This window comes from Amblyomma mixtum, chromosome 3, assembly GCF_055824585.1.
Source record: "Amblyomma mixtum isolate Tamu chromosome 3, ASM5582458v1, whole genome shotgun sequence".
Classification (NCBI taxonomy): Eukaryota; Metazoa; Arthropoda; class Arachnida; order Ixodida; family Ixodidae; genus Amblyomma; species Amblyomma mixtum.
The window spans coordinates 14,529,209-14,673,387 of NC_143014.1; the positions used below are offsets into that span (position 1 = coordinate 14,529,209).

Here is a 144,179-nt window from a genome sequence, read left to right on the forward strand (position 1 = left end):
CCGAATTGCTAATGGGCAGGAAACTTTCAACTGTGTTAGAGCGTCTGCATCCTGACCTGCAGTCCAGAGTGCAGCAGAAACAAGAGCAGGTGATGCAGCGCCGTAGCCAGGCAGTGCGACTGTTTGATGTGGGGGATCGAGTGTTTGTGCGCAACTATCTCTATGGGCCCAAGTGGTTGCCGGGCATTGTGGATGCTGTCACAGGACCAGTGTCGTACTTGGTCGTCACCAAGGACGGTCGTCGATGGAGACGTCATGTTGACCAACTCAGAAGTCGTTCTGCCAGCTACGCATTGGACAGTTTCGCTTCTGGGATGTGTGAAGAGGAGGAACCGCTGGTTGCTTCCCCGGCAGGGTGTTCCGGGCTTGGCATTCCTTCAAGCCTAGAGGACCCTGGAAGACGGGACCAAGGAGAAAGACTGGAGGAGGCTGCAGCGCCCAGTACCGAATCTGCTTCCTGTGGTGAGGACCGTGAAGCGAGTGCTTCCCTTCAAGTCCAGCGACCACAGCGCCAACGCAGCCGCCCTGCGTATCTGAAGGACTTCGTGACGTAAGGGGGAGGAGTGTTATAGCGGGACAATCTTTAGGGCCAAGCAACCCTGAGCTACCATGTGTCACGTGTTGGCGGCTTCCCCGCCAGTCTGTACCCTGCTACCAGCAATAAAGGACGTAACAACAGACCTGGCCTAGTTAACTGAACAGCCCTTGTACTTACCACCTGCACTGTGGTAGCTTGGTGAAACCCAAGTGTGGTACTCCACTGGGACATCGCGTACTAGCCATTAGCACTGGGCACACACACAGAACATAGCCACTGAGAAGACTGGAAGCAATTCTGATGGGCTGGTTGCTAGCAGCTCTTCTGATCGCAATTCTTTCAAGAAGTGACTTACATTCACCAAACACTCAATAATTTCTTCCATGTTACCCATTCCCAGGACACACTCACTGCCAAGACTGCACTGCGGTGGGTCCCTCAACAACACACACTGCTAGTGACCTAGGGCCACTTGACCTATAGGATTAAGTGGTCCTAGGGCATCCAGTGGAAATAAAATGTATCCATTAATCCATTCAAAATGTATATGGTGAAACGCTAACAAATATACAGGCACAAAATTTTAACTGGGACAACGATTTTAGAATTTGCTCAACAATTTGCCCCACGAAGACAAGCTACTATTGACTCAAGTAAGGCGGACTTCACTCGGTTGTAAACTCGCCATTTAAGTTTACAGCTCGACGTTTACACATCCCCCCCCCCCCCCCCCCCCCCCTTTTCGAAGCCCAGCCATGCACAATCGCGCCACTACATACAGCACTACTGACTGGAGCCAATAAGGGAACCAATAAAAAAAAGAACATGCAGATAAGAGTTGGGCACGACTGGGTGAAATAAAACTACAGCCTGGACACAGACGGGCAGACTCTGCTGGCACTTACTGCTCGAAAGCATTTTGTCCCGTCAGATGCTGATTAATACTACAAATGTAGCTTTGTGCCACTTCACACCAAGAACCGAGTGGCAGAGATATATCACTGCTGCATGCAACTATCCCCTTCAGACGCGTTATCCAGTGGCAGAAAAAAAAATTAGCTTTGTCAAGAGCATGCTAAGAATTCACCTTGTCTGATGATTGGTTTAGGGTTTATGGGGGTTTAACGTCTCAAAGCGACTAAGGCTATGAGGGACACCGTAGTAAAAGGCTCCAGAACTTTCGACCACTTGGGGTTCAACGTGCATCGACATCTCACAGTACATGGGCCTCTAGAATTTCACCTCCACCAAAATTCAACTGCCACGGCTGGGGTGAAACCCGTGTCTTTCGGGTCAGCAGCAAAGTGCCATAACCACTGAGCCACGGCGGCAGCAGGTCTGATTGATTATGCAATTCCTGCTAGGTCCCCACAGCCATGTTACAACTCAATAGTCACCATCATACACTTCCTCTCTTATGTAAACAAATCTGCATATTTTAAGCATTTTAAAGTATTCATGCTTTCAAACTGAGCAAATGAAACCACATGCTCACTGCAGCCTTAGCAGAGCTACCATAAAACATTTTTTGAATGCTAGGCTTTCTGGGGTCTCGGCCCATTGTATTACGTTCACATTAGAGGCCCATGCATATGGGGAATCTGACAGTGTTCAGGTTGCGTACAGAAACCAAGGGGCTATACCAATTCGCCCTACTCCAGTTTTCCAAAAAGCAATTGACCGTAAATTTTTGTACCTGTGGCAGTCCACACTGCTGGAGCACATGTTCCGCAGCATAGTCAACTGCAGTGGACAAGTTCAACCACAGTGGCTGAACAGCAGCACTGATCAGTTGCAAACATTTTATTGTCATCCATCATGATCTAGTTATGCTATATCCATGAGGCCAAGCACTCCCGCAGCAGAATAAATACCGGGTCACTGACCCACCCCTCAAAAGTGAGAGACCGGTAGCCGGCAAAGTCCTCCAGCAGGAGGGGGGACCAGCAGCAGTAAAACAAAAGCAGCATCTCCTCTCCCCCAGTCTCAGTGTGGCGGCTCCTTCAGTTTGTTCCGCTCGTCCAGCACACGCACTACTTTTCGGCGTGACGGTGATAGCCGGCCCCCTTCCCCCCGCGACAGGCCCCGGTCGGGCTGGCTGCGCTCTATTGGGGGCTTCTCCCCCAGGGCATGAGGCAGTGTGGTGACCACCACGGCGGGTGCGCCCTTGGGCCAGGGGGCCCCCCCGCCAGCGGGCGGCCAGTGCAGGCGCTCTGCCAGGGTCGTCAGCAGCAGCTCTTGGGCAAACAGGCTCCGGTCGGTGCGCTCCAGCTCAAGGGCCTGCTGCTCAGACTCGACGAGGCTAGGCTCCACACACCTGCAGCAACAGGAGGAGGCCTGCAATCACACTCAAGTGCAAGCTGGTCGATGGTCCACACAGACATGCCATGGCCGCTCCATGGAAGTGCACCGTTTTCAGGATTTCAGAGCCCAGTTACACAATATCTGACAACAGGTTTAAATCACTAGGTTTAAGATGGATGCCGCATGTCAGCATTCCCGCGTGTGCTCGATAGAGATGCATACTGCGTTCACACTGGAAAGGTCATGCCACCGCAGTTCACTTCATATGGCCGCTCCAATATGTGCGTCACTGTGTGTGAAACGTCCAAAGCTGTTTAGCAGCTACGCTATACTATATCACACACAGTTCAGTAGCTTAAAATGATCTCTGCCAAGGATTTAGGGGCATCACTGTCGACTATGACTACCAAGTGAACAGAAAGCCTCTTGCTGCACACTCAGACCTTCGTAGTTCTAATGAGGATGCTCTTGCATTAGGGAAGTCCCTCCACCTTCTGATTGGACAAAATACTTCAACAGTGTAGTTTGGCATGGCAGCTTCAAAATGTCTCTCGATTTAACCTGCTTGCAACCTGTTTTTAAAGAATGCACCCATTGAGAATACGTTCACTATATGCCGTGTTCCTGAAGCATTTGATGAGTTTTGCCTCCTACTTTGGCTATTTTCGATAACTGCATAAGGTCCTGAATTTCTTTGCCTTCGTAGCCTTGAGGGCGCTCTTCATTTCATCATGCTCGGTTTGCAGTCTTTGCAGCGCATTTCCCTGACAAGCAACTCTCACTGCTCAGTTTTGCCTCGTCAACCAACACACTATTTTCACTAATAAGGGAGTAATTACTCATTCGCATCCACCCGAGCGCAGCCATACGGCTACAAAGGAAAGCTATGCAGCTTTCTCAGAAACTTCGTAGTTAAAGAAAAATTCGTCCTGGTCCGGGGTTCGAACCCGGGACCACCGCTTCACCAGAGCAGTCGCTCTACCAACTGAGCTAACTGGGATGGCAAGCTTATGGTAGGGCGAGAGCAAATTGATCAATAACTCGAAGTGGGAACAGTGTTGGTCAAATGTTTAGGGGAATCCCCCAAGGAGGAGCAGATTTGTAATAAGGGAGTAATTACTCATTCGCATCCACCCGAGCGCAGCCCGGTTAGCTCAATTGGTAGAGCGACTGCTCTGGTGAAGCGGTGTTCCCGGGTTTGAACCCCGGACCACGACGAATTTTTCAACTACGAAGTTTCTGAGAAAGCTGTATAGCTTTCCTTTGTAGCCGTTTGGGTGCGCTCGGGTGGACGTCAATGAGTAATTACTCCCTTATTACAAATCTACTCCACCTTGGGGGATTCCCCTAACCATTTTCACTCCTTTCTACACATTTAGACCCTATGCACTCCTAGATTTGGCGGGCGGCAGGAGGAGGCTCCTGTGTGGCAATGCTGCTCAAAACTGAGGGCTGCTGCACAAAGAGAAGTGAGGAGAGGCCCCCTTCTCTAATAGGTCTTGCTCATGCGGTCGCAACATGAGCCATGCAAATAAGGTGTACACTTCAAGGGCAAGTCGTTGATTGCATCCGCTTAGCCCAGCTCAGCTATCACAGCGCAATCTGGCAGACCTCCGTGAATGTGCTGCAAGGCTGAATTTGTTGAGAGCCTGCCTACCAGAAGTTCAATATGACTTATGGTTTATTGGGCTTTAACGTCCCAAAGCGACTCAGGCTATGAGAGACGCCGTAGTGAAGGGCTCCAGAAATTTCGACCACCTGGGGTTCTTCAACGTGCCCCGACGTCGCACAGAACACGGGCCTCTAGAATTTCTCCCCCAAAGAATGTTCAACTGCCGTGGCCAAGATCGAACCCGCGTAATCCGGGTCAGTAGCCGAGCACCATAACCACTGAGCCACGGCGGCGGGCTGAGTCTGACTTATGTGCAGAGCCTGGGGAGGGCGGACACACGAGATTTTAAAGCTGGAATGGTGTATGCAGCCTAAAAGTAGTCATTAAAATTCCAAAATTGAGTCAAGATGCTCTCTAGCAACCTCACTGCAAACCCTTTGCTTATAGCCTTGCCACATGGGCACTGCTACGGCCTTAAACAATCAAGACCTTCTGTTGAAAAGCGCACAGTGCACGTCTACATGGCAGAAGTGTCGTGCCTTCGCTGCAAATGTCTTCGGAGGCGAACGCAGCCGCCTGAGAACTTTGAAGCCCAATGGAGCAGCCTTCAAGAAGCTGTGATGGCATAGCCATCCAGGAAAGAAAGTTAAAAGAACGAAGAGGAAATCAAATCAGCTAAAGAACTTCGAAAATGTCTTAGAAATAAAAAAAACAAAGTATGCCTGAATGTAGTTTTTGAACCTGTATTTATACAGTTAACTTTTTCGCTACTGTGGAAAAATGAACGATTTGGAGTGTACTGAAAGAAAAAATTTTTTTCACAAGTAACAAATGCAGCGCATATTGCAATGAACGAAATTGTAGCTTATTAGTTACACTTCTGAATGAAACAAACAGCACAACCGTGTGTGCAGAAGTACATGAACATTTATTTACGAAATATGCCAAAAACACGAAAAAAGTATACCGGAAAATAAAATTACCAGCTGATCTAAGCCAGAACTTGATTGGCGGAAAACTGGAACATACAAAGTGTTGCACATGTTTATAGCTGTCATTCTTCCCAGTTTCAGCTATGAGGAAAACTTATTGCACTTTCCATGGCCGGTCAAGTCAGGGGCCATGACTGTGGTGCCACTGTGAAAAGCAAACAGGTGAAGATGTGAAGCAGAGGTAGACTGACAGGTGCTTCACATAACATTTGATTTTTGTTCCTGTTTTGTTCTCTGATAGCCGAGCTTGCAGTTCCTTCTTTTTTTCCTTTTTTTTGGCTGGTGACGAATGGATTCTATGGGAGGATTGGGGGCATGGACTTCTGTTACCTCATCATACCCGAAGGTTTGTTGAACGAGCTGCTCCCTGAAAGCCAGCTTATCAAATTTGGCATTTTAGACAAGCTCTAGAATATCAGGATGGAAGAAGTTTTATTGATGTGGTTCAAAAGCCAGGACACTTTCCAAGCCTTGCCAATAGATGCTGCCGCCACTGAATCCCTCGGGTTCGCTATGTGCAAGAACAAAACAATCAAAGCAAAAAACCAATTTCGCGAAATGATTTTTGATGGCAGAAGGACAGAATAGATTATTCCTGTATTTCAATAGAGATATAGTTGCGGTAGGTCAACAATCCCAATGAACTTCAGCATCTCCAAGGGATTCACCTCTTCCCATGAGCCGTCAAGCAGAGCGTATGTTTGCCTGTCGAAAATCTTCATCCATGCATTCTTATTAGTGTCTTCTGACACAGTCATCACTTCTGCTGTGAAAAACAAAATGAAAAAAAAAAAAAAGTTGAGAGGTCGAGCGAATCTCCGAGCGGCACTCCGCAGCGATGCGCCGATATGGACACCTGGCTGTTGTCTTGGTTGAAATTAAACGCGACGCGACCTTGAGCATTTGGCAATCTGTTTCGCCATATGTTGTGAAGACCCTGAAGCAGAAAAATAAACCACTGTCATCAACAACAAACCGCCTGCACTACAGAAAACGGAGTGAACGAAAACAGAACTTATATGCAAGTACATGCTGACGTTCCAGGGCCCTGTGACGAAGTCACGCTGTCGAAACTGAGATCAGACGTTTTTGCATCGTTGCCTGACTCATAACCGCTGCTTTCATCGCAACAAAACAAAACCAAAACTGGCCGAAGTGCTTGGTGTCGGCTTTTGCGTTCGAGGAACGCGCGGTGATGCAGATGCCATTTTCTCCGGCTGACGCTGCTGCGGCCGTTCAAAGTTTTATTTTTCACGGCGCCCCCTCACGTCGAAACACTGAAACCAAGACTGCAATCAAAAGAGCAGTTGTGCTCACAAACTAGATGGCACAGCACATCCACAAAGCTCCAGATTGCTCAATTTCAACCGAACATGGGTGGTCAATGGCCTATGGGATGTTAGTTAGTTTATGGGGTTTTATGGCGCATAAGCAACTGTGGCTATCATGCGCCAAACACAAGGTTAGATTGTGTTATGTTAAGTGTATAGAGGTTATATTATATTAGATTTAAAACATTGGCTTTCTTTAGAAACTTACAAACAAGTGAAAACTCGACAAGTGTTTGCTCGCCTAAAAGCAATGCAGGATGAAATGGAATGTGTTCATTGTAAAATACCGTAAAAATTTTTTTTTCTAAGTTCTTCGAGATGCGAACAAGAAATTAATATGTGATTTACTGTGAGCTCCTCACCACAGATTTCACACACAGGTTTGTCTTTTTTTGTTAATAAGAAGTTATGGGTGATGTGTGTGTGACCTATGGGTAAACGACATAAAATTACTTCGATAAAACGCTCTTTATGACAGCATGATTTCCATTCTTTTAAAATGGGCTTTATGGTATGCAGCTTGTTGTCTCCTTCATTTTCCCAAGAAGCTTGCCATTTGGCTCTTAGTTTGCTATGTACTAACTTCATGTAATCCCTAGGAGGCAAATTCACATGTTTTATTTCCATGGTTCTGGTTTGTGCAGCACACATGTCGGCTCTCTCATTGTCCCTAATGCCAATGTGACTGGGAACCCAGCAGAATTTTATAACATGTTTTTGTGGTGTGACCTTTACTATATTGTGTATGATGCTTCCAATCAGTGGCTCAGTGGCATTTTTGGAGTTCAATGCTGTAAGGACGCTCAGTGAATCTGTATACATGATGCTGTTTTGATGTTTTCATTTGTTATTTTCTGTACCGCAACACAAATGGCATAACACTCAGCGGTGAAAACTGTAGCACATGAGGGCAGTCGTACTGCATTTTTATTTTTTCTTTGTATTACTGCGCTTCCTACATGAGCATGAGTTTTTGACCCATCAGTATAAAATGCAGTATAATTTCTGTATTTTTCTTGTAGTGCTAGATATTCTTGTATTATATGGTCATGTGGTGTACAGGTTTTCTTGAGGCGTGTTAGTGTGACGCCACACACTGTGGGGAGAGTGTACCACGGTGGTAGCGCTTCGTGTCTTGGGGCAATGCTTTTAATTTCATTTAGTATGTTTAGAGCTTGGCATTTTTCTTCGAAACGCAAGAGCAACGGCTTAATCGCGTGAGGCTTGTTGTTGAAGAGTATTCGAGATGGGCATTTCGTGACAATTGGGTAACAAGGATGTTTGGGCTGAGAAAGGATTTTGAGGATGTATGTACAAGTTAGTGCAGTTCTTCGATCTTCTAATGAAGGTTCATTAGTTTCCACATACAGACTTGCTATTGGGGAAGTTCCGTAAGCATTGGAAGACAACCTTAAACCAAGATTGTGGACAGGATCCAGTCGTTTTATGTAGGATGGTCTTGCTGAGCCATATACTATGGACCCATAGTCTAACTTAGAGCGAACCAGAGAACGATATATATGTAATAGGCATGCCCTATCAGACCCCCAGTGTTTTCTTGACAGTAGTTTCAGCACATTGAGGGCCTGGGAAGCTTTTTTCTTTAAGCTGTTTATATTGTCACGGCTTGACGTACAGGCCGGCGGCGAGAACGGGTGAAGACAGGGAGCACAGAAAAACAGGGAGGTCCACCAGCAGCAACGTCGTCGTCGGCGCGCGGCAAAACACACCTCGTCTTTATCTTCCACTCGCGACAATATGTGGCAAGAAAGTGAGCTTTTTATCGAAAGTTACCCCTAGAAATGTATGCTCTTGTTTGACATGTAGTGGGGTTTGGTTTAGATATAGTGTGGGGTCAGCCTGTAGGCCTCGTCTCAGAGAACAGAACCGTTACTGTTTTCTGAGGAGAAAATCTAAATCCGTTTTTATCTGCCCAGGTAGCCAGTTTATTTATTGTTATTTGTATCTGTCGCTCACAAGTAGGTATGCTGGAAGACGTGCATGCTATTTGGAGGTCATCTACGTAAACTGAGTACATTATGGATTTTGGGATTATTTTTCCTATGGAGTTCATTTTGATGACAAATAAGGTCGTGCTGAGGATGCACCCCTGGGGTACGCCAGTTTCTTGAATGGAAGTGTTGGAGAAGGTTGCGCCTAGGCGGACTCTGAACGTGCAGTTGGTTAGGAAGTTGCTCAAACAGCTCAGCATCCTGCCGCGGATACCTAGGCCCGCTAGGTCACGGAGGATACCGAACCTCCACGTGGTATCGTAAGCCTTCTCCAGGTCGAAGAAGACCCCGATACAGTGTTGGTTGTGGATGAGCGCTTCCCGGACTGTGTTCTCAAAGCGAACAAGGTGATCGGTTGTGGAACATGTCTTTTTAAACCCGCATTGGTGTATATCTAAAAGTTGCCGGGACTGAAGTATGAAGGTTAATCTGATGTTTAGAATGCTTTCGAATGATTTTGCTATACAGCTAGTGAGTGCTATTGGCCTCTAACTGGTGGGACTAGTCGGTGGTTTGCCAGGTTTTAGGAAGGGTACTATAATTGCTTCTTTCCATGCTTGGGGGATTTCTCCACTCATTCATATTTTATTGAAAAATTTTAGGAGAGCCTCTATGGCATTCTAAGAGAGGTGGGCAAGCATGGCATAATGTATATTGTCTGGGCCTGGTGCTGTCTTTTTACCAGATGTTAGTACTGTGTTTAGTTCTTGCATTGTAATAAGCTGATTGTAGTCTTCATGTATGCATGTTCCAAAGGGAAGTTTTTGTTTTTCTACTATTGTTTTGTGCTTTTGTAATGTGTGTGTGTAGTTGGATGAGCTTGAAACTGTGGAAAAATGCTCACCCAATATGTTGGCCTGCTCTTCTAATGTTGTTTGAGTACCGGGTGTTATTAGAGTTGGAAATGTGAAAGGAGTAAAATTTCCTGTGAATTTCCGCACCTGCTCCCACATTTTTTTTGATGTGATCTGGCTGTTTATTGATGAAACATAATTCTGCCATGATGCTTTTTCGGCATTTCGACGTACACACCGAGCCCTAGCTCTTGCTTTTTTACTCTTGCTTTTTTAAAGTTAATAAGGTTTTCCTGCGTAGGGTATCTGCGAAATGTACCCCAAGCTTTGTTTTGAGGTTTTTTTGCCTCTTTGCAATCTTGAGTACACCACACTTTGTTTCTGTCGTACTATTCCTGAAGATTGAGGTATAGCTAAGTGTGCGGCAGCGAGAATACAAGTTGTGAACTTTTCATTTATTTCATTGGCATTAAGATTCTCTAAAACAAATTTTTCTAAAGTGGCTTGTGTTCTAAAAAGTTGCCTATGGGATGGTAGCAGAAGAGTTAAGCCTCGATGTAACAAAGTCTATAAAATCCACTCAGACATTCTTGTCAGAGTTTTGTAGTAAAATACAGCAGGATTTTGATGACATGAATCTCATGGTATGGCGAAAAAATTTATAACATCGAAAATTTTTTGTCATCCGGAACGAACAAAATTGGTATGCAGAAGCATAGGAAATGCATTCACGCAGCCAAAGCACACTACTCACAGTGCATAAATTTCGTGTCAAGAGCGATGTCGGGGCAGCGTGCTCACTGCATGCAGGCAGTGGTTATTGCTTGAAAGTGTGGTCCCAGCTTGTGCATTCGTATCATCAGTAGTTGCATGGGACAGTGTTCAGAACATCCGACATCCCACACAACGAACTTTGTCTGGAGAATTTTATGAATTCGTGTCCATCGTGTTCGCATTACAGAGATTCTACTGTATAGGAGCCCCGTTACGTGTATGTCTGTATGCTAACGAGACAGAAGAGGTGGAGTTTTCTGGTGCCAGCAAGAGAGAGAGGACATGGGGACAGAAGGTTGCCTGCTGTGTAGTGAAGCGCTTGCAGGATCAAGACAGCGCAGTTATCGCGCACCGAGCCTCTATGAATGTGAAAGCATTTCTTGTCTCATGAGTGGCGTGTACGAGACCTGTCAGCAGAGCGTGACTGCATGAGAATGACATTCGAAAAATGAAATACGGCGGCACTGCGGTTTGAACCCACGCCCTCTGTGTGCCAGGCGGGCATGCAACGCATATGCCATGAAGGGTCATTGGTGTTAGAAGGGCACGAAGTGAATGCATTGCAGTGTGTACGACAGGAAAGTGCGTTGGGGATGTGTACTGATGTTTGACAACGATGATTTGCACAAACAAAAGTTGCTGACATCATCCAACGGTCACGTGACGAGTGCAACAGGACAACGATGACTTGCAAAAAAAATGTTGCTGACGTTCAAACATTTCTCCAACGCAGCAGACTGCAGTGCACTCCAATTTTTCTGAAGAGATTATATTTGTGTGGATCATGCAAACACGCGGCGATATTTGTTAACAGCCATTTCTGAGCACACACGACTAATGGAAGAGCAAGGAGTTTTGAGCCTGAATGTCCCTGTAATGGCAGTCCTTATTATGGCACGAGTGTACGGCAATTATAGGAGGAACGGGGGGAAGGGGGGATATAATGTTAATGACCCATGCCTTCGTTGAGACTGGAAACATGCATTCAACACGGGCGGACGGTAAGCACTGAACAGAATTGAACAAAATGGCTATCATAGTGGCTTTCCATTCATTTCCATCCACTGCTAATGAACAGAAAGTGCAAGGCTCCAAGAAAATGAGGGCAACTCATATTGTTCCTGCTTTTTACCTGTATACACTAATACAAATATTCATATCTAAAGTAGCAATAAAATTTATGACCACAAAAACACTCCAAATGAGAGCAGCATTAGCAGTGCGACAGTGAGAATGTTTCCAGCTTACTTGAGGTGCTCAACTAAAACAGTTGAACCTCTAGTATTGCTACTCATATGTTGTGCAAGTCTCCAACGTCAATGTCATTAATTTTAAATTTTCTCCAAAGCACACCGTCCGCTGCTCCGCATTTATCTAGCATGACAAACACCCACGCTGCGGCCCTGCAGGTGCTCCACCGGCCTGAGCGGTGGTCCATTTGCTTCGCTGGCGGATAGTACTACTGTGCCCAAACAAGTACAGGTTTTTCTGTAAGGAATCAAGGCTTTCAAATAACAATGACACATTGAAACCTGACAGTCTAATACTGTCACATGGACATTTCGAAGGCTCTTGAACCGATAGCCTATGGACCTTTTCACAAATTCTGAAGCGCCACCAAGCGGCCGCGCAAAGCACTCTGGGAAAACAGAGCGCCGCGCTCGCATCTTTTTGTCCGTCTCTTCGACTGCGCCTGATCACCAGAAAGCCTTTCTCTGCCATCTCGTCGCCATTGCTGTTTCTTATACCTGTGCTACACGGGAACGTTCGAATGACATTTGAGTAGAATTACATTCGAGAATTGGAATGACATTCGGACTCGATGGACGCGCACGGTGCTACACGACACTTTCCAAACCCATTCGAAAGCCTCAGCTCGTTTTCAGTGTACAACGACGACGACGGTCACACTACTCGGACAACAACACTATATATATCACGCTCAACAGCAGCATGCGATTATAGTGAAATATCTAGTTTACTATGATATGATTGCAGTGGGGCAAGTTTTTCAGGCCAACGACACTGACGAATCCGATCGGTGGACAGTCAGCCTTGTCGGCGGCTGAGTGAAAGCACAGTGATGAGGCGGCGATGTGAATATGTTCGCGCTTCTAAATGAGCTAAACGAACGGCTATATTTCATATGTGCACACCTGAACACTCCACAGCGATAAGCGCTTGCCAAATTAATTTCCGTCGACGACGACTCCCTTCCCTTCCGCGACGACTAGGCCTAGCGAGTCCGCAGAGTTGGATCTGTGATTGTGGCGGTTGTGAAGAGCGAATCACAAGCTTTAGTGAATGAAAATGGTCACTGAGTGTAGTTTTGGCAACAGTGACCTGAAATCAACTATTGCTTACATCGCAGGGCACGCATATGATGAACGGGAACCACCGGTGTGACCCAAACTGCCGAGCCGTGCTTTACGGCCAGCAGCAGTCGTCGCCGTCGCTAGCTTGTGGATAACAAGTTAGGCCGTTTCAGTTAAAGCGAACGGTCGCCAAACATACTTCTGGATAAAGTAGTTTAAAAAAAAAGTAATGGTCACGTCGGAGGAAACGGGGACAAGAAGCAAGAAGCGCCGGTCCTGCGCTATGTCAACAGCCCGCTGTCAAGTGTTTCTCAGGCGTGCGATCGCATCATCGCTTCCCACACATTATCACACTGTGTAAACAAGCACGGCTACAGCCGGTAAAGAAGAAAACAGGTTGTTTAATAGAACTAAAGTGCTGGCTGCGTTTTGTCATGAAAACGAGCACTAGCTGTTCGTATGCAGTGATGTAAACAACAGTATGAGTGCAGTCATCCTCATTGGCGCATTCATTCCCAGGGAAATTTCATGCTGACGCGGTTAATGTTCATTGGTGTAATATCTTCAAGCACTCCCTTAGAAAGAACACGAGCTATTTGCTAAACATGACACGGTTGACACAGTAAGCATGACACAGTTGGATGTTGCGTTCCGCGGCCATGGATCACCAGCCGAGTACCAGTAGACGCAAAGACCGGCGTTCGCCCAATACATGTATACGCAGAGCCCTCGCCGCTCATGTGGCCATGGTGGTGGTGAAAAACTTTATTCATAAAAGCCTAAAAAAAAAAAAAAATTATGCAGCAGCATTGCGGGCGGCCTTCAGGCTGCCGGTTGTGGCGTCTTGGCTGTACCTAGTCGCGACGTCCTCTGCCCCGGTCACCAGCCGAAGTTGGAGATTCGCATGTGCCCATCGCTCCGCGTCCCGCTGCTGCCCAGCTGCCCGAAATGGGTGTGCCCTTTTCATTTTGGGGCGTGTTATAGCTTCCAGGTGTGTTTTTCTTTGCTGCTGCTGTTGACAAGTCATCAGACAGCTTGGACTTGGACTGATCGTTCGGGCTCGTGTTGTTTCAACTTTAGCAGCAACTGCATATGCGTGCAACGTCGCTGCCATTTATTCGGAATGCAATAGTAGGCCTTTCCGACGCGAATAAGCGTCCATGCAAGGGGAGGGCGAAGTTGTTTCGCCGCCAACACTTCAGCCACCGCTTGGGCGTGTGGTGTGATGTTGCATAAGATCGCGCTCATATGGATGTTATGTACGATGAAAGGGGAAAGTTGGGCAAGCATTAGCAGCAGACAACCGTCTTATCTCGAAGCGATAGTCTTACCCGTAACCACAGCAGGCGTCCGTTCTGCATACACTCGGTGTGGAAAGATTGTGGGGAGACGATCCATGTATCCCTTGCGCCCGCTAGTGTCGAAATGCGTACCACATATTTTGTGGTGTTTCGAAGGCTTCCACAGGGTAAATCGCACTTGCGAACCTTGCCGATTTATCCTGCGCACCCATTCTAGCTTCGGCTTCTTGTCCTTGGGGATTACGTGGTATGAAATGTTGATGTCCTTTCTCGTGTTGTTACTACAGCGGGCACGCAGCACGTTTGACCGCCACCGCGATTCTCCTTTGCAGACATGTCGAATGTCTAAAAAAGTCCCCACAGAATTGCAGAAAGACTAACAGATAACCACCGCAGCAGTACGCTGCAACATTTTGCTAAGAGGCAACCAACAATGCGCACGAGAAGACGCACAATGCCTGAACACAGCGGCACAACACAGCAACATGCTTGACAGCAGCCGACATGGGAGGCGATCGCTCCTTTCTCCCATCATACTTTGCGCGGATCCGCTAGGGGATGGCACGGCGCTGCAATTTGTGGAAAGGTCTATTGCCTCAAAGGCCATTGAACGCTGCTACACGGGCGGTTTCAACGGCCATTGAGTCAATGGAGCAGCGCGGAACTCTACCCAGATTTCGAGGGCCTTCGAGCATTGCCCGCGGTTGCTAGCATTGCTTCGAGAAGCGCCGACACGCACTTTCCTGCATGATGCGTTCATAGTACAAAAGCAAGAACAAACATTAGTCTCCTAAACTTTAACGCAAGCAGTAAAATATTAGTCTGTACAATAATTTAAGAATTGTATCAAACTGCTTTAAAGTGCATTAATTTTATACTCTCCATCGCAGAACAGGGAAATACCAGCGGTATCACTGTTGGCAGAAAATTACAAAACTGCAACAGCAAATCATACAAAAGGCAGTGCCTTTTGAGACAACGCCAACGCAACTGGCCTTTAAAGATGCACTAAAGAGGAATCTGAATTCGGCTTTTTACTGCAGGGACTCTATCTACACGTTCCGAGCATCCTTAGAAACTTTGAATTATTGTCCTGTGCGGCCAATTTGCATAATTTAAATCAGATTAAATGTCCCAGCTCCCGCCTTTTTTTTGAACTCGCCACAGACAGTAGGAGGAGTCAACTAACGAGTGGAGTGCAGTCGCATGGCGGCTTTGCTTTCACTTTTATTTTGTTGTTTAGGCTTCCGATAATAAATAGATCCAGTCAGAGGCTACATAGCCGCAAATTAGGCGGACGGAAATAAAAATACATGTGGACTCTTCGCTTTCGCCGCGTATCACTCCACCGATGGCAGAGCAGCAAGGCGCCATGGGACTGGCTGAAGGGTTGGTTGACTTCTACCGTTGGTGAGTTAAAAAAAAGGCGGTAGCCCGGACGTTTAATCTGATATAAATTACGAAAATCGGCCGCACAGGACGATGATTCGAAGTTTCCAAGAATGCTCGGAACGTGCAGGTCGAGTTTCCACGGTAAAGAGACTAGTTCAAATAACTTTTTAGTGCACCTTTAATATTAACTAAAAACCTCCTATGACTAAAAACAAGTGCATTTCATCATTTAGTTTAGATTTATAACAACATTTTTGTTACCTATATATGCTTGTCATTTCTTGTTAACCGCTTGACTATGCCTGTTCTGCTAAGACCATACATGGTCTGCACTATTTGAAATAAATAAATGGATATTCGCAAAATTGAAAGTAGCGATTTTAGCGCCACACAAGCTTGGCGTAAGACACGAGAACCATTTCAATGGCCATTGGGATTTGCCATGTAGCAGCGACAACTCTTCCGAGTTAAAGGGGCCCAGAAACACAATCTTTTTTTTTTTTTTATTTATTAATACTGCAATCCCAGGAAGGGATTTTCGCAGGGTGAGCATACAGAATATCTTAGTTAACTGTTTTGCCTGTTGATTGCATACAGTGAGTTATAATGGTGCTATTAGCGTCGGTAATACCGCGCACATTCCGTTTTTTAATATTTTAATGTCCTCCCAAAAACAACTTCATGGCTCTGATGGTGTCGCCACACAGTGGTGGGTTTTTAGCAGTGGTTATGACATCACCTGGCGCGAGCTTGATGACTGGACAAACAGTAAATATACTGCAAATTGTGTGAATAAATAGAGACACAATTTGTCACCTGTCTGCGTTTTATATTAGATCAACAAAAACAATTTGTTTGCTTTAGATAAAAGCCCTGCAAAGCAAGTAAAATAAAAATACACCACCAGGGGCGCTCTGGCATGGAAACAACGCTGCCAGTCTCACAGAGAGCAGGCTACCATGGAGTACAAACTTCCGCGACGTGCTCTGGCTGGCTGTTTTGATTGGTTGCGCCAGGTGCCGTCATTGGGAGAGCGAAATAGGAGTGGGAAGCCCCGCCAAAATCGAGTTGAGGGCAGCGTTTTGTTTGCTTGTATTTTGAAATTTCTTCACTGAATAACTCCCGTTCCTGTGCATCGATTCCTGTAATTCTTTTTAAGTCAGCATCTGTGTGACATAAAGAACCCACCTGAAGTATAGCCGGTATTCCCCCAGGCAGTGTTTCGCAGCCCCTTTAAACAGCGATTGACTTCTCGACTTGATGGCCACTGACAATGGCCGCGTGACAGGAGTAAAATGCACGAAAAGCATAGCATACTGTTATGTGGTGGCCAGCCAAAGAATGGGATGCGATGAACGATGGCAAAGAGATGACTTAATGGCCACCGGTCTAGTGTGAGCAGTTTGTCCCGTGCCACTTCCAGCTTAGTCCTCTGTGCGACACTAACCAGTGCCACAATGTGATCGTCCCCATCGTGGACAGAGACGCGCGAAATGTTGGTGAGAAGTTGTGAAGTGTTGTCCGCCGCAATGAAAGAGACGAGCGAATTCCTAGGCCCTTGGACGCCATGGGATACTGTAAGCAGCGCCTCGAGTCGGTGGGGTTGGCAGGTCTGGCCATTGCGCCAGTTCATCGTGTCGGGTGGTCGGGGCAGGGGAGCAACAAGGTCAGTTCGAGTCTGGCAGGCTGGGGCACTGCCAGGCGGCCCGGACTAAGAACGCACAGCCGACAACCATCGCTGACGCAGGGCATCGAAGCTCCAGGACCAGGATGCCGACGAAACCTCACACGTCCACGAAATGTTATGTGGCAGCCAGCTGAAGAATGGGACACGACGAACAATGGCAAAGCGATGATTTAATGGCTGTCAGTTTAGTGCGAGCGCTCTCTCCCGTGCCACTGGTTGTCCTGGCCATCGTGCTTCGGTGGCCCCCGATAGTGTCACGAAGACGACGAAGCTGGCAGTGGCACGGGACAAAGCACTCACGCTATGCCGGCGGCCATTAGACCATCTCTTTGCCATCATTCTTTGGCTAGCCGCCATGTAACAATATTAATTACTGGTAAATATACTGTTCATGCAGACAAAAACATCAAAATAGAATGCAAGCAACTTTTGAAGCCCACCTGGAGAGCAGGAAGTGGGCGGCTGGGGCCTCCGTGCTGGGGGCGGGCGTGGTGGCTGCCTGAGGGCAGTGCAGGGTGGCGGCGGCTGGGCTGGCCAGGTGTGCCTGGCGGCGGGGCAGGCGCTCCAGCTGCTGGCGCGCTGCCTGTGCCTGCTGCCGCTCCAGCTGGAGCTGCATCTGCAGCTGCTGGATCTGCGACGTTGTGCTGGGTGCTGCCAGGGTAGCCGTGCGCCGAACACCCGATGACAACTGCGACAGCAGCTCTGCACGCAAGGAGTTCCCCTTGCTGCCTCCTCGTGCTTCCAGGCCTCACCACATTTATTTCTGCACACTCTTGTCCAGGGCTGCACAACTGTGCACTTCCCTGACCATGCCTCCAGGCAGCAACAATATTTGGCACCAGTTATGAATGACATCCATGCCCTACCTTTCATTTAATGGGACACTGAGGATTGCTCTCACTAAAAATTGAGTCTAATGCCAACTTTTATTTGTCCTCAGTATCCCATTAAGCTGGTGTACAATCAAACCAGTCTTGCTTCTCAGTCTACCCTTTACTCACCAGCGATAGGGTCCATTGAGTCTCGGTTGCTAGGAGACAGTGCTGAGAGGCCTCCCGTGGAAGAGAACTGCATCTGCGAGCGTCGAGCTCGAGCACTGCTCATGCCCCGGCCAGCTGGGTGAGGAATCCTCCGCACATGCCGTGATCCAGAGGGCTCATCCTGCACGATCAAATTGACACAAAAGGCTGCACCGGACTGTTTTGGATTGAGAGCGACTCACTATTTGGCTCCAGAACAACACTTGGCCGTACAACATCTCCAGAATCCATTTCAAGGTACTACTCAACGCGCAGCGACACGCACCTAATCCATGCCGTAATGCCCCTAAAATGCGTGTGGAAAAAAAAAAACGGTTTTGACAGCAAATGCAGCTAATGCATTTATTACGCGACCACATCCATTGTACGAGATCTCAGGAGTACAAGAAAACGCGTGCAGGCGCAGATTTTGAAACTGCGAAAGACCGAAACTGGCAGATTTTTGGAAAACAAAGGTTGTTCATGAACTATCCAGTCCAATCTGCCAATAGTCTGGCCAAATTTTACGAAGACGCTTCCGCTTCAATGAAATTTTTCACAGGTCCCGTGAATTTCGTTGAAGCGGGATTCGACTGTAAAACGTTCCTGGTGTCTAGAGGTCTTCCATTCACCCAGGACAGGCTTTACGAAGTATAGCTTGTTGTTCAATTCGTTACCCCAAGTTGTCTGCCATTTAGCCTTCAAATTACAGTGTATTAATTTCATGCAGTCTCTATAGGGCACGCAGACTTTCTTGATTGCATGAATGAGAGCTTGTGCAGTGCAGAAATGCTCTTTCATTTCCATCCATTTTAACATGGACGGGAACCCAGCAAAATTTTATGACATGCACCTGTGTCGAGATTTTTTCTATGTTGTTGTGTATTATGCTTCCTAATAAGGGTTCCATTGCATTTCTGGAATGTAGTGCTGTGAACAGACTAAGTGAATCGGCATAGATTATGCAGTTTTCAATACTATCATTCATTATTCTGTATACAGCCACAGAGACAGCATAACATTTGGCAAAAAAAATTTATGCACAGTTTGGAAGTTTCCTTGTATTACCGCGCTTCCAACATTCTGCTGTTTTTGAACAGTCAGTGTGAAATTCTGTGTAGTTCACATATTTTTCTTGTAGTGCCAGGTATTCCTGTATTATGCGTTCATGTGGTGTTTGTTTTTATAGGAAGTATGTCAATATGTTAGTTAGTTAGTTTATTGGGGTTTAACGTCCCAAAGCGACTCAAGCTATGAGAGATGCCGTAGTGGAGGGCTCCGGAAATTTCGACCACCTGGGGTTCTTTAACGTGCACTGACATGGCACAGTACACGGGCCTCTAGAATTTCTCCCCCAAAGAAATTCCAGCCGCCGCGGCCGGGATCGAACCCGCGTCTTTTGGGTCAGCAGCCGAGCACCTTAACCACTGAGCCACCGTGGCGGCTATGTCAATATGAAGTCACATACACTAGGAAGGCTGTACCATGGCGGTAGAAGGACATGCCTTGAGGCGAGATCAGGAAGGGTATCCAGCATTTCTAAGTTTTGGCAACTATCCTCGAAGTGGAGAAGCAGAGGTCGTATTGATTGTGGTTTATTGTAGAACACTGCTCAGGAGGTGCACTTTGTAACTAGTAGGTAGCATAGGTGCTTCAGTGCAGACCGTATTTTTAAGACATGAGCATGTAAGCATGGTTCTCATGTCTCCAAGGTAAGGTTCATTTTTTTCCACACAGATTATTTATGGGGCATGTTCTGTATGCACCAGTTGAGAGACACAAACCTATGTTTTGTACAGGATCCAATAGTTTAAGGTAGGAGATTTTGCAGACCCATACACAACGCATCCATAGTCTAAGGTAGACCGTACTACAGACCGGCAGACCTGTAAAAGACATGTTTTATGATCCCCAGTGCCTTCGTAACAGCACTTTGAGTATATTTAGGGACTGGCAAGCTTTCATTCTGAGGGTGTTTATCGGTGGCAGGAATGCGAGCTTTTTGTCAAATGTTACCGTAGTTACTCGAATCTAGGCAGACCCCTGAAATTCAGAAGGGCAGAAATTAATAAAAAAAAAAGTTTACTAGAATGTAAGCCGAACGAAAAAAGGCATTGACTGAGACTAGAGCATGCATACGCTCATCGTAGCACGTCCAATGCTCACTAATTGTAGTCTTCAGCAACACTGCCATCCTCTTTGTCGCTGGCTTCTTCCCACGGTGCGTTGTTCCTGCTTCTGTTCAGCGCGTTCGAGATGCCGCACTTTAGGAAGGACCCCATAATCAGTTCGGCCGGAATTTCGTCCCATGCCACAGCAACCCAGTTCGCCACTTGGCTGAGCGAAGCATGCTTCATGTGCCCGGTCTGTGTGAGCTGGTGGTCTTGCTCAGTCAGCCAGTCGTTGTAGTGCTTACGCAGCCTATCCTTAAACGGCTTGTTGATAGCAATGTCGAGTGGTTGCAGCTGGCTCGCCATACCTCCGGGTATTACCGCAATGTCCGTACCGCCTTCTGAAAGCACTGACTTCCCAGCATCTGTCAAGCAGCCGCGGTAGGAGCCAAGAACCAGGAGTGACTCCTTGAACAACACGGCCCTGGCATGGCATTGCCAAACGGTCTTCACCCAATCTCCGACAATGTAACCACTCATCCATCCATTCTCATTTTTAGGGAAAACCTCTCCAGCTGGAAGAGTCTTCTGTTTAGAAATGATGTTGGGCGGCACTTTTTGCCAATTGGAAGTGCAACATATTACAGTAACACGTTTCTTCTTGTACCCAGCAGTTTTTACTTTCACCTGTTTTGCGCCCTATTCACTGACTGTGTACGCCACAGGCATGTCAAAATACACCGGGGTATGATCGGCGATACCGATTTGGCCTAGTCTGTACTCCTTCTCCAGCCACTTCTTGATAACTAAGCGCTCGAATGCAACCAGCTTCACCTCTAAGTCAGGAGGCAAATTTTAGCACACGGAAGTCTGCCCTTCGCAGGCTGAACCCGAAACACTTCACAAAACAAGTGACCCAGCCCCTGCTGGCCTTAAATTGGGACCGTGTGATGCCTCTAACGTTTGCGATCTCCCTCGCCTTTGCCTGTACCATCTCCGTCATCACGGGCACTGCACATTCCCTTTGCTTCCTAAGGAAGTCGGCGACGTCCTTCTCCACCTCGTGGTGTCGCCCGCTCTTGAGTCCAGTGAAGGCCATTCGCTTTGCAGCACAGTTGAAAAGCTTTATCCGCTGCTTCCGCCACCGGTGCACGTTCTTCTCGTCCACGCCAAAGCTGCACTGGGCTTGTAGGTTTGAAGTTCTCTCAGCCTCCAAAACTACCTTCGGCTTAAAAGGCATCGCTTGGTGCACAACACGGGCGCTTCTCGAGGTCACGCAGTGACAACACAAGCAAGCACGGGGCGACGAGACCGTTCGAACAAGCAAAATCAGAGTTTTTAAATGATGATAGGCTAAAAGATATGCATGCAATTTGAAGGTCATCGACATATATGGAATACATAATGGACTGTGGAATTATTTTGGCTATTGAATTCATTTTTACTTACAACAAAGAGTGTTGTGCTTAAAATACACGCCTGAGGTACTCCAGTTTCTTAAATGTAGTTCCTTCAGAGGGTTGAGCCTAGGCGTACATAAAAAGAACGGTTGGACAGGAAATCATTTAAACAATTTAACATCCTGCCATACAGACCAAGCTCTGCTAGGTCGCAAAGAATGCCAAACTTCCAGGTTGTGTCGTATGCCTTCTCCACCTCGGAAAAAAAAAAAAAAAAATCAGCAAGGCAGTGTAGTGTACAAAAGCTCCTCTGACAGTACCCTCAAGGCGAACTAGATGATCAGTTGCCGAGTACGCTTTTTTAAAGCAACACTGATGGATGCCAAGAACTTTGCAGGATTCAAGGATAAAAGTTAATCATATTCAGGACGCTTTCAAAACATCTGACAAGGCAGCTGGTAAGAGTTACTGGCCTGTAACTATACTGGGAATATTGGCTATATATATATATATATTGGCTATTATATATATATATATATATTGGCTGGGAATATTGGAATATTGCTGGACAGGAAATCTACTACAGTGTGCATTAATGTCCGCTACTACCAGATATATAGTTCTGGTAACTGATTAAAAAGTGCTCCTAGATCATGAGGTGTTACAGTGAGGTGAGGCTGAAGATATATTGAGCATATTATGATTGTTTTTAAATGAAGAACGGTGACTGCAACTGCTTGATATTTCGTTTTGAGCTTGATTTTGCGGGTTGCAACACAGATCTGAGCTACAATAGCAACGCCTCCCAGTGCTGCCAACCCTAGAGATTTTTCCCTAGATCTAGGAAATTTGGATGTCATTCAAAGGAAAAGGGATTTTTTGTATACTCTAAGGAAATTTCATTTGCTCGGAGAGGTCTATTTTTTCTCTTAAATTGGGAAGACAGTACAAGCTTTTTGTTGTTTTTGCTCTACAACTGACGGATGCCCGCACAACACCGCCGCGCTCGAGTAAAGCTTGTCTAACATGCAAGTGAAAATGCTTTGTTGCTGCGACGCGAGAGCTGTTTAGAGCCATCGCGGCGGCTCCAGCAGACAGAGCGGCGATGTTCCAACAAGTTACAAATTTTTCGCCGCGCTGCGCTGCTGAATTTTGCAGTCGCTTGCATGCATGTGCACCATCCTTTGCGAGGACATAGTCGGACGTGTACGGTCCCTGACGTGGCCAGTGGCACCCGCTGCTGTGATCTGGTGCGCCACTGCCTTCCCTCAACACGCGCTCCCCTTCCTGACGCTGTATTTGGAGCTCGTTGCACGACGTGAAATTCTTATTTAGTAAGCATGTCTGCATTTTTATTTTGATAACTAGGAAAGAACAAGGGCGCCATTTTTTTTTTATAAAAGAGTGCCGTGTTGGAAATCTTAGCTAGTCTACCTAGGGGAACAATTTCCAGTTCAACCGCTGTGGTGGCCCAGTGGTTATGGCGCTCGGCTGCTGACCCAAAAGACACGAGTTCGATCCCGGCCTCGGAGGTCGAATTTCGGTGCAGGCAAAATTCCAGAGGCCCTACTGTGCGATGTGAGTGCTCGTTTAAGAACCCCAGGTGGTCGAAATTTCCGGAGCCCTTCACTACGGCGTCCCTCATAGCCTCATAGACGTTAGACCCTCCGAAATCATAAACCATAATTCCCAGTTCCACCACGACGAACAAAGTGAGTTGAGGTCACATGAGGCATACAGAAGCTGTAACAATGACTGCTTCATTATTTTAATTGACTCAAAACTGTTACGTCAGCCACCCTCTAGAGCAGTCGCAGCAAATGAACAAGCAGCTTTTATATCGCAGTTTCCGTACACTCCTCAGCGACCTCCAGGCATTCTGTACATGGTATCCTTCGGCTGAAGTATAAACCGACACAACATGAGGGAAAAAAATTCAGTTAATTCCACATACCGATACATGTTTACTAATATCTTGCGTGCAGTGAAAAAAAAAACCACATACACAATATAGAGCGTTTATTTTGCAATTTCCAAAGAGCACTACGGTTTATCTTGTAGCTTCGTTTAGAAGTTCTTCATTTCAAATTTACAGCTGATTTGCTTACTAACGTCTGGTAATAGGGTAGCAACATGATAAAACTTGCTACTATTTTTTGTATCTAGGGAATTTTCGTTTGCAAATTGGGGGAGAAGCCGCTCTGCAGGTTGGCAGCACTGACGCCTCCAGAGAGCCAACTCGCCTGCTCATGGTCATGGCAAGAGACTATACTCTTTAAAAATTACGTAAAGGTCCCAAGTTGGTCTCCTGTAGACACAGTGCTACAGGAGACAGAATTTAAGAGGTCTGTTGCATTGCTATATTTCTTTAGAATTCCATGGCAGTTCCAGTGGATAAGGAGCACCATGTTAACTTTGGGGGATGTATTCAGAACCTTGGGTCACTACTTGTTGAGGGCCCATTACTGGAGTTTTTTCTCGATCTAGAGAGCTCTGCCGCCTGCATGGCGGAGATGAGCTCTAATTAGTGCCCACTGCCTCTGTGCAGGCACTGAAGCTCCGTGGAGCACCCGTGGGCAGAGCCGTTGCGGTTTTCTCCCAAAGGGGTGAAGGCTTGGTGGCCGGGGGCCACTTTTGGGGGGTGGCATAGCAGCTTCTGCTGCATCTGCCAGAAGCACAGTTGGCCCCCTCCTCAGCCTCACAGTATGTGAGCTGGGCAGGTGCCGGAGACCGGTGTGGTGCACCGGGCCCACGCACCACATTGGCGACGTATGTATGGGCTGTGAAAGAGAATGTGCCCCCGAGTCACTGTGCAACACCTTCTTGCCTCTTTAAATGGCATATTCTCTTTGGTCTTTATGGTAATTGTTTCATTTTGTTTCTTCCAGGCAATACATGACTTTGATTAAGCAGCACGGTCACCTTCGCAGTCTGCGCAGCATGGCATGGCATCGCACTTGTTGAATTGATGACCATTTGCGGCACATTTGGCACAAGTACCGCGACTGTGGCAGCTTTGAGAGCCGTGGCCAAATTTTTGGCATTTGAAACAGCGCCGAAGGTTAGATACATATGGACAGACAGATTTTTACGTAGTCTGCCTCGAATGACTCGGGCAGGGTGCAGGAGGTGAAGGTAAGGACCGGGTTTTTTGTCGGAATTTCTATGTTTTCTTCGTGGATTTTAATTCTATGCATATTTGTCACATTCTGATCAGACAGTCTTTCAAGCATTTCTTCCTCTGTTACCTCTTTTGCTATCGCGTCATAGGCCATCGTTTGCACATGAACGATTCAAATCACCCGCGGAGAAAAAGCTCATTTCGGACGTGCTGTGCCATTTAGTTTGTGTGCTCGACAACTGCTCTTCCGATTTCAGTTTTTGTTTTGGTGTTTCAACATGAGGGGGCGCCGTGAAAAATAGAAATTTGAACGGCCGCAGCAGCGTCAGCCAGAAAAAATGGTGTCTGCATCGCCGCGCGCTCCTCGAAAGTGAAAGCTGACACCGAGCACGTCGGATTTCAGTTTTGACAGCGAGCCTTCCCCTCAGGGGCCTGGAACGTCAGCGCATACTTGCATGTAAGTTCTGTTTTCGTTTGCTCCGAGTTTTCTGCGGTGCATGCGGTTCGTAATTGATGACAGTGGTTTATTTTTGTGCTTCAGGGTCTTCACAATGTATGGTGAAGACAGACTGCCAAATGCTCAAGGCCGCGTCGCGTTTTTCAACCAAGACGATAGCCAGGTGTCCATATTGGCGCAATGTTGCGGAGCAGCGCTCGAAGATTCACTAGACCTCTCGACTTTTTTTTTGATGCCCTTCACGGTGGAATTAATGAAGACCAAATGCGAAAACACTAATAAGTTTGCATGGATGAAGATCTTGGACAGGAAAACATATGCTTGGTGTGACGGCTTATGGAAAGAGGTGAATCCCTTGGAGATGCCGAAGTTTATTGGAATTGTTGACCTGCCCCAACGATATCTCTGGATGTAGAGGAATAATCTATTCCGGCCTTCTGCCATCAAAAATCACTTCCCGAAATTGGTTTTTTGCTTTGTTTTGCACATAGCGGACCCGGGGGATTCAGTGGCGGCAGCATTTATTGGCAAGGCTTGGAAAGTGTCCTGGCTTTTGAACCACATCAATAAAACTTCTTCCATCCTGATATTCTAGAGCTTGTCTAAAATGCCAAATTTGATCAGCTGGCTTTCAGGGAGCAGCTCATTCAACAAACCTTTGGGTATGATGAGGTAAAAGAAGTCCAAGCCCCCAATCCTCCCATAGAATCCATTCGTCACCAGCCGAAAAAAAAAGGAAAAAAGAAACTGCAAGCTCGGCTATCAGAGAACAAAACCGGAACAAAAATCAAACGTTATGTGAAGCACCTGTAGTCTACCTCTGCTTCACATCTTCACCTGTTTGCTTTTCACAGTGGCACCTCAGTCATGACCCCTGACTTGACCAGTCATGGAAAGTGCAATAATTTTTCCTCATAGCTGAAACTGGGAAGAATGAGCTATAAACATGTGCAACACTTTGTATGCTCCAGTTTTCCTCCAATTAAGTTCTGGCTTAGTGCAGCCAATAATTTGTTTTTCCTCTATACTATTTTCGTGTTTTAGGCATATTTCACAAGCAAAGGTTCATGTGCTTTTGCACACATAACTCTGATGTTTGTTTCATTCAGAAGTGTAACTAATAAGCTAAAATTTCATGCATAGCAATATGCGCTTCATTTGCTACTTCTTGTGAAAAAAATTTCTTTTAAGTACACTCCAAATTGTCCATTTTTCCGCGGTAGCGAAAGAGTTAAGTGCAAAAAGTCACTGTCCGAGACGACACCGTGTACAGTGTTCAAAGATCTGTGTGCTGCCATGAAGACAAGGATATCACCGAAGGTTTCAATGTTTTAAGCTTTTATATCTGAGTTACATCAAGTAGTTCGAGCAAGAGGTCACAACAAGCTAATGTTGTTGTTTTGTGCTTAGGACCCAAGGAATCTGCTAGAACTTTTGAGACTAGATTTAGGTTTTCAGGTTTATTGGGGTTTAACGTCCCAAAGCAACTCAGGCTATGAGGGACGCCGTAGTGAAGGGCTCTGGAAATTTCGACCACCTGGGGTTCCTTAACGTGCACTGACGTCACACAGTACACGGGCCTCTAGAATTTCGCCTCCATCGAAATTCGACCACTGCGGCCGGGATCGAACCCGTGCCTTTCGGGTCAGCAGCCGAGCGCCGTAACCACTGAACCACCGCAGCGGGGCCTTTTGAGCTGGCTTTTCTTATTGTTCACCATGAGCGATATGTACTTTGGGCAGGTTGGTTTCTTTTAAAAAACTGAGATGTCTTATCGGTCCGCCCTCGTTTCAGAGGGCAATCCTTTGAAAGCAAAAAATGTGTTTCGTGGCCATGGTGCCAACCATGCACCACGAAACCCAACAAGGGGACAGGATGAATTTCCCCCGGTTGGGTTAGGCCACAGGTGCTGTCTGCAGGAAGCTGGGGCCAAAGTAGTGCCTCGGTGCCTCCACCGAGGGGCCTTAACTCTCTCGCTACCGCGGGAAAATGAACGATTTGGAGTGTACAAGTAACAAATGAAGCGCATATTGCTATGCATGAAACTTAAGGTTATTAGTTACACTTCTGAATGAAACAAACATCACAGTTGTGTGTGCAAAAGCACATGAACCTTTGCTTGGGAAATATGCCAAAAACATGAAAATAGTATAGAGGAAAAACAAAAATTACCGGCTGCACTAAACCAGAACTTAATTGGAGGAAAATTGGAGCATACAAACTGTTGCACATGTTTACAGCTGTCATTCTTCCCAGTTTCAGACGAAAAATTATTGACTTTTCTATAGCCGGTCAAGTCAGGGGCCATGACTGTGGTGCCACTGTGGAAAGCAATCAGGTGAAGATGTTTGGTTTGGTTTATGGGGTTTAACGTCCCAAAGTGACTAAGGCTATGAGAGACGCCGTAGTGGAGGGCTCCGGAAATTTCGATCACCTGGGGTTCTTTAACGCGCACTGACATCGCACAGTACACGGGCCTCTAGAATTTCTCCTCCAAAGAAATTCCACCGCCACGGCCGGGTTCGAACCCGCGTCTTTCGGGTCAGCAGCCGAGCACCATAACCACTGAGCCACCGCGGTGGCAGGTGATGTGAAGCAGAGGTAGACTTGACAGGTGCTTCACATAACATTTGATTTTTATTCTTGTTTTGTTCTCTAATAGCCTCGCTTGCAGTTTCTTCTGCTTTCTTTTTTCGGTTGGTGACGAATGGATTCCCTGAAAGCCTGCTCCCTGAAAGCCAGCTTATCAAATTTGGCATTTTAGACAAGCTCTAGAATATCAGGATGGAAGAAGTTTTATTGATGTGGTTCAAAAGCCAGGACACTTTCCAAGCCTTGCCAATAGATGCTGCCGCCACTGAATCCCCCGGGTTCGCTATGTGCAAAAAACAAAACAAACAGAGCAAAAAACCAATTTCGGGAAATGATTTTTGATGGCAGAAGGCCATAATAGATTATTCCTGTATTTCAATAGAGATACTGTCGCAGAAGGTCAACAATTCCAATGAACTTCAGCATCTCCAAGGGATTCACCTCTTTCCATGAGCTGTCACGCCGAGCGTATGTTTGCCTGTCCAAAATCTTCATCCATGCATACTATTAGTGTTTTCACACCTGGTCTTCATCACTTCCGCCGTGAAGAGCATAAAAAAAAAGTTGAGAGAGGTCGAGTGAATCTACGAGCGCCGCTCCACAGCGATGTGCCGAAATGGACACCTGGCTGTCGTCTTGGTTGAAAAATGCGACGCGACATTGAGCATTTGGCAAACTGTCTTCGCCATACGTTGTGAAGACCCTGAAGCATAAAAATAAACTACTGTCATCAATTACAAACCGCATGCACCGCAGAAAACACAGAGCGAACGAAAACAGAACTTACATGCAAGTACACACTGACGTTCCAGGCCCCTGAGAAGAAGTCTTGCTGTCAAAACTGAAACCCGATGTTTGTACATCATTGCCTGACTCATAACCGCTCCTTTCATCGCAAAAAACAAAACCGGCTGAAGTGCTTGGTGTCGGCTTTTGTTTTCGAGGAGCATGCGGCGATGCGGATGATATTTTCTCCGGCGGATGCTGCTGCGGCCGTTCGAAGTTTTATTTTTCACAATGCCCCCTCATGCCGAAACACTGAAACCAAAACAGCAATCAAAAAAGCAGTTGCTGATTTCACAAACTAGATGCAGCACGTCCACAAAGCTCCGGACTGCACAATTTTCGCGTGCGATTTCAATCGAACACGGGTGTTCGATGGCCTATGGGATGGTAGCGAAAGAGTTAAAGGCCCAAACATTTGGCATTGGCTTAACCACCAGGATCCCCTTTCCTCCGGACACGGCGCTTCCACGCACGGCTAAGCATGGGTGCTCGGGCCCGTGATGGCGCACTCATCATCCCCCTGCGGGGATGTCCCCGAGCAACACACCATCACCTGCATGTTGCAGGACACAAAAGGAAGGCCTCCGAAATTCACTACACCACCCCCAGCGAAGAACATGCTTGTGCAACCTTACCAAGTCTCGGTTGGCTCTGTGCTCTAAGCTCAGGTGGGTCGCGAAATCTTCGGTTACATGGTTTGGCTCTCCTCCAGGCAATGCAGCACACACGGGACACACCTGGAGAACCCAACAGTCGCCACATCAGAAATGACTACATTCCAGATAAAAAACACCAAGGCACCAAACAGGGCTGGTCACAATCCATTGCGATGACACAAATCCAGTTTGTAAGACAATGGTTTGGTTTATGGGGTTTAATGTCCCAAAGAGACTCAGGCTATGAGAGACGCTGTAGTGAAGGACTCCGGAAATTTCGACCATTTAATGCACAAGAACTAAGAAACTATACAGCAGCACTGCAAGAAATGTCAAAAGTTGGACCTGCATCACAAAGCAATTTTTCAGGAAAAACTGGACAATGACACAGCACCAGTCATTTACATTGTCAAGCAAAATAGACAGCAGGGACGACTGAATGACTCAACGTCTGACTGACAGCAACCAGTCAGTTGCCTGTGACCAAGTTCAGGACAGAAAAAGAAGATCCAAGACACAAAAGGGGCAAAAATGTGCTCCCAACATAAGCCATCTTTACACAATCAACTGGATACTGTGACAGCACGATCCTACAATTCAGCATAAAGCTGCACATTTCAGTGCAATGAACACAAAAGAAACAGTGTGCGATGGTATTCTTTAAATGACCACACACACCTAATTTTAGTTGCATGTTTTCTCCTCTGCAACGATGCACAAGACATTATGATACATGGATCACTCCGTGGCAAAGTACAACCTCGTTAATTCAGAAAACTTCACAGGGACCAGGAAAAATGTCTGGAATACCCGAAGGTCTGAATTTATACATTTACTCACACCTGAAATGCCCCTATTGGGGTATTTCAGGTGTGAGTAAATGTATAAATTGCAGTTCTTCCATAAGCGTTTCAATGAATGCTTTGAAGTGTGCTGGATGAGTGTGACAGTCCCTTGCTGTCTGGATGAAGAAAGCGTTCAGATGCACACTGGTATATGCAGAAGGTGCAGACTGCTTTACTGTGATTCAGATGACGAGAAACACTGTGAGCAGGTGTCATGGATGAAGAAGAAAGCGTTGAGATAGACTGCTTTACTGCAATTAAGACAATGAGTAAGCAGCCATGATGACAGTTTGTGAAAAAGACATCAATGCAGAGCCAACAAAAATGCCCCCACCACTACGCTTTCTCATTGATACGTTGGACCATAGCATGTGTTGCATCATCCTGGCATTCACTACACCCCATTAACCACTTTTCACCAATTCTGACCTCCTCTTCTCTCATTGGTGTAGCCAACTTGAACCAATCAGGTGCGTTGAGTATTCATGTGCTAGGACGCACCCTACCAACGACGCTGAATTCCTTTCCTTCTCTTGCAGGTAACGGCGCCAATGCTGCTCAAGCCAGCTGTGCTTCCTGCAGTCGCTGTCCATGCACAGAGGTCCCCCCACACACGCACTACTTTCGTCAGCAGGTGGAGCGAATGGTCGCTTTCATGGCACGTGAGCGAGGAGCCCTGCCTACCACTTCGCTCCATCGACACAGTCACCTCGAACAGTCCGCAAGATGAGGGTGATGACCCTCCCTGCCATCTCCAGCACACACCTGGAACGTTAGTTTAAAGGCGCAAAAGCAGCTGAGGCTATGATGTGCCAAACACAGCGTCAGAGTGACTTGTGGGTAAGGTGTTAATGCCTAAAGTTTGTTTAAAATGGCTGCTCCCTTGAAAAATTTAAAAATATGCGATAAGTAAACAAGAGCTTCATCACCTGAAAGTAAAATGGGGTGTAAAGGAATGTATTCGTTGTAAATTGATGTAAAATACATTTTTCTTACTCCAAGTTTTGCGCAGGAAATTAAAATGCGGTTTATAGTGAGTTCACCACCACACAATTCACAGAAAGGTTTGTCAGCAGTGTGTAAGCTGCGAGTGTCCAATGCGAAGCCAACATAAAGTAACTTCTGTAAAACATTCCCGATGTCTACTTGATTTCCATTCGCCTAAAATGGGCTTTACAGAATGTAGTTTGTTGTTTACCTGCTCTTCCATGCAGCTTGCCACTTATTTCTGAGTTTACTGTACACTGACTTCAAATCATCCCTGTGCGATATGTTCACATGTTGTATTTGACCAAGTCTTACCTGTGCTGCGCATGCATCTGCTTTCTCATTGCCCACAATTCCGGCACGGCTAGGGACCCAGCAGAATTTAATGTTTTGTGATTTTAACTATGTTGTGTATGATGTTTCCTATCATGGGTTCAGAGTGCCGTGCTTTCAGCATGCATGCTAAGGGAATACATGATGTTCCCTCTTACTATTTGCTCCACAGCCACAGAGATGGCACAACACTCTGCAGTAGAAACCAATGCACCCTTTACTTAACTACTGCGCTTCCAACATATGGTTCTGTTTTTGAGCCATCAGTATAAAATGCAGTGTAGGCGTCATTTTTATTGCAGAGCATAGAATTCTTCCATGTGGCGTTTGTGTCAACGTGTCAGTGTGAAGTCGCATACAGAAGGGAGGCTGTACCATGGTGGCAAACATTCATGTCTTTGTGTAATCTTCGGTAGGGCATCAAGTACTGCTAACTCTTCACATTTACAGTGGTGCTCCAGCCATTTCAAATTCTGGAGCAATTTTTGGAGCAGAAAAATATCTATTCTGGAGCACATTTGTATCAGAACGATAACCCTGGAGCAACATGGGAACAGCATGAACGGAATAAAGGAGTCACAAAGAGTTTGTTCCTAACGAGATAAGGTTCAGCCATGCGTAGCTAGGAAAAAAACAATCACAAAAACAGAGAAAATATTTTATTAATGCTCACACTGCCTTGCACGCAAGTTCAACCAAGTGTGCTTGACTAAAAGTCCAGAGAACACGTTTACTAGAATCATTCTTTTTTCATGTTGGCTCTACAGTTAAACGTGGTCATAACGAAATTTTTAAAAGTGAGATTTTTCTTTACATTTTTCTTTACAACCACGCGGCAGTGACGGCCGCGCACTGCTCTTGTCTTTTCTTTTTTGCTATGCCCTATCATTTTTCGCTGCTTTTGAGCATGAACAGTTGTAACGCCATGTGGTATGACGTTCCTAAAGAGAAAGAGCCGGAGATGCGCCAACGGCGCTGGAGCACGGCGCGTTGCGCCAACTGCAGCGGCTCGATGCGATTGGCGTTCCTCTCATGTCAGTTCGTGCTTTATCGTCACGGAACTTTCGCGTGGTTCTAACAAATTTTGAGTGGCTCAGCACTAACAGAGAGAGGGCGTAGCCAGTTCGTTACATCAAGGTCAACTCCCGCAACACCTTTACTACATGAAGGTCTGAAATCACGCGCTTCAATGGGGGCAGCGATGGTCTTTATGACTAGGCTTCACCGGACGCTCTCTGCTCAGTTTTTTCCCCTACGAGAGGCGGCGTCAAAAAATGTGAAGTAACAGCCTCTCCCGAGTTCTTTCCTTCCTCCATAAAAACTGGCCGCTAAATTATACCACAAGGCAGCCCACCAACGCCCTAGGTTGCCAACTGCGAAAACATTTTAGTAGGTTGTCAACCGAAATCCTGAATGGCTCAATATAGTTGCTTTCCCGCGACCGTATCTTCTTTTCGGAGCAGCTAAGGAGCAATATTGATCAATTTGTCACTTTTGGAGCAGACTGGTGCAGCAAAATGTAAATGTATCAAAATGGAGCAAATGGAGCAGCTGGAGCACCACTGCATTTATGTTTCAAGCGCAGTACTAAAGGCCTGTTGAAAAATCTTTTCTATACGCACTTAGTGACAATGAGATGTCAGAGGGGAGAGAAGGAATTTTTTTTAGACGTATGTGCATGCAACTGAGATTCTTCGATCCTCTAGAACGAGCTCATTAGTTTCAACTTAAAGGCTGGCAAACCAAGATTATGAACAGGGTCTAATTGTTTCAGGTAGGATGCTCTTGCTGAACCACATACTACATACCCGTAGTCCAGCTTGGAGCGCACCAGAGTGATAGATTTGTAAAAGGCATGCTGTATCGGACCCCCACAGTTTTCGTGAGAGCACTTTTAAGACACTGACGGCTTGAGATTCTTCCTTTTTATGGTTGTTAATGAGTAGTACAAATGAGAGTTTCTTGTCAAAAGTGACGCCTAAAAATTTGTGTTCTTGTTTAATTGGTAGTGCAGTTTGGTTCAGGTATAGACTGGGATTGACCTGTAGGCCTTGTCACAATGAGAACAGACAGCTATGTTTTTTGAGGAGGAAACTCGAGTCCAGTTCTCTCTACCCAAGCAGCCGGTTATTTAGTATCATTTGTATTTGTCTTTCACAGGTAGATACGCTGGAGGAAATACATGCTATCTGTAGGTCATCTACATAAACCGAACACATTATAGACATGGAGATTACTTTATCTAAGGAATTCATTTTTACTATGAAGAGTGTCGTGCTTCGAACACACTCCTGGGGTACGCCATTCTCTTGGGTGAAGTTGTAGAGAGAGTTGCTCCTAGGTGGACTCATAATGTGCGGTTAGCCAGGAAGTCGTCCAAGCAGTTCAGCATCCTGCCGTGGATACCTAGGTCTGCTAGGCCACAGAGGATGTCCAACTTCCGCCTGGTATCGTAGGCCTTCTCCAGGTGGAAGACGACCCCGAAGCAGTGCTGCTTGTGGACGAACGCCTCCTGGATGGTGTTTCCTAGGTGGTCAGTGGTTGAGCATGCTTTTTTTTTTAAATCCACATTGATGCATGTCTCAAAGTTGCCAGGATTCAAGTACGAAGGTCAGTCTGATGCTTACTACACTTTGGAAAGATTTAGCAATGCAGCTGGTGAGGGCTATCGGCCTGTAACTGCTAAGCCTTGTTGGTTTTCCGGGTTTCAGAAAAAGTACTATGACTGCTTTTTTCCACTCCTCAGGTATATTCCCAGTTAACCATATTTCATTAAAGAATTTCTACAGTGCCTCTACTGCAGCCTCCGAGAGATGGGCAAACACAGTGTAATGTCTGGGCCTGATGCTGTCTTTTTTACCAGAACATAATACCCTATTTAATTTGTGCAGTGTGAGAGTCTGGTTGTAGTCCTCATGCATGCCTGCTCCAGATGGAAGTTTTTATTTTATGCGCTTCCGGAATGTGCTTGTGTAGTTGGACGAGCTTGAGACTTAAGCAAAATGCTCGCCCAATATATTACCCTGTTCTTCTAATGGTGTTTGTGCACCAGGTGTTGTCAACAGCGGAAATGGGAAAGGGGTCAGTGAAATTGACAAACCTGTTCCCACATTTCCTCTGAGGGTGTTGAACTGTTTATAGCGGACACATACTTCTTCCCGGAGGTTTTCTCTGCACTTCTTCAAACGCATCTCGCTCTGGCCTTGGCCCTCCTAGAGCCGAGCAAGTTGTCTGTAGTAAGGTACCGACGGAAAGCGCCCCAGGCCTTGTTTTTTTTGCAAATGTGCATTCTTGTGCCCACCAAACTGTGTGTTTCTTCTGTATAGCTAGTGTTGCGGCCGATATGTAATAAACTTCTCATTAATTTCATCTATGCTGAGCTCTTCGGAAAATTCTTTTTCCAGAGTGGCACTTGTTCTAAACAGTGACCAGTTGGCGAGGTGAATTTCCCAGCGCTGTGGTCTAGTGGAGATGACTGGATTAGATGATGAGAGCTTGATGACAGCAGGTGGGTGATCACTTCCCATGCGGTCATTTGAAATACCCCATTTAAAATAGTTAAAAAGACATGGTGATGTGAAAGCTAGATCGAGCTCATTTTTGCTGAGCTTGGGCCTTTTCCCGCATTTAAAAGACAGACATTATTCGAGAGGATAAAATCTTGGATTATTTGGCTCCTAGAGTCGCAGCGTTCGCTTTCCCAAATCAGGGAGTGAGTTAAAATCGCCAACTATCAGATGTGGCTCCAGCAGTTCATTGATCAGGCGTTCTAAATCGTGGACAACAGATGTAATGTGTGGGGGAAGATATACTGAACATACTGTTATGGTTTTGTAGCTGACAATGCTGACCGCAACCACCTCAAGTTATGTTTTAAAGGGGTAATGACATGGTCTAGTCACAAATCGTGCTTTTACATTGAAGCTACCAGCCCCAACGCTATTTGGGGTCCGAGACCGGGCAGAAGCTGCATGGAAAAGAGAAGGACACAGGTAGTTGTCCCCTCCAACTTCCCCCCCATTTGCCTGAACAACAAACAACTCATTACCCGCAGTTCAGTTGTCCAGTCACAATGAAGCGCGTGACTGCCAGTCTATGTCGTCATGAACCGCGAACGTGCTAGTGTTGCCTGACCTCCACACACTTCAGGACAGTTTTTAAAAATTCAATTACAAATTATTTACTGCACCAAATCAGCTCATATTTTGTCCAGTTGTTCCTAGATGGATAGCAAACAACATGCAATAACAGCCTGAGTCTGAAAAACGGTGTCATAACGCTTTAAGCAGAGACTCCACTTTGAATGACAACAGCAACGCCTCCTGACAGTCTATTTGCCTGCTCGCGATCATGTCGGAAAGTTTTGTAACATCTCAGGATGTTAAGCAAAATGGGCTTCCTGAAGACAAAGCTACAGGAACACTGACCCTAGAATATGTGTTATGTCACTACAGTTGGACTGTATTAAAAAAATTATGTTTTGGGGTGACTGGGATCCACCAGAGAGAAGCCCCCAGCGGAGAAGTCCTGCGGGGTGCTAGAGATGGAAGGGCAGCTTGCACCACATCGGAGTCCGTGATGTGAACAGGAATGTGCTTTGTGTCTGAATCGCTCAAGTGCCTCTTTGAAAGTGAATACTCTTTTGCTTTTATGATCTCCTTTTCTTTCTTCCAGGTCGGACAAGAGCTCAAGTACCCTTCACAGTTCACACACTGTGGTGACGCGTTGCAAATCTCGGTTTTACGATCATGTGATGCACATTTGGCACAGGTTTGGTGGCAACTCTGAGAACCATGGCCGAATTTTTGGCAGTTGAAGCAGCCTCAAGGATTTGGGACAAAGGGTCGTACAGTTACTTTCAGACTTCTATGGATTCTGGGAGCTGGCTAGAGGCTTTGTCGGTATCTCCTCATCTTTAAGGATGTTTAACCAGCGGACTTCAGTGACGTTTTGTTCTTTAAGACCTTCAAACATTTCTACATTGGTGAGAGTCAAGAAAACATTCTGAAATTACACTTGACTACGTTCAGGTATCAATGCGCACTAACAGAGACAGCAATTTATTTATTTATTTATCATCATACCCACAGCGCCATTGGCTGGCATTACAGTGGGGGGGTAGAAGAAAAAGTACACAAATGCCACCGCGTGCAGGTGGTTACAAAAAAAAAGATAACAATGAGATAGAAAGAACACGGAATTATTATACACAAAAAAATGTCACAGCATGGAAGAAAATGAATCATTTGATAATATGGACACTACTTCCTCAGGCAGCTTGTTCCATTCCGAAACCGTTTTGGGGAAAAAAGACATTTTAAAAAGGTCAGTCCGGCACCTGTATTCTTTAAGTGAATTATCTCTACGTAAAGACACGTAATCAGGGTTGGCTATATATTTGGTTCTGTCTATTCCAGTTCTAGAATGAAATATATTATGAAATAATTTTAAACGCAATGTTTACAAAGTTTGTTACATTTGCGAGTTTCGAATATTGTGCTTGGTCCCGGATCTGGAGGAGTATGTTGCCACTGGCTAGTTTTGTTACCTTGTAGCCAATGCACATGGCATCAGTCAGAGATTTAGAAGCTATGAAGGAGGATATTTTTCTGGTTTGCTTTTCTGCTTCTTCACTATGCATCACGGTACATCAGGAATGCTTCTTATTTTCTGGCTAGGAACTGAGTGGTTACATCAATTCACACTCTTCTGTGAGGGCAATCGTTTTGTGGCAGAGGGGGAGCCATAAAATGTATGTGTTCTTCTGCCGTGGTGCCAGCCACCCAACTGGGAGCCCTACGAGGGGACGGGAACTTGAAAGCAAGCCCTGCCCTTACCAGCTGTACACCGCAACTATAACCCAATATGACGTAAAGTAGGGTAGTTTGCCACATAAGGTTAACCCTTGCCACCTGGAAAAAGAAAAAAGTCAACAAGAGAGAAGACAGGACAGTTGTGAGAAAGAAGTTAGGAAAGTGAAAGATAAGCGGAGGGCAGCAAGAGGCAACTGCAGGTTTCCCCCGATAGGGTCAGGCCGGAGGTGCCATCTATGGGAAGCTGGGGCCAAAGTGGTGCGCTGCCTCTGCCCTTACAGGTCCAAACGCTCTGTACTGGCTCTGCCACCAGGATACCCCTTTTCCTCGGACATGGTGATGCCATGCACGGCTATTCGCGGCTGCTCAGCTCCGCGGTGGCTCACTGCTCACCATCATCCCCCCGCAGGGATGTCCCTGCAGGAACCCGTGGTGTTGCAACTCACCAACATCTGCCTGTAGCAGATGCCCCTGTGGGGTACACCTGAATTGGTGCACAATACAAGCACTGAACTGGCATTTACTCGCAATACACGCGCCCACAAATTTCTCAGATCACAAAGCGGTCATCTGAACCCTGCTAATATAAGCAGCACGTATCAAGTGTGTGTGAACCAGCTAGCATTTATCATTCACCACCACACCCAAGGGGCAAGCACATGTTATGGCATTGCCTGATGCAGGTCTGGTGAAATAAAATGCCCTTTTAATGCAATACGGAAGATGGTGCAGCAAGTTTTACAACTCTTCACTCGCAACCACTCGCTCACACTCATGTCCACCTACACTCCCATCCTCATTCACACCCACTCACAATCATGTCCACTCGCACTCACAACCACTCATTCACATTCATGTCCTTTCATACCTGCATCCACTCAGTCCCACATTCATGTCCTCTCGCTCACTGTAAAATTGTAAAGTTTGTAGTGCATGTTTGCATGAGGATGCCATCATTCTAGAGTTTTCTTTTTCCTTGTTAGCTGAAAACGGAGGAGATGAGATTTATTGCAGTTGCCAAAGATGCACAGCATGGTTTCACAGTAGCAGTGACGAGCCGCCCAGGAATTTGTCGGGCTCTTGACAATTTTCACAGTTTCGCTACTCGAAGGAAGTGGTCACTCATCACGTGTTTTCCATGTCCCAAAGTAATGTTAAGCACATGTGCTTCAGAGCTGGCTGCTGCAACAATGATGCTTAGTTTTACTGCTGGCAGTCGAGATGCCCTGTGCGTGGAGGTGCGCACAGATTAATGAGCACCATAAATGGCTACTATGCAACATGGTTTTAGACAGTGTCTAAGCACCAATAATGTGTTTGCCTTGGCAATAACGCGTCTGAGTCTGCAGGAACCCCTTGGACGCACGTGGAGACTATGAATACCTTTGGTGACGTGAGAAACAGTTTCTGAAATATTGAGTGCGTTCATCCACGGAAAGGGAAATGACTGGAATGGGCCGCAAGCTTACGGCTTACAAGGTTTAACGTCCCAAAGCGACTCAGGCTATGAGAGACGCCGTAGTGAAGGGTTCCGGAAATTTTGACCACCCGGGGTCTTTAACGTGCACTGACATTGCACAGCACATGGACCTCCAGAATTTCGCCTCCATCGAAATTCGACCGCTGCGGCCTGGATCGAACCCGCGTCCTTTGGGTCAGCAGCCGAGCGCCATAACCACTGAGCCACTGCGGCGGGCGGGTTGCAGCACAAATCTGCCCATGCAAAAGAGATTCAAGGGGGAGTGGCCATTATCAATACCTTTAAATAGCTTCTTGCACTAACTTTAGGGCATCTGAGGAACGTTTGAGAAACCAGACAGCCTGTTCTCGCATGAGGCCAGTGTGTGCAGAGACCACGTGCACACCTTTGTGGCCACAGGAGGTGTTAACATTGCACCCAATTAATGTCCTGCAGTCAGTTGCATTGCTGGTCGAGGAAACAGTGTGGCCAACTCTGCGAAGTTGTCGTCTTCATGAGTGTAGTCATCAGAGGCAACATTGGGCCAACTATGAATCAACGTGTTTCCACAAATCTACATGTGTCTGATCATGTGCGTTGTAAACAGTCATCTATCGTAGCATAGCACACATGCGCAAAGAATGTGTCAGCTGCACTGTCTGCCGTCTGGCTCTGCCTGCATGTGATAGCAGCATAAAATGTGAAGCTGCTTGGGCAGGCAACGCATACCACATCACCAGCAGGGCCAGCAAGGCATTGAAACTTTTCAAATCATTGCCATTAATTGATCCACGCTGTGCATGTTAGCTCCACTTTTGATGCTGCCACTGGGATGCTTCTCTTAGCCAGCGCACATGCAGGCAATGATTGACCTCATGGGCCATCGGTGCGTGCTTGCTTGATGGTTACATGCAGTTTTTGCAGTGAAAGCTGTATTAGCTCTGCATGAGCCATTCAGGGGGCTCAACGGCAGGCAAAACTCGTTGAGATGTCCACCGTGAAGACAGTTACTGCGCCGTTTCTTTCCTCAAAACTAACTGATGGTTCAATCCCACCGTTGACTCTCTCTCGTTGAATGGAACGTGAAAGCACAGGGACCTCCATCAAAATGCAGCCACCACGGTCAAGTTTGAACCCGGGCACTCCAGCTCAGGAGCCCTAACTACTGAGCCACTTCGCCGGGGGAGACCAATGGTACTATTACTAGCAAACACAAACAAGTTTCAAAAAATGTTGCTGCTTATTCTCAGTGTCCATCCATGTTATCTCTGAAGTTAGCTTCGCCAACTGCATATAAGTGTAATGTCACTTATAATAATGACAGTGCTGAGAACGTCAGTCAGAGTCAGGCATGAAGATTTTAAGAGATGCCGTGAGGAAAACGATAAAGAAGGGAGTGAAAGAAGGAAGCTAGAAAGAGGTGCCTCAGCAAGCTGCCACACCTCTTCCTTTCACTCCCATGTAACTGGCGCCTCCTCATTCGCTGTAGTCAAGTGGTGGAGCCACAGTCATTCGTAGTATCTGAGAAGAGTTGCCATTGCTGTAATGCATATTGCACCATACTTGTTCATGATAAGTGGACTCAACTATACATGATCATAACAAGAACCTCTGGCAGAACCAAAAAGCATGCTTCATTATTCGCGTCACTTCCCGGCTTGAGTCCAGTCTGCAGGCCGGACCCAGACTGGGTCCAATCAAATAATTACGGTTAGTTCAGTGCTGTACTATGCACATATGGGATCCCACCTTATGCTAATTAGCGTTAATATGCAAGCAGTCATTTCAGCAGCCATGTACTGTGTAGGAGGTGTGACAAGAGACGCCCGTCCTTCTAGCAGATGCAGACACAACCCATAGCAGCAAACAGAAAGGCTGCCATTCCCGTGTAAGCGGAATCCCCTATTTTAGCCTTCTCGAGACAGTGGCAGACTGTCTCGCCCTCGAGTGTCCTCGGCAGAGGATATTTACTTCCCTCAGCTGCCATCGCGAAACACACACGGCAGACTTCGCTGCTGCGTCCACCCACCACTCACATGAGCAAGCAAGCAAAGGCAAACTGCCTATCTTGACACGGCTAAGGAACCATGGACAAGAAGGCAATACGAAAGAAAAGTAACAGCCAAAAGTCGTTCTCTTGATTGCTACCAGACGGAACGTACAACTGAAACTATATCCATGGCAGGCACCCACACCTGCTGACAAACAAGTGCAATCAAGATGGCAGGTAAACAACAGTGGGGCACTTCAATTCCATGCTTCCCAGCAATTCTGCTGACAGCCCAGCGACTATTTCCAAGAAGTACTATCCCTCCATTCTGACATCAAGGAGATTTCCTTGGGACATCATGGTGGTGGCAAACTTATTAAGCCAGCGTTGACGTCTCGCCAAGAAAGTAAAAGTAGGTAACATAAACAAATGGTGAAGAAAAAACAAATTTCCAGGGGAAAAAATTTTCAGCACCTTTATAGTCTCATCACATTTTACTTTGTTTAATGTTTGCATGAGACTGCTTCTGAGAGTTGTTTTTAATAAGAAGACACACAGTAGAAACCCAATTATATCAGTCTAGAAGATGCACTAATTAAGATGCGCGGAGACTCTCGTCCACACAGATGCCAGCAACGTGGGTCTCGGTGCTGTACTCATCCAGTGGCAGGACGGCGCTGAGCGCGTAATAGCATACGCCAGCCGCACTCTGTCTCGTGCCGAATCTAATTATTCCACGACCGAAAAAGAATGCCTTGCCGTGGTATGGGCTGTGACAAAATTTCGACCTTACCTGTACGGCCGACATTTTCAAGTTGTAACCGACCACCACTCTCTCTGCTGGTTGACGAACTTACGGGATCCCTCTGGCCGCCTTGCGCGTTGGAGCTTACGCCTTCAGGAGTTTGACATGTCCATCGTCTATAAATCAGGGCGCCAGCACAACGATGCGGACTGCTTGTCCAGATATCCAGTCGAGGCTGCGCGCGACGACGACGAACCGGACTTTTTTCTCATCGCAGCCGTAGACGCAGCGACTATTTCCAGTCAGCAACGTGAGGACCCGGCGCTGAAACCTCTCATCGACTTCCTGGAAGCACGTACCGAGGAGGTTCCCCAGCCCTTCGCAAGAACCCAGTCCTCCTTTTGTCTGCGCAACAACGTGCTGTACAAAGCCAACTTTTCTCCAACCGGAAGCGACTACCTCCTTGTCGTTCCAGCGAATCTCCGTGAAGAAATCTTGCAGGAGTGTCACGACGAGCCCACCGCAGGTCACCTCGGCTACGCCCGCACTCTGGCTCGGATCAAAAAGAGCTATTACTGGCCTAAGCTTGCGGCGACTGTACGACACTATGTGCGCACGTGCCGTAATTGTCAACGACGAAAAACACCCCCTGTCAAGCCAGCTGGACTTTTACATCCCGTTCAAGTGCCCAGACTCCCGTTTGAGCAAGTTGGCATGGACCTTCTCGGCCCTTTTCCAACTTCATCTTCGGGAAACCGGTGGATTATCGTCGCTACTGATTACCTTACGCGCTACGCTGAAACCAAGGCCCTCCAGCGCGGCACAGCAGCCGAGGCTGCGAAATTTTTCGTGGAACGCATCGTCCTCCGGCATGGCGCTCCAGCACTAATTATCACGGATAGAGGCACCGCTTTCACTGCCAAACTCTTGGAATCCCTCATGCGGCTGAGTGGCACTACTCACAGGAAAACAACCGCCTACCATCCCCAGACGAATGGCCTGACCGAGCGCCTCAACAAAACTCTCGTCGACATGCTGTCCATGTATGTTGACGTTGAGCATCGATCTTGGGACAATATCCTGCCATATATTACTTTCGCGTATAACACGGCTCAACAGGAAACCACGCGGAGGACGCCCTTCTGTCTGTTGTACGGCCGCGAAGTGTCGACAATGTTGGAAGCAATGCTGCCCCATGATGGCCGCGACCCCGACGTTGGCGCCGAGGAGTTCACGCTTCGCGCAGAAGAAGCTCGACAACTTGCAAGAGTGCGCATCCTGAACCAACAAGACCGTGACGCCTGACGTTACAACCGCCGCCACAGACTGATGACGTTCGCCCCGGACGACAAATTGTGGGTATGGACCCCCATTCGACGCCGTGGCCTTTCCGAAAAACTGCTCAAGCAGTATTTCGGCCCCTACCGAGTTCTCCGTCAGCTAAGCGACGTAACCTATGAAGTCCTCCCTGATGGGGCTTCCCGGACTACTCGCCGTCAGCAGAGACCAGAGATTGTTCATGTAGTGCGGATGAAGCCCTATTTTTCGCGAGACATTCAGTGACTCAGTGCTGTGCGTTACTCTGTTTTTTTTTTTTGTTTCTTTCTCCCTATTTTCTTCTTAAAGCATCGGGCCGATGCTCTTTCCGAGAGGGAGGGTAATGCCGCGTCTACAACAATAGCCGCTCGGCGGCTGTTCGGCACGCAGCTCGTGCGCCACGCGGTTCGCTGCTGAAGAAGACGAAGCTCGACGTTCCATCCTGGCCGTCTCGGTGTGCGCTAGCATCATCTCGGTGTTGGCGTCCTCTGCCGTCTGGACGCGGCGCTACCTGTACCAACTGCTACGTGACAATATTGAAAAAACTCAACTTATCTACATGCAGCAACCATTTTTTAAAAGTCCATAAATACATTTGCAGGACTGCCATATTTAGGTAAAATTTTTCCCAACAATTTTTTGCCATAAATACACAAGTGGAATGGGCAAACCAAAGGAAATCTTTTAGCACAAATATGAGAAGTTTTCTTTTTAAATGATATTGGTATGCTTCGCCCACATTTGTGACGTGCTCTATCAGTTACTGTTATTGTATGACTGAAGGGTGCAGACATCCTAGACAAACAATTGCATTCTTTTAATATTTTTCTCCCCAAACACACTGCAAGCTGATGCACGCAGGTATCTGAAGTAGCATCACTTCAAACACCTCCTTACCAGGAGTGGTGACCGCCAGGCCAGGGCCAAGATACAGCGCAGCAGCAGCATTCGGACTGGTGCGAATGCAGCCGTGCCAAAGAACCCTTTCAAATGGCCAAATCAGATGTTCCCCATTATGCCCATGGCATAAGTTTGCCTGCATAAGGCTAATGAGTGCACACGCTTGCACTGCTGCACCAGAAGGATGTTGCAAAGGCGCTTCATATTTCCAAACAGCACACGACCACGGCACAGGCGGCCGATATATTCTCCCGACAAAATGACGCCTCCAGTAACTGCCAGTTGCTTTCACAATTTCTACTGTGCGCTGCATTCAGCTGATTTTTGTAGGAGTGTGCTAATAGTACTTTTCCAAAACAAGTCGAAAACCAAGCCTAGCTTCGGTACCGAATTGAAGGTTGAAGGTTTATTTCCGCAACTGGGTGTTGCGAGGACAGCCAGGGAAAAAGCTGTATAGACAGCTTGAGAGGTCCTGGCTTCCTCTTACAGTGCAGCATTGACGGTGGCGGAGTACGACATCAAACAAAATGTAAGTAAAGTATGTTAGGTACAGAGAATGAGACATGTACGTTCAATACGTAGTACATTGTGCTTATAAAAGAAAGAACTACATTAGATCAAAGAGCCTATAAAGGCAAACACAGGGAGGAGAAAATAAATGACAGCAAAATTGACAGGTGCACTCAAAGTGGTAATAGGAAGAAAAAAAAAACTACATGAACATTTGGGGCAATTCTTTCAGAGAAATATTGGATAGATCAAGATTCTTGTGGCAGTACAACTGGTTCAGAAGTGTCGGTAAGGTATGCTGCAACATTTGCTTGCCATAGTTTGTGCGGCATTTCTTAACATTCCAAGGTTCTGCTGATCGGGTATCATACACAGTTCTGCTTTTCTCTAGCCCAGCCAGTGTGAGTAAGGAGTCGTCATTTTTCATTATGGCGAGTTTATATTTATCGCACAGCCTATAGTTATACATGGACTTCATTGGTATGACGTTGTGTCGATGGAAAAGGCTCGCCGTGTGGAAGAAATATGGCACTTTACATGCAATGCGTATAATTCGTTTTTGTAACACTGTGAGTTTGTTAATATTTTCAGCTGTTGTTGTTGCCCACACCATACATCCGTAGTTGGCTATAGAAGAGAACAAAGAGTGGTAAAGTAACATGTTGACTGACATAGGAAAATTAAAGCAATTGCGGCGCATGATACCAACTGTTCTGGAAAGTTTCTGAACTACGAAATTAATATGGTCATTCCATGACATATCTGCTGCAAAGTAAACGCCCAGAGTTTTCACAGACTGCACAAACTCTATTCTGGTATTGTTTAATTCAATTAGAGGTAGTTCAATGTGTTTGTGACGTGGGTGAAACATGACTGCTGCCGTTTTACTAACGTTAATTCTTAAGTGATTATCAACCGTCCAAGTATTTATTGCTTTTAAGGTTTTATTAGCTCGATTTGCAAGATCAGCAGTTGAAGTACCCGAAAAAAACAGACTAGTGTCATCTGCGTAAATTATATACTCAGCAGTGCTATCAATGCGGACAATATCATTGACATAAAGAACAAAAAGAAACGGACCCAAAATGCTCCCTTGCGGAACGCCAGAAGCTACCGCTTTCAAATGGGAGCATTCACCGGCAATACTGACAAACTGAGACCTATGTCGCAAGTATGAGGAAATCAACATATGGGCTGTGCCTCTAATACCGTAGTGATCTAATTTTTTAAGCAGCACAGAGTGATTAACAAGGTCAAACGCCTTTGAAAAATCTAAAAATAATCCAAGTACCATGTTTTTTGACTCAAAATGTTTTAGTATGAATTCTTTCTGAGCAAGGAGAGCTAACTCTGTCGATCTGTTTTTACGAAAGCCATATTGAGCGTTAGTGATAATGTTATATCTTTCAGTGAAGCAGGATAGTCATTTAAGAATAACTTTTTCGAGGCCTTTAGAAAATACAGGTAAGATTGATATCGGGCGATAGTTTGCCATTTCATTTTTGTTTCCTTTTTTATACGCTACTGTCACTTTTGCCCTTTGCATAAGACGCGGAAAAACTCCGGAAACCAAGGAGAGGTTGAAGATATGGGCGAGGCAAGGTGCAAGAATGTCGATGGTAAATTTTATGGGCTGTATCTGGAAACCTGACGCGTCTGTAGCTTTACTATTATTAAGTGATAAAAATTCTGTAATTACTTCATTTACTGTAACAGGTGTTAGAAATATTGTTTTACCATTACGGGCACTCATATACGACAGATTTACGTCGCCGCTTGATGTGTCAGCAAAGGAAAGAAAGTAGTCATTAAAGGCATCTAGTTCAATCCCTTCATGAATAATTTTTGTGGTCGGTTCGGAAGAATTAGCGAAGATAGATTTTAAAACCTTCCAAACTTTTTGAGATTGTCCAGCAGTTGAATTAAAGCGGTTATAAAGATATTGCTTTTTAGCGACGCGAAGTTGCTTTGTGACAAAGTTCCTAAATTTTTTGAATGTTTTCAGCTCTTCAGGGCACCTACTTTGCAAAAACAGTCTATAAAGTTTATCTAGTTTTTTTATCAACTGCAACATGTCCTTGTCGACCCATGGTTTCTTACTTTTCTTTGATTGGTAGAATTTCTTCAGTGGAAAGGAAGCATTATAAATGTCAGTGAATATCTCTAAAATTTTTTCGTAAGCTTCATCAGGGTCGCTTTCCTCAAGAACATGTTCCCAGTTAACAATAGATAAGCTTTGCTTAAACTCGCATAACGTGTGATCATTTATAACTCGATAAAAAGATGTTTGGTCTGGTTGTCGTTGAGAATTCAGAGTGAGATTGACAGATATGAATATTGGCATGTGATCACTTAGAGCATAAGCGATGGTGCCAGATTTCAAGCTTTCTGTTTTGAAGTTTGTTATGAACAGATCTAAAAGTGTTTCTGATTCTGTCGTAATCCGTGTAGGTGACATGATGACGTTTTCACAGGAGTGAACGTTAAGTAAAGTATTGAACTCGACTGTTGTGTTATTGTTGGCCAGCATGTCAATGTTAAAATCACCACCTAAAATTAACTGATATTGGCTGATGTTAACAAATTCTAGGAATGAATCAAGAAATAAAAAGAGCTCAGCAGAACTGCTACCCGGTGGACGATAAGCAGACACAAAATATCCTTGTGCCAGACTTGACTGCCAGGACTTCGTAATGGGGTGTAATACAACAAAATTCAGGCAGCATTTCTGATTCCATAAGATTTGAAACTAACATTGAAACACCACCTCCCCTTCTTATGGATCGGTTCAAATAGAAACACTTGTACGTCGGAATAACATAGACGTCACCTTCACAAGTAAACCACGTTTCTGAAAACATAACATTGAAACGAGCTTCCACTTCGCTGAAAAAACAGTCAAGTTCTTCTTGCTTATTTCGACCAGATCTGAGATTAACATGAATACAAGAGCAACAATGAGGATTATCAGGCTTAATGGAACTACTGAGGTCAGAAAGATCAACAAGATTAGTATAAAGAGACATCGAAAAAGAGTGCCGCGTGTTACCGCAAATTACTGGCTTTATAGCTGGTGCAAATCTGCTGCACAATGGATGACAATCGCGGGATCATGTTGTTTCCTTCTAACGAACACTCTCCCATTCCGGTGCCAAGCGTACTGGTAGTCATTTTCACCTGCCCAAGCCTTTGCATAGCGCAAGAGCTCACGGCTTTGACGCGTCATGTTTTCGCTGACTGAAACATCTGACTGAACATCTCTTAAAACTGTCCGCTTCTGAAACCACATGTCACGAGTTGAGAGCTTTGAAAACCGTACAATGATCCCGGGCACCTTTCCTGGCTTTGAAGGAAGTCTGTGCACAACATTAACATCATTCAAAGTGAGCTCTGGCAAATTCACAGATCTTGCTACGTCATTTACCTTTTCCATCAGATTCTCATCATTTGTCACCGGTATGCCGTGCACCTCAAGGTTCAGCTTTCTGTTTCGCCACTCAAGGTCGTTTACAGTCATTTTCAACGACTCAACATCATCAGCGTCGACTCTGGTTTCAAGTGCACTAACACGTTTCTTTAAGGTACTGATCTCTTTCTCGTGTTTTACCTGTTGCTCAAGTATATCATCGTATTTTTTTGACATTAGTTCAATAGACTTCTTCACTTCATCGACTTGGTCAGGCAGGCCAGCAAGAGCATCAAGTTTTTGACATATGCCGGCTAAACAGCTAGCAAGGTCAGGTTGCGTGCTGGGTGTGTCAGAGCTTCCTGCGTTTGTTTTACGACATGAAACAGTGAAAGAACGAAATTCAATATGAATTTGTATCACTATTTCCTACTTGTGCGAACATTCATACAAAAATAAAAATAAAAATCACATTGATGCAAATCGGTGAAACGCTAGTGGCAGAGGCACCGGTATAGCTCATGGCATTAAGCAATCCCCACTATACTCACTGCAGCCAAAAACAGGCAGGAAAGGGGCTGTCCCCATGCAGTGCGAGTCATAGGGTTGCCTTTTTCTTGAGTGCTAAAGGATAATCTGTGCAAACTTGCTGGCCTCGTCGCCATCATGTTCAGGACTGTGTTCTGCCACTCAATGACACTTGTGCTTCGATCTTAAAGCTACACTAAAGAGCACTTTTTTGCTTCTATTCTGTTTTTTGGGTGTTTCCATAAGCTCACAGAGATAAAAATAGCTGAGGACTCTGCTTCGGCGACACTGCTGCCGCAGGGTGATGCGCCTGCTCCAGTGGAAGCGCACGCTTTGCTGCGTTCCTTGTGCTGTGTCGGTGATCACGGTTCCCCTTTCTCGAAGGTCCCATGTATGCCCTACTCTCCAGTTTTGCTATCCCGCGACATCATCGCGTTTCATTGCAAGTGTTTGGTTCGCAAGTAACTGGCGGAGTAATACATAGCTATGTACGGAGTGATCTTCGAAAATGTGCAGTTTGCTCGCAAACCGAACAACACTTGCAACAAAACGCGATGCCATCCCACAGACAACGAAAGAGTGCAGATCCATGGATGTAGCAGGACTGCAAAACTGGGAGTGGGGCATACACGGAACCTTCGAGGCAGAAGAACAGTGGCCACCGACGCACCACAAGGAACGAAGCGAAGCGCGCACTTCTGCCGGAACAGGTGGTGGGGCGCATCACCCTGTAGCAGTAGTCTTGCGAAAGCAATGAGTCCTCGGGCATTTCTAGGCTTAATTTGCAGCTACGTTGTCTGCGACAAACTATTCACGAAACACTCCCCCCCCCCCAAAAGCAAAAACGAATTTTTCCAGAATGCTCATTAGTGCATCTTTAAAATAACAATGTTGGGCTAGTTTGCTTCACAAATACATGGCAGCACAAGATAACAAGAACGACAGACTAGGGACAAGCACCAACTTTCAATCAAAGGCTTATTCCTAAAGAATGGAAGTATACACACTTTGATCAGATGAAAAATCTGGCCATGCAGTTCTGCGACAGCAATTATATCAGACAAACAGGGCATTGTTTGAATGAGCGCCTCATTGAGCACAAAGGTTGTTTGAAGTATGCGAGTCCATCTTCTAACTTTAGCCTGCATTGCAAGGAACACGATTGCAGATGAATATTAGAAGACAGTGAACTCACAAGAATCGAACAGTCAGGGAGATAGTAGAAGAATTTTTTATTTGCACGACTGGCTCCAAGTGTGTTAGCACACCTATCGCAATACAGGAGCGTGAAAGTCCAATGTTGGACAGCATCTTGTGAGTGTGGCCGGATTCTTTACCTCATCAAAGTGTGTATATTTCCATTCATCCCGGCTTTTAGTCTGTTGTCCTTGCTCTCTTGCGCTACCACGTATTTGCCTTGCCTTGACTGGAGAGACAGGGAAAGCTGTCCGCAAGTACAGGGGCACGCATAAGAAAATTGCCTTTTGCTACTGACGACAACGGTGAACAAGCCAGCGCTACATCTCAGTTGATAAGAGAGACCAGAGTTATGAGCTCTGACCTGCAATATCGGGCACACTAAGCCTTGCCCAACCCTGCCGCATTACCTAGGCTCAGAGGTCATATGCTTGGGCATCATGAACGACGCTATATGAACGAACTCTGTTGTGGTACTGAACGCACAAAGCGATTATAACAGCATGCTGCGTGGTGTCGCAGTGGGCCCTGTTTTTGAGAGTTGCCAAAGAAAACAATTTGAACAATTTGATTCGTTCAGTAAATTGAACAGAAGAATAATCAATTTGATCAAAAATTTCAAATATTAGTACACTCCTACAATTTCGCCTCTTGGTACACTCTACGATGCCACACCTGGAACACATTGGCAGGTTTGCCTGTGCCAAACTACGATTTTAACAGCTACAACTTTCAATTAAATTTAGCCCTTCAAAATTAAGTGCCTTTGATGAATGCAATTTGCCATACCTAACACCATCCACTAGACTGCATGCATAATTATCAATAGTCACTAAAATTCACCTCGAGGTAGAACTGTGCATGAACAGCGCAGAAAGACTGCATGGTCACTGGCCTCAACAGGCACTGTGACTGCCCACAAGACAACTGTAAGCGCTTGTTGCCTGATGGTAGTCGAAATTTCCTTTTTCTTACATGAACTAGTTCAGCTGATCAGCTAAGTGAGACACTGCACTGGACTCTGCCATACACAGCCCCCAAAAATTGGGAAACATTTAAGCTCCGCTTTTAACGTGACAGAAGTTCCTCTTCCACAACCACTATCATTATGTTGAAGACCACACGACATGCATATAAAGCCCCGCTTTAACTAAGCAGTACAAACATGTCTGTGTGGCATGTCAGACTCAACCAGAGGTCCTGAGGGTCCGGGGTTTCCAATGCGCCGCTGGTGTGGCTGGCGCCATCACTGGAAGCCTCTTGTAATCGACTAGTCCTAATGTTCCCGTCATGCCAACATGGACTTTTCTGCGACACGGGGCAATTATGCTTTCACGTAGAAGTGCGATCAAGAGGAAGAAAGCCACTCACCACTTCTGATGAGGCATCCGTGTGCTCGGCTGACGCGTGCTCTTGAAGGGTAAGTTCCGTAAAGCCCATCTTGCCACAAATGGGGCACGTAAATGACTGCGGCTGCTCCACCGAAACAGCCTCCCCACCATAGTACAAGTCTGCAAAAACCACACCAATGCAGCAGGTTCTGGGGCGGATAGGGAGGTGCACTCAGTTCCCCCGGAATCGGTAGGGCACCTTACAAGTACATCTTACATGCCAGACTATCAGACAAACAAATTAAGACTCCATCCAACCATGTTTGCCCGGCAGCAAAAGATGCATTTATTGCTGAGGAAATGGCATTTCAAAAGTAAAAAAATTCAAGGGGGTGCAGCCTAGCCGCCTCACAGTTCGCTTGTGAACACAGCCAGTGGTAGTGAAGGCTCCTTTTCTCACTTCCTTCACTCTCGGAGAACGTAGCCCCATCTTGTCCTCAGTGTCCCTTTCATGCACACTAAAATTTCAATCCAAAAAAATTCAGCCATTTTGGCATGTCCCCTAATCCTACCTTTGCTACTCTAGTGGCTTGGGGATTGATGACCTGCCTATTGTAGTGTCACCACTGCCCAAGGTAACCCTGCTACAGTGCTCCCATCACATGACGGCACACTAAGAAATGACAGCGTTCTTGCACCCTTGACCCAGGGTGGACCTCATCCCACTTAGTCCCCTTTAGGGTTTTTTTTCCTTGCGCAGTCGTTTCTAGCTACTTTAACTAGCAAGGGAGAGCGCCATGGGGGATAGCACTCCCACATCGGCATGGTGCTCCGCTCTCCACCAGGCCTAGTGGGAACATTTTTCTTCTAGCTTATCCCCTCTGGATTGGAGTTTGTCCCTAGCGTGGGCAAACTCCACGTAACCATGCTGGTGAGTCGGATGATCTCGATTCCTTAGAGTATTTTGTTACTAGCCGGCGTTATTGTTGTTATAGCAATAAACGCCTGTTTGTGTCAGCCAGAGTGTGATTCCTTAGTGCTCCCTCAGAGCAAGGGCCACCGTGGTCGGTGTGCGCTCTGTAGTGCTCGCAATCACGGGGTGGAGTCCAGCGGTTTTGTATAGCGGTTTAAGCAGGGAGATTGTATTTACCCTGCCTAGTATAAAACCTCAAAACTCTATCCAGTGAATGTGTCAAATTGCCATGTCAAAAAGTGCCTCTTCAGCCTTGGCTTCGCACAATTTATACCAGAACATAACATAGCTAACTGGTATTACACTGCTCTGTTGATCAACTGCGCTGATTGCTCCCACTGGCTCTAATTTCCGTTAATATGCCCATTTTTTCCAAATAAAATTACAGCTGATAGTTTAGCCACATTCAGTCGGCTCGTTTCGTCCTTGTCACCACTCAGTGCAGTCAAGCAATGACCACAATTGTAGCACGAAGGCTGGTCATCATTGCATCCCACCATGCACTTTAGAAGCCTCGTTGCAAAAAAAACTTCTCCCAGTAACCTAACCGAGCAGCGAGTTGAATGTCGGTGGCCGTTCTCGGCAGCATTTAAACAAGCAGTCACCTTACGCATGGGGCCATCGGAAGATTGCGCGGGAGCATGAGAGTTCAATGTCACCAAAACAAGTTCCATCAGATAGCAACAGAGACAGCTCCTATTTGGGTGCAATAGCAATGCGAAGGTTTCTGTGTACCCAAAGTGGATTACTGCCGTTGGCATGCTATCGATGGTGCTGCGTATGTTAAGAGCACCTGCCAAACTTAAATATAATAAAAAGAAACGAAGGCCTTTATGCCTCGAGTATTTCCTTTGTGCTCAGTACGCAAGTCTCTGGTGATGAGTCTGACTTCTCCACCTCTGCTCCAGTATGTAATGTGCAGTGCCGGTCACGTCAGTTGAATATTCATGGCTCAGATCTTCCGCTGGGTGACCAATGCAGCACCCTGTACAGGGTGTTTTGCCCAAGACTGCAAAATTTTTAAAAATATGCTTTTTGAGTTAGCAGAGCGCTTTTTTCGGCATACCATTGTCAGTGGTGTAGTATATCAGAATACAGCTAACATGTGCTAACAAGCAGGATGGTTAACTAACATTGAGTAGTTGATTTTCTAACTTACTGTTAGAGGCTCCTCAATTATTGAGAGAGTATAGCCCACCGTAAGTAATATCCCTATCAGTTTTTAGAATTTTGAATTTCAAAACCTCGGTTACCCTTAACACTGTGGCCCAACAAATTCTGGCTACACTGCCATGATACATGCACTTTTGAGAAGTTTGCAGGTAAAGCAACCTCTCCAGTGCACGTAACTCGTCGAAATAGCCAAAATTTGCTGGGCCACAGCGCTCAGAGTAAGTTTTTAAAACTCTAAAAACTGATATGGATATTATTTATAGTGGGCTACACTCCTCAAGAATTAAGCAGCTCAATATTAATAGTTAAAAAGTCAACTATTCAGCATTAGTTAACCAGCCTGCTAGTTAGCACGTCTCATCTGTATCCTGATGCCCTACACCGCTGACAATGCTATGTCGAAAAAAGCGCTCTTCGAACTCAAAAAAGACTATTTTAGAAGTTGTGTAAGGCTAAGGCGAAACATCCTGCATGCACGCACAAGCACACACCTGGTTTATCAAAGAAGCTAATCACAAATTTTTTAAAATAGGCTTGTTCACTTATCAAGACTACCGCTATGGCAGAATAATACCAGTGCCGGCAGACATCAAAAAACAGGTCAATAAAGTTAACTAGTTCGGCAGTAATCTCATTCCTGATAATTAACTTTTCAACTATTGTAGTTTCCCACCTAGTTGCAATTAGAGGTTTTATTCACTGGAGGAGTTGTTTTGCCTGCATGCTTTTTGAAAGCACATATTTTGTCATGATGCAGCCAAAATTAGTTGAGCCATAGCGGCGAGAGTAATCGTGTTTTCGGAATTCTATAAACTGATAAAGCTATTACTTATGGCCAGCTACAAATCTCCAATTGCAATCAGGTGCCCATCATTCATAGTTAAGAACTATTAGAATTTAGTTATTCACTTTACTAATTAGCATGATTCACCTGTTTTTTGACTAACACTCGTATTAATATGCCGCAAAAAGCTTCTCTGTACCTCAAAAACCCTATTTTTTAAAATTAGTGATCAGCTCCCCAAAACACCTGGCATATATAGGGCAGAAAAAGTTCCTAGGGCTGGTTGGCAATACAGACGTGGTGAACAAACACTGTACGTGACGTTCCGGCCGGGGACTCTCCTTCTGAAGGAAGAAGTCGGCCCCCAGTTAAAACATCAAGTACAGAACAGCTCGTCATGCCTGGCAGTACTTATTTATTTTATTTATTCAATACTGCAGACCTTTACGGCCCAAGCAGGAGGGGCAGACAAATGACATCAGCGCACAGAACGAAGATTGCAAATAATTTCAAAACACTTGTTCTTTGGGCAGTAGAACATGAGCAAGACAAGGACTAAACGAAATGCAAACCGAGCTCTTCATTTGGGAAGGTCAAACATAAACAAACAGAAGTAAGCCAATGAATGAAATATGCAAAAATGAAATGTCAAACTTGCAGCAAGTCAAAAACACGATCAGTGTGGGCAACCAAAAAGCAGACAAGAAAAACATTTAAGAGCAATTCAAGGTTTCAACTGAATCAATGCTGGTTAGAAGAGGCAGAGGTAAGTTGTTCCAATCTGTTATCGTGCGAGGAAAAAAAGAATATTTAAAAACATTAGTTCTGGTGCTGTATGGCGTTAGAGAGTCATCGTGTCGATGTCGTGTTCGGTGTGCCGTAAGTGGTGTTATGTACGGATCAGGAGTTAGAGCAAGAAGGTTATTTTTAAGAAGGAACATAAATTTTAAGCGCTGAATTTTTCTTCTCAGTTTCAGTGTCGGTATTCCATGTTGTTTCATTAGTGCTGTCGGGGAATCAGTTCTACGGTACTTCGAAAAAATAAACCTGACTGCCTTACGCTGATTTTCTTTCGAGAGCGTCAATGTTATTTTTGGTATAAGGGTCCCCCCATGCTACGCATGCATATCCAAGTTTTAGTGATGTATAAGCTAAAAGTTTAGTTTCGGTGGGGTCCCGTCTGCTTACATGTTTCCTCTCTTTTTGTCACTTTTCCCCTGCCTCCTATCCATGGCTATTTACCTACTCCTGTATCCCCTATTCGCTCACCTGTTCTGTATCCAACCTCTATACAATCCAATCAAAACAAAAATGATTCCTTTTAAGGGATTGTGAAATTGGATTCAACAGGTTCAATTATCTTAAGCTGCCCTCTTTATTTCCCGTATTTTTGCAGGCGTGTCACATGCCCTGCAGCGGCCTGCTCCCGTTCAGCTGAAACATGCAACATTTACAGCAGTGGGAGCAGCATCTTAGAGACATGCTGCTCCAATGAAAGACGATGAGTAGAATGACCTTTAGCCCAGGTGTGTGCACCCAGCAGTGGTAGCTGTGCACGTTATAATCCAATTTAACTGCATGGGCAAAACGAAAAGGTATGAGGGAGTTTGAGACTGGAGCGTTGTGACTATAGTATGCTGCCGCACTTGAGTGCTTACCTCGCACGAACAGGACCTGGCATGCAATTCTTGTGGAATCGGCCTCGCTAATAAATTGCCAACATTGTTGTGTAATAATGCCGCCTATGCTACTTTCACACTGTTTCGGGCATGAGTGAAAAAGCTCTCCGCTCAATTTTTCTTCTATTAGCCCATGCTCACATTAGAACATGCTATATATTTTTCTACCATTTAAGTATGCACATATATAATGCCTACGTGCAAACTGCTTGTTGAATGTACTGCATGGAAGTTTGGCATTAGGAAGATGAGAGTGTTTATAACGTATATTTCTGTACCGTGTCTCATCAGAGATGATTTTCCGTTGGAGGGTGTTGAAATCAGCGAAAAAAAACTGCAACCAGTGAAAATACTTCCTACTGTCTCTTAACAAGGAAAATACCTATGTAACAAATGCTGCCCCATTTTTAGCCATCTTCTCTAATTATGCGCACTCAACATGTGCTACAGAGTGCACATTTTTTGCAGCTTACACTGCGCTCTCATGTTTTCATGCTATTCAGGTCCCCTCTTTACCAAAGCGCGGCTGTCATGCTTTTGGTCTTGTGCTTTTTAGGAAACACTGGTACAGTAAAAGCTCGTTAATTCGACACTGACGGGACCGCGAAAAATTGTCGAATTATCCGACTGTCCAAATATCGAATGGACAAAAAAAACCGAAATGTGCCCCTGGATGACATACCTTTACAGTCCAGCTCACTTATAACAATATTCAAGTGCCGTGGAAATACCACTGTTATAACCAATAATTGTTATGCATGTATGCATGCAAACAGGGTTGTGCCGAAAAAAAAAAAAAAGATGACAAACTTCAGAGCATTTACTGACAGTAAATACCCAGTAAATACCCAGAGGGGTTTGATTGTTCTAATGCCTGTAAAAGCTTGTTAATTGGAACTTCAGGGGACCGGAACAATGTTCACCGTTCACCGATGACCAAAGCACCGCCATCACTGCACCAGCCGGAGCTTCGCGCACCTCCATGTCACAGGAATCAAGCCGGCTTTCCGGAAGTCATTCTTACGGGAAATTCAAGAAGCATGCAGAACTAAGGGTGCAGTGACAGCTGACAAGAGAAAAACCGCACTGGCTGCACGCACAGGCACTGCACCGACTGATTGGGGATACGCATGGCGCACGTAGCCAATGCAGCAATGCAGCAGCTCGCCTGACACGATGACGCCTGCCCCTGGGACACGTGAAATTTGCGAAGCAGGGACTGTGGGGAAGTTAGCAAAGAAGAGCGGAAGATGGGACAACGTACGCGCTGCCGGTGCCAGCTGTAGCTCAGAGTGTAAAAACAAAGAAAAACGTGTCTGCACATTTTTTTCTACAAGCTGTGCACCCCTCAGAAATGTTAATAATAGACTGCTCCGCCAAGGCTCCCTACCATGCGCCCTACTTTCTTCACTGCATGGGCCTTTTGCTCAGGGGAATGCATTCACGGGTTCTTATGGTTTTGTGGCGTCGCTGCGCCGGCTTAGTTCATTGGTCGGCCCCACACGTGCACGCTTTTGTGTTGTAAGCATGGTTTTGCTGGTGTGGTTGTAGCAGTTCCTGTTTTTTTTTTTTTTTCTATAATGGTTGACACTCAAATACCCCCTATGTAATACCCTCGTGAAAGAGGGCCTCTAGGGGTATCTTGAAATAAATAAATAATCCGCCTTTTTCACGACGCGACTGCGCATGCGCCCATCCCCTGGCGGCGGTGTCGCGAAACATACTGGAAGTGTAAACAAACCGGCTTCCTAAGCGGCGGGGTGCTTTGCTGCAGCCTTCGGGCGCTCAGCACGACGCATTTGGCGATGCCTACGACATGTGTTGCATACGGCTGCAATGCCCAATATGTAAAGGGAAGCAAAGTCGAATTTTTTCGCTCTGCGAACGCTTCCCGGGACCGCCTTCGACGCGAAGCGTGGATAAAAGCAGTTCGCCGGCTCGACGATCGTGGCCGCCCTTGGGCACCGTCAAGAACGTCAAAACTGAGCGGGAATCACTTTGTGACAGGTACGGACTAGTTACTGCGGTTAAATGCGCGTGCAGTCTATCACGCAATCTTTTATTCGTGGGCAGGAAGGCCTCGGCACCACGGCATCCAGACTTCCCGTCGCTGTTCTCAAGATCGCGGTTTGGATGCACACCACGACAGCCGCATTTCAGTGGAGGCGAAATACAATAGCACTAGTGTGCTGTGTATGTCAATGCACGTGAAATAAGTCCAAGTCGCATATATTAACACGGAGCCCTCCACTGAAGCATTCCACACAGCCCATGTGTCAGACGTTCAAATCCACGTACAATGCCATGGCGTGCGCTCATCGCAGGCAACTGCTTTTCAAGAAACCAGCAAAGGTGCACTGCGGCGGTAGCCTCACACGCTTCCAGTTTGTCACCAAAAATGGATATAGGTTTGTAACCCGGTCAGGTAAAAAGTGAATCGGGTATATTTAAGTTACCTCCAAAAGTTTTGCAGCACGCACATCCGTACGGATCCCTACGGACGGGCGGATGGTGGAACTGAAGAAAAAATAGAGGACACTCGAGGCAAAAATGTGGCCATTTCATCTGTTCCTACATTAAAACACTGCAAACTGGAATTGCACACCAGCAAGAACATACGAGTTTGCACATTCAATATCGCGACTGTATGCAGACCGGCCTCTGTGCAACTAAGCTGCGGCACGTTTTGATAAAGCTAAACAGCACTACCACCAATAAATGGGAAATGATCGGGGATATTTCATTGAACATTACGTTCCGAATGTAGCCTTCATCTTTGAAGCGGCGGCCCTTGCTTAGCTGGCGATCGTATTGCATGCTGGATGATTGGAGATACTGAAGAATTTGCCCTTCGATGGGCACAGCAGCCTGCCTCGGACTTCGCACTTAGCCATCAGTCAGCCGCAGAAATTCTGCCCAGGTGCTGCCCAGGACACGCCATCGTCGACAGATTACTGAGTCCGGCCGGGTTGGGCGCGCAGTACCCTTCCAGTGAGCTTCCAGCGTTGTACGCGAGGTGGCAGCACAGGAAAATGAAAAAGGCCGATTGTTATAACCAATAATGTGCCTTGACAGCATTGCTATAAGCAGTTTATTTTACCATAGAACACATGGTAAAACTGATGGTGCCATGACTGACCATTGTTATATCCAATATATTGTTATAAGTGGGCCTGACTGTATTTGGCAAAGAAGTTAGTTATCACCATCTGCTTTTTCGGGCAAATTTGAGCAGTGACAATAGCACTAATCGCTGCCAGGTGCTCCGTGGCACGCGCGCCATTGGGAACCTGTTCGCAGAAGTCCTCCAGCACGGATAGTGCTTCTGTGGCTTCTTTAACCGTGTGCGTGCGCTTCGGTAGCTGGGGTAGCTGTTCACAATAGTCTTTGGATGAATTGTCGTTGCCGGTACTTGTTACTTCCTGAATCATGTCGTCCTTCGTCAGCTGTCCGGCGACTGCGACACCATCATCGATGGTGATGTAATCGGCAAGCCGCACGAAAGAAGGCAAGACATTTTCGAAGCAGCTGTCGTCCTCTGCGGTTGCGTCAGCCGTCTCACATGGCAGTGTCTCTGCGCAGCAGTCCGGTGGTACAAAACCGCTATGCCTGAAGCAGTTAGCGATTACTTCTGGGGGCATCCTGGTCCACTCATGAGCCAGAATGTTAAAAGCGCTGAAGAGCGCAAGCTCGTATTTTTTCCCCGCTTCCATGCACACAAGCATGCGCTGCAAGACGTACTTTCTGTATTTGCTTTTGATGAACTGAATTATTCCTTGATCCATGGGTTGTAGGGCTGCGGTTGTATTTGGTGGGAGAAACACCAGCTTGATCCATTCAAGGCCCGACACCTTGCAGTGGGCACTGCAATTATCCACGACCATGAGGACCTTGCGCTTCTCCATTCCAAAACGCCGGTCAAGCTGATGCAGCCAGGTCTGGAAAATGCTGGATGTCATCCAGACCTTCCTGTTAGCTTGATAATTAACAGGACGGTGTCTAGCATTCTTAAAGCATCTCGGCTTCTGCGCCTTCCCAATCAATAAGAGCGGCAACCGCTCTGTTCCATTCATTTTGGCCGCAAGTAGAATCGCAATCCTTTCCTTGCTGCGTTTTCCTGCTGTGCACGGGTCACCTTTGAAAGTTATCGTCTTGTGCGGAAGAGCTTTAAGGAACAGCGCTGTCCTTCGCGTCGTAAGCAGCCAGATATTCAGGCAGCCCGTTGGTCCGCCACTCCTCGATTGCTTCGTCGCTCATGGAGGCTCTTTCGACACACACACTCTTGAACGTCAGGTTGTGCCGGCTTTTAAAACAAGCGAGCCAACCTTCGGAGGCTTTAAAATCTTAGATGTTCATTTTTGCGGCGAATCTCTCAGCCTGTGCACAAATTAGTGGCCCACTCACAGGGAGATAGGCCTCTCGCGCATTCGCGATCCATCGCAGTATGGCTTCTTCGAGCTCCGGGTGGGCCGCCGTCCGCAGTCTTTCTTTTAGCAATGAAGCTTTCACTGTCGAACGCCTCCAAGATACTCTTCATTTTTGACATACGTGGCCAATGTTGTCCTCTTCACTCCATACTTGTTCATCACGTCTTCGCGTGAAACGACGTCTTTGAGTGCCTTCAATATATGTACTTTTGTGTTCAGGTCCTCCGCTTCATACTTCGGCCGCTTTGCTGGTGTCGCCATCGCAGCGGCAAGACGCGCGGGCACTGCATGCTATACACTCACACGCAGCACAGTAAACACGTAGGCGAGACTCGACTGCGCAAAGGTAGGAAAGAACGCACTTCCGGCTGACCCCGCATCGCTTATCACCGCCCTCCTCTCTCTCACACTGCAGATGGCAGTACGGATGGCGTACGCTGCCCTTTTTTTTTCTCATGCTTCCCGCCCTCCCGCAGTGAAATGCGAAGTGGCAGGCTATGGAGCTACGCCGAATTAACCGATTAGTGCAAAAATTTGGTCGAATTAACGAGAGTTTCGCCCCATAGACTCCTAAATATAATTGTACGGACCTCGCGTGCTCGTCGAATTATCAGATTTGCCGAATTGACGAGCTTTCACTGTACCTAGTTTTACAATATGGCGCATAGCTGACCTGGAAGACTACGATGTAATGCTTGTGCTATTGCATATCGGCTGCCATTACACCCTGCCTGGCACGTCTCCCTCGCAAGTAAAGTCGTGAGCAATATGAGCATTCATTTTTTTTTTATTTGATACCTCAAAGGCCCCTGGTATGGGGCATTACATGGGGCATTTATTGATTACTGTAACGACAGTTTTTGTTTTTGAACTTACTTTCTTATTCGCATATAATATGCAGAAAGCATTGTAAAATATAATGAAGAAATAACCGGAAAACTTCTCATTTTGTGCGAAACACTTGTTTCCTCTCATATTGCTCATGCCTGTACGTGAAATTGTGTATGGCAAAGCGTCAAGTTTGAGGCACTGTCGCTTCAGTGACATGTTGAGCATAAAAATGTGATAAAAATTCGGACTAAGAAGGTTTGTCGCGAAGCCACATGGATCCATTCTTAGCATCTTTCAGGAAGGCATGCCATGGCGTATCCCTTCCCTCCCCTTTAGCTGAACAATACCTTCGCACCCTCGTCCTTTGCTCAGTGGGCAGCTGCGTGGAACAAATCAAGCTCAAAAGACTGCCGACACAAGTGGCGCATCCCTTATGTTACATGTAGCGTCCACGGAGCGTCGAAATGGCCGGGACGAGCGGGCATGGATGCAGGGAGACATCACAGTGTTCAAGGAGCAGTAGTTTGGGGTGCCGCCACCAGGTGCACTTGTTCAAGGAAAAAATAAGGAGAAAAAGTGCTTTCCGCTGCCTTCAGTAAAAAAGCTATACGGCTTCAGCTGATTTAAGAATGCTAGCTTTCATTCCAGTACAAAACTAGCACGACCTCACCCTGTTTTATACAAATTGTTGCCTAATGTACCCTCCACCGCATAAATCTCTTCCGAAAAGCGACCAGGCTATGTGGCGCTTTCCTTCTCTCCATTATATTCCAGTGGTGAAACCTCTCCTCACTGCTATTTGTGTCCTAGTACCAGAGCAGTTAGTCTTTCCGAGCCCCCATGGCAAGGGTCAGGACATCAGGAACAATGGGAGGCTGCTCTGACAATGCCCAAGGGGTCACTAAAGCACATCACTTGGTTCTTCCATGAATCATTATGCCACCTACCCTTTAACGAAGCACAACACGACCGGTCCCCAGTTGAAACATCCGTAAACCCACATGCTTTTAAGTGTGTGACAGCCTACTTTATCAGTGTGTGTGTGCATGTGTACACATATTTATAGATAGGGGTTGGACATTTCAGTTCAAACTGAAAAAGGTCAGCATGCAACGTACAGGCTGTTGAGTTACACTCGGTCAAAGCTGAAATTAAGTACGCAGGAAGCCAGGGGCACGATGCAACAATTGTGTTGGATAAGCAGAGGCATTTCTCCGCTGGTTTACATGCCTCTGACGATCGGGAAGGACCAACTCCCCGCCGCTGGTAAGCTAAGCACTGCTTAGTGCAGTTAGGCAGGTTAATCAACTGCATGGGTGTCACAAAAAGGTATGTTCTGGCTATCGCGACAGCAGCTCCATCAACACGCATGATGATGTCCTGCCCTTGCACTCAAGCCCAGCTCAACCTCATTCGTAGAAGTAAAACTACGTTTCTCATTTAACTTGAGTTACTCCCATTTCTTCTACAAGCACAGCTCCTCCAAGTAATAACATTTGCATGCTACGAAATGAATTGTTCATGATGACAAAAACACCAAGACAGACTTCAATTGCCCTCTGACCACACAGGACTGCTACATTAAATCACCGAAAAAAGACAGCATTTCATTCATCGAAAATAGTATTCACAACCGAAACTTGGGTTCTGAAGTAAAATATGATAAAAGTCTACCGAATTTTCAAAAAATAAAAACTGAAAAGTCCAACCCCTACTTGCCAAGCAGATTGACACATGCTTAAAGATGAAAGGGTTTACTGACATTTCAACAAGGGACCAGTCTTCACCAGAGAGGTACATGACTGTTCCGGACCAGTATTTATAGGGATTGGAAAGAGGCTGCTACAATGCGCCTGAGCTAAAACCTATAATAAGAAAAAAAAAGCGTAAAAAAAATGGCATGTAGCATGCTTGGCACAAGACGAGTCATGGTCCAGAAGGATGCCCTGTGGCCACACTCCGAACGCAGCACACACCATTCCAGTGGAGTTTCCAATAAATTCAGTTCACTGACTGTGGCATGAAATGCCTTTGTCAAAACACGTTTGCTTAATTTAAAATATGCTTTTTAAAGAAAAAAAAATGCAGATTAAGCCCAGAAAACTCCTGCCTTTCCGCTCGACCTGGCCATGAAAAAGGATGAAAAAAAAAAAAAAAAAACATTTTTGAAGTTATGACTACCTAAAGGCAATAATGTATTTTCTGAAAGTTAAAGAAATGCTCTGCCATAAAAGCTGCTTTATTTTACAAAACAAAGTGGAATGAGAGAAATGCAAATAAAGCCTTTGAAAACTCTTTTCCACTTGATGCCACCATGAAAAGGATCAAAATTATTTTTATGTCCTGAACGCCCAAGTGGAATATTTTTTCTGAAAGCTAAAGAAATAAATACTCTACCAGGAGGTTGCAAAATCTAAAAAGCAATTTTTTTTTTTTGACAAAACAAGTCTCAGCCGGGAAGCACAATGGTTTGTGGGGCTAAATGTCCAGAAGCCGCACACGGCCTATGTGTGCTTGGAGGGCTCTAGGTTGATTTTGACTAGGACTTAATTCTTTCCCTACCGCACCCATTGAGCATCGTTAGCCCGGTAACGATCATTTCATGCTCTGATTTCAGAACCTTCTGCGTTGCTAATGACCACACTGCAGATGTAGTTTGTAGGCCAGGAACCAAAGTTTTGTTTCCGATGTAGTTTTCTTTTGTCCCGCGAGGGGGCACTTTCTAACGCGCTGCTAAGAAATGAAGACGCGGACCTGCGCTCATTGCCCGCCATGTTGCCCGCAGATGACGCCTTCGCCGCTCGACTTCAGAGCCTTCCACGTTGCTTACAGGCAAGATGCGCATCTGGCTTGTAGCCGGAGAACTGATGGTACTGCACTCCGAAGATGCGGTACTATCAAAGTCGCTTGGCAGCCTTCGCATGCGCGGCACGCGCTCTGAAACATAGCAAATCTCAGGACTCTGTTTTGTCTGCGAGTGATTTAATCGACGTCCTGTGCAACAACGAGCCTGCAAATGTTGCAAGGCGCTGAAGATGATTCAGTTTTCACATCGGTGATGATGGAAACGAGCCTGAAACACAGGCGGCCGCGCTCCGATGCACAACTATAGGGTTTCCAGTAATTGTTTTGTAGCAACAATACTATTCAAGATATAAATGATTTTTTTTTGCAGATAGTGGCCAATAGAGTAACAAACATTTTGCATATTTCAGAAAATTTTTTTCTAAAATCTCGTTTTTAGCAACAAAATTTTTTGTTGCAACATGCAATTCATTCTTTAAACGTATATTAATAGAAAGCACCTTTATTCAGCTCTGTTTTTGGGTATTGCAATCAATATTGAATGCAATATTTTTTACAGAAAAATAAATGTACTGAAACCTTCAAAATGGTCGTTTTCCCCATGGTACGGAAAGAGTTCACTGAAACTGTGTCCGAGAGTTACAGAAAAAAAATCCAAAATACTGACAGATATTGCATCGCCTATCAGCTTGGTTGGTTGTTGACCTTCCTTCTGCCTCACCATGGCCAGACAACACGGGGGGGACCGGCACTTCAGGCCATTCAAGCCCCTTCCTGCTCATGTCGCAAGGCCTGCGTGACGTGCTGTGCAAGGTTTTGTGCAAACGTTGCAGATTATCAGCTCACTTCCGAGGACTCGTACGTGGCACGCAAACTCAGTGGCATTTACAGTTGACAACTGAAAATTCGGGCCTCTGATTTTGCGGACATGCATGGTACAGCAACATGGACAATAGAGCCAATGTATAAGGGCACCTTAAATTTCAGATGCATCGCAATTGACTGCTCAATTTTATGGACCTTGTTCGCACTCACTGCCAATACCCAAGCTGGCATATAATGTGTACAGTGGAACCTTGTTAATTCACCTCCTTATTCCGGGCCCTTCGTACTGTGGGTGTAGCACAGTTCCTGCAGCGGTGGGTTCGCATTTGCATCTGGGCCGTCTAAGAACTGTGCGCTCATTGGCGTCTGTCGTACGAGTTTTAATCACGAGGAACTTCAGAATGTGCACTGAACTGTTGACCCCTGTGTCCATTATATTGGCAGATTTTTTTTTAAATTTTACTTTTCAGACTGCCTGATTTTTCGGATGCTTTTGTGGTCCCTAGAGAGCCCAAAAAAATCTGTTGTCGACTGCACTTTACATAATGCCCCTAGCCGTGCAGCTATTAGCCCATCGTGCTAAAAAAACTGCAACGCGAAAGCCACAACTACAATGAACTAACACGCGAAAGCCACAACTCCCGATATGAATAGCGGGAGCTGGAAAAAGATGATGATGAGCTGTGGCCTCGGGCACGATCCTTGGCGGCTCCTGTGCGTGTGTGTGGCCTCCACAATCAAGTGCACCGTTGCTCGCAGCCGGAGCTGATCGTGAAGGCCACGGTGCATGAATTTCAAAGGCTATTCCTGCGTGGGTCGCGGAAAGTGTGGGTGCGGCCCTTACACGTATATATAATTTTAAAATATTTCCTTTAGGAAAACAGGGTAATACCCAAAAGCAGCTCAGGCAATGAGGGATGGAGGGCTCCAGATAATTTCAGCCACCTGGGGTTCTTTCATGTGCACCGACCGTACACGGGTCTACAGCAGCCCACAGCATCATAACCACTCAGCCATGGCTGCCACTTTAATATTTAAAAACAAGCATTTTCTGGGTATAAACATGGATTCTGTGCCATAGTAATACCGGTATAAGTGGACATAAAAAAAAAGCAATTCAGGTAATTTATGCAAACTAGTAAGATGGCTAACAGATTTTTGATAGTTAACTTCTTACCTATTACAATTAGATTTGTAGATATTGTCAGCAGCAGCCATAACAGTTTTTCAAATTTCGAAAACGCAATTACCTTTACCACTGCTGCTCAACTAATTCTGGCCATCCCGCACCAAAAGATGTGCGCTTTTTGAAAACGCGAGTCTTTGGCGATTTCACAATATCCCTGAAACACCTGGTATTCCAAAGTGTGCAAAAAGCAGCACACTGACAGATGCGATTTCGCACTCGTGTGCAACATGCTGAAATAGGTATGACCTTATTCAACCCCACTGCTTTCATGCGAGAGACATTTTTTGCTACTGTGTTTCAATACAGATACCACTGATGTGTTACAGATACCATAGTAAAAATCTGAGGGACACTGCAGACTTTATGGGACAACATGTTTGCAATTCCAAATAAATAAATAAGGTCGCTGACCTTGAAGCTGCGCAAGATAACACACACTGCAGAATGTCACTCTGTGGAGGTGGCTAGATTGCAACAAATAATGCACAGAATGCAAAACACTCCACAGTTTACATGGTCCCAAGCTTCCTAACCCACTGCCTACCACACACCTGCTAGTGACTACAACACAATCTAGTTTGCCAATGTGGATGAGGTATATACAGGTGGAAACTCTCTCACACTACTGCTTGTTGCCAACCTATCTGCCTTGGGGGAAAATTGTTAAGCAATGACGTGCCTTTCACCTGCAGCAGGTAACCAAGCTGCACTATGCAACTACAATAGCTTAAGCTGCTCACAATTCATTTACTGATGCAACTGCTGACAGTTTTTGTCTAAATAAACATCTCCTGACAGCAGCAGCCACCCACATTGGCCTCACACTCTCCAACAGGGCAATTGCCAAAATGGCTGCACCAGCACGACATTTTTGTACTGGAGGAGCATTTTTCTGTGCAAGAAAACTTCCAGGCACAATTATTCTAGTGATAATCAAGTAAAATAGTGATTCCAATTAGCTGCCCCTCCGTTTGCCTAAAATCATCCACGTGAGCTTTCTACACATGAACCTATGCACAAACTGGTGACAAGAAGGAATCTGTGTGTCACACCATCCTGTCTTTGACACAAATGCACTAATGACTAGCACACTGGCAATCAAAAACAACTAGACAGCATAACAGACTATTCTTTTACCTAAAACAATTGTGCTCCATTAATATGACACCCGTTAATATTGAAGACGCGAACTAAGGAGAATTTTTCTGGGGACAAATCCATTTCAATGTATTTTTGCCTTGTTAAGGGGGGATGCGGGTCTTGAAACATGAAAAAAAGAATGGCGAAAAAGTGTTTTTTAAAAATGACATTTTCGGCACGTTCATACATTCAATATAGAATCCCAAAGCGCCTGTGCGACCAAAAAAACACTCCTGTTCCTCGCTTCCTCCACCAAAAAGACAGGAGCCTCAGACCCAAACTCTCCCTCCCTACAACCGCAATGACGGGGGATGTCACCTACACTTATTTCTTAGTTCTGTCGTGCACTGTGCCATTTAGAATCTGCATGTGAAATTTGTTATATCCAGGCCAAACTTGCAAATACAGCACTGCCTGCCATCACCTCGGCTACATTTAAAGTCCACAGATTTTGCTTAACTCCTAATCGCATTCAATATCTTGGACTTGGGCACTTTGTAATATCTCTAGTTTTAGTTGACAATCAGAAGAAAGTTTTGAAAATGGGAAGAACATTATATATTTTATGGAAAATACCACTATGAAGCTATCAACAGCTATCATGTATAGTCTAACTTAAACACATTCCATCCGTCTGCACAGGCCACGTCCTACAAAGGCTGAATAACTGCACAAGGTACTGCTCAAAACAAAGTCCTGTTTGTTACAAGTGCTAGTTCCCAACCTAATCAATTCGAGCAGTGCCAACTGTGCAAGGTTTGAAATTATCGCCTACAATAACAAACAGCATTGTGAGGATAGATACTCTCTGCATCACAAACGGGATTGTTGCACTGGAGACACTAGGCACTGACAGCGTGCGGTATGGCAAAAAGTTTGTGTTGTGTGGGGTTTAGTGGCGCATAAGCATCTAAGGCTATCATGGTTCATATCAAAGACCTTCAGGGCCTTTCTGGAAGTTTTTCAAGGACCTACTACACAGCTCTATTTCACAGTTTTGTCACACAGTATATTTAAGAAAATATAGCCCACGTTTACTGCACTCAATGGCCAAAGGGTGCCAAGGAAAGTTACCTCCTGAAGCCTCGCCTCAATCCCTTTGTTTGTTCAGATTCTTCAGCCTTAGACTGACGCTTTTCTCAGGGGGTTGGTTGTAAAAGCGAGGTCATCAGCTGTCTCCGCCTTTTCAGCACAGCCACCAGCTGGTGCAGCTGCTTCGCTGCTAAAAAGATATGCCAACAATTTCACTGTTGCTTAAGACCAGTGCAGGGTGAAAAGGAATGCATTCATTGCAAAATTGAATGAAGTGCTTTTTCGTGAGTTTTTAAAGTTTCGCGCATGAGGATTAATTTTAAGTTCCTCTCTACATTTTTCACAAAATGGTCTCTCTTGTTTTGTAAGCAGGAATCTGTGTGTAAGGTGTGTGCGTCCAATGAGCAGACTACTTCCACAAAACGTCCCTGGTGCCCACAGGTCTTTACAAAATGCAGCCGGCCAGCTTCTTTGTCCCTTGAAGCAACACGTGCACCAGCACTCTCACTCCCGGTGATGTGACTGGGAACCCAGCAGAGCTTTATATGTTATGTATTATGTCTCCAATTATGAGCTGAACTGCATTTCTGGAGTTTAGCGCTGTGATTATTCTGAGGGAGACACATTTTTCCATGTTTGTCTTCAGTATTTCAGCAATGGTGCACCCTTCTGCCGTGAAAACTGATGCACACTCAGGTAGCCTGACTATTTTCTCTTCTCTCCCTTGTGTTACTGCACTCCCAACGTAGTACCTCTGGGACATTTGTGTGTGGAGCATTCTGTCGAAATTTATACCTAGAAATTTGTGTTTGTTTACTGGTAATTCGGTTTCCCTTAGATGTAGTGAGATTGTTCTGTAAGCCTCGTTTGAGAGAGAACATGACAGTGACTGTTTTCTGGGGAGAGAAATCTAATCCATTTCGGTCTGCCCATGTTGCTAGTTTATTTTTTGTCAACTGTACTTGTCTCCCGCATGTTGATATGTTTGTTGACGCACACGCTATCTGGAGATTGTCAACGTAAACTGAGTACATAATTGATTTTGGGATTATGCGGGCTAAGGAATTTATTTTCACAACTTAAAACGAGGTACTCCATTCTCCTGAGCTAAGTTCTTTGAGACAGTTGAACCTAGGCAAACACGAAAGGAAAGGTTGGATAGGAAGTCTTTTATGCAGTTCAATATCCTTCCGCGGACGCCAAGCTCTGCTAAGTCGTGGAGTATCTAGCACCTCCGAGTTGCGTCGTATGCCTTTTTGAGATCGAAGAAGAACAGGGCCATCCGTGTCTGAAAGCCTCTTGCTCTTCGAGGCAAGCGAAAAGGTCTGTTGCACGCCTTTTCAAAACTACACTGATGAAAGTTCACGAGATTCAAGCACGAAGGTTAGCCTAATGAATATTCAAAACGCTTTCAAAAGACTAGGTGAGGCAGCTGGTAAGAGCTATTGCTCTGTAGCTACCAGTGGATGTTGGCTGCTTTTCAAGTTTTAGGAATGGCACTATAATGGCTTTTTTCCAAGCTTCCGGGAATTTTTCCTAATATCCAAAATAAAATTTCAAAAGTGCTTCTACAGAAGGTTGGGAAAGATCAGGAGAGCAAGCTGCCGGCTAGTTGGTGATGCATTTTCTGAAGAAGTTAGCGCAAAAAAATGGACAAAGGACAGAAAGAAAGGACACACAAGGCATACATGAGCGCTATACAAGGCTTATAAAGAGGGAAAAAACTGCAAGCATCCGTGTAGAGAGGGTAGATAAGGCACAGCAGTCTAGCAACAAGTCACTAAAAAAAATGAGTCTAGAAAAGCACATTCAGCGGAATACTCATGAACAGGTGTATCACTCACATAACACTGACAACTTTTTGATGTAATAAGCCTCTAGAAGGAGCCTAGCTTTATCATTCCCGCTCTTGCAGAGAATCGTGGTCCTCTCAAATCTTGCCCTACACGTGCTGTCACACGTAGCAAGGTGCGGCATGAGGTTCGCATTTGTGTCCTTATTTTCTACGGTAGATTATGTGAAGATTATGCGCTCAGAACTGTGGCGACAGATCCGCCTTTACCAAGACTGGCTGAGGGTAGGGTGCCAAAGCGTTTACCCTGCCGCCGGGGTCGCTAGTGAGAAGCTCATGGATTCTTGCGTTGCACCTTATTGAACAGCGACGGAGAGCCGACCTGGTCCATCTTCTGACCACCTCTTGCAAGAGAAGGCCAGACAACCTGAAGCAGCGTGTGGTTTTCACCGGTGGTGCTTCTGTTCCTGAAAGGATTTCACACGTCCTGGAGAAAGGCCCGAAATAAGGTATTCCACCTCAGGTACCCCCCCATGAACTCCTCTCTATCAATAGGAATAGAGCCTCAAAGGTAAACGAGGACCGGGAACGTTGCCTACTGGATGGAGTGGACTGCTTAAACAGGTGAGCAAAATATCCCAAATCCTGTAAGACTGGTTTTCTTGATGTCATTTCTGTTGTGAAATATTTCAAGGACCATGGTTTAAGCTTACTGCAGTCTGACAAAGAAGGGATGTTTGTTGTAATGCCCAATGGCCTTTAAATTTTATGCCCGTTAAAAAGCCAAGCCAGGTTGAAAACAAAATTCATTGTAGGAGTGTACAGAGTGTACATCTTTGGCATCTGCAATCAATTCCAGCTCAAAGAATTCTTTGCAGGTTTTCTTCTCGGCTAAAACGCACAAACCGGATATGCCATTCAGGAGGGCTCTTGGCAACACAACGTTAGCTGTTTCTTGCTCAGCAAGCTAAAGCACATTCCTGCTGATGACCCCTTTTGGGCACAGAAGTCACAAGAAGTTGTCGATTTCGTGCAGGGTAACAATCACTTGGATTTTGCTTAGACTTGTTTTATTCTATTCCACATACCGAGTTGCTGGCTACGGTCAGAGAATGTACTGAAGGCTTGGGGGCTGTGGCCTTCCAGAACTCTGCTGGTATCTCGGTAGAAAATGTTTTAAAACTACTAGAATACTACCTGCAGGTCACTTTTATCTCTCATGACGAACAGTTTTATCTGCAGCGTGAAGGCATTTGTATCGGCTCATGAGTAGCTCCCATTTTAGGTGACATATTTTTATCTTCAACTCACCACCTACTTGCACAGTCTTTTCAAGGGGAGCCAGTTTTAAAGTTTTTAGGTATGTCGATGACTTTTTAATTCTTTTAAGGTCAAGAAACTTTAAATCCCTTGACCATATTGTTTCACTGGTTTTAACTGCTTTTAATCAACTGGGGAAAGGTTTAGTTTTCACCCAGGAACTTCCACACAATCAGGTGCTACCTGAAGCTTGTGCTCTGCTGAGACCATCTTTGCTGGATGTACTCCCCCAGAGCCAACAAAGAGTTGCTCAGCTATGACTCGGCACATTCCAAGGTGGTAAAAAGAGCCTCGCTTTGCTTGGATTCTGCTCTTCAAAAATCTTGCCCTCATAAAATTCAACAGAGTATAAATGATCAGGTTTCGCAACTCTTAAGAGCAGGCTTCCCTGGACTGGTCATTTCAGCTGTTGCTGAAACACTGATGCAAGAACAAAAAGGTGTCCGGAAAAGAACTGAACCCCTTCCTCAAAGCCGGTGGTGGTCCCTTATGTGCACCAACTCTCCCACAACCTGAAAAAAGTGGCTGGTAGGCACCCCTTGGTGTTCTCTGCACCCAACAAGCTGTCAAAGCATTGCCCTCACATCACTGGTTGTGCTGGCAGGGGCTGCAACAAGAAGCATGGGGATGCCTATGCTAAATGTGCCACAGCTGTGGTTTACCGCATCCCCCTCTCTTGTGGGGCTTTATACGTTGGCCAAACTGGCCGCTGCATTGATGACCGGCTACGGGAGCATGCTAATACCGTAGAAAATAAGGACACAAATGCGAACCTCGTGCGGCACCTTGCTATGTGTGAGAGCACGTGTAGGGCAAGATTCGAGAGGACCACGATTCTTGGCAAGAGCGGGAACAATAAGGCTAGGCTCCTTCTAGAGGCCTATTACATCGAAAAGTTGTCAGAGCGTTGTACGAGTGATACATCTGTTCACGTGTATTCCACTGAATGTGCTTTTTAGACTGGTTTTTTTTAGTGACTTGTTGCCAGACTGCTGTGCCTTATCTGCCCTCTCTACGCGCATGCTCGCCGTTTTTTCCCTTTTTATACGCCTTGTATGATCACGTGAATAAACAGTTGGTAGTAGCGCTTGTGAATGACTTATGTGTCCTTTCTTTCTGTCCCTTGTCCATTTTTTGTGCTAACTTCAGGAAAAATTGGGAAAGATGTGCCAGCATTTCGTAATGTACCATGTTTAAGGGCCACACCCGTGTATGGGCCACAACCGTGTATGGGCCACACCGTGTTTTCCCTAAGGAAATATTAAAAAAAAAAAAATCCATGTAAGGGCCACATCCAAACTTTCAACAAACCACGAAATGCACGCGTCATGGCCTCCGCGATCAGCTCCGGCTGCGAGCAGCGGCGGCGCGCTCAATTGTGGAGGCCACACACATGCACAGCAGCTTTCAGGTGCCGCGTCTCATCATCATCATCGCATCAACTTTTTCTCCCATCCCCAGCTCCAGCTTTTAGTGGCTGTCAAAGGCACAGGAGCTGTGGTAGCGCGTTAGTTCGCCGCCGAGTGTTGCAATTTTAGCACGATAGGTAAGCACCTCAATAGCTACACGGTTAGGAGTTAGCTGTTGGCCGCAGCAAGCGTGCGGCGGGCAGGAAATTCGACGTGGCAGAACACAGAACACAAGCTGCAAGGCAAGCCGTGCAAGTTTCCTGAGCTGGAATAAGAGCTGCTCTGCCATGCGATGGAAGTGCAGAACAACAGCGGACATGCTGTGTGACTTCTTGTGGGATGTGCATGCACCAGAGCAGAGCACGAGCTCGGGGTCTGAAGACTCCACAAGTGACGACTGAACATAGAATAAACGCCACTCATTCCCTGATTGGTGTATGTTTACTTTAAAAAAAAAAAAAAACTTTTTTTCACACACCACATGTATGGGCCGCACCCTCAAAATTGGCCCTCAAAACTGGAAAAAAGTGCGGCCCTTACACACATTTATATGGTATTACATCAGGCCCGGGAGCAGTCTGTTTGCTGGCAGATAGAACTCTTGTTTATTTCTTGGATTGTAATTAATCTATTAATGGTTCATCTGTGCAACCCCTTGTTGGTGGTCTGTTTCTCTCAGCTGCATTTTTGTATTTTGAAAATGATTCCGTGTAGTGTGAGGAACTGGAAACACTTGAGAAATGTTCACCTTGGATGTTCCTCTACACCTGTTTTTGTTTCAGGGGCTGTAAGAAAAGGAATTGTGAAAGTGGAGAAGTTGCTTACAAACTTGCTCCCACAGTTTTTTTTGGATGTGATTGGAACTGCTTATGGACGATATGTAATTTTTCCAGGAAGCTTTCTCAGCATTGTGACGCATATGCCGTGCATTAGCTCTCGCTTTTTTAAAGTTTATAAGCTTCTCATGCATCAAGTACCAGCTGAAAATTCCCCAGGCTTTACTCTGCTCATTTTTCGCTTCTCTACATTTTTGTTATACCACACTTTATGGTTCTGTTACACCACTCCCGAAGACTAAGGAATAGCTTGTTGAAAACCAGTTTCACCCCCTTCGTTTTAAACGCAGCTGACCATCATCATCACTGTGCGCCAGGACAGCACTGGCTGGGCGAGGAGGGAAGTTTCTCCTCATGGGGTAAGCGGGTAAGCGGAAGAAGCGACGGGAGCGGTTGCAGCCGCACGCTTTCATCACCTTCCGCGGCAGGTGCACGGAGATCTGTTGCGCCTTGCTGGTGGACTTCTGGTTCCAGGCAGCGAAGCAAGCGCAGCAAACACACGCTCCCGTCACCCCCCCCCCCCCCCCTCCAGCAAATTCTCGGGGATGGCTTTGCCCCAAGAATGCGGTGCGCACGGAAAAACCCAGCCGCCATTGTTGGCACGGACACACGTTCGCCACAGATACCTCCGAAGTCGCGCCCCTGCCACAGCCGGCAAGTCGGAAACCCTTCTTATGTAGCCTTCTATTTCCGAGGAACGCCCCATTGATGTTTTGTAGCTAGCTGGCCCGCTCTGTGTATTATTTACAACTGCAATAAATAGCATATCAGTGTTCACACTTTGTTGTCCCTCTTTTTGTTCCCTCGAGCACAAACCCCTCTGCGGTTAGCAAGCGGGAACACTGCATCCACGGAGTGGAAGTGCACGGTGGAAGGTTGTCACTCCCAATATTTCCACAGGTTAGACGTGCCGCAGTAATGATACAGGATGTAACCATTTCATTCAGTTCATCAACACTAAGATGACCCGCAAATATTTTTTCTAGGGAGGCCTTTTCCTGGAACAGCTCCAAGTTAGCTATGTAAAGCTTCCAACGACGCAATTTGTTTGGGATGATTGATGGTGACTGACTACAAGCTGATTACTGCAGGCAGGTGATCACTTCCGTAGGGGTTGCCCCATTTAAAATCCATAAAAATAGACTGAACTAAAAGACAAGTCTATACAGCTCATTTTTCCCTAGCTTGGAGAACAGTATACATTTTTGCCTGTATTGAGCAGGCAGACATTATTGGAAAGAATAAAATGTCCTAAAATAGATCCCTAGTATCTGTTTGCGGACTTCCCGAAAAACCAGAACGAGTATTAAAGGTGCACTGAAGAGGAATCTGAACTCGTCTTTTTGCCACGGAAACTCAATCTACATGTTCCGAGCATTCTTAGAAACTTCGATTTATGGCCCTGTGTGGCCGATTTCCCTAATTAAATTGAATTAACGTCCGGCTCCCGCCTTTTTTTCGAATTCTCCCCCGTACAGTGGGTGGAGTCGACCCAACGCGTGGAGTGCCTTTCAGCCAGCTCCGTGGAGGCCTTGCTTTCGCTTTATTTTGTTTTTTAGGTTTCCGTGAATAAATAGTTTCATTCGCAGATAATATAGCCGCAAAATAAGCCCGCAGAAATAAAAATACGCGCGGACTATTTGCTTCTACAGACTACTACGAATTACTCCACCGATGGCAGAGTGGCAAGCCGCCACGGGACTGGGTGAAAGGCACTCCACGCGTTGGTCGACTCCGCCCACCGTACGGAGACAATTGAAAAAAAAAAGGTGGGAGCCGGACGTTAATTCAATTTAATTAGGGAAATCGGCCACGCAGGGCAATAAATCGAGGTTTCCAAGAATGCTCGGAACGTGCAGATTGAGTTCCCGCGGCAAAAAGACGAGTTCAGATTCCTCTTCACTGCACCTTTAAAATCACCCCCCAACTACCAGATATGGCTCTAGTAAACTGTTCTTTAAAGTATTTTTAAGCTGTGAAGTGTAACTGTTAGGTGTGGCTCAGATATATAGAACATATTGTGATTATTTTAAAATGAAGGACAGTGACTGCATTTGTTTTGAGCTAGATTTCGTGGGTTGCAATGCCAGTAAGGAAGCAAGTAGCAACCCCTCCAGAGAGCCTATCACCTACCTTGCTCTCGGCCACACTGAAAGACTTGCCTTTTCTTTAAAATATTGTTTGGGACCTAAGTTGGTTTCCTGTAGACAAAAAGTGTGTTAAAATCTCTTTGATGTCACTGTAGTTATTTAATAGTCCACGGCAGTTGCAGCATATAAGGAAAGCCATGCTGGATTATTTTTGAGAGTGTAGTCTAAAGCTTAAGATAATGGTTTTGGGGGTGCCATTACTGGGGTCTTTTTTTTTTGTGCTGTGCCACCTCTGCAGCGAGGGCAGAGCTTACCATCAACCTCAAGAACGGATGGCAATGCGAAAAGAGTGAAGTCTCTTGTAAAAACAGATCGTTGACTCACTGTGAGATTGACGAGTCAGCAGTTGAATTTGAACGTTTTTACCGTCTATCAAATCTTAACACAGGATTTGGGTATGCGCAAAGTGTGCGCGAAGATGGTTCCAAAGAACCTCACCACTGAGCAGAACAACAGAAAAGATGTGTGTCTTGATCTTCTGGAGTGCCTAGAGAGGGAGCCAGAATCCTTCAATCGCATTACAACAGGTGACGAATCGTGGATTTTTGAATATGATCCCGAGACAAAACGCCAAAATCGGGAGTGGCACACCACAGACTCTCCCCGTCCAAGGAAAGCGAGAATGAGCAAATCGAAAATTAAATCGATGCTCATTTGTTTTTTTTTTTGACAGTCGGGGGATCGTCCTCAAGGAATCTGTGCCTCCAGGACAAACTCTCAATCATTTTTTTATCGTGAAGTTCTTGAAAGACTCAAGAAACGGGCGGCACGTGTGCGACCATGCGCTGCACGGACATGGATGCTTCACCACAACAATGCACCCTGTCACATGGCAATGTCCATTAATGATTTTTTGGCAAGAAACAGTGTCCCTGTGGTTCCTCAGCCCCCCTATTCACCGGATCCCAGTCCCTGTGACTTTTTTTATTTCCACGGCTCAAAACCCGCTTGAAAAGGCGTCACTTTGGTACTCTGGATAATATCCAGAAGAGTGAGCTGAAACGTATTCCAGCAGAAGCCTTCCAGAACGAAGATGGGAAACAACGTCTCCGCCGCTGTGTAAATGCAGAAGGGTGCTATATTGAAGGGGATAACCTTGATGTGTACAAAGAATAAAATTCATGGTTACAAAAAAATTAGTCTCATTACTTGGAATACTTTTCTAACACACCTTGTATTTCATAACTAAAGTGCTTCGTCATAATTGAGCATTTTTATGTGGTGTACCTCAATAGCAATATAAATAGCATAGCTCCACATGGCAGGTCTTTGGCTACCGCTCTATTTCAATCGGAACCGAAAAATATTAAGAGAAAGTGTTAACGACCAAAAATTGCCTAATTAGGCTCGAGTTATTCTCTCATAATATGGGAACTAATTACGATAATGAAACTAATTTTCTTTTTGAAAACAGGAGGATGAAATACATATACACACCTAATTTCATCACAATATCGCTAATAATAAAAATTCATTGCGTCTATGGAAACTCACTGTATGGACAATCGACAAGAGTTAAAATGCACAGAACCTCGTGTTTTTTGCCCCATTAGTGTGGACAGCGATGAGAACAAAATCTCGACTTCTCTAACCAGAAGAAATTGAAAAATATTCGCTTTTCTGTATTTTCAGTGTTGGGCACCACCGAAAGGCAGTGCGAAAGAGCAATTGCCTGAATGATGGCTTTTTTGTGTGGCTTTAAACATTGCAGTGCTAAGGTGCCCAATCAACTTGTCTCATCTTTGGCCATAGTGCATGACTGATTATCTGTACCTTGTGCTCTATGGAAAACCATCTGAGGCAGCTGTTAGCTAACTTAGCACATATACGTACTACTAGCAATACGAGGTATGTCAACAGTCGCAGTAGCAGATCACACCACCATGTGTCTCATAGATCACTAGGAACTTCTGATGGTGCGAAAGCACTACTTCACGGGGTCTAACCGGTTTGTGTGAAGCTTGACCTTGAAGGTGACTTTGGCAAAGCCTGCCACAGCAACAACCCATGCGGAAATAAAATAAATATTGGTTCAAAACCCGCATGAACAGATCAGCTTCGCTGGCCACTGCATGACGGCAGCCGATCATGCCTTGTGTTAAACTGCTACACAGTCTCGCGTTGTGCATTGCATATAGTAGTCTTTATCAACTTTCACCTTCAGCGCGAACAGATCAGATCAGCTTAGCCTCGATAAGAATTTAACCAAAGTCTAATATTATTGCCAGACGTGCCGCTGACCCGGTAAAGCAAAACTATAAGCCAACTAGGCTAGAGACATGGTTTCGCACGTCTACTCTGTTTAGCTACGTTAAACCGTGCAACTTTTTCTTCATGACTCGTTAGTACAGATCACTTGCTTTATGGAGATTTTTGCTTGAGAACCAGTGTCTATATTAATGAAGCACAACTGTACTATAAAACAGAAAAAATTTTTTTTTCCCCACCTGGCATTTGAAGCACTGAGGGCATTATAGTCTGATACAATTCAAGAACAAAGTGGCAAATGCCCCTCAAAGTACATTCTCCAGCCCATTTTGGTTAATCCCCTTGGACCAGCCAGCATGACCTCACAGGGGGTGGCAGAATTAACCATGGCTTAATCGGATCAACCTGGACAGCCTCCACTGAGTGGCCTCTGCTGCTGCTCCTTTCTAGAGTTGTACTAATCAATTATGGTTAAGCAGGCAGCCAGCCATTGGAGCGCCCAGCAACAATGCGATCCTGTGAGAGCAAAAATCATCGATGTACTTACCAAAGTCGGAGCGCGTCAAAATGCACTGCATGGCGTGGTCTGGAGTATGCCTAGTGTTAGTAGCTCCTGCCTCGTAACACGTGCCACAGAGGTCGTAGTCGTAACAGATCAGACACTTGTAGCGCTTGCCCCGAAAGTTTGCTTTCATACAGGAATCACAGCTCACACCTGCAACACAGCCAAGAAAAAAAAAAGGGGGAGCACCATGATGAGAGGACTGTTACAAACACTCTCCCACCACTTAGGCCCAGGAACGACGGTCTACAGCTGTTTCCACTGAAGGCGAATTTTTTTGCAACTGGTCGACTCGACAGAGCCCAGCAAGTGTTTCATACCTTTTTAAGCATTCACCCTGTGCTTTCTTGCTATACGCATCATTTGTTGCGCTGTCGTTCCTTTTATTGAAGGGGGGACAAGCAAATAAAATGGCCGATTTGGTCAACATTTTTTATTCCGCAATTAACTTTTTTTTCTGTCTTTGGCCTCCATGTGTCTCGTGACAAAAATATAACAAAATATGCAGTGCGAATTTAGAAAATTTTTTTTTTTATGTGTGCTTATCGAAAATTGCGAGTCTCGACGCATCGCAGATTACGTGAGCTTCTGATGACTGACCACCATCTTAGTACCACTATGGAGAGGAAAGACCGACGATCAGGGCTTCCGGTGGTTGCAATGCCACATTTATCAACCAAAAGCAAAAGCATACGAGGCACACAAACGAACGCTGATTATCTGAGATTGCTATCATTCATCTTTTTTATTGTGCATGAATCCTGGAGACGTCGAGGACTGCAATAAAATCGAAAATTATTTCTGCAAGAACTGCTTTTATGCAAATATAGTAACTAATTCCCATGAGTACTCGGCTTCTAAAAACAGAACTAATAGCTTCACTGCACAGAAGAGGGCTTTATGAAAACCTGAACTTGCACTTTCTACTCATTCATGCCCTAACAGCAGCTAACTTAAAATAAAATGCATATCTATACCTTTATATCTGCATGTCTATAGCCATACAAAGTTACATACCTATACCAAATTAGGTTGCATTACACGCATATCTCACGAAAGTAGCTTTGAATGCCACATCCCCCCCTCTTTAAAAACAATTCCTGCACAACTGCTGAGCCATAAAGCACTGACTCCATCAAGCTTGAACATTTTGTACATTTTTTAGCGAGAGATTCCTAAAACAGTCCACAAAGTAGAAAGGTACATTGTTTTCCCAAGGCCATGCTACCATGCCCCATTGTGCATGCTGCATCTCCGAAATGCAGCCTCATGGCAGTGCTATGGCCCACAGCTCATAATCGTAGAGTTTTCTTCCCCAATCAGCCTATATGTCCTCAGCGCAATAGAGGAGTTTGCCGAGAAAGTCACCGCTACCGTATGCGAAAAACAGGCACTCAATATACATTTAGGACTCAACTTGCATTTGTAAACCAATCCCGCAATACTTGCAAGAAAAACAAACAGAAACGGGTGCGCAGCACACACTATGTGGCGTGCAGACCAACAATAGAAAAAGGAGCCCTTACCACAATAGTTCACTTGTCACAGTGATCAGGAACAGCGGTTACAGGGCAAATTATATTAAAAAATTATAACGCGTGTAAAATGCATTAAAGGTGCAGTGAAGAGGAATCTGAACTTGTCTTTTTGCCGCAGGAACTCAATCTACACGTTCCAAGCATTCTTAGCAACTGCGATTTATTACCCTGTGTGGCCGATTTCTCTAATTAAATCGAATTAACGTCTGGCTCCCGCCTTTTTTTTTTCAATTCTCCTCGTACGATGGGCGGAGTGGACCAACGCGTGGAGTGCCTTTCAGCCAGCTCCGTGGAGGCTTTGCTTTCGCTTCATTATGTTTTTTAGGTTTCCATGAATAAATAGTTTCATTCGTAGATAATATAGCCGCAAAACATGCCCGCAGGAATAAAAATACGCGCGGACTATTTGCTTTCGTGTATTACTACGTATTACTCCGCCGATGGCAGAGCGGCAAGCCGCCACAGGACTGGGTGAAAGGCACTCCACGCGTTGGTCGACTCCACCCACCGTACGGGGAGAATTAAAAAAAAAAAAGGCGGGAGCCGGACATTAATCAGATTTAATTAGGGAAATCGGCCACACGCCAATAAGTCGAGGTTTCTAAGAATGCTCGGAACGTGTAGATTGAGTTCCCGCGGCAGAAAGACGAATTCAGATTCCTCTTCACTGCACCTTTAAAGGAAAATACAATGGTTTGTGAATTTTTCAGAAAAATGCATTAAAATTATGAGATTCCTTTCCATGACTCCATTAATAGAAACAGCAGACACTGATGAACTTCACCTTGAAATTACAAGCGTTAAACGGTATTCCCAAAGGTGGCCAGCACAACAACCAGCCCCACCGCGTGTTCGCCAAATGCAGCCGGTACAACCAGCGATGACAGCGCCGCCCACCGGCAGGTAGCAGCCACATTAAGGCTGGTTATAAATATTCATTCAGAACGACGGCTTGACATTGCCGCTATGGCGCAGTGGATTAGAGGCACGTGTTGCGTATGGAAGGTCGGCCGTTCGACTCCGCTCTCTGTACTGTAATTTTATTGTTTTTTTAATTTCATTTTTTTTTCATTTTATCCCTTTTAGGTCGCAAATCGTGATGCATAGTGGCATATAACGCCGTTTAAGAGGATTTATTATCCCTTTTAGGTAAGCAGTTGTGACAATCTTCAGTCACCGTGATCAATTCACCGTGGTTTCAAGCCTTGTGGCTGTACAGGCTGCAGTTGGCGAATACGCAGCCCCACCATACCCGCGTGGCTCCAATTAGCTCTCATATGTAAATATTTCATGACGCAAAGCCGAAACGCATAGATGCATGACAAGACAAAGCGCTTCTGTGTATTTCGTCTGTTTTTTGCACCGTCAAATATTTACATATGATCCAAACCCAACTAGCTCAACAGCAAGCTCTCTTAAACCAATTAGCCCCTCTGCCCTGCCACTGTTCGCCAGGGTGTTTGCGCTAGCAAAGCAAAAGCTCTCCTAGTCAAGGAGACTAGACTATCTGGTTTATGGCTCGCAAAAACCACTCATGATGTGGCCACTATTTGAAACCGGCTCAAGATGAGACTCATTCTACTACTTACTCTGAATTGAACAGCCAATTAGACGCCCACATGACATGCTTCCTTGTCAACCACCACTGATGCTAGGAAGTTTTCTTTTACTCTCCCTCAGTTACCTTAAGGAATTTGTTGCCACTCCCTGAAATGCCCAATGCACGGCTCCAAAGTGACCACTAACTGTGGCAGAGCCAACAAGAGAGATACCATGAAAGCAGCCTACTAGTGGCATCGCACATTCACCACGCCTTTCACCCATGCACACGAGAAAGAAATGTTCATGCAAGACTTTGTGGGCAAATGTAGCAACAGAAAAGCAGTTCCATAATCCCTTGTTGGATCTGCCACTTATAGTCTAAAAAGCAACCCACCTCTAGCCCTGCATGCCTCAAGGGGTAGACCAAACGTAAAATTGTGGGGTCTGAAGCGACACAGGGGCTACAGTGAGTGGAGGGCTCTGGATTTATTTAGGACACCTGGGGGTTCTTTAACGTCGCTGACAACACGCAGCACATGGGCACCTCTAGCATTTCGCCTCCATCGAAACACAGAGTAATCTATTTGTGAAACTGAGTGTAACCAAGAGTTATTCTGCTTGAAGAAGCTTCAGATTGCTCAATTTTATTTCTCCCACAATTAGGCACCACATCTTCTTCATCACCTATAAGATGCTTTCAGAAAGACTGCCACAAAGCTAGCACTAGCGCTGCAATTAGCACATATCCGATAGCGGTGCTGCGAACGATAGCTCTACTACCAGCAAAACACAGTTGTGGATAGCAAGTCCTATTTTAGTGACAGATTCTTTAAACTACCAGGTGCTTCAGGGAAGCCCTCCAGAAAGACAGGCTTCCTGAGGTAAAAGGATGGCGTTCACAGCTGCACTAGCAGCGCTATCAGTCTTTGGTGAAAGTGAAAAACTGCAAGTCCCTGAGAATGGCATATGCGTTCCTCATAGCAACGTGTGCCCACTCACCGAGGTTGCTACACGCAGCCGAAATGCCACAACTATGGGTCTGAATGTTCCTCAGACCCGAAGTGTTCCTATTAAACGGCATTTCCACGACTTAGTAATGGCTGCCCTTGTTTCAGCTTCAGTTTGAAAAATGTACTTTGACGGCGTTTCCCAACACATTCCTTTTATGGATGCCGTTTTTAGGACGCTCTCGACATGCTACCAGGCAAAGTGTTTATGGAGCAAAAAAATTTCATTGCAGTAAGCCTTCAAGTTTAAAATTATTTTATTATTTGTTATCTATCTCGAATTTGTAGTAACTTACAAACGACTACTAATGATCTGGATAATAAAAGACGACATCATTGATAACACAAGGACTGTTCGTCACGGTGGCTCAGTGATTATGGTACTCTGCTCCTGACCGGAAATATGCGGGTTCGATCCCAGCAGTCGCATTTCGATGGAGGTGAAATGCTAGAAGCCCATGTGCTGTGCATTGCCAGTGCACATTAAAGGACCCCACGAAGTCGAACTTAACTTATCCTGAGCCCTCCACTGCGGCGTCCTTCACAGCCCAAGTCGGTTTGGGATGTTAAACACCATTAGCCAACCAAAAACTATCAAGCATAATATTTCAGTAGCTAGATATCACACACGGAGATGACACAAGCACCCCTGTACTTTTCATACGTCTATCCCAGAGCCCACAGTGAATGGCTGCATCGCTGCATCAATGCTTCATTCAGTGACCACTGGATTTGCAGCAACAGCCAGAAACAACAGAACCAATTCTGCACAGCCACCAACGGTCATCCAACAACCACTAAAGTTACATTTTTCTTTTGCTTTACCCAGCGGGGCCAGGGCACATAAATCGACTGTAAAGTATTACTGTGCCATCTGCCCTGCAGTCACACCTAACCCGCGAGCAGGTGGATTTCCCATTGGGCTCTCCGTGAAAGTTGCCCATTTGTGCAATCAGTGGACTCAGTGGCTGCAGCATCCGACTAGTTGGCCATGGTATGTACTAGTGCAGCCAATTTTTGAAAACGCTGCTCGTTTTTCTGGCCCGCCCAAGCAGCGGCTGTTGAAAGGGATGGACACAGCAGGAGGGAACACCCTTCCCTCAAACCGCCAGTCCCCACGTGTGGCCGAGCTTTGTGGGAAGAGTGACAGCTGTGGAGTAACCAACACTCTTACTTAAATGAATATTTCTCAAAGCACTACACCTAGCGGGATACTGTAGCACCAGTCGCAGGCTGTCATCAGCATGGACCACACAACAAGCTTGGCATGCTTTTGCTTCATAGTAGAGGTCATTATATTCAACTTCCTTGTGTTCATGCTTCACGATTCTCTGCTTGCATCTCGTGGTTGTATACTTTGGGTGACTACTTGCCCGATTCGGTCAGAATTAATTGGAAATCCCAAGCAACGGCAAACCAAAATGCAACCTTTCGCACAACGTACCGGCAGTGCCACCTCGCACCTGCCAAAGGAATGAGCAGGCGGGGATTCCTGAGCTCACCTGCGGCACTACTGAGGGCAGGCGTGACGCCATGCCTGCCAGCTCACAGGCCTGCCCAGTGCGGCCTGGCAGCCACTCGAAACATGTCCAAAATACAACGAAAATAACCGGAATGATGACTGGGTAATCACATTGTATGAATTAAAACCTAGCGCTTACTCAGTATTTCCAGATTTTCATTCACCGTCCCTTCAAGCGATGCAAATGAAAAAAGCCTCTGCATACAGGAGCAGCCGAGCATGTTGCCATGTTGAATTTTATGGCGGTACCAATGGATAAGAGTGAAGGAAAGCCACGTCGACTCAAAGATCCTCAAGGAATAGTTAAGAAACTCATTTTACTAATGCCTCTTGAGAACTGTGGCTTGTTGCAGCTCGCTCCTACAAATGAAAGGAATGTGTCAGCTGACATTTGATGCTGCCAGCGCCGAAGACCCCCATTGGTCCGCATGTGGAAAAGTATGTGGACTTTATTGTGGTTACCAATCCTCCTTTTGGCAAAAATACCAAGCCCTGGAAAGCAAGCTTCCAATCTGTGCAGTCTGACAATGAATCATGTGGTCCACAAAGGGCGTTCTTTGCCCACAGCTAACTGCTTCCTCGACACATTCAAGCCGATGTGGGCAGTCGGAAGGACGGCTGAATCACACATTTTGCAGTATCAACACATGCATTCGCACTTGTGCCATCCACCAGCTCGTTATCCACAGAGAGCCAGAGCCAGCCAGGTGCCAGTGGCTGGCAGCCTTCCAAACTACCAAGGCCCGAAAGGCGACTATAAATATGATGGTGCCCATGCTCTTGGATAAATTCACAAATTTGGAACTTGCATGTCCCTTCTACCATATTCAATGAAAAAATTAAAAAAAAACAACAGACCACATCTGTAGAATGCAGATAAAACTTTACAAGAATTCAATAGATGTCAACGCACAGCTACTACAAAAGTAAAGCGTGTTGCTAGGATGGTTGTTGTATATGTTCTTCAAAGCCGGCAAGTGCAACTAAGGGTGACCACAGAAAACAAGAGGCAGACAAGTGCTACCCAAGAAATGTTCCCTCGTTATGTTTGTGACCATACAAGTTATGCTCGCACTTCTCTAACAGTGCCACCCGAAATTAAGCATCTACTCTGCCTTGTTCAAAATGGCTGCACCGAACAACTGTGGCCGTCCACAATGTGAAGCAAAATGTGAAAGCAGCCATACACCTGTATTAGACATATGGAAATGCTCGGTTACCAGAAAGAATGCAACCTAGCGGCTTGGAATGTTTCGGCAGGAGTGATCATTACAAGAAAAACTAAAGACTTGAGCGAGCACTCCCACTAACCACAATGTTATGCTATATGCACTGCAGTAAGTAAGAAAACGCCCCCAAGCAAGATTCAGGGGCTAGGACAGCTCCAGAGCAGCCAAACAAAGCATGGCTTCAGCTGTGCAAGTGGCCACCATTTCATTTTCTGGTAGCTAGATCTTTACAGCATCACCAAGTTACAGTTACGACTAGTTGTTCAACAACTCAGATGGCAATCCAGTGATAGTGCAAAAAAAAAAAAAAGAACAAATCTGACGAGACACGACAGGCGTGCTGAACCACAGTGTGTGTCAAACAATACCCAGAACAGATGCAGATGCCGCACCTAAATACAGAGGTTAAGCTTGTCAAGGAACCCAAAAACACTTAACATTCTACCCTCTGTTTTTTTGTTAGTGGGATACTCGCCGGAGCATTTTGTTGTAATGTGCTGAACTTTACATTATTAAAAAGCAATAACCACCTTGAAAACTATTCCACTCATTCAATATACTTTTGAAGAACCTCATACTTCACCTTTGACTGTTAAAGAGCAATTCCTCTCGTTTTTTCTACTGCCTTGAATCTTACTGAAACTTTAAAACTATGTTCTTCGCAGTTTTCTGGTCCTTTGGGCCAAATATCACAGTGCGGCTGTGTTTTATTTCAGTGCACATGAATTTTAGAATTTGCCATTTCGTAGCCTCAATCAGCGAGAATTCTAGGGCAACCTTGCTTATGTAACGTCACTGGATGCATGGTCGTTGATTTCCACTCTGCATTTGCTGAAGGACAAAAGTTCAAGCTTGCTTGCCGTTTAAGACAAATAATGACCCAAGCCAGACCTTACAGTCGCCAGTTTAGCCAATCAATGTGCACACGACAGGTTTTGCGACATTATGTCATAGGTTGTCCTGTGATGTCGTTTGGTCGAAATTCTGGTTTTCACTGTTTTAACACACCTCTACTCATTACAGTCGAGCCCATTTATAACGAATCTGACTGCCACACGGATCCTGTTCGTCACATCCGTAGCAAGTGGACTCTCCATATAAAAGCCAGAAATATTTAGTCCGCCAAAGGTAGTAACTATTTCTTTAACAAACTGGGTTATGCACGTCTACTTGTTCAAAGCAAACCTTTCAGCAGCTCTTTCCAGACTCTTCAGGGCAGTCACCTTCTCACCGAGACTCTTGCCACCAACAATCAACTTTAAGGACAGGATATAATTATCTGTGATTGAAGCACCCACGGCAGCTGGTGGCAGGTCAGCCAGATTAACCAGATTCCTAGTAGTAGGGGAGTGCTCATTCTAGGCGTTCAAAGGCTTCGTCAGGGCACGTGGCTCTGCGATGTTGCGGTCTGCAGGAATGTAGTCCTTCGAGGAAGCATCCCGCCAGCTATGCACCAACATCGCGTTACCACAAATCTACACACGTCTGATCACATGTGTTTTTGAGAGCTTTGTATATCCTTCCTAGGTAAATGCAGCGATGAAAGTAGCTCATGGCACAGAATGATAAGCTGTATTGCTCGCTGTCTGACGCTGCCTGCACGTGGAAGCAGCACAAGAGATGGAGCCGACTGGGCGGGCAACGCACACCACCACAGCCAGTAAGGCAAATCGGTGGTGTTAGTTGATCCGGCAGCTCTGTCTCGCACCCACCACGCCTCAGGCAGCCCTTGTAGGTTTATTGTTTTTTTGGGGCTGACATGCTCTTTCCGGGGGGCTGAGAGACCGTCTTTGATCTCATTCACCTTCAGGGGGAGAGCCTCCTCATTCACTCTAACAGAGTGATGCGGCCGAAGTTGTTCGTTGTATCCAACACGAATTGCCATTGCCCATTGATTGTAGCACCTCACTCGTTCGTAATAAGCGAGCGATTGTTATACCTGCGGGCATTATAAGTGGGCTCGACTGTATTTTCAAAAATAGATTTTTGTACCGGAGAGAGGGAAAATGTGATGCGATTATGCACTCAAAATGTTGTAAAACCCCCGGAGTTTCCCCTTAAGGATAATCTTCAAAAATACTGTTCAGACATTGGTACATTTAATTTTTTTCGCAGCACATTAATACCCTTGTCATACTGTCAATCAAAGTGAATGAGATTCAGTGCACTGAATGTAGCTTTCCCTTTTTCATTGCGGCACAGTACAAAGTAGCAATTGAGGACCACAGCAAAATCGGAGGATTAAAATACAAACGGGAAGCAATACATTATGTGCAAGTGTCTGAAATCTGATTATAATGTTAATGGGACCATGAAAAAGTATTTAATGAGGTCAAAAAAGCACACAAGCAATCGGTATTCCATCACTTATCACTGCAATGCAAAAATTTTATAGCTAGCTTCATTAACACTGAAAATATCGTTGAATAAAAATTATGCTCCCCATCTCCCCCTCAACTTAATCACCAATGTACCAGAAAAAAAAAAAAGATAGAACAGGTCCAAACTGCATCCTGCAGCGCCCCATCCCGCCCAATGAGAAGGCTCACTCAGACTAGCCATTCACACAGTGAGGAGTTCGAAGTGTTCCAACTGCACTGGGAACCGCAGCGGTGGCCTCGCATGCGGGGTTCGATCCCCAGTGCTGCAGTGGGCACCAGCTCTCTTCCCCTGCCTGCTGGTGCTCGGCTTCAATCAGGGTGAGATGCTTGGGGGAAATGGGTCTTTGGCCGATCTTGCACAATGAAAACTAACTTGTGCCATGGCGCACTTTCGCCACAGATGGCTTTGCACCATACCAATTCATCATCATCATCATCAAAGTGTTCCAAGCAGTGATTTTCAAAAATTATTTGTAAATTATAGATGGTTTATGGGGGGCCCAAAGCAACTCAGGCTACGAGGGACGCCGTAGTGAAGGCCTCTGGAAATTTTCAACCACCTGGGATTTTTTATTGTGCACTGGCACTGCACAGTACACGGGCCTTTAGAACTCCATCAACCCCCACGGCCGCGATTGAACCCGCGTCTTTTGGGTCAGCAGCTGAGTGCCGTAACCACTGAGCCACCGTGGCAGCCATAAATTATAGTCTATGCACAGCTTCTAAATTCGACTGGAATACTCACAAATATGACCAAAATCATTCCAGGGTTCCTTTAAATATTACAAGGGCATTTTTATGTTACTTCACAAGAAGTAATTCACTTTCAAATCACTACTTCAACTGTATCTATCCACTGCAAGCCAAGGAAAGACAAGCATGAATCTAAGAAATGTGAACAAGCAATAGACCTTTCCAAAAAGGGCTCCCTGGGCGCTGCCATATTGTTCCCTGGACTGCAGTGGGCACCTCCCGCTAGCACGGTGGAAGCGGCGAAACGCCTCCTCTCTGGACTGCTAGAAACCGGTTCCGCCGCCGGAAACAACATGGCAGCGCCCAGGTTGGAAAGGTGTATATGGCAGAGCAGGACAGCAGAATCACGTGGCACAAAGTGATGTTTGGGACTGACATCCACACCATCAACAACCAACAAATGTGTGAAACACGAAGTAAGTGCGACAACTATGCCCAAGCGGCTGATGCGAGAGAATTGAACATGGGCAACTTGCATGGTGGTACCCTTATGTGCAACTGCAATTGACCGCCCTCTGCAATATAGAGATCTTTTTGCTCAAGGAAAATGCAAGAAATATTAGCTTGGTCTGGAAAGTAAGCATTAGGTTTTAAATCAAGTCATGGGTTCACCAAATTTCAATGTGGATGCCATTTGAGCCTCATGACAAAAATCCCGTGCAGCAGCTGATTAATGACATTGGGGGGCCGCCGTGGTGGCTCAGTGGTTATGGTGCTCGGCTGCTGACCCGAAAGACGCGGGTTCGATCTCGGCCGCGGCGATTGAATTTCTTTGGAGGAGAAATTCTAGAGGCCCGTGTACTGTGCGATGTCAGTGCACGATAAAGAACCCCAGGTGGTCAAAATTTCCGGAGCCCTCCACTACGGCGTCTCTCATAGCCTTAGCTTTGGGACGTTAAAGCCCATAAACCAAACTACACCAAACCGACATTATATGGCAACTTAATTTGATCCGAACAATACTGAATCTTCCTGTGTGATTGGAGCACACATTATTTAGCGCAACCTCCAAGACAAGAAAGCCTGCTGCTGTGAATGAAATAGAGGGTTTACTAACACTTATGTTCTCCCTTACCAAAAACTCATTCAAAGAGAATATCCTCAATACCACATGTTCGAGTGCATTACGGTGACCACTGCCCTCCTTTGCCACAAGTAATGCAAGGTGCTTGTTTTATCCTCTTCGTGAGCTTTTGAACAAAAATGGGGCACATCCAAACAGAAAACAGACACAGAGAGTATGTACTCTGTATCTATTTCCTTCTTGCCTTGCCCCAACTTTTTCTCCCGCTTTCTGAAAAGAATTCCGCAAACACAAACTAAAATAAGCGTAAAGAGGTCACCCCGCTTGTATAAAGCGGCACTGTGAAGCAAGCAAAGCAAAATTAGATGGTCTCAAGGACTCTGCTCATGTGACTGTCGCTGCTGAACAATCCTTTGCGCCTCAGTACAAGACACACGTGCAGCATACAGAATGTCCACCTCTGCAGTCAGCCTTGTGTAGCGTGCTCAAGAAGTGCTTGTAGGTCTACTTTTACACAAGCGTTGAGTCTAGGACAAGGCAGCTGACACCACCTCATACGCAGGGCACTGCACAGCTCGTGCAATGCTGGCCATGAAACTAGCATTAAAACGTAAATACGGCAAGTGATCACTGTAAAAAACTGACTAAGAGCACAAGTAAACTACAGGAAGCAAAACTTGCACATTAAATTTTGCCAAGATTTTTACAGGTGCCGGTGTTTGTTTTGGCCTGCACTACCCACATTCACAAAGCCCTGAGCACATTTAGCACACATCTGCAAAAGTACAGAAAAACTTATTTTAAGCTGCCTGCTTTCATTTGGTGGGATACGTGCATCAAGCTTAAAAACGTACTCTGGTCGCATCAGCAAGTAGCATAAAAAGGGCGAAATAATCAGTGTAAAAAGTCTCCTTTGAATCACAAAACCAAATCCTGCTCAAAAATGAACAACTACAACTCCCTTACGTTAAGCAACATTCCAGTTTCTCGATGCCCAAGCGGAGCTCCGACAGCGCCACAGCATCGGCCTAAGGAGTAACAGTAGAAAAGTCTGTTTGACGAGCACATTTCATGCCGCAAATGAGGCAGGCCATGAAGCTTTTGCCGACTGCTCTCCTCAAAGATTCAAATCCAATTTTCATGCTGGCGATTCGGGTAACAGCAAGATAAAGCATTGCGAAGACGAGACGCTGGACGCATCTCGCCGTGCAGCACAGAAAACGTCATTACGATGAACGGAGTTCTGCTGTGACTGTACTGTTACTAGCGTAAAGGCTGAATGCAATGCAGCAATGAAGAATGCAATGAAACACACACATCTCGAAATACACAACTTCCTGCAGTTACTAAAACCCTCAAGTCAATGAAGAAAAAGAGCGTAGGCTTAAGCACCAGAAGATCACACAAAAGCTCGAAGCCTGCTTTACCTTCGTTACCATGCGAGCTACACAGCGGATGCAAAGTGGTGTGCAATGGAATGCGGTTGCATATGAACATATAACGTTACATCGGTTTCACGATGATGCTCAGTACTTTAAGCCTTGCGACCCTAGCTAACTCACCTTCATGCCGAGACATCCTAGAACCAAAAAAAAGTAAACAGGGTCCGTAAGATGTGGGGGCAGGACCGATTCCCAGCGTACAGCGGAAATATACATTCAATGTGCCAGCATTGGTGGCTGTCCTTCAGAAGAAATGCCAAAGGAAACTGCACACCCTCATCGGAGGTATACGACACTGACGAACGTACGCCGTCCAACGCCGTCTACCTGCCTTTGATGACGTCATAAAACAGTAAAACTGGTAAAAGGTAAAAAACATAGCTATTGTGAAAGAGTTGCCGTTTTATTAAGTGAACTGGAGTCTATAAATCCTTTTGAAAATTAGCTTACATCTTTGAAATAACGTGCATGGGCGGTTTTAGAATTTTGCGCATTACAAGGTACAAAATGGTGCACTTGTCAAAGAAAGAGTTTTAAATTACTTTCAGTCACAATGGGTTAGAACTTAACACAGCTACTAAATTTTCGTTTCTCTATGCAGCTACTAGCTGCAAAACTGCGCTTCAAAAAGTGACTAGCGCCAGTAACCACTACCTAGGTGCTTACAAATAGCGGCGCCATCTGAAAGTGACAAGAAAAGCTGTTGCTGCCACTGATCTCCCCCAGGGGCCTGGATGGCGCATCGGGCGCCCAAAAGCACCAAAAACCACCGAAAGCATAGACCGAAAGTGACCGGCCTTGTCCCGAAAGTCAGTCTTTGGGGCAGTTTTCAGTTTCAGTTTTGGTTTTCATTTTGCGTTTCATCTTTTCGCCGTTCTCGTTTTCTTCCACAACAATGCGTACCTGCTGCGTCGTCAACTGAGCGAGGAGACCAGCAGAGTCTTCGGGAAAGACGTTTCAAAATAAGGGTCCATTGTATCGCAATGCATAGAGTTTCTTACTATTACTATAGTGCCTAGAAATACAGCGTGTTCCGTATTTATCTGTCCCTGTTACGAAAAATTCCGCTGCGCAATCTGCTGAACTATATGGGCTCAAAACACCGACTACAAGGTACCTTATGATGGTCTTCGTCTTTCGATGAGGAATTTAACATCTAAAATTGCCTGCATTTCCGGAAATCGGCGAAAAACTGCATTCAGCTGCGGCAGAACTTTTCGTCCAGGTGAGCTTAGAAGCCACTTTGACAGGCTGCGCCATCTGGCGAGGGGTGTTAATTTCAAGGAGCAGACGACACGCACATCCGAAGAAACCGCGCGAGGTGCGCATTCCCGCCCCAAGCCGTGACATCGGTTGCCTCACCGCTCGCCAGATGGCGCAGCCTGTCAAAGAAGCTCACCTGGACGAAAAGGTCGGCCGCATCCGAATGCAGTTTTTCGCCGATTCCTGAAAATGCTGGCAGGTTTAGATGTTAAAAAAACATATCGAAAGACGAAGACCATCATAAGCTACCTTGTAGTCGGCGTTTGAGCCCACATAGTTCAGTAGTTTGCGCAGGAGAATTTTTTCTAACACTGACAGATAAATACGGAACAGGCGGTATACTGGCTACTGTGCGCAGCGCGCGCGTTTCGTACGGGAGGGCGAGGCCCCCGCCGCGATGACTGCGCGGAGAGGCCGCAAGGGGCGCTGCCGGTCGGGTGGGTGTAGAGTCTAGGTGGGTGCGCGAAAGCCGCCGAACTCCTGTCGTCTGCTGTTGTGCCGATACCGCAGCTTCGCGCGATTGCTCGTGTGAAATCAATGTTTGCCAGGCACCATCTCTTGTACTGTGAAGCTGGAAGACGCTAAACGTGAGTAAAAACATCCTGAAATGTTAAAGGCTAAACGGGAATGCAAAGAGAGGACGTGTTTTGTTCCGTTGTGTCGAAGCGGATATCGCTCTAACGAAGAAAAGGTGTCCTTGTTCACTGCACCGGCGGACCCAGCACGGCTTGCTGAATGGGAAAACAAGATAAAGAGGGCAGACAGAAGGCTGACACCAAAGGCTGTCGTATGCGAAAAGCATTGCGAGAACGACTGCATCGAGAGATCTTTCAAAATTACGGTGAACGGCGTCGTGAACGAACTCGCCCGAGTGAAGCCCCGCCTGAAGCCCGATGCTCTCCCTACACTATTCGAAAATTATCCAGCTCATCTTGTGCCTAAAAAGACGGTGAAAAGGAAGGTGCGAAACATTTGCGACCAAGGACCGGCACCTAAACAACGGAAGCGAAATGTCGAGCTGGTGGATCCCGAGTTGTGCTGTGCAGTTGACGGTGACGGTACGCGGGACTCTCAATGCGTCGCTCTTGGAGGCGCATCAGAAGAACTCCAGAAGCGTTCCGATTCCGATGAGACAGACATTGCTACAGGACCATTGTGTGATAGCGAAGCGACACTGCCGTGTCCGTGCCCAAGTGATGTTCGGCACCCGTTCGATGGAATTCTGATTCCGGTGACATGCAAGTTGCCTGCTGCGACAAACGGCGCTTTAACTTATGCCTGTTGCGAGACCGAAGCTGGTGACTTCTCGAAACTATTCATAGAAAGAATGGTGTCTTTTGGAAAACCTTTGCGTGAGCACGGTTCTGTAATTGCCACAATTCACTTCCGACGAAGAGAAAAGGAAAAGCGCATGCTTACAGCCCGCCATGAGGCAGAGACATTAATCAAAGAAATGGCTCTGCTTGGCCTCTGTAATGGATGTGGCATGATTCCTGTTGCAAGCACACTTCATACAGAAGTATATGTACTTTGCAGAGAAATGCTTGCTGACCACCGATGGAAAAGGAGAGTCATGCTTGCACTGCAAATATTTACGAAGCTCTCGCAGAACAACATGTACAGAAGAAAAAAGACGAAAGATCCTTGCAGTGACAAAAAAAAATTCAAGAATTTTTCTCGTGCTTTGAGAAAGACGAAGAAAAGCGTGGTTCTCAGCAGCATGTGACTCAAATGAAGGAGCAAGACAATGCACTGAGCGAAGAAGCACTCGAGGCAAAAATACAGTCACTCCAGAAGAAGCAGCAGTGAGAGCTTGTTTCCTGGCCGCAAGACGAAAGTCTCTGAGAGGCATGCCTTATGATGATGCCTGGATTGTGGAATGTTTGTTAATGAGGATGCGGAGCCCAAAGCTCTACGAGCACCTTCGGAAGCAGGGCATTATGATTCTGCCGGGACGAAAATGCTTGCAAAAATATCTGCAACGATTTAAGGGTGGCTTTGGTCTGAACGCGAAGGTTTTTGAGGCTTTAAGCGAAAAGACCAAAAGCATGGACACGTTCAGCCGTCATGGGGGCCTGCTTGTGGATGAGATTAAACTCTCGGAACATCTCAATGTGAAGGCAGCCGGTGAGTTTCAGTACTAGTTCCAACATGTCATTCTTGTAGCTTTACATTAATTCTACAATCCAGGCAGAAAAGCAAGATTGCATTTTATTTGCTCCATTATGACAGCAGTGTTCCGCATAATGCGTAATTTGCTTTTTGTATTAATTCAGGTAACATTGAAGGCTTCGTGGATCTTGGGGATTACACGACCAGTGACCACAAAGGTGTGCTTGCAGACCACGGAATGATTATGCTCGTTCAGCCCTACACCGGTAAGTTGTTTTAAATGTGCTAGCTTTCAAACTCATGGCATCAACAACTTGGTCATATATCTTGCACCGTCATTGCCCATTTTTTAGGGCGCTGGACGCAAATCCTTGGCGTTTTTGCCTCGAATGCAAATGTAAAAGCAGACACACTGGCAAAAATCGTAGTCGAATGCACGGTCCTGGCTGAACAAGCAGGCTTGTATGCTGACTCCGTGACGTGTGACGGCGCCAGCTGGAACAGGAGCATGTGGCGGACCTTTGGCATACATGGTGAGGAAACTATAAATTTCACTCATTTGTTAATACTGTCAGCCTGTGTGTAAGCATAATAAACTTCCTAAAAGCGAAATTTCACTTACTTGAACCCAGACAACACCAAACATCCGTAGGACGTCCCAAAAATGTACGCACATCCCACATCCCTAACAGGACGTCCCTGGGACATCCGTATGAAGTCCGCACTGGGATTATCCCGGAAACAGTCGGGCTCGAACGTTATACGGACATGACGTCCGTATAAAAGCCGCGGTGGGATCATCCCGAAAACAGTCGCAGATCAGATGTTATAAGAAAGTGTTTATATTCAGAGGGTCTGAATCGTGCAGATGGCCATACAATTCTCATGAGCGCTCGAGTGGCACGCTCCACTGTCCTTTTCCGACGTCTTTGGCTAGCGGGCTTGATACATGTTTGAAACAAGTAAACAATCCATGCGATGTATAAGCGCAAGATGTCTCAACGCATATTTTTCCCAAAACAAAGACAAATGCTGCCAAATCATACATTTGAATATGCAATCGGCCATGGGCGTCCGGAGGGGGGGGCAAGGGGGGGCGGCTGCACCCCCCTGGAAAATCACTCCCTCGAACCGTGAGTGATGGCCGCACGCCAGGGGCCGTGGTGGGCTCAGCCAAAAGGGTAAAAGCAGCCCCGCTTCCACGCTTTGGGTCACATCTGCGAAATGCCGCGTCCGGGCACGCGTCTTTATGCCGTTTTCAAACCACGCCATCGTTAGCTCTGTTGAAGGCCGACCTGTTGCAGACATACAGCGGCACCGGCGAGCATGTGTTTCAAGCCGTCTTGAAATGGGTGCCTGTTTCTTTGATCTCTAGACAGATAGCGACACGGAGGCAGACAGTGCACAGTGCATCTTGTTTTCGCCTTCGTTATGCCGGCCACCGATGAATTCTTCAGGAGGGAAAGACAAATCAGCCGTGTCCACCCCCGCTTTGTCGGGCTGCTCATGGGCAAGCGGGCGATCAGTTGGCGCCGCCGCCGCTCGCTGTGCCCCGATCCACGGGAGAGCGCAGTGCGGTAGAAGCGCCGCTATCAGAATCTTCGGCAAAGGAGATTAGCATCTTTTGTTCACGGCGACGCAGTCTCCAGAGGCGCCCCCACACCAGCGTCCCTTGCGTCTTCTCCGAAAACCAGCGCCTTTGGTCAACACAGCCCGATGGCGCCTGCCTGGCTCGCCTGTCACCTCTGGCTGGGCCTGAAATGACAACAGCGCCCGTGTACTGTGCGAGGTCAGTGCCCGGTAAAGAGACCCAGGTGGTCGACATTATCCGGAGCTCTGTACTACTCCGTTCCTCATAACCTGAGTCGTTTTGGGGCTCTGAACCCCATAAAAACACACAAAACAAATTTTCCTACCGGAGTGGCGATCGAGTGTCCCTTCCCCTTGGAAGTCGCACGGAAGTAAGCCCTTGCACGTGTGCGCGCCTCTGTATTTGTGCTTCGGTGTTTTTAGTGGCCGTTTGTCAACGAAGCTGAGAACAACCAAGACAGTGGACGAGAAAACTACGAGCGGCGAGCAGTGTGCGTGCGGTTGCTCGACTGTGCGGATGCGCGAGCAAGATGGAGCGAGGTGTATGAAGCTGCGAGCGTGCATTTATCTTGTAAATAAGTTTTCGTTGTATGTATAGACATCTTTTGTTTTCAACGTGCGCGTTCAACCGTTTTTCCAATCAATGTGTGTGACGAGTGTGCACCGAGAGCGTGTAATGAAGCACAGAAATGAATTTATCACCCGTGTAATCACGCAATTCGCCCAGAAAAATCCGTGGAGTCTACAGTTGCTGTTCAAGGAAGACTGACTGAGTGACTGTAGTTGCGTGTTTGTGACCATATTGAGCTGTGTGCTGGTCATCAATCCGGGTGAGTCGAGAACCCGTATGCAGCAATACTGAGCACTCTTCTCCACGAAGTGACAGTATATTTTTGGATTTTTTATTAATTTTAATTGTTTCTTCGTTGATAAACTGCAATGTATCTCTCCTAGCCACACTTTAATTTGCTGTTTGTAATTTTTATTTCATGTGTGTATTTCACTTATTTTTTATTTATATATAAATAAATAAATTCATACCGCAAATAGTGCCTTTTTGCTACGAACGTGCCCCCCCCCCCTCCGGCGCCAACAACCAATGGGACCCCCCCCCTGCAAAAAATTCTGCGGACGCCCTTGCAATCGGCCGTAAATAAAGCTGACCAACTAACATACTTTTTATGCAGCTTAACCTGTCCCTTCGATGTCATTCTATTGACGGAAACATGGTTCGCTCAGACGTTGACGTCATCCATCTTCCCGGGTACAGATCATTTTTTCTTAATCGTACTACGAAGCGGGGCGGAGGCGTAGCAATGTTGATCAAAGAAAACTATTCCTGTGACATTTTATCTGATCACTGCTTAAGTAACGATGACATAGAAATGCTGACAGTTAGGTGTGGCAGTCGAGCTTTTTGCGTCCCAAGCAACCACCGATATCCTTCGGACGGCCGACAGGTCTGTTTCGGATGTTCTGTACGTCCGCTGAATATCCGCAAACAGCCGGTAGATGTCCGTCGGCCGTCCGAAAGGTGGCCAAAGCTATACGGTTCGCCCGCCGACGGACGTCCAGTTGAGTACGTCCATTGGCGGATCTTCCTCGAATATTCGTATATATGGTGCATGCGTGCTTTTTTCACTCCGCGCGATGCAATAAAACCAAAAACAATTTGATGCATAGCACGCATATTTTATTGTGGTTGATGATACATCAGCAGAGCAATGGGTTATATTCGGAAAATTTCTTAAATGTGACTCTTCAAATGTGGCAAGCTTGGGACACACATTCGTAATCTTCCCACTCACAGGATTTCTGAAATAAAAAGAACGCGGCAAACATCAGTCATGTGAAATAAATGGCACAATGCAGCAGCCCAAGTAAAAACATATTGGAACCAATTAATAGAAGTGTTTAATGCTGCAAGTATAAAAGACAATGCACTTTAACAAACACCTCAATAAGTATAAGGCAATAACAGCTCTCACTTTTCCACACCATATTTGACAATGTATCTGTTCTTTATTTATTCTCATGGGCCTTAGGGCACTAACCTGCGCAGCACTGTACGCGACTGTGCACAGAAAGCCGCAAAGCTTCCGTTGCGAACCACTGCGAACTACACGTGCTTCCTATGGTCTGCCTTTCGCGCGTTGTCACTTTTTATATAGGCACAGTGAACCTAGCGATGCCCTAAAAATTAACAAGATGCTAAAATACTCCGTCCCGCAACTCTGAAGAGGAGTGGGAATTAGCCGCGCGAGTTGAGGGCTCCCGCAGCTGTGTGATGTAGGCTCCCGAAAGTGTGAGAACAGCACACACTTGTGGAAGCCATCTCCTCGCGCTTACTGCTCCCACTGTCCTGTGAACGAATGTTATATGAGCATGCTGCATTGTCCTAGAAGCAAGTTCCAAGAAGTGTACTGGGGCGCGATTACGAGTTTTTGTCTCAATTTTGAGACTCTGACGTCAAAATGACGACACCGCGAGTTGTTGACGGCGGAATCAACCAATTAGCAGCGAGGTTGTGGTGTCTAATAGTAGGGTTCCACCCAGGAAGCATTTAGTTGCGCAATAAGGGACCGTATGCTAAAATTTTTCTGTAAACACGCCGTTAATAATTTGAAGAATGTTTTATTTCGCTAACAAACTATGTTTCAAACTCAAAGACATGAAGCAAAAGAAGAAGCGTCCTCAATTTTGCAATTAAGTTTGCTCTTCAGTCACTTTTGCTGCCGCGAGGGTGCGCTGACGCTGGAAAAGCGTCGGTAGCGGCGGCTAGGCGGCGTGAGCTGCCGCCTGATTCAACCGATTCAGCCTTATCCCTCCACGCACATATTCAGCCATCGTAAACATGGCAGCCAGAAAAAAAATCAGCTGATTCGACGGCTGTCCTCTTTTTTTACACATTACGCAGAATCAAAGTACTGCGCAGACGTCTTAAGTGCGCGGAAAAATCTGTTTAAAGGCAGTGATTGCTACGAGTCTGCCGAGAACAATTTGGAAGGAGCGCTTGGCTCGAAAACCGGCGAAGGCAGCTTTAAGGCAAGTTCACACTGGCGAGTTGCAATCGTCGCGCTAGTATTCTAGGCGACCGATTTCGGTCAATTAGTTACGGTTTGCGAAGCACATGTAAAGCGGGGAGGGAGCGTAATAAATCGATTTAAGCCTGTCGCGCGACCTCCGCGACTCGCCAGTGTGAACTCACCTTGCTGCTATCGATGGCAAATGTGCTCCAAGGGCGATGCGTGATTATATTTATTTTTGTTCAGAAAATACCCGGCGACCATGAATAATCACACTGCAGCAACTGCCGACATACGGAAGCAGACCGGTGCAGCTTATGGGAGCTTGCAATCTCACTGCGGGAATTAAGAGCCGGCACGCCCGGTCACTGCGGCAACAATCACTCTTCCGCCTCGTAACCAACTCATGCCGCCCGCTTCGGGTTAAAGGGTCAGTCTACTGAATTTTATCGACCATATTTTCTTTGCGGCAACCGATAGCTCTTTACTCAAATTACCGTTTAGCCAGCTGTGGTGCCAAGGAGTGCGGTAGAACATTTTAAAATAGAATTTATTAATGTGGGAACACATCTGTATGAGATGGTAGTCTCATCTGGCAACCATCTGGATTTCCGACGCGCGGCGACAAACATGGCGGCGCCCGTCGAAGCTGGACCTCTCGCTTCGGACTGAATTCTCGTTGTTGCTGCCTTTTTCAGTGCGTTCGCTGGCCATAAATGGGGCGCCTGTCTTTCGCTTCGTCTCATCTCTCCTATAAGAAAACATATAAGAGATAAATTTGCTTTATTTTAATAATTAGAGTGACGATTCTGCCGCTCCTAGGCTTAAGTGGAGAGTCGGTTTGTTTACAGCAATGGTTCCCGTCCTGACGACCAGATGGCGCCACTATAGGCTGAGTTTATTTTTGCGTCTTTGCTAGCATACGGTGAACTAAAAGTGGGAATGTGCCTGCGTTTTGCGTACGTGTAACTATAAATATTCATGTGACTTACAGAAAAAGCGAGCGGTACGCCTTCTACAGTTTACTAGAACAAAACGTGCGTTTCTCTGACATTGGGGCATACAAATGGTACGTAGTATATTCACTTATGCTTCTACAAAAAAGACTACCACTTTCTTGAACAAAATGAACGTTTGGGGTCGCCATCATGCATTTTTACGCGACTTTTAACGCCGAAATAAAATATAAATTCCTGCCTAAACCGAGCGCAGATCCCTCGTTATTGATGTTACAGGGTGCCAACTACCAGAATATGCCATCATTTATACACTCATCTCGGTGAGTAGACTGACCCTTTAAGCACTTGATATTCGTGTTGGTGGTGCCGTTCCGTTAGGATGATGCTCGGATGACGCCGCCGGGGATACTGCGGTGGCGAAAGTTTATGCGAAGGAAGTCCACCTTCGCCGCCGCCTTGTCTTGAAGAGTCTCGCCGGAAAGCGCGCACCTTCTGCGACTTAACTTTGACAGTGGTCTCCGCAACTCACCGCAAACACTTGCACAGTCGGTTGGGCTACGCCGACGTTTACTTCATTTCCTACGGTGTCTTGAAACCCACCGGCGGCGAAGGCGCGCACAGGCACTTGCCGCTCCACTGACCGCGCACTCACCCGCACACCTCCAAGTTCAACGGCGAGTTCGTCGCACAGCCATTATGCTCCTTCCTATGTCAAAACGTCGAAACAACTCGTCCGGCACGTCAAAACCGTCTTCATGCACCCTCTTACACCGCGCGAGCAGCGGTGTAAGAGGGTGCATGAAGACGGTTTTGACGTGCCGGACGAGTTGTTTCGACGTTTTGACATAGGAAGGAGCATAATGGCTGTGCGACGAACTCGCCGTTGAACTTGGAGGTGTGCGGGTGAGTGCGCGGTCAGTGGAGCGGCAAGTGCCTGTGCGCGCCTTCGCCGCCGGTGGGTTTCAAGACACCGTAGGAAATGAAGTAAACTTGGCGTAGCCCAACCGACTGTGCAAGTGTTTGCGGTGAGTTGCGGAGACCACTGTCGGAGTCGCAGAAGGTGCGCGCTTTCCGGCGAGACCCCTCAAGACAAGGCGGCGGCGAAGGTGGACTTCCTTCGCATAAACTTTCGCCACCGCAGTATCCCCGGCGGCGTCATCCGAGCATCATCCGAACGGAACGGCACCACCAACACGAATATCAAGTGCTTAACCCGAAGCGGGCGGCATGAGTTGTTTACGAGGCGGAAGAGTGATTGTTGCCGCAGTGACTGGGCGTGCCGGCTCTTAATTCCCGCTGTGAGATTGCAAGCTCCCATCAGCTGCACCGGTCTGCTTCCGTATGTCGGCAGTTGCTGCAGTGTGATTATTCATGGTCGCCTGGTATTTTCTGAACAAAAATAAATATAATCACGCATCGCCCTTGGAGCACATTTGCCATCGATAGCAGCAAGGTGAGTTCACACTGGCGAGTCGCGGAGGTCGCGCGACAGGCTTAAATCGATTTATTACGCTCCCTCCCCGCTTTACATGTGCTTCGCAAACCGTAACTAATTGACCGAAATCGGTCGCCTAGAATACTAGCGCGACGATTACAACTCGCCAGTGTGAACTTGCCTTAAAGCTGCCTTCGCCGGTTTTCGAGCCAAGCGCTCCTTCCTAATTGTTCTCGGCAGACTCGTAGCAATCACTGCCTTTAAACATATTTTTCCGCGCACTTAAGACGTCTGCGCAGTACTTTGATTCTGCGTAATGTGTAAAAAAAGAGGACAGCCGTCGAATCAGCTGATTTTTTTTCTGGCTGCCATGTTTACGATGGCTGAATATGTGCGTGGAGGGATAAGGCTGAATCGGTTGAATCAGGCGGCAGCTCACGCCGCCTAGCCGTCGCTACCGACGCTTTTCCAGCGTCAGCGCACCCTCGCGGCAGCAAAAGTGACTGAAGAGCAAACTTAATTGCAAAATTGAGGACGCTTCTTCTTTTGCTTCATGTCGTTGAGTTTGAAACATAGTTTGTTAGCGAAATAAAACATTCTTCAAATTATTAACGGCGTGTTTACAGCAAAAATTTAGTATACGGTCCCTTATTGCGCAACTAAATGCTTCCTGGGTGGAACCCTACTATTAGACACCACAACCTCGCTGCTAATTGGTTGATTCCGCGGTCAACAACTCGCGGTGTCGTCATTTTGACGTCAGAGTCTCAAAATTGAGACAAAAACTCGTAATCGCGCCCCTGGATTCGGTCGTTCCAGCGACGGTGGCGGCGCCACGCGGCCTCTTCGGGAAGCAGAAAGCCGGTGATCGCTCCTCGCGGCGCATGCGATCGCAGTGGTTTGGAGCGTGAAGATACGCGTCAAAAACGAGAATAATCTGCTATTCTACGGTGTGCGAACATTCGCAAAATCAGACATGTTGTTTCTGTCAACACGTAAAGAGTGCAAAAAGCAGTGAATAAGTGCGTTCGGCAGGCTGACAAGGCGTTTCAGCCGCATGACCAGTGTGTTCCTCAGCGACGTACTTTGTTGACGTCACGACACCGCCTCGCCACTGCATTCCTGTTTAGAGATGCACGAAAGCAGTGCAGTGCTTAAACGCCGAGCTGATGGAAAGTATATTGGTTATAATTTCAGGCGGACGTTTGCAGCAAACGAAGATTTTTTCATCAATTTGAGACAGAAATGGTAATAGCACTACAGCAAGACCTACACAAGAAGGACTGCCACAGGACATGTGCTACGTTTGTGTCAAATAATGCACCATCTAGCCCAAATTGACGTTCTTCTAAATTTTTCGTCAAACTTCTGTCCATTCAGTTCTGGATTAAACACGGCGTTCTGGCCGCAACTTATTGCGAAATGGCGATATAAATGGCAAGAATTTCACAATGGTTTCTTCGTTTTTCGGATATAATGCAGAAAGTGGCTGAATAATTGGAAACGTTTCTTCAAAACTGTCGTCTGCTCACTCGAACACAGCGCTTTTTATTCCTCTTGTCGAAAACAGATTCGAGCGCAAGAATCGGCCGTTCCATTAAGCTTAAACGGCCGTCTGGCTGCAGCTTCGAACAGCAGTATACACTGCATTTTCTATTACCGTATATGTGAAGAAAGGACGCTGCAGATAAACTATAGTCGGATATAACTCAATCTGAAGGGAAGCTCCGCCCACATTCAGGACCGCTGAACGGACGAAAGTGTCGGTCCAAGGATGTTGATGTATCTGGCTTGTTTGATACAGCCAAGCAATGAAAAGCTGATTTTTTTCACAGCTGTAATTGGCAAGTGAAATAGTACAGGACGCCGCGGACTGTGGCCAGTGCTACTAACTGCAGTTTTTTTTAAATAATTTTTCCTTAAAGATCAGCGCGAAATAAACACACATACTGCATTTATGCGTGTAAGGGCCGCACTCATGTAGGCACCAAATATAGCTCAGACGGTCTGGGCCATTACAGTAGCTACTTCAGACAATAGCTTAAAAACTGAACTGTAGAATTTCGCTTTCGGATTAGCGCCGAAAACAACCAAAATTGTGAATAACACTCGGGTCCTTACTCACGCATAGATAGTAATCGCAGCACAGAAACGTGCCGATAGAAGAAAAAAAAAGAGAAAGCGCGAAAAAATTTGTTCAAAGTGTTTGTCCCACTTTACTGTGCAGAGTTTGGTTCATGTTTCAACGCCGACGAAGTTTTTGCGGCACTTGCGAACTAGCAATTCCATGCTCATATGAAAATTTATTTCTAGCCTGTAATGCTCCCAAACACAAGCAGGAGCTTTTATTATTGTCTGAAAATGTCTTACGGCTGCTTACCTAGGCGCTAAACCTCGCACGAAAACGCCACAACGTCAAGAAGGCGCTTTGCTTCTACTATGCGCACGCCATGTCAGCGGCGCGATCACCGCCTCGTCCGCCATGTCGTACTGCCGCCGCGCCACCTATAGACCTTTCCAGAAAGGGCTCCCTGGGCGCTGCCATATTGTTCCCTGGACTGCAGTGGGCACCTCGCGCTAGCACGGTGGAAGCGGCGAAACGCCTCCTCTCTGGACTGCTAGAAACCGGTTCCGCCGCCGGAAACAATATGGCAGCGCCCAGGTTGGAAAGGTGTATAGGAGCTGGAATGGTCGAATACATACCTTCGCAGGCAATCACATGTGCACTAAGCCTTCTTTAAACCAAGGTCGACGCAGTACGGGATTCCGGTGTTCCACAAGAGCTTCAGGCGCTTCCCGTATCTTTCGAATTGCTTAAGTTACATGCTACTTTCGTCCACAGACCGAACAAAGCCACACATTATAATAACAGAGCTATAAAGCTCTGCGCGACAGCACTACGCAGCAAATCAACAACAGCGCAGCGCTACGGAGCCGTACTGATGGATTGGATTGGACTGACCGCGAAATGACATCCATGATGATGATGGTGATAGCAGAATGCACGGGAGTTTTGATACTTACGAATGGTTTCAATGACAAGTTTAGCTAGCAAAACGGTGGACATGTCGCACAACTCCACTAATTTGGAGAAGTTTTATAAATATAAAACTAGTCATTAGTTCTTGCAAAATTCTGTAGCACCTGCTTCTCCTCTTAGATAAATTTAGCTCGTTGGCGGCTCTTGCACTGCAGGTAGGAGTGGAATCGCACCAATTTACAAACATCTTCGCGTCAAACCCTCCAACTGATGTAAATAAAACAGTATACATACACGAAAGACGCGAATTTTCTGTGAAATAAAAAACGTCCATACTCATGGCCTGGGAAAATACTCAGCCTTACATCCTTCGGACGTACACCTCGTCTCTGATGCGGATATACAAAAGTGGACACTGTCCGTACGTCCGGCTGATGTACGAATACGGATATCCGAAATCTGATTGCGTTCGTACGTCCGATGGACGTTCGATCTCGGCAAAGGACGTTCGGATCTAGCTCGTACGTCCGACGGATATCTGTGGTTGCTTGGAGTTGTTTATCGTCTCCCACATGGCAATATAGCCAATTTTTTTGGCAGCTTCGAACACGAGTTATCTTTTCTTTCTGAAAACTTCTTGGCGTGCATCGGGGGCGATTTCAACATAGATATGAGCACAAGCAGTTCAGTGCAAGAGCGCATGTTAGTCACCATACAAACAGCTGGCTTCCAAAATGAAATCCGCGGACCTACACATGTTACCTCACATTCTTCTTCTTTGGATTTACTAATCACCAATCGCGAGGCGGCGTCATTTGCCGGTCGTATTGCGATAGACATTAGCGACCATCTTCCTATCTTCGTCCGTCTTCAAAAAGAACCTTCCGCAAAGACAGCCTTGAAAGTCCGTCGACAGCTACTTTCCCAAAGCCGCCTTGACCATTTCAGGAACAGTATTTCACTTGTGAACTGGAATCCTGTTTTCCAGCACACAACACCCGATGAATCATACAGAGCTCCTTCGGCTCTTTCTCCCAATTTATAATGAGTGTTTCCCTATCGTTGAGATAAAACCTTAAAAAAAAAGCACGAAAGCCATGGATGACTGCTCGCTTGGTACGACTGGTAAAAAAGAAACACAAGCTCTTCGCGACTTTCATAAAAAGTAGAGCCCCCGCAGTGCTAGCCACTTATAAGTCGCTAAGGAACCGCTTAAATAGCGAGATTAAATCATCCAGGACTGCCTACTATAATAACTTGTTTAATGCGCATCTCTCAGACCGCCCGAAAGAAAAGTGGAGACGCCTAAATATTCTGCTAAATCGAAATAACCAACATCAGGACCTCGCGAGCCTAGTTATGCATGGCAAGGAAATCGCTGGGCCGTCCCTTGCAAATGCCTTCAACCAATATTTCACTGAAGTTGGAAGCAGTCAGTACAATCCAGGTATGTATAGATTTTTGGGCAACAGGCTAAACAAATCTATGTTTCTTGAACCAACCGACGAAGCTGAGGTTCACTCGGTGTGCAAAAGTTTAAAGAACACGACAAGTCTTGACCCAAGTAATATTCAAAGTTTACCTGTAAAATACGTACTACCTTTGATCGTGCCATGCCTTACACATATTTACAATACCGCGCTTCGCACAGGACGTTTTCCCGCTGCCATGCAGGTGGCCAAAGTTGTGGTTATTTATAAAAAAGGCGATAAAAACGTTCTAGGAAATTACAGGCCAATATCTGTACTACCTTTTTTTCTCCAAGGGGCTAGAGCGAATAATGCATCGACGTTACTACAATTTCCTACAGAAGCACTGTGTAATAGCCAACTGTCAGTATGGATTCACAAAGCATAGATCAACTGAGCATGCTCTGCTTGATCAAAAAGAATACATATAACTTCGAAGCTCAACACCTCACCTTAGGCGTCTTTGTAGACTTTAGCAAAGCATTCGATACACTGAATCACGAAACTCTGTTTAAAAAACTCGACCACTACGGTATACGTGGCCACGCCCTCTGTTTCATTCAATCGTATTTCAGTGCTCGTCGCCAGTATGTTGCTTTAAATCACTGCTCTTCGGACTTGTTAGCAATCACAAACGGCGTGCCCCAGGGCAGCCTTCTGGGGCCGCTCCTATTCAACATATATATTAATGACGTATGCAACATCAGTAATTTAGTTAAATACATCATATATGCTGACGACATCAGTCTATTTTTGTCCTCACCTGACATCAAAGAACTAACTAGCACCGCACATACAGTTTTGTCATCATTATCTGAGTGGTCATCTTTGAACTCATTAAAAATAAACAAACTAAAAACTAAAGCTTTATTGTTCCATCCGAAGGGGCAGCATATAGGCAGTGTGCCACCACTCTATTTCGACAACGCCCCCATTGAGTACGTGGAAACCTTCACATTACTCAGAGTGGTATTTACTGCTACTATGTCGTGGGACGCTCACGTAAGCAAAGTGTGCCTATCCCTTTCCAGATATATTGGGATAATTTTGCGGAATAAACATATTTCACCCGCCAAAACTAAGCTGATGCGTTCTTTTATTCTTATGTATCGTATTGCTTCCTTGTATGGGGACAAACCACAGCATCTAACATCCAGAAGCTTCTAGTACTGCAAAAAAGAATACTTCGCGTAATTGCTAATGTACCGTATGATGCTCCGACACGTCCTATCTACCAGCAATACAGAATGATACCCGTAACAAGAATATTCGATTACAGGTTTGCATCCTTCTTTAAAAAAATAATAGCCGAAGACGACAAATTTTTTTCTAGCATTGTGACACTTACACCGCATCGGACACCGTATATGACACGACAGCGTATCATCTATTCATTACCACGATGCAGAACAAACTATGGCTTTTCCACACTAAAATACATTCTTCCCAAATACTTGAACACGCCATTTTGCGACACGTTGCTCAGCATGTCTGTCTCGGCTATTCGAAATGTGTTTGCAAGCTAGGTCCCACAGTATGCGTACCCATGTATAGAATTCTATTGCATTGAACCGTAAATGTTGTGTAAAACCTTTATTCTGTTGTGCGGAAATACTACTTGTCAATGCAAAATAAAAACAAAGTTTCCTTTCATGCATCTATTTAAAAAAAAGTTTCTTTTTATGCACGTATTTAAAAAAAATGTTTCCTTTTATGCATATATTTACATGCCGTGTCTTTCCGTGTACCTTGCGTTGTTACCAGTGTATGAAGTAACCATCATAGTCGCTAGCAAACTGCCTCTTTGTAGGGGTGGCGAGGCTTGTCAAGCGGTCGTAATGACTGCTTTTTTCTTGCCGCCCTCAGTTTTTGTAAAAAAAAGCTGAAATAAAGTGATTGATTGATTGAATACACAACCCAGTACTTATTTTTTGAAAGAGCCAAAAAAACCGTTAAAAGCAGGACGAAAATAAGCAATTCCAAAAGGGCCATTAGCTGAATACAGAAACCCTAAACTTTAAAACTTCGAAATTAGGGAAGGGCGACCTAATTACTCTAACTGAACCTGGCTCAAATAGCCTAATTCCCGTTTTGTTATAGCTATCGAGGGTGTGCTTGCACAATCTTCTCCTCCAAGCTCACAACATAACCACCTTGACGCCAATTGTATTCCCGCCTTCCGACCATAACAGCCACTGACGACGACAGTGACACCACAGCAAAAACAACTGGCCTCCTGTTCGTGCTCTTAGAGCAGTGATCATAAAAATTACTAACACACATCCTTTTTTGCAGTTATTTTTTGTTTTATTTAGGATCACAGTTTTATTTTTGTCTTAGGTGCATGTTGCATAAAAAGGCTCTTTGCACCACCATTGTCATCGCACTACTGAAACAATGCAAGTCATGATGCAAGTTATATTTGCTTAGCTTGGTGGTTTGAGGCGTGTATTAGCCAGTTCTCCGTTTTTTGGACCAAAATTTCAGGTAATTATTGACGTTCCTACTGCATGTTGGTTGCGTAACGAGTGTATTTTTTTACGTATTCAGCAAGGTTCCAGCGGCGGGAAAAACGGATGGCACATGCGGCAAGTGAAAGTTAAGTGGCAGTCGGTAGTCCTTGCATGGTGTGTGAGCCGTGTAGCGTGATTTCTAGCTTTCAGTCAACCAGTGTACATTCATCGGACGTCCGAAGTATGTCCTTTACTGGATATATGGATATCCGTGGGAGATCCACCGACGTCCGACGGCTCTCGCACGGACCTCCAATGGAGGTACAAATATAATTATTTAGACTGCCGACAGATATCCATCTGGGATATCCGCCAGCGGATCTTTTGAGGATATTTGCAGGTAATGCATTCTTCACAATTATGAGGCAAGCCAGAACTACAACCACCAACCAGTGCACCTTGCAGGGCCACTGGGCTTATTAAAAGCCCGCAGAGTGTCTGAAATTAGACATACACCTTGCTGTATGTAATATGCATGAATCTGTAAAGCAATCGACCAAAATGGCAAAGCATATCAAAGTCGAGGATGATTTTATTATGACATAAATGCCGTCTTCAGTCTTCACGAGGAATTCATCAAGCTGGCCATCCATGTAGTTAACGCAGCAGGAAGGATGCTGTACAGACCATGATTAATTTGTAGCCAAGCCGGGAACATCTTCTGCAGAAAACAGTAAGCACTAAGTTCAGAATATGTCATTAAAGCAAGCGAATTTGACAGACACCATTCAGTTCTATGCAGTAACTCCACCGTGCCAAGTAAATTAGTCATATGTAGCTCCGAAAGCATGTTGACATCTTGAACAACTAGTAAGTTGTAAGCAACAGAAGTGAGAATATTTCTTGCAATACAAAATATTTTGCTTTTCCAAAAAAACTGCAAAAACAAATGCCCCACTGCAGAGCTTTGTACCAGTTCATGAAAAAGGCGTTTACATTGCAAGACACCACAGCTACTTCCACAGGCAGTCACTTCCATACTGATGGCCAAAAAAATTCAAGTGTAAGAGTAGGGATCCTTACCACACTGTTGCAAGCTAGCTAATGACTTAGGTTGGGCACAAGGTACACTCATAGAGAAAAGTTTGCTGGATGTCGATTTTCCAAAAATATTTATTTTTGCATTGCCTCGCCAGGCAGTCAGCTGAAATTTGTTCAGTAAGATCGAGTATCCATGTCCCCTCAAGATTCTAGGCTTTTGATTAAACTGCTCTGGCTAACAGCACAGAGAAAATATTTTACAAACAACTCTCATCCCACAAATTTTTATCCATTACTGTTCAAGCACACAGCAGTATAGCTAGATACCCTCCGCTGCACAGAGCAAACAGAAGGAAAGTATCCATTATGTAACAGGGTCAAACTTGCACTGTAGTTCAAACTTACCTGAAGGTTGCTGCTGTACGCTGCAGGTACTATATAGCTGCTAGCTTAGGTCAGTCACATCCGCACTGTATGGACAAGAAAATAGAGTATGAGAGAGCAACTTATACCGCACGTTGTCAACGAGGCAGCAAAACGCAATCTCTGTCTAAACTACATTGCCCACAGGGTTCACTGATGAATCACGCATCAGGGCACTGACAGCATATTTGATGATCCACAGCTGCACAGGAGTAAGGAAGAGAGGTCTGTTCATAATCCAGGAATATGTAGCTCTAGGGGTGCCATATATGGTCCTGCTATCTGGCTCAGCATTGAGCCCTGTGGGCATAACATGTTTGGCAAAGTTATACCAAAGCACTGCAAGAGCTCATTGCACTCAGTGATTGGGAAGTAAGTGAAAAATGTGTGACTGAAGCTCGCAAATTAAACACAACAGTTAAGCTGTCCTAAACAATGCTACTCCACAGTGCAAAGTACTGTGTAGTGGATGGTTGGAGACTTCCATTTTGCAAGCCTAATGAACAAATTGATAAGCTGTGGAAGTATGCACAACTTTTATATGACATTTTCAACCTACCTGTGCTTTCCATGGCTTGGCATAATTAATGTAGGCACCAATACACTCGGTAGCCGGGCCACATCCACACTGCAAAGGCAACAGAAAAGTAAGAAAAACTCAGTAGCGAAGCACAGAAAAACTAACACCGTCCTGGCACTATGCTTTTCGTGCGTTCTGTTTTATCGCAATCATGAACCTACGCGCAATTGCCTTAAGATCCACACCATGCAACTACACACCGTCTCAACTTTTTTTCACGAACACGAGAAACACGTTTGCGGCAGCTAATGCATAGCGCTTGTAATACCCCTGTCACACTATCAAATTTAATGTCATTCGAACCTAATGGCATTCGATGCATCGAATGTCATTTGGTCTCTTCCGGTGCTACACGGAAAAAACTAATGTCATTCGAAAATGATGGCATCGACGATCAGTGAAAAAAAAATAGTCCAACTGAACGACATCAGCGCGCATAAAAGACGTTTGAAATTGTTGTGCAGTGCTAGAGTGTACTAGAATACATAGCTTGCACCGACGGCACATCCGGTGGCAGTCGGTTGCGAGTCGGCCATGCTGCCGAACCACTGCCAGGCCGCCTCTAGCTTTCCGCTGCCTGTGTTAGCTCGCATCGTGTCGGTTCTCGTCCATCCGTATATTCGGTATGGTTTTGTGTGCCACCCTTGGCTGCTATGACTGTAGCGGCAGCTCCAGGCGAAACAAGAAGCCGATTAACACGAACTTCATCTGCATTCGCAAGATAATCGCAGGCATGCAAGTGCGAGCGCTCCATGACACAGTAGGAATCTGCGCGAGCTGTGGCTGGCTAGCATTAAGCGCGATGATTTGGACCCCGACAACCCAAATTTAATTGTGTTCGGAGTGCACTTTGTGACAGGTAAGAGGCTTGTGTCGTCAACTTAATGTTTACGATGTAGCGAACCACGACGGGCGCGCTTGATACCGCCTAGGCCGATCGCTGCCGTAGCGCCAACGACGACGAAGCGTCGCTGAAAGACGAAGTGCCGCCGCTCTGCACGAGATCGCTTGGGTTGGACTGGCCGTCTTCTGCGCTGCTCGCCGTTTTGTGTCGCCCGCTGTGAACACCACGCCTTGCACCATTTCTGCAGAAACCCCCTTTCAACGAAAACGTGGGAAGCAGTGGCTGCATTCTTGAATGTTGCTGTTTTGATTGACGCCATCTAATTTGTCTGAAAACACAAACCCAGACTGGGTCCCGTGTCGCTGCATCCTAGCTACAGGAATAGGCAATCCTTTTCGGATCGCTGCGACCGCAGCGAGCAATGACGGCAGAGAAAGCGGCGTGCCGAGGCCGAGCTTTTCGTCTCGTTGCTTGCGCATCGCAGACAGGCTTCTCACCCACCTGCTGTAGAAATCATTGTGTGGTCCCATTGATTCGAAGGCTTTCATTTTTTCCAACTTCACAAAGCTGGAAGGAGTACACGATATCCCCCGTGGGCCACTTCGAGGAACACATCAACGCCCATCGTCGCGTCGACTCCAGGTCGCAGCGTGTACGGATCTGTATCGTCGCTAATTTTCACTTCGTCTGCGTAGCTACACGCGCCGATCGAATAAATTCAGACAAGTAGCCTTCACTGAACGGTTCATTCCTCTGTGGAGCAGGCATCGCATTCGAAAGGTAAGAAAACAATCCAAAGCGTCCGAGGAGTGGTCCGGCATCGCAGGGCGGACGGGCGGGGACGGCCGAATGGTTCGGCAGCATGGCCGCAAGCGCTTGATGGGGGCGGAAGTGACGACACGTGCAACCTATGTATAGTACACTCTAGCAGTGTTTCAAAAGCGGGTGAGAACATTTGTGTGCCGTATTATAAGCTTAAAATATTATTTCCGGCCATTCTGCACCACTTTAGCCAACGAAAGCCAAGCCAAGAACGAAGTCAGCCACAATCCGATAAATGTAAACAAACAAAATGGCTGACATGGCGGCGCGCGGACACGCGCGGAGCTTGGAAATGACTTCCAAAAGGTGAACTGCTCAGTTACGTCTTTAAGTACCTTCGAGCTTAACGAACATGGCATGCCTACCAACAAGAATCACGCAACCCAAAATAACCGACGGTCGCGGGAAAGACGCTGCTTCACGCTCGGCCGCTGCTGTTGGCAGCTGCTGAGACCGAGAGTAATAGCTATCCACGGCAGCCTCTAGTGTGAACAGATTCACACCAACGTTAATATTTTTTATCAGAACTAAATAAATGCACTTTCTAAGTTTCGCAGTGTGCACATTATTTTTTCGCGTCGCTTGTTCCTGCTGAGTATCTGGTGTCCATAGTACGCATTCGGTACGCATTAACTGCGTTAATGCGCTTCACTCATCCCACAGCAACATCCTGAAAGTAATTTTCAAGCACAGTTACCTCGCAAGTGGTAACACCATGGCCGCTTCTTTCATCCAAAGCAACAAAGCATGTCTCGGCAAGGGGTCAGGTGCAATACGACGCTGGAGCTTTTTCACGAGAGCTTCAGAAGCAAACGAATGTACATCTTTTCGAGCGCGTAGGTGACACATCACCCCAGACAACACCAAAGATCCGTAGGACGTCCCAAAAATGTACGCACGTCCCACATCCCTAACAGGACGTCCCTGGGACATCCGTATGAAGTCCGCACTGTGATTATCCCGGGAACAGTCGCGGCTCGAACCTTACACGGACATGACGTCCGTATGAAAGCCGCGGTGGGATCATCCTGAAAACAGTCGCAGATCGGTTGTTATAAGGAAGTGTTTATATTCAGAGGGTCTGAATCGTGTAGATGGCCATACAATTCTCATGAGCGCTCGAGTGGCACGCTCCACTGTCCTTTTCCGACGTCTTTGGCTAGCGGGCTTGATACAGCTGTTTAGAACAAGTAAACAATAATCCATGCGATGTATAAGCGCAAGATGTCACAAAGTAATACACAACCCAGTACTTATTTTTTGAAAGAGCCAAAAAACCGTTAAAAGCAGAGGGCCATTAGCTGAATACAGAAACCCTAAACTTTAAAACTTCGAAATTAGGGAAGGGAGACCTAATTACTCTAACTGTGAACCTGGCTCAAATAGTCTAATACCCGTTTTGTTATAGCTATCGAGGGTAAGCTTGCACTCTTCTCCTCCAAGATCACAACATAACCACCTTGACGCCAACTGTATTCCCGCCTTCCGACCATAACAGCCACTGACGATGACAGTGACACCACAGCAAAAACAACTGGCCACTTGTTCGTGCTCTTAGAGCAGTGATCATGAAACTTAATAACACGCATCCTTTTTTGCAGTTATTTTTTGGTTTATTTAGGATCACAGTTTTATTTTTGTCTTAGGTACATGTTGCTTAAAAAGGCTCTTTGCTCATTAGCTCAATGGCACCACCATCGTCATCGCACTATTGAAACAAAAAAACAATGCAAGTTATTTTGCTTAGCTTGGTGGTTTGAGGCGTGTATTAGCCAGTTTTCCGTTTTTTGGACCACAATTTCAGGTAATTATTGACGTTCTTACTGCATGTTGGTTGCGTAAAGAGTGTAAATTTTTTGACATATTCAGCAAGGTTCCAGCAGCGGGAAACACGGATGGCACATGCGGCAAGTGAAAGTAAGTGGCAGTCGGTAGTCCTCGCTTGGTGTGTGAGCCGTGTAGCGTGATTTCTAGCTTTTGAAGTAATTTTAGCGGCGGTATTAAAGTTCAGTGACTGATGCTGGCTCAACATGAGCAGAAGCTTACTGGGGGCCAGTATATTAATCTGGTGACAGCATAATGGCTACGGTGCCGAGGAGTAATGCTTACAGGCGTGCACGCCGAGAGGCACGTCGTGATATTGAGCTAATAGCGTCGGCTGTTGGCGATGGTATTGCATACGACCCTTCTTAATCTGATCCGTGTGCTGCTGCAAAGTCGCAAGAGCAACTAGGTCCTAGCTCGTCGCATGTTCCGTGCCTTCAACATTCGATTGAATATGCGCCTAAAGTTCCTGTTCTAATTTTGATTTGGTTTATTGGTTTGTTTGGGTTGAACGTCCCAAATCAACTCAGGCTCAGAGGGACACCGTAGTGAAGGGCTCCGGAAATTTCGACCACCTGGGGTTCTTTAATGGGCACTGACATCGCACAGTACACGAGCCTCTAGAATTTCACCTCCAACGAAATTCGACCGCCGCGGCCGGGATCGAACCCACGTCTTTCGGGTCAGCAGCCGAGTGCCGCAACCACTGAGCCGGGGCGGGGCTGTTTTAATTTTGTATTCTGTTTATAACTGTTGCATGCGCACAGTTTTCTTTTATTGGTTTGTTACCTAGATATATATAGTATTGAAGAGAACTATTGCAATTTCATTTGAACTGTATGTGTTGTTTGGGCCTTTTGCATCCAAAAAATGAGGTCATGCATGTTTTTACGTATGAATTTTTTGCTGGCGAGGGCCAAATCTGCCCCTGTGTCACATGGATGGCTCATAATGAAGGGCATATGCATGTTTAATTGTACCACCTAGGGATACCTCACAACAGCATGCCAGCTGCCTTCAATATGATAAAAACTTACTATAGCAATTGAGTTCCCCACTGTTAACTTGAGAAATCCTGATTTTATTTTCTTGGTCTGATTTCGAACCTAATTCTGTTTTGATCTAGAGAAATCACATGACTGTGCAAGATGGAGACACTGCAAGAGAAAAGACATCTCGCATTCTGCGAAGTATTCTAACATCTGAACTGGCTTCTAGCTACAGCTGGTATGGTGCCAAGGGAAGAACAGGCTCTGTGAGCTGAATATATGCAAAATCATGTGCAGTAAGTATTATTTGGAGGAAGCTATTTCAAATCTTAAAGGAGCACAGGTATAAAATTTTAAACTCAATAAGTGATCCTATCTTTGTCCTGGGCACAAAGGGTTTTACTATTCCAAATTCTCTGATTTCACTGATTCCACATGCCGAAAATCATTGACAGAGGAGCTGTTAGCCAATGCTGACATCTATCATCTATATATGGACTGGTTGGCAGAGTCACTAGCAAAACATGAGGTAAGTCCTAAACATGCCATCACATGATGCCATAATGGACTCCAGCACTGGCATTGACCTGACAGAGACCGAAAGTACTCATATAAAACAGTTTAACTGTTCACACTGTGGACTAGATATTTAAGCTTATTTCCATGAATAATAGGCTTTTACGTCTCATTAAAAGCAGAAAAATGAACACCCCAGAACACTGTGTCTGTATCCCTTTAAGACTTCGAATATAAATCAGATCACAGAATCAATATCTACATTAAGTGTTTATAATTGAATTTGTAGGTCTTGGTAGGATTGCGTCAAGACCAGTGATATTTGCTTTGAAAAAAAAAATGACAAATTTCCATTGTTTATTTTCAGATCTGCACATTCACACACTTCACAACTAGCCACATGGATTTTTGTTGTCATCTGGTTCATTGGCTCATGGCTGCAGTACCATGAATGTTACCACAGGTTAGAACAAGCTAGAATTACAGCTTTCATAGTGTGCATTTGGGACTGTTTTCATACTGCCTGCGCAGAAGGCATGGTCCAGCAATGGAATTGGTTATAAGATGTGTAGAAATATGCCATCCTTTGTTACTCAAGCCCATGCCCTTTGCCTGCTGATTCAAAATTAAGGAAATGCAGTAAAGTTTGGCTACAAAATTTTTAGAGGTGAGATATATTTTTCTATAAAAAATACATAACATATACCCTCTCATCTGTATATAGGTTGCCTAACTGACCAGCAGACCTCAACTCGGGCACAGCAAACTACGCTGAAAGAAATCAAAAAGGCAGCCATGTCATGGTTTCGGCATGCAACTGAACGGGTATTGCGCAAGAAAACTGGCTCCTGAGCAAAACTAAACGGTGAGTGTATTGCTAGTGTGCTACATTTTTTTGTTGACATTAACATCTTGGGTTGAGGATTTTTCATTCGAAACTGTTGATATTTTTCCTGTGACACTGTGCTGAGAGATGACTGATTTTGAGAGAGCACAGAATTCAGTAGATTATTTCAATAGATACCGTGAAAACTTCTGCATATCAGCCTGTGTAGTTAGGTAGAATCATGAAATGTATCTTTAAGTTAACTTGGGTATTCTTAGCCTGCTAAGTCCTCACGCACCTCTCTTTACTTGGCTGTCTGTTTGTGGTGGTTTTACTCCTGGAAGTATGTACATTTACTTGTGCAAGGATTAATTCCTCGCGGCAAGTACCATTTGGTGCCAACACCATGTGAAGGTGCTGCAATTTGTATATTGTGCTGCAAGTTTGTTTTTTTTCAAATGCAGTCAGTGATTGAAAAAAAAAGGTGAACTGAAAGAAGTGTCTATATGTATTGGCTTTTTTTTTGTCTTTCTTTCAGCAAGGCAGCCTATTTCAGCATTGGCCCAGGTGGCAGGATTTCTGCTTTACATGTATACATGACTCTTCTTTTCGATGACACTATAGCAGAACCGAAAAGAAGACTGCCTAGAATGAAAAGCCAAGCAATATCTTGAAAACGTGTCACTTTATTGATACCTAGCAGTTGTAGTATACTTAAGTGTCTAGAAATGCGATGCTTTGTGCATGAACAATTTCTTTTTCTCTGATCAAGCTGGGCATTTTGTTGCCCATCTGAAATTTGCTTGTATTGAGCTATACTTGCTGTTTTGGTCTCTAGTCCCACTATGCTTGTGTAAATTTGTTCCCGACTGCTACTACTAGAGTTATTTTTCACCCCCGTAATGCGTTTGTATTGCTGTTCCAGGAAAAAAAAAGAGGATATGTGGATTTTAATGACTTTTATTGTCTATGTAAGATATGACCATAGTTCCTGTGGCTTGTAGCAGTCTTGTAACTTGTTAATGTTAATATCATACTATATGCAGCGTGTTTTAGATTTTTTTCTTCTGGCCGTGCTAGCTGCCTTGAAGCCCATCTACTCCTTATGCACACTTATACGTGCTTTTTATTTCTAGTCCTGTGCTTGCTGAAATGTGATTCTGAATGGTTGTCCTTGTGTCAATATTTCAACCTCTGATCTGTGTGCATGTATTGCTGTTATAGCAAAAAAAGGCTCATTTGTGATTTAATAATCTTTATTGTTTTGAGTGAGACAAGCATAGTTCCTGTACCTTGTAGCAGTCAGACAACCTTTCTTATTTTAGTCATTCCACGTGCAGCTTGACTGAAATGTTTATCTTCTGACCATGCTAATTGCCTTGAAGGCCACCTACTACTTATGCACAGCTATATACCTGCTTTTATCTCTAGTTGCATGCTTGCTGAAATTTGATCCTGACAGATAGTGCTTGTGTTAATATTTTAATCTCTAAGCTGTGTAGTTGGGTTGTATTACTGTTATAGCAAGAAAGGGTCATTTGTGTTTTAAGAACATTGATTATTCTAAATAAGACAATAGTTCCTATACCTTATTGCAGTCGCATAATTTGCCTCATTTTAGCTATGCTACGTGCAGTGTGATCGAGATTTTTTTCACCTCTGCTGCGTATGCTTGTATTGTTGTTTCAGTAAAAAAAGTTGCATTTGTGTTTTTAGTTTGTTTTTTTGGCGTTTTACATCCCAAAGCGACCCAGGCTATAAGGGATGCCATAGTGGAGGGCTCCAGATAATTTCGACTACCTGGGGTCCTCTAGCGTGCACTGACATCGCACAGTACACTGGCCTCTCAACTTCTCGCCTCCTTCGAAATGGGACTGCCATGGCTGGGATCGAACCCGCGTCTTTTGGGTCAGCAGCCGAGCACCATATGACCAATGAGGCACTGAGTGGCATATTTGTATTTTGTTGCGTTCATTATTTATAAGACAGTCATGTAATATTTATGCCTTACAGTTTGCTGCTACTGTTTGTTTTAATGTCATACCCTTTGCAGTGCAATTAATATTTTTTGTTCTGACCAAGATTATCATCCCGAAGCCTGTTTAGACCTTACATGACTTATATGTTATACCTGCTGTTTTAGCCGTATAGTTATTTTGAATCTCTCTATTTTGCAACTCTGCATCTGGGGTTGGCTTGGCTGCTTATGGTATTGGAATCCTACTGCTTCAAGTTTGAAAACGTGATAATGTTGGCTCACACTAACCAGACAAGCTAACCAAAATTAATGAAGCCTATTACACACATTGCGAAGGAAGGTCTATGTGCACACCATCCATGACCTTGCTCTTAATAACGAGAAATGCCTGAGAGGAGCTGTTAAAGCTGTGTTAGTGCTTCCTTTATGTGAGTTGTTCTGTTTCATGTGCTGTTATTAAAAATAAAATTCAGCTGTGAATCAGCATTCGGCCTGATCATCAGCATGCCCCATATATTTGAATAAAACTATTTTAGCCAAAGCTTTGTGTTTTAAATCACTGTGCAGCATAATCCAGGCCTGTGTTCTAACTTTGTGTCGTTTTTACTATAGCATCGCTCTCGGCCATATGCAATTGGCCGAAATGCCAGAAGCGGAAGCTGGTTCTGTTGCGGCTACGAGGCACTGCTTCTGCTTCTGGTATTTTGGTCAGTCATGCGTGACCAGTAGCGACACTTTTGAAAAGGACACGAGGTTATATTGGGTCCTGGCCAAGGAAAAAATAAAAATAGTAACGTCCTATTGCAGTCCTGCGAAGGTCCCAAAAATGTACTCGTCAGACATCCGAAGGACTTCTTTTGGCGTTTCACTTCGGATGTTTTCAGGATTTTTTCGGGACATCCGCGGGATGTGCGTAAAGTCCTGCCGCGGACTTCCCAAGGACGTCCTTAGGATGTAGGTGTGTTGTCTGGGACATTTGTAGCACAGCCAAGCAACCACAGAGCGAACAAACCGCACATTGCAGCAAAAGTAAAGGTCGAAAGGAGCACCACGCGACGAAAACCAACGAGACCATCGCGCCACAAACATTGGCTTGGATTGGATTGACTTTTAGGCTTACCGCTCTGCCGCGGCGCCTTGTAGGAGTTTATTCGGGTTTGTTTTCATGGAAGGCAGCATGCATGGCTACATGCACGGCCGCTCAATGGAGGCGCACTTCGATGCCCAGCGCTGCGCCGTACAGGGTGGAGACACGACCTTCGTGGGCGCCATCTTGGGGCAAGCGCTGAAATGCGGGCCTACGGAGCGTCGGCCGGTATCCTTCTTTAGAACGCGCTTTCGCTAGCAGGCTGAGCTGTATAAGGTTTCTGCATATATGCTCACAGTTCTGAGTACTTTTTGCTTAGTGATATAAATGAGAAAAGAGCTAGCGTTTGCTTACAAGCACAGCTTTTAGAGCAAATGGCCACTGTGCAGCTAGGACAGCACTTACTTTTTGGCCGTCTCAGATGCTCAAAGCGGTTATTTTAACTGCAGTGACTGCTTTACAGAGCAATGCCTTTTGTACTGCCAGAACATGACGGAGTTTATAAGGTGCATGACAAGCAAAAGGCTTTAACTGCGTCTGTTGATGCAGATGAACAACTAGTTGACGTTTTAGTCAGCCGCGCATATGAAAAATATTTTGCATCGCTGTCGGCTCGGGTCTCTTCCTGGTCAGGTGGCGTCTCAGGGGTTGGCGAAGAGCCTTTTGTAGCGTCAGGTGTAGAACTACCGGGAAAAAGCCGCGGTGCAGGCGGCTTTCTTCGCTTCGGCTGAGCTGTTCGCGCAAGAAAGAAATTAATTCATCAGTACCTAAAAATATCCGAGGCTCTAGTGCTCCTCAGATTATCTGATACGGATACTAGGCTAGCAAGCCGAATGTGGGCAAAATCAAACAACGTCGGGACAGCCGTTGACTTGAGGAGCCGCCGTCCATTCATTCTGTTGCCCTCAAACTGATCTTCCTCGAAGTGGCGCTAAAATGAGAGAGACGATGAAACTGTTATTTCGCGCCTCTGGTCGTGTGCACGCAAACACATGAGATAATAAAAAGGCGTTAAGGAAGCGGTGCGACATTATAAGCACAGGATCACGAAGTATTTCTGTGGACGCCAACCAAGCGACATTCGGGTGTCGGAGGGGCAAATTTAACTTCACTTAAATTTGGCTTAATCTCGGTCCGGTATTTGCGCGTTTGACAACGGTGCACTTCGCCTCGCGATGTGTCATTACATGGAGAAGAAAGAGCTGTATTCGGGATGAACTTCTGTACTGCGCAGGCACCTTGCTTCCTCGCGACCGCTTACTTAAAGCGACGGCCAGTTCACAATAGAAGTTTCTTCGCGACTAGTCGAATTGCCAGCCATATGCTGTAACCGACTTAATTTTCGCGAGGGCCTAACGTTTGCGTTCGTTGCGAATCGCAAATACCTCGAAAAATTATTCCCGCGAATAATTTGAGAAAAGGAAGGTGAAGGGGCTTATTATTTGTGCTGCGCAGAATTTAGCACTTGCGAAAAGACCACTTGCAAAATTCCAGGACGGCTGGCTCGTAGGCAGGTTTTTGCAGCCAAAACTCTCTGTTCATGGACTGCATTTCCACTTCCTACTCTGGCCAGAAAAGTGGGTAGGTAGCACGTGGGGGGTTCACCCGTCAGCCTCTATTATATTCTTTTTTGAAAAGGAGAGAGGGGAATGCTCCTTAATCTGCGTGAACCGGAAGCCTCGCAAGATCGAGTGTAAAGAGCAGCTGTTGAAAGAGTACAATGGCGCATTCCTTCGACAAATACCGGGCTCCACCTGCTTCACGTGTTTTCACCGCGGCTCTGAACAAAAAGAATGTGCGATCGCGAGAGAGTAAAGATCATCGTGAGATACTCCGTGAATGATACGGAATGAGTGTAGCTCACTGAAAGTTAAAAGACGCAATGATTCATATATTTAGCTTGTAAGCCTTCACATAACTGGTAATTCAAAATGTTCCGCCTCAAAAACAAAGCGCGCTACTTCCAATGCCAGGCAATGCGATGCAACACGTGCTGTACTCACGTTTCTAACTAGGCTTCGAGCTGCAGCTTTGAAGGCACACAAAAATTCCTGTTGCGCACAGTGCGAGATTGGCGAACAAGGCAAAAACATATATTCAAACCGCACAAAGTCAGTGCTTACAAGCGGATGGGCGGAGCGGTGTGGTTATAATGTTATTCCTACTGAAAGCACATAACTGTGAGCGACATTTAGAAAAAGATCTAAAATTTTTAGCGCAGACAACGACCACGAGAAAGACGGTACACAAACACAAGCGCTTGTGTGTGTCTCTCATCTTCCTCGGGGTCTGTGTCTGTTCGCGCTAAATTTTTTTACATTATCTATATGAACAAACTAGCCAAAAAAAGAAGTTTTAATGATGCATAAAAACAGCACAGACATTGTGGATTGCCTCGCAGATCTTCGCGCTGTCATTCGCCTTCCAGTTCTCACGCTTCACTTTCACCTCCCATATTTTTCTCCGTCCCTCATCCCGTGGAAAACGAAAACGTCGCGCTCCTTTCTTCGCCGAGCCGGCACACAATGGAACACAACACCCTGGCATGCTATTTTTCGTGAATTAAAGCAGTTCATCAGCTCAGAATCCAGCGCAAAACACAGTTTCGAACCTTCCACAGCAGCGACACGAAAAGCGACTTGCCCCAAGATGGCGAGCGCGGAGAAGCCGGCGGCGCGGCGCATGCCAAAGCGTGTCACCACCCTGGACGGCGGCGCTGGCATCGAGGCACCCTAGGCGCACTTGGTGCGGCCCGCCGCGTCGCGCCTCAATGCCTGGGGAAGCGCGTATTGGGAGAAGTTCAAGTTTCCGCCGTTATTCTCCGCGGGGGCGCCACAACTCCGTGACAAGCCGCCGCCGGCACGCACGGCCGGACGACGCGGATGTGCGCTGGCTGTGTTGGCACGTGCTTTCGCTGTAACTGCTCTGCATGACCGCGTGGTTCATCTAGTTCTGCGTGCTTGTCATCGGTGCCTGTGTCGACAGCGTCCTAAGCGCATGCGACACCATGCCACGCAACTGCTGCGTGCCGCTGTGCGCCACAAACGCAAGATCCGAAGATCGGTTACCAAGAGTTCCCGCAGAAGCTATGCAACATGGTGGTTTCAGCCCTTCATCCCTATTTTGAGCAATGTCCGGAGTCGATTTTGGCGAGAGAGAAGACCGCAGTCACACCGAGGACCTCTGCAAAGCCTTTCTAGCCAAACTAATGCGACCACTGCTGACCAATTGGGCAGGAAACATCAATACGGCGGAAAAAATCATACTTGCTCATAAACCTCTTTCGAGGAAAGTTCTTCGCTTGTAAAATAGGCTTGAATTCCTTCGATGCATCACGTGGCTTCAAAATAAAACGCAAAACATTGGCTGAGCCTGCTGGCGTCTGGTTGAACTAGCTGTCTTGTGTTATTCCTTTTGCAACGGTTAGTGTCAGCAGTATATTTGCGAGGGCAATCCCAAAAGTAAGGTCTCCAAAGGGCTGCGGCCGCAGGGAAACTATATGCGTGGCTGCTCGCTATGCTGCTGTGTTCATTGTTCCCCGTCTTCCAAACAAGCCATGACTCAGCGCGAAAGGGACTGTCAGTCTTGGCCCGGCAACCATTTGGAATGGAGCTCCCGTTTGTGGCTACCGCCAGGAGCGAAGTTCATGCAAATAGCGTTCAACCAATCGAAAATTATTGCCAGTTGACGGAAGTGTACGGAGAGTCTTGCATGGATGTTAAAAACTTCCGCAAGTGCTGTAGGGAGTTCGTAGCTGGTCGCACGGAAATTCACGACTAAGAAAGAAGCGGGAGACCGTCAATTTCTGATGAGACAGTCGCGAAGGCCGAAGAAATGATGCGGCAATATCGGAGGATCACACTCAACGAGCTCTGCGCTTTGGTTCCTGGCGTTTCTAGAGGCACTATTCATAGGAGTTTGACAGCAAGGTTGAAATATCGGAAGGTGTGCGCAAGACGGGTTGCGCGAATGCTCACAGACGACCATCAACAACAATGCGTTGACTCCTCTCGCGAATTTCTTCCGCGTTCTGGAGATGAAACGGAGACATTTTTGTGTTCTATTGTTATGGGTGATGAAACTTAGACATTCCACTGAACGCCTGAGACCAAACAAGAATGACGTGAGTGGCGACAGTCATCTTCGCCCAAGCCGCGAAAATTCAAGCGAACACAGTCTGCCGGCAAAGTCATGGCAACTGTGTTTTGGGATCGAAAATGGGTATTGTTGGTAGACTTCATGGCTCCTGGCGCCACAGTAAACGCGGACAGATACTGTGAGAGCCTTAAGAAACTCAGACCGGCGATTCAAAATCACAGAAGAGGAACAACGCTCGCACCCACGTTGCCTGCCAAACCATCGCTCTCCTAGAACAGTTTGTATAGGACATCATCAGCCACTCACCCTACAGTCCGGACTTGGCACCAATTGACTACCACTTGTTTCCAAAGCTAAAAGAACACCACGCTGGAAGGCGCTTCACTGATGATGACGAAGTGAAAGATGCGGTGAAACGCTTCCTCAACGGCAGAGCGGCGAATGGTATGACATGGGCATACAAAAACTGCCCTAGCGTCTGTAAAAATGCATAGACCGCAACGGCGATTATGTGGAAAAGTAGAACAATGGTCTCCCTTTAAAGTGATCTGTAATTTGCTTCAAATAAACATATACCTTTCGATTTATAAAGGAACTGCAGACCTTAATTTTGGGATGACCCTCGTACGTGGTGGTGCCCACTTGAAACTATTTCCAGCGAAAACGGAGCAACAGGCTGAACTATAATGCTGAATGTTGCGACCACAAACGTAAGTTTACAAAACGTGCACCTTGAGTAAGTGGCCCGAAACCTTGTCCCGAGTTCAAGACTGTAATATATAATAAGTTATTACAGTGGTTGAAACGCCCGTAACAGAATGGGTGACGGCTCGGCGAAGCGCACTTCTGCCTCGATTCTCAGTGTAAATGCACGTGCGATTTGGAAAAGCGCACTGATGGTGACATGCCGCTATCAATAGCAAACTTGCAAGTGGAATCACCATAATGTGTGAAAAGCAGTTCGTAAATGCTACAATTATAAAGCGCCTACCGCGCGGACGCCTAAACGAAAGCACTGCCTCGGCCGCTGCGCACAGCTCTCCGCCCGGACTCGTCACGGAGCGGTGGCGCCGCAGCGGTGGCGATGAGAACTAGGCGCCATACGGCTCTTTCGGGCGACGCGACGGGCCGCACCCAGTGCGCTCTCCATTGAGCGGCCGTACTACATGCCTCGGTTACCTTGAAGGATTGCTGCAGGATCAAAGGGCGTTAATTATGAGCACTGGAGCCAGAAAGCCAAGCAATTAGTTTAATTCTGGTTCTTTTACATCAGCACCATAGTTGAGTGATCTTAATCAATCTGAATATTAAACTAGTTGGTGGTAGAAATGTGATTGTGTGAATGTTGTCATTTCCAAAATGGAACTTCTTTTAAAATGTTCGTCCGAGGGAAACCAAAATATATATGCCAGGTAAGCTCACATCCCAAGAGGGATGTTTATGGATACTCCTCGGACATCCGCCGGCGGATGTCCGCCAGCCATCCGATAACGAACGTCCCTCGGACATACACAGAATCTCCGATGCGCATATCCGAATATGGACATACGTAGGCATGCCCGACGGACATCCCAGCCTGGCACTGGAGATTCGGACCTTACTCGGACCTACCACGGATATCCGTGGTTCACTGAAGTAATTTTAGAGGCGGTATTAAAGTTCAGTGACTGATGCTGGCTCAACATGAGCAGAAGCTTACTGGGGGCCAGTATATTAATCTGGTGACAGCATAATAACTACGGTGCCGAGGAGTACTGCTTACAGGCGTGCACGCCGAGAGGCACGTCGTGATATTGAGCTAATAGCGTCGGCTGCTGGCGATGGTGTTGCATACGACCCTTCTTAATCTGATCCGTGTGCTGCTGCAAAGCCGCAAGAGCAACTCGTCGCATGTTCCGCGCCTTCAACATTCGACTGAATATGCGCCTAAAGTTCCTGTTTTACTTTTGATTTGGTTTATTGGTTTGTTTGGGTTGAACGTCCCAAAGCAACTCAGGCTCCGAGGGACGCCGTAGTGAAGGGCTCCGGAAATTTCTACCACCTGGGGTTCTTTAACGGGCACTGACATCGCACAGTACACGGACCTCTATAATTTCACCTCCAACGAAATTCGGCCGCCGCGGCGTGGATCGAACCCGCATCTTTCGGGACAGCAGCCGAGCGCGGTAACCACTGAGCCGGGGCGGGGCTGTTTTAATTTTGTATTCTGTTTATAACTGTTGCATGCGCACAGATTTTCTTTTATTGGTTTGTAACCTAGATATATATAGTATTGAAGAGAACTATTGCAATTTCATTTGAACTATATGTGTTGTTTGGGCGTTTTGCATCCAAAAAATGAGGTCATGCATGTTTTTACATATGAATTTTTTGTTGGCGAGGGCCAAATCTGCCCCTTTGTCATATGGAGGGCTCATAATGGAGGGCATATGCATGTTTAATTGTACCACCTAGGGATACTTCACAACAGCATGCCAGCTGCCTTCAGTATGGTAAAAACTGACTATAGCAATGGAGTTCCCCACTGTTAACTTGAGAAATCCTGATTTTATTTTCTCGGTCTGATTTCGAACCTAATTCTGTTTTGATCTAGAGAAATCACATGACTGTGCAAGATGGAGACACTGCAAGAGAAAAGACATCTCGCATTCTGCGAAATATTCTAACATCTGAACTGGCTCCTAGCTACAGCTGGTATGGCGCCAAGGGAAGAACAGGCTCTGTGAGCTGAATATATGCAAAATCATATGTAGTAAGTATTATTTGGAGGAAGCTGTTTCAAATCTTAAAGGAGCACAGATATAAAATTTTAAACTGAAATAAGTGATCCGATCTGTGTCCTGGGCACAAAGGGTTTTACTATTCCAAATTTTCTGATTTCACTGATTCCACATGCCAAAAATCATTGACAGAGTAGCTGTTAGCCAATGCTGACATCGATCATCCATATATGGACTGGTTGGCAGAGTCACTAGCAAAACATGGGGTAAGTCCTAACCATGCCATCACATGATGCCATAATGGACTCAAGCTCTGGCATTGACCTGACAGAGACCAAAAGTACTCATATAAAACAGTTCAACTGTTCACACTGTGGACTAGATATTTAAGCTCATTTCCATCTTTTACGTCTCATTAAAAGCAGAAAAATGAACACCCCAAAACACTGTGTCTATATCCCTTTAAGACTTCGAATATAAATCAGATCACAGAATCAATATCTACATTAAGTGTTTATAATTGAATTTGTAGGTCTTGGTATCATCTGGTTCATTGGCTCATTGCTGCAGTGCCATGAATGTTACCACAGGTTAGAACAAGCTAGAGTTACAGCTTTCATAGTGTGCATTTGGGATTGTTTTCATACTGCCTGCACAAAAGGCATGGTCCAGCAATGAAATTGGTAATAAGATGTGTTGAAATATGCCATCCTTTGTTACTCAAGCCCATGCCCTTTGCCTGCTGGTTCAAAACTGAGGAAATGCAGTAAAGTTTGGGTACAAAAATGCTTAGAAGTGAGATATATTTTTTTATAAAAATACATAACATATATACTCTCATTCGTATATAGGTTGCCTAACCGACCAGCAGACCTCAACTCAGGCACAGCAAACTACGCTGAAAGAAATCGAAAAGGTAGCCATGTCATGGTTTCGGCATGCAACGGAACGGGTAATGCGCAAGAAAACTGGTGAACAAAGCTGTGCTCCTGAGCAAAACTGAATGGTGAGTGTGCTGCTAGTAAGTGCTACATTTTTTGTTGATATTAACATCTTGGGTCGAGGATTTTTCATTCGAAACTGTTGACATTTTTCCTGTGACACTGTGCTGAGAGGTGATTGATTTTGAGAGAGCACAGAATTCAGTAGATTATTTCAATAGATACTGTGAAAACTTCTGCATATCAGCCTGTGTAGTTAAATAGAATCATGAAATGTATCTTTAAGTTAACTTGGGTATTCGTAGCCTGCTAAGTCCTCACGCACCTCTCTTTACTTGGCCGTCTGTTTGTGGTGGTTTTACTCCTGGAAGTATGTACATTTACTTGTGCAAGGATTAATTCCTTGCCGCAAGTACCATTTGGTGCCAACACCATGTGAAGGTGCTGCAATTTGTATATTGTGCTGCAAGATTTTTTTTTTCAAATGCAGTCAGTGATTGAAAAAAAAGGTGAACTGAAAGAAGTGTGCATATGTATTGGGTCTTTTTTGTCTTCCTTCCAGCAGGGCAGCCTATTTCACCATTGGTCCAGGTGGCAGGATTTCTGCTTTACATGTACACATGACTCTTCTTTTCGATGACACTATCGCAGAACCGAAAAGAAGACTGCCTAGAATGAGAAGCCAAACAATATCTTGAAAACGTGTCACTTTATTGATACCTAGCAGTTGTAGTATACTTGAGTGTCTAGAAATGCGATGCTTTGTGCATGAACAATTTTTTTTTCTCTGACCAAGCTGGGCATTTTGTTTCCCATCTGAAATTTGCTTGTATCGAGCTATACTTGCTGTTTTGGTCTCTAGTCCCACTATGCTTGTGTAGATTTGTTCGTGACTGCTACTACTAGAGTTATTTTTCACCCCCATAGTGTGTTTTTATTGCTGTTCCAGCAAAAAAAGAGGATATGTGGATTTTAATGACTTTTATTGTGTATGTAAGAGACGACCATAGTTCCTGTGGCTTGTAGCAGTCCTATAACTTGTTAATGTTAATATCATACTATATGCAGCGTGTTTTAGATTTTTTTCTTCTGGCCGTGCTAGTTGCCTTAAAGCCCATCTACTCCTTATGCACACTTATATGTGCTTTTTATTTCTAGTCCTGTGCTTGCTGAAATGTGATTCTGAATGGTAGTGCTTGTGTCAATATTTTAACCTCTGATCTGTGTGCATGTATTGCTGTTATAGCAAAAAAAGGCTCATTTGTCATTTAATAATCTTTATTGTTTTGAGTGAGGCAAGCATAGTTCCTGTACCTTTTAGCAGTCGGACAACTTGGCTTATTTTGGTCATTCCACATGCAGCTTGACTGAAATGTTTATCTTGCCTTGTTGTTGTTGTTGTTTATGTTGGCTAATTTCCTTGAAGGCCACCTACTACTTACGCACAGCTATATACCTGCTTTTATCTCTAGTTGCATGCTTGCTGAAATTTGATCCTGACAGATAGTGCTTATGTTATTATTTTAATCTCTAATGTGTGTAGTTGGGTTGTATTACTGTTATAGCAAGAAAGGGTCATTTGTGTTTTTAGAACATTGATTATTCGAAATAAGACAATAGCTCCTATACCTTATTGCAGTCACATAATTTGCCTCATTTTAGCTATGCTACGTGCAGTGTGAGTGAGATTTTTTCACCTGTGCTGCGTATGCTTGTATTGCTGTTTCAGTAAAAAAAGTTGCATTTGTGTTTTTAGTTTGGTTTTTTTGGCGTTTTACATCCCAAAGCGACCCAGGCTATAAGGGATGCCACAGTGGAGGGCTCCAGATAATTTCGACTACTGGGGTCCTCTAGCGTGCACTGACATCGCACAGTACACTGGCCTCTCAACTTCTCGCCTCCTTCGAAATGGGACTGCCATAGCTGGGATCGAACCTGCGTCTTTTGGGTCAGCAGCCGAGCACCATATGACCAATGAGGCACTGAGTAGTGGCATATTTGTGTTTTGTTGCGTTCATTATTTATAAGACAGTCATATAATATTTATGCCTTACAGTATGCTGCTACTGTTTGTTTTAATGTCATGCCCTTTGCAGTGCAATTAATATTTTTTGTTCTGACCAAGATAATCATCCCGAAGCCTGTTTAGACCTTACATGACTTATATGTATATACCTGCTGTTTTAGCCGTATAGTTATTTTGCATCTCTATATTTTGCAACTGTGCATCAGGGGTTTGCTTGGCTACTTATTGTATTGGAATCCTACTGCTTCAAGTTTGAAAACGTGATAATTTTGGCTCATAATAACCAGACAAGCTAAACAAAATTAATGAAGCCTATTACACACATTGCGAAGGAAGGTCTATGTGCTCACCATCCATGACCTTGCTCTCAATAACGAGAAATTCCTAAGAGGAGCTGTTAAAGCTGTGTTAGTGCTTCCTTTATTCGAGTTGTTCTGTTTCATGTGCTGTTATTAAAAAATAAAATTCAGCTGTGAATCAGCATTCAGCCTGATCATCAGCATGTCCCATATATTTGAATAAAACTATTTTAGCCACAGCTTTGTGTTTTAAATCACTGTGCAGCGTAATCCAGGCCTGTGTTCTGTGTGTCGTTTTTTACTACAGCATCGCCCTCGGCCATATGCAATTGGCCGAAATGCCAGAAGCGGAAGCTGGTTCTGTTGCGGCCATGAGGCACTGCTTCTGCTTCTGGTATTTTGGTCAGTCATGTGTGACCAGTAGCGACACTTTTGAAAAGGACACGAGGTTATATTGGGTCCTGGCCAAGGAAAAAATAAAAATAGTAACGTCCTATTGCAGTCCTGCGAAGGTCCCAAAAATGTACTCGTCAGACATCCGAAGGACTTCTTTCGGCGTTTCACTTCGGATGTTTTCAGGATTTTTTCGGGACATCCGCGGGATGTGCGTAAAGTCCTGCCGCGGACTTCCCAAGGACGTTCTTAAGATGTAGGTGTGTTGTCTGGGAAATTTCCACATAATCGTAACAAGTTCTTTTTACTTGGAACTGCTAAAATTTATATAAATTATAGGCTGAAATGGATTCATAATAGCGCAGTGTTTTATCTGTTTCCGTACTAATATAGCCAAAAGCTGTAAGTTTGATATCTTGTCGCTGTGGCAAATATAAAATGTGCTACTCTCTCACACTCACAGTTAATTTGTGTAGGTGAAGCCTATATAGAGTGTCTGTCTGTTGCTGGCTTTTAAAAACATTGGTCTTGCATCATTTCGTCGTTAACTAATGTACAAAACATGTTTTTAGTAGGTTCTGCTACTCATCTGAGAAACAGCACGAAGCATGCTGTCGACCCTGAAAGGCAACTATTCTTCGTCTCAGACTTTCCACACCTCTTGAAAAATGTGCGGAATGGATTTGTGTCCAAAGGCTACCTGACCCCGTCTGGCTACGTTCACAGCGGTATTATCGAGACAGCGTGGGAGTCGGACCGTGACAATGTCACGCTGAAAGCTATGCCCAACATAACAAGTTCGCACCTGAAGCCAAATTCATTCGAAAAAATGAAAGTAGATTTAGAATTTCAGCTTTTTGGTGATCAGGTGATCAAGGGTCTCTACGTGCACAGAAAACGTGTACATTTCGTGCACAGTAATGCGGAACCAACAGAGGAATTCGTCAAGCAGATGAACCGGCTTATCCGCTTAATGACCTCAAGGACGAGCCAAAAGGCTCTGAAGCCTGGAAATGCAGATGAAAAATTTCTAGAAATTTTTTTACATTATCTAGACGCATGGCAGCGGCATGCAGAACCAGCTGGAGGCGGATTTCTTACTTAAAACACCGCTTGTGTACTAAGGGTTACGATAAGAAATACATTAGACTTGCTTTCTTATCTTAGCTCCACTGTAGGATACAACTACTTCTTCACATCGCGTCTGAGTCAGGACAAATTGGAAAACGTGTTCGGCATTATAAGGCAGTCATCCGGTTGTAACGACCACCCTAGCGTGTCACAGTTTCTGGTGACTGTTAACTTAATGTCGTTTTATAACCTGACAAAACCACCGAGAGGAACGAACTGCTAACCAGACGTTATCAAAGCGCTCTTGAGTGAAGCACCTGTATCACAGTCTAGCACCAAGGCAGCGCCACGTTTGAACATTATTGATGATTTATTTGACCATGGCAAGGTTGATGAAGTCGAGCAGGCAATGTTCTGATCAGAAATGACCATGCCGGGTACGTAGAAAGGAAAAGCAACGCTGCCTTGATCTACTATGCTGCTGTCTATGTGGCGAGAAAGACCATCGCAAAAAACGCATGCCCGCAGTGTGCATCTTGCCTTTGTGTGACACCAAATGACGCAAACATGGATGAGAGCTCTCACTTCACGGCTCATTTTGACAACGGTGGGCTTGTTTACCCTACTTCCGCCCTGTCCACTGCAGTCAAGCTAATCGAGGACGAATTCACCGTCTTCTTCAAAAAAAATGTTCTGCATGAAGAGAGTTTGCTGTATTTCGCCAAGTGCTTACGTTCATTCTCACTGCCGCAGCTTGGCTGCTCTAGCCATGAGAAAGAAAATCTGTCCGAAGTGGTTAAATTTTATGTCTTGTTAAGGTTAAGATTTTTGTTAAGGGCCTGAACAAGGAAAGTGAAGGTCAAAGGCAGCGACAAAAACTCCGTGAAGTATGAATAATTCTAGTTTGCCCCCTTTATGTAGCACCTGATTTGTTCTATAATACTGCAGGTGTTGTGGAAATAAGTTACGTACTTTACGTTTTATGTGTCGCGGCGGCTAGAATTTCTTTGGAGGAGAAATTCTAGAGGCCCGTGTACTGTGCGATGTCAGTGCACGTTAAAGAACCCCAGGTGGTCGAAATTTCCGGAGCCCTCCACTACGGCGTCTCTCATAGCCTCAGTCGCTTTGGGACGTTAAAACCCCATAAACCATAAACCAAACGTTTTATGTGTGCAGTAAATGGAGACGACCATATTTTTGTTTCCATATTTTTATATTTTCAGATATCCGTAGATCTCATGCACGTAATTACCACTGTCTCGACTTGATCAGACAGGGTGCTTAAACATTGGTGTAAAATACAACTTTTTATAAACTTGTTTATTCTGGATGCAAATGAGAAACAGGTGAGACATTGTATAACTTGTATTAACGTTACTTTCTGCTGCTCTGTTCACGTTTTTGTTTTTCCCGTTTACGCTTCAATGTTTAATTTTGCGTTTTGTATTTCTCTTGCAATGACTCATATGCTTTTATCTGTTTTGTTGTAGTTTCTTGAAGTTGTTGTTTATTTGTTTGCTTTTGATTACATGCCTGTACCTCCCCCCCATGTAATACCCTGGAACTGAGGGCTCTTAGGGGTATTTTGTATAAATGAAATAAATAAATAAATTTCGGACATGCTTTGGACATGTCAGCCTTTACGTGCGGCATCCAGCTTCAGTTCTAAACATCTCGCTACTGGGCTAGTTGAATTCTAAGGAAGCTGTTGAGATCGGTGGAGTTATAATAAATCGTGGTTGTAATATTCTTTTTAGGCTCTTCATGAGAAGCAATTAAGAAAATGCTTGTTTTTAATGTTCTGCATTGTGAAGCACAACAACTGTTCCAAGATTTTTACGGAAATATTATTACCGCAACGTATGCCATTATAATAGGTTTTTTTAAAGCAATGTAAGTTTTGTGTATTTTTTTAGATGCTCTGATTGGGGAAATTTTCATTAAGTTCGTTATTCGTCTTCAACGAAATCAGCCCTTTAAAGTCATTTCTAAATATCAGCGTCTATTTAAAATTAATCAAGGGTGGCGCTTTAAATTTCACTGCCATAAAGTTTTCGATTTCAGCGTTTCAATTTCCAGTGCAACGAACATCTCGCACGTTCCTTTAGTGTGCAGTTTATTGCTTAATCTAATTGTGAATCTTTATTTTCGCGTCAACTGTGGTCGAATGAAGGCTATGTGGTAAGGGGCTTTTGACTTCCTGAAATAAGTTTTTCTTGAGAGCTTAGTAAATAAAAAAATCGGTTGCATGGTTAGTATCGAGTTTTTTGCGGGCGAAGGCAAATTGCTAGAATACGTCAACAAATTGATCTATATCTGGTATTGCAAAATGTGCGCACTGTCAGCGAGCTCGCATAGTTCTTATATAACGGAACATTTTTTTAAAGAACGCTCCAAATACAAAAAAAAAGTTTCCTTCGCGCTGCTCTGTGCGCGCGTATTGGACGCAGATGCACCCACCCGAACAACAGCGCACCAAGCGGGTGCCGCCGGAAACCATCAACATCGGAACCCTCGCCAAGCCCGCCCTTGCCACACTAGTCAGTATTCTAGGCACTATACTATACCTCATGGTGGAATATAGGGAAGCGCACCTGAAGTTTGCTCCCACAGCACCAGCGCCACTTCTCCCCTGCCGGTCATTTTGGCGTTCCTGTCCGGGCAGGTGGCCGGCGGAGCGCATTGAGCCAGCAGCCTGTCGACTTGTATGCGCGTGCTGCTCGCGCCGCTGCCACTCTCTCTTTCATTGTGAGCACGCGCCGTCCTGCTCGCGGGCGCACAAAAGTGGTGTTGCCGCTCTCTGTGAGTCATGGCTGGAATTCCGCGACGTTCTAAGAGTGGAGAAACTGGTTGTGTGTGGGGCTGTCACAATAGTTCTCTGAACATCCAACGGCCAAGGACTGCCCATGTAATTCTACAGATTTCCTGGTGATGTCCTACATTCTTGGAGAAAAAAAATTTAACATTGGAAAATTGTAACGTACAGTAACGGAAATATTGAAGGTAATGGTCCACCCTTTCTATATGCAGCAAAATCTTAAATATTTTTCATCGCTCGTACCGAACAGTTGACGATAGGAAAAACGTTAATACGAAAAAAAATGCAAGCCTATCGATGGGAGACTGCTATAGTGAAATCTTCCAGTATATGAAAAAAAAATGCGGTCATACATTTTTTACTATTCAAAAATGTTTTTGTCCGGAATTGTTGGGTATGAAATGGATGAGAACGAGAAACGGCAGGCCTCGAAAACTGCTATGGGCAGGGTGAAGTAAGCTTTTTCCTGTTACTAAACACGTTTCGTATGTTGCACTCGTAATATTATTTCTGAGCAGTTTTTGCTGTAATTCACTAAGCATGCAGTGTTTAGTAAAGCTCGCGCTAACAAAAGTCATTTTTTTGCCGTTTTTTATTTTGGAGACTGACTACAGCTAGCGGCATTATGCAGACGCGTGTGAGGCAAGGTCAGTGATCGCCTCAATGTTCCGACTTGTGACGCCGGGCTCAATTTTCGATGTTGCTTTATATGTAGAAAATTAAAAAAAAATAATCAAAATGTTTGCCTGCACATGAATGAGCGTTTGCATATGAGCGATGGCTCTGCAAATAAATTGTTTTGGGGATGGGCGTGCGCTGTAATCGGAATTAAAATAAATATACCAACCGCTTATCTCCGTTGTAGCGATTTACAAACTAGAGCATTTTTTCTCTTAGCCGTATATAGCAAGCAGCTGGTAGGCGCATTTCGTGCGTGTTTTCGTTTTTCTCCTCAGCCTCGCGTGTCGCCTTAAGGCCTCCTTATTTTGAGTTAAAATAAAAATTATTTCCATCATTATTCATCGAAACACGTAACAACATCCTTATTATTTGGCCAACAAACCTGCATGCACCGAAGTGCTCAGTCACCCAACGAAATTAAGCATCTTGCGAAGATGGCCGCGCCAAAAAAAAAAAAAAAATGGTATTTACCTCGAATTCCACGTCTTAAATGATCTCGTCATTTACTTGCGATACAGATTTCGCCGTTACGGTACCGGCTTTTTCGTCAACAATCTGCTTCACGTAGTGGGCCTGATCCATTAGCAGTTCTTTTTTTCAAGTTCGCAGCGAAAAAAAAAATTCACTGTCCACTATTTCTTTCACCCTACATCTCAGAGCGTACTGCCGCGACCGAAAGAAATGCGAACAGCGCAGTGCCTAGGCGCTCCGCTGTTGGAATTTATTTTCGTCACGCTTATACTTGGCTCGCCACACAAATAAGCTAGAGACATCCGTGATACAATAATGTACCACTCTAGCGTCTTTTTGTTACTACCGAGATAAAAACGCATTGAAGATCAATTCCGACTGCGCAGCGCGTGGGCGCCGCGCTGTTCGCATTTTTTTCTAGCGCCCCTGTACATTTTGCTAATCCTCTGAAGCTCGTCAGCGTTCAAGCACGAGGGAAAAAGCTCGGGACTGCACAAAGAGATTTGCAGGCTGGCGAACACGTGCAAAGTACGTGCAGAACTGGCTTTTTTTTCAGGGGAAAGCGCGCTGCTCGCGCAGCTACTCAATGGGAGGGGTGACAGGTTTTCCCGGACAAAAATACGGAGTCGGCCGGAGAGGGCGCTTTTCACTGGCGTCCGCAGCGCCCCCCTGCGAAGCTGCGGTGCTATACCTAGAGGGAAAGGTGGCAGCGCTGCACTTCAGCCACCATGGACGCTCAAAGCATCATGGGGCGGTGAGCTAATTGTTGCGGGACGGCCGTAATTTTTTGAGAACACGAAGTGGCACTACTAAGATGTTTCATTCCAAAAACGCTGTTCGTGTGTGCGCAGACGACTTTCGCGCGAACGCAGTGTGCAAAACCCATAGTAGTGAAAACGCGACGACACACGACGCCAATAAAAGGTTTCACTTTTTTGAAATGGCATTAAAAACCTCTTATAGTGTTTACGCAGCAACATTTTTTTTAAACATATTTACTTTTAAAAGTGCGCCTATTAATTACGAAATATTAGTTTTTGTAGTGTTCATTACTTCGCCAATAGGTGAGGTGCGTTTCCGCCGTCAACGCAAAGAGTCATGGGAAAATCGTCTGCTAGCTACTTCCGGTTCCAAATTGCTCAACTGATTGCATGCATCGCCCTATTCACCGCGTAAGTTGACATCGTTTATGCGATAAATAACTCGTTGTACTAGTCACTGATTGCACTGAAGCATCGAAAGAGAAGCCCGTACTACGTATCTGCATGACCTGAGCGCAGAAATTTACAATCTAGAGAGGTAAGCGTATTTTTTCATGGTTGATATATGCCGGCCGCCGTAGTCCATGTCTGTTGTGCATATGCGCTGAGGGTGATTTCGTGTGTGTTTCGGCATGTTTAGCGCTTAAGTTTTTTTTGCCGTTTTTTGCCGCACTTTGGCAAACTGCAATCTGTGCAGCTGATTAGACGATGCTCGTATTTTCCTGACAGCGTGTAGAGCCGCCAGTGTGCTAGCATACGACCCATATATGCCACTGCGCGCGGCGCGCGTCTCAGCACATCGCATGGTGCAGTAATAAATCGCCTTGTCGCCTTTTTGTCATTCCAGATGCAGTGCAGGTGGCATTTCATGCGAAAACACGCAGGAACACTCCGCAAAGGAGAGTAGAGACGTTAGATTATATATGCCACGCTGTGTTGTACGGAGCTGCGTGAATAAAATGAAATGGCTTGCCCGCGTGTTCTGGAGCAGAAATATTTTATCGAGTACTTACTGCTTTCAGGGATCCGTTGGAAATACGTTGCATGAAGTCAAGGTCACCACGTTACTTATTTCAATCGCATGTGTGATTAGCCCTACGCTGCGCAACGTACCATATTTGAGCGAAAAGTGCGTTAGGTACCAGGCTCCTTTCGTCACCCTAAAATCACAACTGCGGCAGGCTACAAGGCGAATCAACTTGCAGACTGCTCATGAGGCGAAGTTGAATTTGTCTTTCGATGCTTCAGTGCAATCAGTGACTAGTGCCACGAGTTATTTATCGCATAAACGATGTCAACTTACGCGGTGAATAGGGCGATGCATGCAATCAGTTGAGCAATTTGGAACCGGAAGTAGCTAGCAGACGATTTTCCCATGACTCTTTGCGTTGACGGCGGAAACGCACCTCACCTATAGGCATAGAGTTTCTTACTATTACCTAGAGGGAAAGCTGGCAGCCCGTCTATGGGAGTTTGCATGGCGACCCCTCGAGACCACTTCAGCCACCATGGGCACTCAAAGCATCATGGGGCGGTGAGCTACTTGTTGCGGAACTGCAACTTTTGGCCAAAAAATAATAGAAAAATTAAGCTGTTTGATAACTACAAACGTCCTAATATTCAATATCTTGTCTAATGATTGCAACAAACGAGCAGAAAAGCATTTAAGTGCAAAGTTTGTCCAAAATAAGAGACGACTCGCCCTCCTATTAGCCTAGTAATGAACACTATAAAAACTAATATTTCGTAATTAACAGGCGCACTTTTAAAAGTAAATATTGTCACGGCTAGACAGTGGGGACGGCCAGGACACGTTTTACTGTGCAGCGTCAGGCAGCAGCGGACTCCCGAGGGGACCACACAGAAGAGACGACGAAGAAGAAAACACTGCCCGCCATCATGGCTAAGGCTAGCCAGAATAGCGGGGCAGGCAGTTCGGCCGGGAGACGGCGCCACGAGAGTGCCCACGAATGTGGCATTGCTCCCCCCTCTGGAAAGCGCCGCCCTCGGCGCGGCAGGTCGTGTGGACCGACGGCGGCTCCCCCGGGCACGGGATTTTGGCACACGAACACTTGCTGTTCATGGGGTGCCCGTGCAGAGGGGCAGTAGTCCTGGTGCATGGAGCAGTTATCGTCGACGGGCGCGGAATCCACTGTCTCGGCCGTCTTGATCTCTTGTGCGAGGAGGGAGAGAGAGCTCTCAGTAGTCTGGACATTTGCTACTTCCAGTGCAGCAGCACACGGGCGTTAAGCGTTCCCGAAACCGAGGCGTGGGTACTCTGTCCGACGGAGTATTCAAGCGGCAGCGTGTTGTGATTGGACAGCAGGGCGAGTGTGGGATTCCATAAGGCGGTTCTGGCCGACCACCATCTCGACGGGCGCGCACGCTGAACACCTTAGTCTTCGGCGCCCGCAGGTAGAGACGAGGTGAGCTGCTATCGGGCGTGGTACGGCTTCATTCGTGCGACATGCACAACTTCGGACGTTGGTTGTCGAGAGGAACGGACAGTTCCTTGAGGGAGAACTTCATAGTTTACCTCGCCGAGTTGGCGTATTACTTTATAAGGGCCAAAGTACCGCCGAAGCAGCTTTTCAGAGCGCCCTCGTTGGCGGATTGGGCTCCACACCCAAACGTTTTCTCCGGGCTGGTAAGTGACATCCCTGTGGCGATGGTTGTAACGGTGAGCGTCTCTTGCTTGTTGATGCCGGGTATGTTGCCGAGCAAGTTGGCGGGCGGCCTCAGCTTCGTGAACAAAGCGGTCGGCCCCCACGACAGCGGAGTTTACGCTACCAGGAAGAAGCATTGCGTCGAGCATAGTCGTGGCTTCGCGACCATGGACTAAGCGAAACGGTGTGAAGTGAGTCGTCTCTTGCAGGGCAGTGTTATATGCGAAAGTAACGTAAGGGAGTACTGCATCCCATTTGCGGTGGTCGTCGTCGACATACATGGAAATCATGTCGGCGATCGTCTTATTTAGGCGCTCAGTGAGTCCATTAGTTTGCGGATGATAAGCCGTTGTTCGTCGGTGGCTGGTGCCGCTGAGTCGCATAACTTCCTCTGTCAGCGCCGAGGTAAAGGCCGTCCCTCTGTCAGTTATAACGACCGTGGGTCCGCCATGACGAAGCACGATGTTGTGCATGAAGAAGGCGGCAATTTCCGCAGCTGTTCCACGGGGAAGAGCTTTCGTCTCACAGTATCGACTGAGGTAGTCGATGGCGACCACAATGTACCGGTTACCCAGCGAAGACTCCGGAAAGGGGCCGAGTAAATCCATGCCGACTTGGTAGAAAGGAACGTATGGTGGATCAACAGGCTGCAGTAGTCCGGCTGGCTTAGTCGGTGGTGTCTTGCGACGTTGGCACTCGCGGCAAGTTCTGACGTAACGCTGTACAACAGCAGCAACCCTGGGCCAGTAGTACTTTTGGCGTATCCGCGCCAAAGTGCGGGAAAAACCCAGGTGACCAGAAGATGGGTCATCATGGCACGCCTGCAGGACTTCGTCGCGCAAGGCCGCAGGTACGACGAGCAGATAGACAGCTTGCGTCGGGTGGTAGTTTTTCTTATACAGGGCGCCATCACGCAAACAGAACGACGACAGTCCACGAGAGAAGATTCGCGGTGGAGACTCAGCGCTTCCTTCAAGATACTCAATGAGAGGCCGTAGTTCACTGTCGTCTCTTTGATGTTGAGTGAGGACGGAAGTGGAGACGGCGCCGAGAAAAACAAAATCGGCGTCGGGATCAGCTCGGTTGTCCTCAACAGGAGCACGAGACAGACAGTCGGCATCACTGTGCTTCCTGCCGGACTTAAAAACGATGGTGACGTCGAACTCTTGAAGGCGAAGGCTCCAGCGTGCAAGCCGCCCCGAGGGATCTTTGAGGTTCGCCAGCCAGCACAGCGAATGGTGATCACTGACGACTCTAAAAGGGCGGCCGTATAAGTACGGGCGAAATTTGGTCACTGCCCACACAATTGCCAGGCATTCTTTTTCAGTGGTGGAATAGTTGGCCTCCGAGCGTGACAAAGTGCGGCTTGCATATGCGATTACGCGTTCGAGACCATCCTGCCACTGCACAAGGACCGCACCGAGGCCGATGTTGCTGGCGTCTGTGTGCAGTTCAGTGTCGGCTGACTCGTCGAAGTGGCCAAGGATGGGCGTACTTTGCAGACGAGTGCGGAGGTCTTCGAAGGCCTGTTGTTGCTCCTGGCCCCAGGAGAACGGTTCGGCATCTTTCGTGAGGCGGATAAGGGGCTCAGCGATCTGGGAGAAGTTCCGCACAAAACGCCGATAATAGGCGCAGAGACCCAGAAAGCGGCGCACACTTCGCTTATCGGTTGGCACGGGAAAAGCAGCGACAGCGGCCGTCTTATCGGGGTCAGGGCTAACTCCCTTAGCGCTCACGATGTGGCCCAGAAACTTCAGCTCCTGGAAAGCGAAGTGACACTTTTCGGGCTTGAGGGAAAGACCAGCCGAACGAATTGCAGCGAACACGGCACGCAAGCGCCTCAAGTGCTCTTCGAACGTGGCGGAGAAGATGACAACGTCATCCAGGTACACGAGGCAGGACTGCCATTTTAGGTCGGCAAGCACGGTGTCCATCATCCACTGGAAGGTGGCAGGAGCCGAGCACAGTCCGAAAGGGAGCACCCGGAATTCGTACAGACCATCCGGTGTAATAAAGGCGGTCTTTTCCCGGTCGCGCTCGTCCACCTCGATTTGCCAATAGCCTATACGTAAATCTAGCGACGAGAAGTACGTGGCGTGGCGTAGCCGATCCAGGGAGTCATCAATCCGTGGCAGAGGATAAACGTCCTTTTTGGTGACTTTGTTTAGACGCCTGTAATCAACACAGAACCGTAGGGTCCCATCCTTCTTCGCCACAAGAACAACAGGCGATGCCCACGGGCTCGTCGACGGCTGTATCACGTCGTCCTGGAGCATTTCTTGAACTTGCCGGCGAATGGCGTCACGTTCCTTCGAAGAGACCCGATAAGGCGGCTGGCATAACGGTCGCTGGTTTGCGTCAACAATAATGCGGTGCTTTGTGATCGGAGTCTGCCTGACCTTGGAGGTCGAGGCAAAACAGTCGCGGAAAGATTCGATAATGCCCTCCAGGCAGCGTTTCTGATGAGACGGGAGGTTCGGGTTCACGTCGGTCTTTATGGGAGTGGTCGGCGCCTCCACTAATGCCGGGATTTCGGACAACGCGTGCTGTCCCGCGAATTCACAAAGTTCTTCGAAATACGCAATAGCCGTTTTGCCAGGCAAACATTGAGGTTCAGAACCAAAATTGGTCACCAAAAGTTCGGTTCGCCCACTGTTCAATTCAATAATTCCGCGAGCTACACACACTTGCCGACCCAGGAGCAGCGAGATGTTGGTTTCAGCGATGCCACGAGTGCTGGGGCTGTTATCGCACTCTACGGTAACAAACATGCTGGCTCTTGACGGGATCAACACCTGGTCATCACAGACGCACAACTTAGCCCTGCGTGGCACGGTATCGTCGTCGACAGGGCCTTGGGTGGAAAACGACACGATTAGCTCCTGAGGATTGATGACGGCACCGTACTCCTGAAGGAAATCCAAACCGAGTATGAGGTCCTTGGAGCACTCGGGTAACACAGCAAAGGAACCAGGGAAAGTAACACCGTGGATCTGGATTCGCGAAGTGCAGACACCAATCGGAGTTACGACATGGCCACCAGCTGTCCGGATCTGCGGCCCAGACCAAGGAGTTAGAACCTTCCTCAGGGCTGTGGCTAACCGACTGCTCATTACAGAAAAATCGGCGCCGGTATCTACGAGTGCGGTAACGTCATGGTTGTCGGCGGATACCGGAATTTCGGCGGAAACCAGTCGGTCGCAGCGCGTCGTTGATGTCGTCGGGTCACGTCGTCGTTGATCGGAGCGTCGCGGCGAATCTTCGGGTGGAGGCTCTTGACACGTTCCAGTAGCGGCGGCCCTACCCCCGGAGGACACCGTCTTCAGTTTTCCCGATGTGGGGACGCGCCTCTGAACTGGCCAGAGGACGACGGGCGGCCGGGCGAGGAGAACTGCCTTGGGGATGGCGATCGGGACTGGCGTCGCTGCGGGGTCGAGGACTGCACGTTATCAGCCAGGTACAGCTCGATATCCCGTGGTCTTTCACCGTAGCGTGGTCGAGGTGCGTCAGGTGAAAACCCCCTTAAACCCATTCTGCGGTAGGGGCAGTGACGGAGGATGTGGCCGGGCTCCGCGCAGTGGTAACAGAGCGGCCGATTGTTTGGCGTACGCCACACGTGCGCTTTGCGCATGGGGGGCCTGAACTCCTGCTGCACGGGTGGTACTGGCATGGCAGGTACTGGCAGTGATGGTACTGGCACGGGAACGACGGGGGAAAAGGCTTGCATCGCTGGCCTAGGACTTCGTAGTGCTTCGCTGTACGTCATAAAGGAGGGCGCCGGGTGTGGAGCGGAAGGCGGCTGCACAGCTCGTCGGATTTCGTCACGGACCACGTCCGTTACGGCAGCGACACTGGCCTGTGGAACTTCAAGACGAAGTTTCGCCAGTTCCTCGCGAACGAGGCTTCTTACAAGCTCCCGAAGCTCCTCGGCGGGCAGCGACGTAGGCGTGTATTGGGAAGCGGCTGCTACGGTAGCCTGACGTCCGTAGTGCGCGCCTCGTTCCTGCAGAGAGCGCTCGATACCTGTTGCCTCCCTTGTGAAGTCGGCCACTGTCCTTGGCGGGTCACGGACCAGTCCGGCAAAGAGCTGCTCCTTTACGCCGCGCATTAGGTGGCGCACTTTCTTGGCCTCGGGCATAGCAGGGTCGGCTCGATTGAAGAGACGCATCATGTCCTCAACGAACATGGTGACGCTCTCATTTGGCTGCTGCGACCTGGAGTGCAGAGCGACTTCCGCCTTCTCTTTTCTTTCACTGTTGCCGAATGTCGCCAGCAACTCACGCCGAAAAACCTCCCAGGTGGCAAAAGAGGTCTCGTGGTTCTCGAACCAGATCTTTGCCGAGTCTTCTAGCGCGAAGTAGACATTCCTCAACTTGCGCTCACCGTCCCACTGGTTGAAGGCTACCACACGGTCAAAACTGGCCAGCCAATCTTCAACGTCTTCAAACCTGTCTCCGTGGAACGTCGGCGGTGACCGGGGCGCGTGGAGCACGAACGGAGCGTCAGCTCCAAGACGTTGAGCGGTCTGGCTACCAGTGGTTGTTGTCATCTTGCGTGACGGTTTTGTCAGGCCGCTAAACTCTGGCTGTAGGCCTAGCAGGCGGCGGCTCGCTTTGTGCACGGGGGTTGTGTCTACGCCCTGACAACTGGCTTCAAAGGCGTCTTCGGAGTCAGTGTACATGGGACGTTACCCAGCCGGCTCCACCAAATATGTCACGGCTAGACAGTCGGGACGGCCAGGACACGTTTTACTGTGCAGCGTCAGGCAGCAGCGGACTCCCGAGGGGACCACACAGAAGAGACGACGAAGAAGAAAACACTGCCCGCCATCATGGCTAAGGCTAGCCAGAATAGCGGGGAAGGCAGTTCGGCCGGGAGACGGCGCCACGAGAGTGCCCACGAATGTGGCAATATGTTTTCAAAAAAAAAAGATGTTGTTGCTTAAATACTATAAGAGGTTTTTAATAGCATTTCGGAAAAGTGAAACCTTTTATTGGCGTCGTGTGTCGTCGCGTTTTCACTACTATGGGTTTTGCACACTGCGTTCGCGGGAAAGTCGTCTGCGCACACACGAACAGAGTTTTCGGAATGAAACATCTTAGTAGTGCCACTCCATGTTTCCAAAAAATTACGACTGTGCCGCAACAAGTAGCTCACCGCCCCATGATGCTTTGGGCGTCCATGGTGGCTGAAGTGCAGCGCCGCCAGCTTTCCCTCTAGGTAATAGTAAGAAACTCTATGCCTATAGGAGAGCTAGGGCCCGATTCCCGATATTCATGGAGGAAAAAAAACTAAGGAGGGAGCATGACGTCACGCGGCCAGCGTTCGCAAGCCGACTGTTTTGAAGTCGTTTTCTCCCTCAGTTTTTCGCTCTCCGAGCCGGTCCTTTATGTTTTGATTCCGGTATGTTTTAGTGCGCGCGTATGCGCGACCCGCGGTGCGGGCGTCTACAGCAAGGAAGTTAATCTATAGTTAGTCTGCCGCGCTAATCGGAGCATGCGCGCGCGCAGCGGGGCTAGACTTTACCGCACGCTATCACGTGGTGCGATAACGGGGGGACACACTCTTTTTTTTGCTATATATTTACTTGTTAAGACTAGGCTTCAAGGTTCTCGCCGGACGCTCCCTCCTCAGTTTTTTTTCCTCCATGTCGATATTCACATTCGCCTGTTGGCGCCATATTGCTTCTCTGATTGGCTGTCAGAAGTGTCAATCGCCGTCAATGGGCGTGTCAATCAGGGTCGGTTACACGTGCACTTTTCGCGGTGACGTAGATTTGACGTGGCATTGAAAATGCATTTTCGTAGCGCTATTCTTGGTGCCCGGCTGGTACATATATGTGATTGTGAAGGGAAAAGAAGCTACAAGTGGTCCGCGCGAGAGCACTTGCGCTCGACTTGCCAATTTGGAGAAAATAACTGCACACCGGAAATGGCAACTTCCTAAAATCTGATTGGTTGGAACAATATCACGTAAATCACGTGATAGGCACACATGTTGGAGTGATGTCAGAATGACGTTTCATCACGTTTACGTTGTGCCGCCATTGCAAAAAATGGCTGAAATTCACCGCCATCATTTCGCTCGGCGAAAGGTACCCGAATCATGCAAATGAGTTAGTGAAATGCTGATTTATACAGCGTTAGATAGCCGCACTTTAACGGGTATTTATTTCAAGACAAAACTAAGCTTACAAAAGTCTTGTTTTGATTGCACAATGTAATGGTATGGCGTTATAAGAGCACATCTGAAATAAGCAACCCTTGGGAGCGTTAATAGTGAAGGCTTGAGCGTACAGCGGCATAAGGGCGCTAACTGCTCTCCCGTTGCAAACCCTTCGCTCTCAGTGAAAAATCATCCGTCCGTGCGGTTAGTGAAGCGCGAAAATTGCTCGAATGGCGGTGCCGGCGCTGCGATTTGCTGCTCCTTGCATTCATTCGTCGTTTGTTAAACCCTAGAAGTGGGAAAGGTGAGCGACTTTCGAGGTCACCGCGATGCTTTCGAGTTGTCTCTGACTAGACAGCTCGTCTGTGCAATCACCTTACGAGGCATATGGTGTGGTGGCTATGCATGGATGCATTGCGGCGAGAAGCAGTGCCGACCTGTCGAGCTCTGAGGGGCGATCGCCAGCTGTGAAATGTGGCAGAACGGATGGGCTTTGCGCGCGTGATGAGCGGATGACACGACAGGTGTTCGCGCGGCCGACCAACAAACTCCAGGAATGTGTCGGGCTTCTCGACGAGACATCCGTGTGTGTGTAGCGTCATTCTCATTCCTTTTGCATGCATGCTGCGAATCCGAAATTTTTATTCGGCATTTCGCGTTGCTTTTTTCATCATACTGTTTTCAGTTTTTGCACACGGCTCAAGTTGAGAAAACAAAGTCTAGC

General features: G+C 46.1%; 1 protein-coding gene and 2 long non-coding RNA genes across 8 annotated transcripts; 1 reads left to right on the plus strand and 2 right to left on the minus strand.

Moving 5' to 3' along the window:
* Positions 1 to 2,326: 2,326 nt before the first annotated feature.
* LOC149349292 (E3 ubiquitin-protein ligase KCMF1-like) lies at positions 2,327 to 90,469 on the minus strand. Of its 4 annotated transcripts, XM_089578232.1 has the most exons (9): positions 90,249 to 90,469; positions 89,653 to 89,714; positions 77,676 to 77,843; positions 50,596 to 50,735; positions 49,035 to 49,169; positions 29,174 to 29,275; positions 18,054 to 18,213; positions 17,493 to 17,754; positions 2,327 to 2,855 (listed from the first exon to the last, which is right to left on the minus strand). In XM_089578232.1, the coding sequence occupies exons 3-9, from the start codon at positions 77,821 to 77,823 to the stop codon at positions 2,525 to 2,527; spliced, it is 1,278 nt and encodes a 425-aa protein (XP_089434358.1). In that variant the 5' UTR covers positions 77,824 to 77,843; positions 89,653 to 89,714; positions 90,249 to 90,469; the 3' UTR covers positions 2,327 to 2,524. The 4 variants fall into 4 exon arrangements, with proteins under 4 accessions (XP_089434358.1, XP_089434357.1, XP_089434359.1 ...); XM_089578231.1 differs by lacking the exon at positions 89,653 to 89,714 and having other exon boundaries at positions 90,249 to 90,468; XM_089578233.1 differs by lacking the exons at positions 49,035 to 49,169; positions 89,653 to 89,714 and having other exon boundaries at positions 90,249 to 90,467.
* Positions 90,470 to 96,761: 6,292 nt separating this feature from the next.
* On the minus strand, positions 96,762 to 103,469 carry LOC149349293 (uncharacterized). The gene is made up of 2 exons (XR_016289405.1): positions 103,217 to 103,469; positions 96,762 to 96,908 (listed from the first exon to the last, which is right to left on the minus strand). It is a non-coding gene; the product is annotated as an uncharacterized LOC149349293 (long non-coding RNA).
* Positions 103,470 to 107,373: 3,904 nt separating this feature from the next.
* Positions 107,374 to 118,344, plus strand: LOC149349294 (uncharacterized). Of its 3 annotated transcripts, none has more exons than XR_016290017.1 (6): positions 107,374 to 107,449; positions 112,995 to 113,042; positions 114,076 to 114,234; positions 114,822 to 114,917; positions 115,179 to 115,319; positions 115,819 to 118,344. It is a non-coding gene; the product is annotated as an uncharacterized LOC149349294 (long non-coding RNA). The 3 variants fall into 3 exon arrangements; XR_016290015.1 differs by lacking the exon at positions 107,374 to 107,449 and adding an exon at positions 114,394 to 114,467 and having other exon boundaries at positions 112,884 to 113,042; XR_016290016.1 differs by lacking the exon at positions 107,374 to 107,449 and having other exon boundaries at positions 112,896 to 113,042.
* Positions 118,345 to 144,179: the final 25,835 nt, after the last annotated feature.

What these genes read in the sequence shown, in the direction of transcription:
- LOC149349292 (XM_089578231.1), bottom strand. An exon ending in CGGATGCCTCATCAGAAGTG is followed by an intron (nt 49,170 to 50,595) that starts GTGAGTGGCTTT and finishes CTTGCAATGCAG; the next exon opens with GCTAAAGTTAGAAGATGGAC. An exon ending in ACAGAGCCAACCGAGACTTG is followed by an intron (nt 18,214 to 29,173) that starts GTAAGGTTGCAC and finishes TTGATCGTGCAG; the next exon opens with GATGAGCCCTCTGGATCACG.